The 122,599-nt window shown below is 40.5% G+C and overlaps 1 protein-coding gene and 1 long non-coding RNA gene across 29 annotated transcripts; both read left to right on the forward strand.

Annotated features, from left to right (window-relative positions):
* The first annotated feature begins 8,590 nt into the window (after positions 1-8,590).
* SAP130 (Sin3A associated protein 130) lies at positions 8,591-80,732 on the forward strand. 28 transcript variants are annotated; one of them, XM_081581079.1, is made up of 21 exons: positions 8,591-8,723; positions 10,362-10,479; positions 15,318-15,553; positions 16,265-16,423; positions 17,557-17,668; positions 18,665-18,789; positions 20,406-20,530; positions 28,517-28,676; positions 28,828-28,918; positions 29,123-29,227; positions 32,872-33,013; positions 35,191-35,312; positions 40,405-40,707; positions 41,521-41,698; positions 48,146-48,250; positions 62,021-62,379; positions 68,067-68,315; positions 68,500-68,625; positions 78,171-78,274; positions 79,454-79,567; positions 79,793-80,732. In XM_081581079.1, exons 2-21 carry the CDS (start codon positions 10,368-10,370, stop codon positions 79,949-79,951), a joined length of 3,186 nt encoding a protein of 1,061 aa, XP_081437205.1. In that variant the 5' UTR covers positions 8,591-8,723; positions 10,362-10,367; the 3' UTR covers positions 79,952-80,732. The 28 variants fall into 28 exon arrangements, with proteins under 28 accessions (XP_081437205.1, XP_081437206.1, XP_081437208.1 ...); XM_081581080.1 differs by having other exon boundaries at positions 41,524-41,698; XM_081581082.1 differs by having other exon boundaries at positions 28,517-28,664.
* Positions 80,733-89,537: 8,805 nt separating this feature from the next.
* On the forward strand, positions 89,538-93,943 carry LOC145542390 (uncharacterized). The gene is made up of 2 exons (XR_014079823.1): positions 89,538-91,554; positions 92,897-93,943. It is a non-coding gene; the product is annotated as an uncharacterized LOC145542390 (long non-coding RNA).
* The last annotated feature ends 28,656 nt before the right edge of the window (positions 93,944-122,599 follow it).

The following is a 122,599-nucleotide window of genomic DNA, read 5'->3' on the forward strand; positions in this document are numbered from 1 at the left end:
TTTTTCTGTAAGATGATTCTAGTACCACTTAGTTGTCTTTGACTTCATTTGAAACTATTGTGACAGCTGTTATATCAGCATGCATTTTTTAAAAAGTTATCAAAATTGGTGAATTTTTGTGTAGTCATTTTAATATTGAAAACGGAAGAAATAAGCAACATTTGCAGCATACTATGCTTTATAATTTCAAGAAAGGTAAAGACACAACTGAAATGTTAAAAAATGTTTTTTGCAGTGTAGAGAAGGTGCTATGAATAATTGAACACACCAACAGTGGTTTGTGAAGTTTCATGTTGTAGATTTCTCACTGGACAATGCTCCATGGTGGGGTAAACCAGTTGAAGTTGATGGCACTCAAATTGAGACATTAATTGAAAACAATCAATGTTATACCATGAGGGAGACAGTTGACATACTCAAAATATTGGCATCAAGCATTGGAAATCATTTGTGCCAGCTTGGTTACGTTAATTGCTTTGATGTTTGTATTCCACAGAAGTTAAGTGAAAAAAACCTTCTTGATTGTATTCCTGTCAATGATTCTCTACTTAAATGTAAAAATTCCACTTTAGAAACAAATTGTGAAGGGTGATTAAAAAAGGATATTGTACAATATTGTGGAATGGAAGAGATTGTGCAGCAAGTGAAATGAACTACCACCAATCATACCAAACGTCAGTCTTTATCCAAAAAAGGTGATGTTATGTATATGGTGGGATTGGAAGAGAGTCGTTTATTGTGAGTTTCTTCCAGAAAAACCAAATAATTTGTTCCAGCACCACTCCCAATTAGATCAATTGAAGGCAGCACTCTACTGCAAGCGTCCAGAATTAGTCAACAAAAAACGCATAATTTTCCATCAGGATCCCGCAAGACCATACGTTTCTTTGATGACCATGCAAAAACTGTTACAGTGTGGCTGGGAATTTCTAATTCATTCATCGTATTCACCAGACATTGCATCTTCGGATGTCCATTTATTTTTGGTCTTTACAAAATTCTCTACATGGAAAAAATTTCAGTTCCCTGGAAGACTATAAAAGGCACTTGGAACAGTTCTTTGCTCAAAAGATAAAAAGTCTGGGGAAGATAGAATTATGAAATTGCCTGAAAAATGGCATAAGGTAGTGGAACAAAATGGTAAATATGTTGTTTAATAAAGTTGTTGGTGAAAATGAAAAATGTGTCTTTCACTTTTACTTAAAAAAAAAACCAAAGGAACTTTTTGGGCAACCAAATATATCCCCATTAAATAATCTTTGCACCACTTTGAAATGCAATTAATCATATACTGCTGCTGCTAAGTCTCTTCAGTCGTGTCCGACTCTGTGCGACCCCATAGATGGCAGCCCACCAGGCTCCCCTGTCCCTGGGATTCTCCAGGCAAGAACACTGGAGTGGGTTGCCATTTCCTTCTCCAGTGCATGAAAGTGAAAGTGAAGTCACTCAGTCGTGTCTGACTCTTTGTGACCCCATGGACTGCAGCCTACCAGGCTCCTCCGTCCATGGGATTTTCCAGGCAAGATTACTGGAGTGGGGTGCCATTGCCTTCTCCGTAATCATATACTAGGGGGAGTTATTTCTAGACTCAATTATGTTCCACAAATGGCACATTTAAACTTGCATACTTGATCCATTGATCAGTCATGTCTGACTTTTTGTAACTCCATGGACTGTAGCCTCCCAGTCTCCTTTGTCCATGGAATTTTCCAGGCAAGAATTCTGGAGTGGGTTGCCATTTCCTGCTCCAGGGAATCTTCCCGACCCAAGGACTGAACCCTCATCTCCTGTGTCTCCTGCATTGGTAGGCAGATTCTTTATCACTGCACCACCTGGGAAGCCCCCATACCTATCCCTACTGAAATAAAATACCATATGGTACTGATTGGGCTTCCCTAGCAGCTCAGTGGTAAAGAATCTGCCTGCAATGCAGGAGACCAGGCTTCAATCCCTGAGTCGGGAAGATACCCTGGAGAAGGGAATGGCAACCTATTGTAGTATTCTTGCCTAGAGAATCTCAAGGACAGAAGAGTCTGGCAGGCTACAGTCCATAGGGTTGCACAGAGTCAGGCACAACTGAAGCGACTAAGCAGCAGCAGCAGCACAGTCCTGGTTATGGTAGCTTTATAGTAATGTCTTTAAAGGCATGATATCAGGCAGGATATGTCCTAGTGATCAAGGACATGGATTCTCCTCTAGATTCTGCAGAAGAGAAAGCAGCCTGACTGGTACCTCCTGGATCACCTGCAGAACAATGAGATAGTAAATGTGGGGTTTTCTTTTAACAGCAGTAGAAAACTAGATGCATACTAGAGAGCACACAAGCCAAAGGAAGAGCTGAAGGCAAGGATGGGGCGGGGATGTGGGAGCAGGAGCCCAGGCAGCCCCAGCTTTCTGTGTACCAGAACCTTGAGGGGTTGCTATGGGTGACTGGGCTCCAGTTCTTGAGAAAGGATTCCCTCTTCCAGTGCGGTCCACACTCCTCCTTGTGGTCAGGGGCCAGGGCCAAGTAATGGTCAGTATTGCACTCGAGGTTGTGAAGATAAGCAGTTTCTAACAGGAAGGAATATGGATCAGTCTGAAACCCCAGTTGCTCACTCCAACATTCAATCATGGTTCTTAACTGAGATTTCCAAGTCCACACAGGCCTGGGAGTAAAAGCATTGTTACAGTAATGGTTATGAATTATTAGTTCTTACAGTCTGGCTTCACCTTTTTGTAGGGCAGGTTTTTGCATGTATGTAATGGTTCCTAAGGGTGGCAATGGATCTGTTCTGTTGGGCTCTGCACACCTAGCCTCTGTGGAATCCCTGCCACTCAGTCTATTGGTGTAGTGAGTGGGCGATTCTTCCTGTCTGCTCCACGGGACATGTGCCATTGTCTTCACCACTGGCTGCTAGGATAATCTCTCTCATCCCTGCTCATACCACAGGCAATAACCTAGGCTCTGATGTGGGCACACTCAACTCTGATCTGGCAGACATTCTTGGGAATGGGGCCCAGGACACTGGCATTTTTTTAACCATGGACAATGCTCCCATGTAGTGGTTGATATCTCAACTTCCAACAAAGTCAAAGAACTCTCACCTTTTGTGTTTATTCTATCCTTTGGGTAAGGTCTGGACTTCCCTGGTGGCTCAGACAGTAAAGCATCTGCCTACAATGTGGGAGGCCCGGGTTCAATCCCTGGGTCAGGAAGATCTCCTGGAGGAGGAAATGGCAACCAACTCCAGTATTCTTGCTTGGAAAATCCCATGGATGGAGGAGCCTGGTAGGCTACCGTCCACAGGGTCGCAAACAGTCAGACACAACTGAGCGACTTCACTTTCACTTTGGGTAAGGTCTATGCAAATACTCCTGGTTGCCTACCCAGTAGCCAATCTTTTCTCCTTTCTCAAAAATAATATCTTCATAAATGAACTTGTTTACAAAACAGAAGCAGACCCACAGACTTCAAGTATGGATTTATGGTTACCCAGGGCTGGGGGTAGGATCAGGGGAAGGGATTGTTAGGGAGTTTAGAATCAACATGTACACACTGCTATATTGAAAATGGACAACCAACAATGACCCACTGTACAGCACAGGGAGCTCTGCTCCATGTTATATAGCAGCCTCGATGGGAGGGGAGTCTAGAGGAGAATTGATACATGTGTACCTATGGCTGAGGCCCTTTGCTGTGCACCTGAACCTATCACAACATTGTTAACTGGCTATTCTTGTGTGTTCACTTGCTCAGTCGTATCTGACTGTTTGCAACCCTATGGACTGTAGCCTGCCAGGCCATTCTGTCCATGGAATTTTCCAGGCAAGCTTACTGGAGTGGGTTGCCATTTCTTCCTCCAGGGAGTCTTCCCGACCCAGGGATTAAACCTGCATCTCCTGCACTGGCAAGCAGATTCTTTACCACGGAGCCATCAGGAAGCCCCAGTCGGTCCTTATTGTTTCTCTCTTTTATATATAGTACCTAGATACCTTCAGAACGAGGGGTAGGAACTTTCAGCTGCCCAGCCTTCGGGGAAGAAAAGACAGCTGGAGATTGAGTTCAGTCACATGGCCAATAGTTTAATTCATCACGTCTAAACTGAAATCCCAGTAGAGACTCTGTAAGTTCATAGGAATTTCTGGAATGGTGAAAACACTGACGTGCTGGGAGTGTGACGCACCCAGTTCTATGAGGAGAAGGCATGGAAGGTCTACGCTCCCTCTCAGACCTCACCCTATGCGTATCCTTTATAATAAAACTGTAATAGTAAGTATAGTGCTTCCCTGAGTTCTGTGAGTCATTCAAGCGAACTATTGAACAAATTCATGGCTGCAGCCAGTGAGCCAGAAGTATAGGTGGCCTGGAGAGCCCCTGAGACTTGTGGCTGATGCCTGAAGTGAAGGCAACCCTGTCGCGAACTCTGTTCTCAGTTGTTGGGCCTGTGCTAACTCTGGGTGGTTAGTATCAGGACTGAACTACAGTCCACTCAGCATTAGACCATTTGGAGTGGAAGCAGAATAGATGGCTGGAGCTGGTGCTGCTGACTTGGGTGATGAGGCAGTAGGTGAGGTTTGGCAGAGCAGAAGATAGTAATCCGATTCTGGAGAGAACTGAGAAGGTTGGTTAATTGCATCCCTTCTAGTTTGGACAGAACTTTCCTTCTAGACAGCCTGTAGTAAGAACAGCTGCCCTAGGATCAAATGCCATTCTACTCTGGGTGTATTAGTTAGCTATTGCTACATAACAAATCACTACAAACTTAGCAACTAAGAACAAGACACACTGATTATTTTACAGTTTCTGTGTGTCAGGAGTCCAGGCATGTTTTAGGTCAGTTCTCTGATCAGGCCTCACAGGCTACAATTAAAGTATCATATGGACTAGGTTCTTATCTGGAAGCTCAATGAAGAAAGAATCAGTTTCCAAGTTCACTCCGGTTGTTGGCAGAACTCATTTCCTTGATATGTAGGACTGAGGGTCCAGCTTCTTGCAGGTGTTTGGGTGGAAGCCACCCTCAACCACTAGAGATTGCTTGCAGTCCCTACAGGCCGCTCACAGTTCCTTGCCATGTGAGCTGTATAGCTGCCTCCTCAGGCCAGATATGAGAACACCCAGACTGTCTTGCAGCAAGAGATTGTTTTCTACAATGTAACATGGTCAAGGAAGTGACCTTTGCCATATTCTACTTATTAGAAGAGCCACATACAATGGAAAGAGATTACAAAAGGACATGAACACCAACAGTGGGATCATTAGAGGTCATCCTAGAGTCTGTCCGGGCTTTCCTTGTGGCTCAGCTGGTAAAGAATCTACCTGCAGTGCAGGAGACTTGGGTTCCACTCCAGTATTCTGGCCTAGAGAATTCCATGGACTATATAGTCCAAGGGGTCACAAACAGTTGGACATGACTGAGTGACTTTCACTTTCACTTCACTTTTATAGTCTGTCCACCATACTCTGGAGGAGACAGAGTCTGAATTTGGCCTGGGTAACAAACCAGATGAAGGTAAAAAAAGCAGTGGTTGTGAGTAAGCTCATATCCTTCACATCCTTTATGTGTGTAGCCTGGCAGGTTACAGTCCATGGGATTGCAAAGAGTTGGATACAACTTAGTGATCAAATAACAAAAAACAACAACAATGACACTCTCATTTTTCAGATGAGTTAACTGGAAGGAACTATACTTTACTGGCTAGGGTGTTGGGCCAAAGTGAGTATCTAGATCTACAGGAACCAAAGAGTCAGTATCACCAGACCCCACAAGGCAGACTGAGAGCCAACTGGGTTCAGTGGCAGAGGCCAAAGAGAGCTTCACCGATACCTGCAGACCAGAGGGTGCAGATCACCCAGATCATATTTGACTGACCACCACAGAACACTTGCATGGAGAATCTGCCTTCTTTGTTACCAGAGAACCACCCAGCAGATGTGGTGCCTGATGGTGTCTCTGTTCAACCCATCCAAACTATTTTCATCAAGAACCCAAGATATTAATAAGCCCCTGCAACTGGCAGGGGGCGCTTGAAGACCTGCAAAGTGTGGAAGGTTCAACCTGGATGTGGTACACAGAGGCTGTCTTCAGCATACCAAGTTCAGTGAATGGGAATCCTAAACCCTAGCAACTCAACCAGGGGTGAAACATCTATTTTCCTTCAAGTATCCATTAAGTGAAGGACTAGAGACATAAGTGAGTAAAGTAGTAACTAATGAAAATCTGGATTTCATTCATGTACTATGGATGTGTTTGGGATTATACTTAGCAGGTTATTTATTGAATCCTTCCTGTTGATGGGAGATATAAAGATGAATAATTTCTTTCTCTGCCTAATCCAGGAAGAAGACAGGGTAGATATATTAGTGCTATAATAGAGGTACTGAAGAAATATCTAAGGAAGTATCCCATAGTGTATGGGAAAGAGAGGAATTCAAGGACAGTTTCTTGGAGAAGATAAATCTTTTCTTTCCACTTAGGCACTGCAAAATGGGCAGCACTCCACTATATACCTGCTGAAAGGTGGGGCCTACAGAAGGCAAAGCTTGAGCAAAAGCTTGGAAGCCAAGCTGTGTGAACAGGTGGAAATTACGGTTGAGACAGTACTCAACCATACGCGAGAGGTAGGAGGGACTAAACCGAGCCTTTGAACTGGGTTTAGGGATTTGGAATATTAAAAGATTATGAAGTCACTGGAACATCATGGATAGGAATAACAGATTCAGAGGAACGCTTTAGAAAAAGAACTCTACGAGGACAGGTTGGGGGTAGGAAGAGATCTAAGTGGAGGCAACACTAGGAAAGTACAGACAGGAATTAATGAAATGTTGAGCCAACTCTATGAATGCAACAGGAAAGGAAGTACAGAAATCCACAGGCTGACTCTGGAAGATGGAAGAGTAGAAACCAACGAGAATAAAACCAAAGGCAGAAAGGATGGATGGTGATGCCATTGTCATTAACCAAACCCAGAAATCAGCAGGAGTACAAACGTGAGGCAAATCAATAAAAGTGTCCAATATGTTAAGTCTCAGGGGTTTGTAAGACATATTTGTGGAACTGTAGGTGTACAAATCATGAGAGAGGTCATCACGCCAATGAAACTGAGTCATTTTTGAAAATATTTGAAACTGTGAGGGTGTATTAAACTAGTCAGGAAGCATAGCATTGAGAGAGCTGGAGCCTTGGAGAATACTGTACATGTGAGAAAGACAAGGTATAAAGGAGCTTAACAGAGACAGAATTAGCATCAGGAAAGAGTGTGTTTCTGGAGACCAAAGGAATTTATAGTTGACTTACAATGTTGTGTCAGATTTTTTTGTGTGTTTTTGTTGTGTGTGGTTTTTTTTTTTTTTTTGGTAGTATAGCTGATTTACGATGTTGTGTTAGTCTCAGGTGAACAGCAAGATGATTCAATTACACATATACATGTATCTGTTCTTCAGTATTCTTTTCCCATAAGGAAGAACATTTTAAGGAGGAACTACTGTCGGTAAACTAGACAAGCTGAAAACTAAGCAAGGACCACTGGGTGAGGTGAGAAGGTAACTGGCAACTTAGGGGGAGCAGTTTGAGAAGCAGTGGCAGAAGCAGAATCAATTGCCTAAGGAGAGAGGAGGCTAAGGTATATCACATCAGTTACTTTTAGAAGAAATTTGAGAAGGGAAGAGAGTGAGAAACGAAAGTGGCTTGAGGAAGGAAAGGGGTATTTTAGGTTCATTCTTGTAGCCACGAGCTACGCTCTTCCTAGCAAGAACATAGCTGTACATGAAAGGAAGAAGGATGTGAGCCCTTTTTATTTCTTAACACAAAACTCCAGACCTAAATTACCATCTGGGAAGGAAGGAGGGAGACATAATCTCTATTTATCAGACTCAGATTTTGCTTCGGCAGTTTTGACTAAGTCTTGTACAGCCGTATAAACGCCGTCCCTCCACTCTAAACAAAACAACAAACCACCACCACTCCCTCCGCTTCTTTGTAATCTGGAAAAACCAAGCAGGTACAACGTGTCCGAGTCCTTCGCCTCTCCGAGCCGGCTGTAACCTGAGAGTGCTCAGCTCAGCTCTCTGGTGGGTCCAGCCCGATAAGCAGTTCCCGACGCGGAGTCCAGCGTAAAGCCAACAAAGTCGCTCCAGTTTCGTGCATCTGATCCTCCCACGATGCTCAGGCTTCGCGGGCCCTGGCCTCGGTGCGAACATCAAGTACAGTCAGAAAACCCCTCGGCCCTGCCTGCAGCTCCTTCGGCCCACTGTAGTCGGCCTCCATTACTCTTTTCCCGCGAGGCACCTCCCTCGAGAAAATGAAACCGGGTGCCATCAGCTGAAGCAAAAGGGTGGGACCTTTTTACTAGGCACACGGAAAAGGCAGGACCGACTCCAGACAGCAAAGGGGTGTGCTGCCCGGGCCGGGTGGCCAGGACGCCCCGCCCCGGCCCGCCCTCTAGGCATCAGGGACTACATTTCCCAAGGCCTCAGCGGGCCCGAGGGGCTGGCCGGTCCGCTCTCCGCTCACACTGCGCGGTGACTGGCTTCCTCGGAGGAGGGCGGGGCCTAATCCAGCCAATGGGTGAGGGGCTCGTTACGGCGGCGGAAGCAGCGGCGCTGGGTTGAGGGGTGGGGGGCAGAGTGCTAGCGCCTCGGCGGCGGCGGCGGGTCCCGGAGCCCGAGGACGTCGGCTCCACAGGCGGAGAGCGCACGGAAGCAAGCTCGAAGTGGCGCGACGGCCACTTGGCGCAGCACTCAGGTAATGGCGGGACGGGCGCCCGGGAGCGAAGGGGAGGGGAGGAGACGAGGGGGCGGGGCGGCCGAGCCGGGCTGCAGCGTCCGTCCCGCTGCGCGTCCCCGGGGAAGGGCAGCGGTGCCTCGTCTCCTGCGGCGTAGACCTGGGCTCTTTCGCGGGCTGAGCCCGGCAGTTGGTCCGGCGGCAGAGGCCCGGTGTCCTGCGGCAAGGAAAGGAGAGGCGTCGGGAGGGCTGGGCTGATCCGGGCGTGGGGGCGTGGCGGGCGTGGGCCTTGGCGGGGAAGCTGAGAGGCCGGGGGAGCGCGGGCGGGCGGGCGGCCCAAGGAGTTTGGCTCCTGGAGCAGTTTAAAGTGACTCTCCACATCCGGGCCCTGCGCCCGCCGCTTTCAGACCCCGGCCGAGGCGGGGCCTCCTCGCTCTCCGCCCCTTTCGCCGGCAGCGCTCGTCTTCCTCTGCTATTGGCTCAATCTCGAGGGCTCTGGGCTGCCCCTGCGAGGCTCGCGCCTGATTGGCTGGCAGTCGGCGGGAGGGTGGGGCGGGATCAGAGCGCGCAGACCGCGGTGGATTGGTCCGGGCCCTGGAGTGACGCGCCCGGCGCGGGGCCAATGGGCAGACGGGCGAGGTAGGGGCAGGTTCGGGGGAAGAGGACCAGAGCGGAGCGGTGGCCGGGTGGCCCGGGCGAGCGGGGCCAGAGAAGCTGGACAGCGGCGGGCCCGAGGCGCGCTGCGGCGTGAGCCCTCCCGGCGACCTCGGAACCCGGCGCTGCCACCGAGATGGGTCCTCCGCGGCCCTCTCAGCCTGGCGAGGTGGAGTCGGGAGGGGCGGGCGGCGGGCGGCGGCTACAGGTGAAGAGGCACACTGGTCCTGAGCTCCTCAGAATGCCTAACCCCTTCCCCAGAGAAGTCTTAGAGACCCCGTGTGTCTGGAGACCCCAGTTCTCCGATCTCAGCTGTGGGCTGCTGGGTGGGAGTAGGATTGCGGGCGTGTCCAGGATGTCAGCAGAGCTTGGCTCCTGAGGGGAAAGTGAGGGTCGATTTTAGGGAAGGTGGTGAAGGTCTCGGTTCCCTTCGGCTCGGTGGCGGTCTGTGAAGGGCGGGATGAAATCCCGTCACAGAAGGCCCGTACGGAAAAACATGAGAATTCCTTTTGGATCAGGTCTTGATATAAGGTTTCTGATACTTTCTTAGGACAGGGCATCTGCCTCCGATTCCTCCTTTGACACACTGATGACAGTTCTGTACACGTTGGTGTGAGGCTTGGCTTTCAAAGGCACTTGTCATGACAAAGCCATTTGTCATGAAACTTTACAGAGAAATATATGTATTGTGTTAATACATGTCATATGGCCGTTGCATACGATGTAGTGTTTTTTTTCGTGTGGCAATTCACAAGTATTTGGGGGGAGTCATAGTATCTCTCAGTATCACATAAGCAATTTGACCATTAATTGAACCTATGTACATGGAAAACTTAAACAATTTAGACCATTTCTGCACTGTATATTGAACACAAATATTATTTTCGATAAATGATGCTGCATTTGGTTTCCTAAAGGAAGATATAGGTACTAAAAATGCTTTAATTTCTCATTATTGGTTCTAATCTCAGAATCCAGTAATAACCATGTGACTATGCACTGCAGGTGGAAATGAGTTCTCAACAGTTTCCTCGGTTAGGAACCCCTTCCACCGGGCTAAGCCAGGCTCCTTCACAGATAGCCAGCAGTGGTTCTGCAGGATTGATAAACCCAGCTGCAACAGGTGAGATGTGTGATATTTTTCTGCATAGCTTTCTGCTTTTAAAATATTTCAGATTTTCCAACTTAAAAATTAGCAAATTCTTGGTGGGGTTTTAGTAAATACTAGGTTATTTAATTTGAAGAAAGGATATATTACAATTCTAATGTTTAAATAAGGCTTTTTTTCCATCCTGTTTTAATCACTTGATTCACATGTGCCAGAGTATAGGTGAAACTTAAAGCATGCTTATAAGATACATGTTTTGAATGTATTAATGTGTTGTTATTTAACTAAGGCCCAGAAGTATAATAATAGTGCCATGAGGGTGGGCAGAGGCATAGGAACTTATAGGAACTTACCTTTTAGGAACTTACTGTTTAGGAAAAGAGATTTTTCTAAAATGTGTATGCGCACGTATATGCAGCTTGGGTTTTAACTGTATGCTCTGAATGCTGTAGATCAGTGAGTGGCCTCAGCTGGTAATGATTTGGCTGGCCAGGGAATGTTTGGCAATGTCTGGATACAGTTTTAGTTGTCACAGGTAGGGGGTGCTATTGGCATCTGATATTTAGAGTCCAGGGATGATGCTGTTAAATATCCTACATTATGCAGGACAGCCCTCCCCACCCCCAACAAAGTATCCAGTCTAATCATCAGTACTGAAGTTGAGTTACTCCTCCAAATAATCTGTATATTATATATATCAAGTAAAAAGTATTATTACTTCTGTATTGGCAAAGTGAAATAAAGTACTCCTTTTTGTATTCCTTTGTTTACTGCCTGATTTTTGTGTTCTTTATCATGGTATTCCTCCTACTTAACAATAGCTGCTGATATTTTCTGAGTAAGCGATAAGTTCCCAATTGTCTTGACCTTGGGACTTTACATAGTCTGGTTTTTGTGCTTTTTGTTTTTTGTGTTTTCTTTGGCTACAGTCTTTTTTCTTCCTCTCCACACTTACTTCTCTGGATATTCTTTGTTCTTTCTTGAGGTTTCATCTCAGATGTCACTTTTCTTTGGGAAGTCTTTACTGACCCCATCATCCACAGAAGTTCAGGGTAGGACCTTCTCCTAGAAAGAAAGCCAGGACTTATCTGTCCATATTCCTTTGCATGTGCTATTCTTGCTACAGTGTAGACATCAACAAATTCTTATAGAGCCGCCTCAAGTTCTTTACTCTTTAACAAATATTTTTGACAGTGTTTTCTCTCGTATAAATTCACAATGGAATTTTGTGTGTGTGTGTGTGTGTGTGTGCCGAGCTGTGTGGCATGCACGATCTTAGTTCCCCAACCAGCAATTTAACCTGGGTCATGGCAGTGAATACACTAAGTCCTAACCACTGGACTGCCAGGGAATTCCCACACCAGAATAATTTAAAGGAGCATAGCTGAAGAGAATATTTTTGAACATTGATTTGTAAGAATTATACTGCTCATTAAGAAGGATATCAGTTTAGCAATAATTACCCTCAGCCGACTTGGTTTTTTTTTTAATGGGCGAAATGTTTGAATAGACACTTCATCAAAGATGCTGTATAAAACCCAGATAAACACATTAAAAAAATTAAACTGTATTAATCCCAGGGCAATGCAAATTAAAAATAATAGCAAGAAACTATTGTACACCCACCAGAATGACTAAAAAAGACTGACAATACCAAGTTTTGACATGTTTGTGGAGCAAATAGAACCCATACATTGGTGGAAATGCAAAATAATCTAGCCACTTTGGAAAACAGTTTGATACAGTGTCTTAAAAAATTACACAAGAGCTTACCATACAACCCAGCAATCTCATTCCTAGGTATTTACCCAAGATAAATGAAAATGTGTGTCACACATACAATGACTTCCTCAGTGGTTCATAGAAGCCTTATTCATGATAGCCAAACACTGGAAAGAACCCAGATTTTTATCACCTGGTGACTGGATGAACAAAGTTTGGTTTAATCCATACAGTGGAATTCTACTCAATAATGAAAAGAAGCAAACTAGCATTACATGTAATAAAATGGAGGAGCGTCAGAAGCATTTTATTGAGAGAAAGAAGCCAGACCCAAAGGACCACTATTGTGTGGTTCTATTTATGTGAAATTCCAGAAAAGACCAAACAATAGTGATAGAATGCAGATCAGTGGTTTCTAAGAAGTAGGGATGGGAGGGGAGGGAATTGACTGCAAGGGGCATGAATGAACTTGTTAGAGTAATAGGAAATGTTCTATGTCATGATTGTGTTGTGATTACAATATTGAATACGTTTATGTACATTTAATTTTATAGAACAGATTAGTAGATTTTATATGTAAAATATACCTTAGTAAGGTTGATTGATTAAAAAAGATCTAGAGATATGAACATATATTTCCCTTTGTGAAATATGACCTGTGATCATATAAAAAGAACTTCAACATTACTAGTCACTATGGAAATGTTAATTAAAACCACAATAAGATACCCAATACACACCCACTAGAATGTCTGCATATCAAGAATTGGTGAGGATGAGGAGCAACTGGACCACTAATACGCTGCTGGTGGAAACATAAAATGAGTCAACCACTTTGGAAAGTAATTTGACAGTTTTTTATAAAGTTTACTGTTTGACCTAACCAATCTGCTAATTTGTTGGTGAATGCGTGCTAAATCGCTTCAGTTGTGTCTGACTCTTTGCGACCCTATGGACTGTAGCCTGCCAGGCTCCTCTGCCCAGAGGATTCCTCAGGCATGAATACTAGAGTGGGTTGCCATGCCTTTCTCCAGGGGATCTTCCCGACCCAGGGATCAAACCTGTGTCTCTTACATCTCCTGCATTGGTAGGTGGGTTCTTTACCACTAGTGCCACCAGATGTTGGTGAGAATGTTAAAAAAAAAACAAACACTGAACTCTCTTAGAATAGCTGTTTTATTGTATGCAAATTATACCTCAATAAAGTGGTTTTAAAAATCAAAATTTTTAAAAATCTGAATGAACTAGGAGAAAAATCTATATATAACAAAATATAAAATATACTTTAATCTTTTGTCCCAGCACATTTTTCCTACAAGAAAAAAATTTCTAATTTTTTCCTGAGCAGATCATCGAACAAGGACTCAGAGTGCATGTGGTTATTTATTTCATAGTCATTGATAATAGCAGAAATTTGGAAATAACCTAAAAGCTCATCCGTGATATAATGGTTTAAAAGATTAGAGTACAACTATGCAGTGGAATTACATTTAGCCCTTTTAAAATTATACAGTATATATTCTATTACTCAGTGATTTCTCTCTTAGGTATAAATATGTATTTAATAGAAATGATATGAATGTTCACCAAAAGACGTACATGAGTATTCCTAGCACTCCTATTCATAAATGGTGAAAGAACTGAAAACTAATGGCCTGCTGGCAGTAAAATGGATAATTCGTGATTTATTCAAGAATTGGCATACTGTGCTGAGAATGAAAGATTGACAGCTACATGGAGTAACATGGGTGAAGTCTCATACCTGTGAGTGAAAGAGGCAGGACACAGCCTGGTACACTTGGTCTCAGTGTATTTATATAGAGCTGAGAAATAAGATAACAGTCACCTGTAGTGTTAGAAGTTAGCATAGTGAGTATCATTGGGAGGAGCAGTGACTGGAATCAGGCTGAACAGAGGGTTTCTGGGGAACCAGTAGTAGTCTGCTGCTTGATCTAGGTGCTGGTAAGTCAAGTGTATTCAGTTTGTGAAAGTTCACTAGGCTGTAAGATTAATATTTGTGCACTTGTTTTATGAAGGTTATAGTTAAATAAGGACTTCTTGGCAGCCCAGTGCCTAAGATCTGTTTTCTACTACAGGGTTCATGGGTTCAGTCACTGCTTAGGGAACTAATGTTACCACATGCTGTGCGGCACACCGAAAATAAATAAAAACCCACCTAAAGTTAAAGAGCCGAGAAGTGTCTTTGAGGTTTTTCCAAAATAGTAACTTGGTGCTTTTGGGCAATAGACTTTGGGAGCAGTTTTACTTTCTGTATAGTTTTCCAAATAATTAAAAAAAATTTTTAAGTGTAATCTTTATATTCAAAAAATAGCATTGTTTTAGGAAAATGATAGTCCAAATTAATATTTTCACAGTCTCTCCTCTTTCATTTACATTAGTTTCTTGATTTTTTTTTAACTTAAATATGTTACAAGTTCTCATGGTCCAAAATTCCAAAAGAAAAAGAGTATACACTAAAGAGTATCTCTTCTCCCTGTCCCCCATTCACCACTTTCTTTCTCTTCAGGCAACCAAGGTGATTTGGAGATACGTTATCACTGTTCAAATATAAATGTGTTTATGTTTGTGTGTATTTTATTTTTTCTCTGTGTTATACCTGGCTATTTTCATATATCCTTTTCATAATAGATATTATACATTTTTTCCATGAGAGTACCTAAAAAGTTTTCCTGCTTTGTTGTTATGTTTGCATACTAATCTAGTCTGTGAGTATGCCATAATTTATATAACCAGACCACTGTTGATGGACATGTAGGTTTTTTCAATTCCTTTCCTGGTATAAAAACGTTGAAACAAATAACTTGTACCTAACTCATTTTATACATATGCTCTATATCTATAAGATACATCCCTACAAGTGGAATTGTTGAATCTCAAAAGAGTGTATGCATTGTAGTAACAGTAGAGCTTTACTTGTTCACTTGGTAGGGATATGGACTGAGAAATTTGTTTTGAAATATTGTATGTTCTTAGACTTAAGAACTAAGTAATCTTTTTAATCTTAAGTTTTTTTAACTTTTAAAATAAATATTTGAAATGAAATTGTCTTACGTCTCATATTACAATTTCAGCTACTTGAGCCCATTCTTTTTCCTTCATGTCTTCACTAGTCAATGATGAATCTAGTCGAGATGCTGAAGTCACTGCCAGGGAGCACATGGGTTCCAGCAGCTCCTTACAGTCCCGTGAAGAGAAGCAGGAACCTGTTGTGGTAAGGCCCTATCCGCAGGTGCAGATGTTGTCTACACACCATGCTGTCGCATCGGGCACACCTGTCACAGTGACAGCCCCACCAGCACATCTGACGCCAGCAGTGCCACTCTCATTTTCGGAGGGACTTATGAAGGTAATGGAGAGGTTTAAAATTTCACATTGAACCACAGCTAAAGAATGGCTAGTATTTCTGACAGTGCTTACAAAGTCTTAGGCTAGATCCTAGGATCTAGCTTTTTCTTGTTGACCCATCAGTCCAGCTCCTGTCTGTAACTCAGAGTTTTGCTGTTCTGCAGTGCCTAGTCCCGTGCCGCTGGGCAGTTGGCATCACAGGATCTTTTCTAGTATCCATATTGACATAGATTTTATTCAGAAGTTATGAGCATACTAGTGTAGCTTTTATCTTGGAGTGGCATTCTTCTCCAAGATTTTATTTGCTAATTTGGGGGTATCTGAGAACGTTGCCTTGTGGGTTTTACCTTGTGGATATGTTTTAGTTACTGGGAGTTTTGTTTACTTCCACCCAGCCTTGGGGAGGCAGCACAGTATAGAAGAAAGAATGTGGGCTGTGAGCCATACAGATCTGGGCTTTATTCCCATTTCTAGTTATTACTGTCTGTGTGGCTTTGAGCAAGGAACTTAGCCTTGCTTCGTATGTTTGCACATCTGTAAAATGGAAATGGTAGTACCTCAGTGGAAAGGCTATGATGCTAAGAGATAAAATATACACGGCTTCTGGCATCTTTCCTGGCATTCTCCAGGTTTGATTTGTGTACGTATGTAGAATGAAATGCATCACTAGTAAAAGGCTATTGATATGTTTCGTGTGGTTTTCTGTTCGCAGCCGCCCCCGAAGCCCACCATGCCTAGCCGTCCCATTGCTCCTGCTCCACCTTCTACCTTGTCACTTCCCCCCAAGGTTCCAGGGCAGGTTACCGTTACCATGGAGAGTAGCATCCCTCAAGCTTCAGCCATTCCTGTGGCAACAATCAGTGGACAACAGGTTTTTTTCCTCTTAATTTGCTGATTTTCAAACTGAGATGCCAAACTGTTGATCATTATTTATTGAATGCCAGCAGTACATTAGGCACTGGACTAAATTAAAAAATTAACTAGTCACGATATCTGCAAGGGGACGAGAGTAGAGTTGACAGAGAGGGATGGCATAGGGAGTAAGACCAACATGCACAGTGGTCTTGTCATTTAACCCATATGTACTGAGTATCTGCTATGTGCGAGGCTCCACCCACAGTGTGAGAAACAAAGCTAGATAAGACATCCCGTGACTTTCAGCTCAGAGTCCAGTTGTGCTTGGTTTATAGGTACAGAACTCTAGTGGGTTAGAAACAGCCTCACAGTAGTAGTGCTTCTCTAGGTTATTCCCTGGGGAGAGTAAAAGTCTCATATTTAGCTTCATTTTTTAATTGTAATCCTCCTCCATAATATGCATTTTATTTCTTTAAATATTTTAAATTACTTACCAATGAAAACTGAATCTCAGAACTTCTCCTTAAAGTTTACAAGAAAAAAATTGGTGTTCCAAAAAATGCACTGTGGTTTTTTCATTTTGTCATACTGCTGAATACTCCCAGAAGTGTTGAAACGTCCACCTGAGAAGCACTGGCATCAGGGTTGGGCGAGTGTGAGGAAGGGACACTGAGGGGTGGGCTGAAGAACTCGCAAGGGAATGCCTGTTGGATATTGACTAAATTTACTTAGAAATCCTGGCTGGCATAAAAAACGCATGAATGTAGTGGCATGCGAAGGAAATAGTGAGAGTAAGAAAAAGTAAGCTATTAGGCAAGATAGAGAAAACAAGGGTGAAAGACTACTGCTGGAAATGAGGGTGTCTGCAGGTTTTCAGTCAAATGTGTCATCAGTGACAGGGATGTAGCAATAGCTAGACCCAAGGCAGCTGATGGGTCCTCCCTGTCACCACATGCTTGCTGGCACAGGTCATCATGCAATATGCTATATAAAGAAAACTAAATGTCCTGTCCCTTGGATACTCACTATCTATAAGGAACAACCCAGCCCACATTTAGAGGCAGCTGGCTTCCTAGAAGCGATGCCTAAGCACTCATGGCTAAGACCAGACACTTGGAAATAACATCCCACCCATCCTATTTTTTGAAGGGACATCCCAGTAACCTGCATCACATCATGACTACAAATGTACAGATGTCTATCATCCGCAGCAATGCTCCTGGGCCCCCTCTTCACATTGGAGCTTCTCATTTACCTCGAGGTAAGGCTGCATGTTTTGTTCAAACTCTTGAAATGCAATGACAGGTATACATTTGGTGAAAGATACAGTAACACAAAGCATATCCAGAATGAGCTTTTTGAAGCTGCAGGACAGGAAAAATAAACTTAGATAAATGCACATTTTTAGCATGGCCCAATAGTTGCTTATTATAGTTGTATTAATAAGTATGTGTCTGTGTGTAAACTTAAAGCAATTCAGATTTTTAGTATGGTCTAAAAATTGTCCTTTAGTAATGAGTAGCTCCTAAAAGCTATGGTAGTGTAAACATGGTCTTCATTTTTAATAAATAAATCACAAATGTAAATACTGAGCATTTTTGAAGTTTAGTGGAAATGGTTACTCAAATCTCTTTGTTCATATGGGAATAAGCTGAATTTGTTCTTACAGTTACATTCTAATAGTTTGTACAGTATTAAGTTTAGTGAGAGTTTTCAACTGCTTGGTCAGAAATTGTCACCTTCTATGAGAGAGGATAAAATTATTTTGGCAAAAGCATGCTAATGGATGCTCTCTCTTAACATACCTTAGTGGTTCTCAGAATGAGATTCAGATAATGCAGGGAGTCTGGTGAGGTCAAAACTAATACATGTGCCCTCTTCTCAGTGCTGACATGGGCACTGATGGTGCAAAGGCAGTGGTGGTTCAAGTGAATGCAACTGTCTGGTGGTTTAACTGCTTGAGCCTTGGCCTGAATCAAGGTAACAGCACTATGCTGTGATTCACTGCTGTATACTTGTAGTTAAAAACAAAAAGCCAGTTTCATTAAAGAACATCCTTGAAGAAGCAATACAGATTATTAATCTCAATCTCAGCCCTTGAATGCATATTTTCTTAATTTCCTATGTGATGAAATGGGAAATACACATAAAACACTCAAGCTAAATACTGACATACTGAGCTTATAGGGAATATAATTGCAGCTGTTTAAATTGTGAGCCCAGAAGCCATACTAATGAAAAAATACTCTTTTTCCAGGTGCAGCTGCTGCTGCAGTGATGTCCAGTTCTAAAGTAACCACGGTCCTGAGGCCGACTTCCCAGTTGCCAAATGCTGCTACAGCTCAGCCAGCAGTGCAGCACATCATTCACCAACCAATCCAGGCACGCCAGGGTTGTGGGTAGTCAGCCAGCAAGTGTTAAGGGCCTGCTCTGAGTTATTCACTCTGCTGGGCACTGTATGAGTCCTTAAACTTTAAGTGACTTTCGATCTAGTTGCCAAGACGTAGAGAAGGCTGAATTATATACAGTGTCATGTGGTCTGCTGTGAGAATTTAGGAGAGAGGTAGGGAGGCAAGGCTTTTTGTTGGGATGGGTGTGGCAGTGGGGATTCAGAGAAGTGAAGAGGGAGTGAAGGGAGCAGTGTTCTGAACAAGGCAAGAAGGTTGGTGGTTGGTTGTACACAGTATGGAGGAAACACTAGTTAGAACTAAGTAATTCTAATTTGGATAGGGATATGTGAACCTGTAAACATTTTGAGCACATTTTTGTGCACATATGTATGTGTTTTGAAGAAGACAGCCCATGCCTTTCCACTTTTTTCAAGGAAATCTGTGGCCTCAGTACTACTGAAGTATAACATATTACTGTGTGGTACCATGTCTCTAAATTTGAGACTCTAAGACAGAGTGTAAACTTGGTTTTTTACACTGTCGAGAGCTACTGCATTTTTTAAATATAGCGATATATGATCAAAGAAATACCTCTGAAAGTTTAATTTGGCTGAACTATATACAGTGCCTTTAGGGTCAAGGCTGGTAGTATGTGTGAAATGGGTTTAAGATAATACGGGAAAGTGCTGATTAGAAAGCTGGGTAAGATATATCTAGCCTAGAGTTTTCACATTAAAACAAAAGATCTTGCTGGCTAATAAAACACATTTGGAGACTAGATTAGAGCCCCAGAAGTATAATGTTAGGAAGGATTGGAAAAATAAGAGAACCAAGGTAAGGAGCCGGCTAGTGAGGAAGCCAGTACGGCAGACCCAGTGTGAGACGGCAGACCCAGTGTGAGACGGCAGACTGTGAAGGCAGTGCAGTGGGTAGAGGTCTGCAGGTGAGACCCAGATCAGAAATGGCCAGAGCTTGCTGAGCTACCTGCATGTGTCAGGGTCAGGGAAGAGGGGCTGCTCTAGAGCTCAGATGATGGAGGGAGCTGACAGCAGACAAGCAAGGGCAGTCCGGTGTGGAATTAGTTGGCAGATGAAGATTTGACACACGGATGTAGAAGTAAGGGCAATATATCCATATGAAAGCATCTGGGACCCTGCATCTTCTGGTTAAAGAATGCTGTTACCAGGTATTCGCGTTTTTAGCGTGAGAGCCAGTTCCATCCAGTTCTGAGTAGACCCTCTGTGAAGGATTGTATAGTCATAAAAAGTGTCTACTCTTGGACTAGCAACAGATCTGTGGTAACTAGAGCTGAAGGGTTAACTTCCAGTTTGTACTAATAGTAGGACAAAATTTTGAATCTGGTCATATTCGAAAAGGAGGGCTTTGTGTACTGTCCAGTCAGAGTTGGGTTTTTTTGGACAATTCTGACTCTTCGCCTTCTAACAACCTATCTAAAAAGAGTTCCTTAATGAGAATGGTTAGAGTTTACTTTCATTTGGATATAAACATACTTATTTAGAGGCCCAGGTTTCACATTATACTTGTAGTGTTTAGCATACTTTATTTCGCTTTTTAAGTGAAGTATTTTTTTTTCTCTTCTCTTGGTAGTCTCGTCCACCTGTGACCACCTCTAATACCATCCCTCCTGCTGTGGTAGCAACCGTGTCAGCCACCAGAGCTCAGTCTCCAGTCATTACTACGACAGCAGCCCATGCCACTGATTCCACACTTAGGTATATTTGGGGATCTGAAGATCATCCATCTTGTCATCTTCCCTTCTTATCTCCTATTTTCTCTTCCTTCTTTCATTCCTTCATTCGACTCAATATTTATTGAGTGCTTTTTTTTTTTAATGAGCCATGTAGTGTTCTACATACTGAGGTTAAAGCCATGAACAAATAAAAAGAAATTCCTGCCCTCATAGAGTTTCTCTTTTTGAAACTATGACTGGAGACATGCAATTGAAAAATATATGTTTTTTTAGGTGGCAGAGATTGCTTTGGGGAAAAATTAGGTAAGGCAAATGGGATTTGGAGTGACAGGCTGTGCAAGGGGCTTACTATTTCATATAAGGTGATCAGGGAGGGCTTTGTTGATAAGGATACATTTGAACAGAAAATGGAAAGATACAGTAAATGAGCCCTCTGAATGTCTGGGATAAGAGTATTCTAGGCAGTGGGAACAGTAAAAGCAAAGGCCCTGAGATAGTGTGTTTAAAGGGAACCTTAGCAGAGTTTGGAGCAAAGCATCACCATAATCTGAATTAGCTGTATCAGCCTGGTTGCTGGAGAGAGTAGGTTGTGAGGAGGCCAAGTTAGAAACATTGTTTAGAAGGGGATGGCAGGAATCCAGAGAGATGATCATTGAAGGTGGGAAGACATAGTTAGATTCTGAATAGAATTTTGCAGGTAGTCAAGAGGGTTTCTGAGGAGTTATGTATAGGGTTATGGGAGAATGAGAACAGTCAGGATTATGCCAGCACTGGTTGGCTCTGTAGCTGGGAGACTGGAGTTGCCTTAACTTGAGATGAGGAACAGGGTGAGGAATAGGTTTGGGGCAGGAATTCCAGACTTTGATTTGGGGCATTGTAAGGTTGTACTGACTTCTGAGCCCCCCAAGTGGAGATGTTGAGAAAGGTTAGTATATGAATCTAGGGTCCATGGAAAAGTTCTGGAGGATATAATTTAGGAAGAAAGCATGGATGAGGAAGAAGTTTTTGAGAGAGAAAATGGCTCCCAGTTGAGAGGTCTGTTGAGGGAGGCAGTGTTCTCGAGGGAAAATCAAGATTCATTAGGGCAGGAAGATGGTGGATATATTCACAGAAGAGGTTGAGAATATAGGAGATTTCGCTAAAGGCCGATTGTGAGTCCAGAGGGTATAGTAGAAAGATTGAATGTTTGAAAAATGAAGATAGTACAATTGATTTACAAGCCATACAGGGAAAGAGTCTGGTCAGTGAGGGATGGTCACCAGTGCTTTTTGTGAATGACTGAGTAGGGATAAAGACACGATGGTATTTGTCCTCACAGCCTTCACCATGAATATGCTTGGAGGGCCATGGGGGAAGGCAGTGGGGTGAGTCTTCCCAGGAGCGTGCAGAATTCCAGCGGTCTTTTTTGATTCTTGCCATTGCTTATGTTGGTGCCAGGGAAGGGGCTTTTGGCAGTGTAAACAAGAAGTGATTCACTGAACAAAAGAAGGGGTAGTGGACGTGTAGAGCAGAGCTGTCAAGAACTAGAGACCATCTGTAAGACTTGTTGGAAACAGTCTGAGATGCCTTTTTGGTTTCTTCCTTGTTTGACCAAGTAAATGAAAAAGAGGCAAGGGAAAGAAAGCAGATTTTAGAGAGAAGGTTGAGTTTTGGGATACTGAGTTTATCTGTGGAATAATCAAGTGGCTGTGGCAACAGGTTATTGAAGAGATGTCTTTGCTGAGATACAGGATTTTGACGTCATTAACATAGGCTGTAGTTAAAGCTTTAGGTAACTGAGTCTATCCAAGGGGAATAAATATAATGAGAAGAGGGCCTGGAACAGAACTCTGAAGAAAGTAATAGTTAAATGCAGAAAAGTGCCTAGGACTTAACTTTAACCACTACCTCTGTCATTTACTAGTTGTGTAACCTTGTGTGTTAGTCACTTAGTCATGTCTGACTCTTTGTGACCCCATGAACCATAGCCCACGAGGCTCCTGTGTCCATGGGATTCTCCAGGCAAGAACACTGGAGTGGATTGCCATTTCCTTCTCCATGTGTAACCTTAGGGAAGTTTTAAAATTAATCTAATCCTTAGTGCCCTCTTCAATAAAAAGAAGACACTTTACTTATTGGTAATAGACTATATTGTCTGAGGTACAAAGAGATAATAATTGCCCACCGTAAAATAGATTATGTGTCATTCATGTTAACTTTATAGTACCTTTAAAACATTAATACATTCAGATGGTGTGAGGAAATTCACAAGGTATAAATGTGTATACAATAAAAACTAGAGTTAGATTTTTTCTTTAAACTATGTTGAATTATTTGTCTTTTTCAGTGTATTGTGTTTTTACTAAAAAAATGGATGTTGAACTTTTTCAAACATATTTTCAGCATATAGCACTATATCTTCACTTATAAAACAAATATTTGTTGTGTACCCCCTCTGTGCCAGTGATTACTCTAGGCATTAGAAATGCACTAGGAAGTTAAACACATAAACTGTAATGATCAAATGATTTTTTTCTATTTAAATGATCCATAACTGTGATAAATTTCTAATGTTTCAGTTCAGTTCAGTCACTCAGTCGTGTCCAACTCCTTGTGACCCCGTGAACTGCAGCATGCCAGGCCTCCCTGTCCATCACCAACTCCCAGAGTTTACCCAAACTCATGTCCATTGAGTCGGTGATGCTATTCAACTGTCTCATCTTCTGTTGTGCCCTTCCCCTCCTGCCCTCAATCTTTCCCAGCATCAGGGTCTTCTCAAATGAGTCAGCTCTTCACATCAGGTGGCCAAAGTATTGGAGTTTCAGCTTCAACATCAGTCCTTTCAGTGAACACCCAAGACTGATCTCCTTTAGGATGGACTGGTTGAATCTCCTTGCAGTCCAAGGGACTCGCAAGTCTTCTCTAACACCACAGTTCAAAAGCATCAGCTTTCTTCACGGTCCAACACTCACATCAATACATGACTACTGGAATAACCATAGCCTTTACTAGATGGACCTTTGTTGACAAAGTAATGTCTCTGCTTTTTAATATGCTGTCTAGGTTGGTCATAACTTTCCTTCCAAGGAGTAAGCATCTTTTAATTTCATGGCTGCAGTCACCATCTGTAGTGATTTTGGAGCCCCCCAAAATAAAGTCTGCCACTATTTCCACTGTTTCCCCATCTATTTGTCATGAAGTGATGGGACTGGATGCCATGATCTTAGTTTTCTGAATATTGAGCTTTAAGCCAACTTTTTCTCTCTTCTCTTTCACCTTCATCAAGAGGCTCTTCAGTTCTTCTTCACTTTCTGCCATAAGGGTGGTGTCATCCGCATATCTGAGGTTATTGATATTTCTCCCAGCAATCTTGATTCCAGCTTGTGCTTCCTCCAGCCCAGTGCTTCTCATGATGTACTCTGCATATAAGTTAAATAAGCAGGGTGACAATATACAGCCTTGATGAACTCCTTTTCCTATTTGGAACCAGTCTGTTGTTCCATGTCCAGTTCTAACTGTTGCTTCCTGACCTGCATACAGGTTTCTCAAGAGGCAGGTCAGGTGGTCTGGTATTCCCATCTCTTTCAGAATTTTTCACAGTTTTTTGTGATCCACACAGTCAAAGGCTTTGGCATAGTCAAGAAAGCAGAAATAGATGTTTTTCTGGAACTCTCTTGCTTTTTCGATGATCCGGCGGATGTTGGCGATTTGATCTTTGGTTCCTCTGCCTTTTCTGAAACCAATTCTGACGTCTAATTCCCTTTAAATTCTAGAGAGAGATGGTGGACTTCCCTGGTGGTCCAGTGTTAAAAATTCATCTTGCCATGCAGGGCATGCACGTTTGAGCCCTGGTCAGGGAACTAGGATCCTAAATGCCTCAGAGCTGCTAAGCCTGCATACCACAACTATTGAGGCTGTGTGCCATAACTAGGCAATGAAAGATCCACATGACACAATGAAGGTCCCACGTGCCACAGCTAAGACCTGATGCAGCCAAATAAATATTTAAATTCTAGAGACAGAAAGTTTAAACAGACCAATTTCCATAGAAAAAAATAGAAAATTTCAAACCACTATCTCCCAGAAAATCACCTGGCCCAGATGATTTCATTGAATTCTACCACACTCTAAAAGATCCAATAAACCCAAGATAATTAAATTAGTTCAAGAACTGGAAAAAGAAAGGAAAGTTCCAAAGAAATTTAAGTAGTATGTCTTCATCTGTTAAATAAATTCAGTCCTGTCTTCCAGTTCTTTGATCATTTTTTTGTTGTTCTTCATGACTTACTTGAATAAAATTTAGTCTCTTTCAGCAAGGGCTTATAGATCTAATATTTTGAATTTTCACGTGCTCTAAATTGTTTCCCAGATATCCTTATACTTAAAAAATAGTTTGGCTGATAAAGAACTTTTTTGGTTCCTGTGTTATTTTTTCTTTTAAATTTTATTTATTTGTTTATTCATTTTGGCTGTACTAGGTCTTCATTGCTACACATGGACTCTCTCTAGTTGGGGTGAGCAGGCTTCTCATTGCTGTGGGTTTTCTTGTTGCACCACAGGCTTTGGAATGTGCAGGCTTCAGTAGTCACAGTTCATGGGCTCTCGAGTGTGAGCTCAGTAGTTGTGGCATATCTGCTTGGTTGCCCTGCAACCTGTGCAGCCTTCCCAAACCAGAGATTGAACCTGTTTCTCCTGCAGTGGCAGGCAGATTCTTAACCACTGGACCACCAGGCAAGTCCTGGTTTCTGTATTTTTTTCATGAGTATTTTATAGATATTTTCCCTCTGCTTTCTAGTGCTGAGTAGTCTGTAGCCTGATTTTTTTTTAACCTTGTTTGTCTTTGAATTTCAGAAACTTTATTAGGATGTGTTTCACCATTACCATTATGTATCAGTTTGTTCTGGAACATGATGTGCCTTTTTAATATGTACCGTAACACTATATTTATGAAAGTTTTCATGAATTGTATATTTATTCAGTTTTGTTCTATTTTTTGGGGGTGGGTTGGTTCAGTTCAGTTCAGTCGCTCAGTTGTGTCCAACTCTTTGCGACCCCATGAATTGCAGCACCCAGTTATGTGCTTGTTGGATCTTTTTGCATGACTTCCTTGTCTAATCCTTTTAAACTATTTTTTTTTCCTCTCTTGATTCTGTTTACTTTTCTCTTGATTTTTTCTATCCCTTACCAAACTTTCAGCATTGTGTCTCAAGTTCTGCTACTAATTTTGCCTTCATTCCTGAAACAGCTGAATGTTTTTTTTCTGTTTCTCTCTTGAGTGCTGCCCTTTTATTTTGTTTTCTTTTGTTGTTGTCACTTCCAGTGAGCTCTTAGATCTTTGCTTTGCGTTTTCATTTCATAGAAGCAGGTATGTCATTAAGTTTCTTTATTCATGGCACAATTTCCGTCTGCTTGGTGAGAACATTTACAGTGGACATCCTCATTTCTGTCCACCTTTTTTCTTGCACCGTCTTTAAATAGATACTGTGCTGGTTCTTTTCTGAATCCTCATCCTTGAATGAACTTACTCTGGACCAACCAACCGTCTGTAGTTGGTTCTTAGAGGTTGAGCTCTATACTGGGTTAGAAGTTTTCCTGAAGACTCAGGATGCTGTTTTGAGGGGTTTTGGCCATTACTTCTCTCTTGCCAGTGAAAGTGCACTGCTGAAAATGGCAGTTTCTCTCTTCCTGAGTTTCACCACACAGTTTCCCTGTGGAGCTGATCTGTATCTGTGTAATTCCTAGTTCATGACTTGCCTCTTGGATCTTGAAACTGGTCAGGGTCCAGGTTCTACTTTAATGTCATCTCCCACTGTTAAAACCATTTTGGTTTACTAGGTCAGAATATGCTCCTCACTTTGAAGAATGATACTGGATCTTATCTCTTAAATGCAGTTTGTAAACTTGTTCATTAATATCCCACTGGATCTGATTTTAAAGCATTTTGAGAGAGGATCCCTATGGTGAAACCATTGCTTAGTTTGGATGCATGAGATCCCAGTCATACCACCCTTACAGCTTAAATGTTCGTGTTTTCTTCCTCCTAATTTATATTCACATGGTTCCAAAAGCATAAAAAGGTGTACAATAAGGAGTATCACTCCTCTGTCCCCCATCTGTTAAGTTCCTATGCTCCTTTCCCTTTGTCTTTGTAAAGTAACGTGTTAATAGTTTTGGGGGTATCCTTCTAGTGTTTCATAACTGCAGTTGAACTCAAATGCAGTTCTTAACTTTCATCCTTTTACCCCCAAAATTTTATAATTCATGTATTCCTAAGCTGCTCTCTTACTGCAGCTGGCTGCGTGTGAGTCTCATAATTCATATATTCCTCTTTGGGTTTTTTTTTATATACATAACAACATATATTGAAAGTTTTCCACTTCAGTATGTGGAATTTCATTGTTCTTTTAGGAGCAATATGATGATCCATTGTATAAAAGGATTTGAGGTTTGTTTCCTGTCCTGTACTATCATAAATAATATTACAGTGAATAACTTTATACTTAGGTCATTATGCATGTGTGCAAGAAATCTGTAGGATAAATTCCCAAAAGTGATCACAAGGTGAATGTGATTGTAATTTTGATATCTGTGTCTTAATTGCCTTAGGGTTTGTACCAATTTACACTGCCTCCAGAATATTTAAAAGTCCCTGTTCCCTTACAGCTTGAACAACAGAGTACACTGTCAGTTTTGGGGATTTTTGCCAATCTGATAGATGAACGATGCTAAATCAGTGTCTTGTAAATTATCTCTCTCTTCCTCTGATTAAGACTTAGAGTCTTTGCGCTTTGTTAAGGGGCCATTTTTGTTTTCTTTTTCGCAAACTGCCTGTTCATATCCTTGGCCTCTTTTTTTATTGGACTGTTATTTTTCTCGTGGATTTCTAGGAGCTGTTAGTATATTAAGATTACATTTTCATCTATGAGTCTTTTTATGATACTTTGCTTGTAGTGTGTTTTAGGTTTGCTTATTTGTTTAGAGTTAAGTTTATTGATCTTTTATAGCTTTTGGATTTTGAGACCAAAAATCTCAAATTTTTGTTAGATTGTTAGAAAGCTCTCCTCCACTCCAAAGCTATAAAAAAAAATTGTCTTTTTCTCATTTTTTTTTTCCCATTAAACCTTTCATTATTTTCATATTTATCCTGGTGTACTGTGTGAAAGTAGGGATTCAGTCTTATTTTATTCAAATGACTACATAGTCTTCCCAGCATCATTTATTAAATAGCCCATTCTCCCTCTCTCTGATTTGAATTCAGCTTCAATTATCTTACCATTTTTGTAATTTCAGTAGCTTGCTGCCAGTTAATTTGATATGCTGTCTGTGTTGATATCCCTTTCAGTTATTAGGCATTCATAACTGTAACTTTATCGTGTGGTAAGGGATGATATAAAACTGGGGGAAGACAGAAGTGCTTCAGGGATCAAGGTTAAACTTCTGTTAATCAGGGTTTTCTGTAATCTTCCCTCATAACAGTTAGAACCTTATCTTCACTTTGTTCATAGAGTGAGGTGTGTTGATTATAATAATACTTGCTCGAGATTGTCAGAGAGTGTTGATTATTAATGTTGAAGATACTTAGATGACTAAGGATTAATTTATTTGGTTCATGGGCTTCCCAGGTGGCGCTAGTGGTAAAGAACCCACCTGCCAGTGCAGGAGACATAAAAGACATGGGTTTGATCCCTGAGTGGGGAAGATCCCCTGGAGGGAGGGCATGGCAACTGACTGCAGTATTCTATCCTGGAGAATCCCATGGACAGAGGAGCCTGGCAGGCTACAGTCTCTAGCGTTGCAAAAAGTCGGACACGACTGAAGCAACTTAGAACGCACATATCTTTATACCTTTCCAGATGAGTCTTACAGCAGTTTAAGGAGAGAAAATCGATGGGCAGTTAAGTTTATTAGTTCACCTGTGGACTTCATAGACATGTGAAAAAGTAAAACTCTGACTATGATCTAGCACAAGACTGCCTGCATTGCGTCTGGAGAAAAGTCATAGATTGTCATGTCTTTTCTGTCTTCCCAGTCGGCCAACTCTGTCTCTCCAGCATCCACCGTCTGCAGCAATTAGTATTCAGCGTCCTGCACAGTCTCGGGATGTGACAACAAGAATCACATTGCCATCTCACCCTGCGCTGGGCGCACCGAAACAGCAGCTGCATACCATGGCGCAGGTAAAACCAGAGGTGAAGAGCCATCTCTGTGATGTGGGTAAAACCAGAGTTGTGCAAGTCTGGCTTAAAGCCTGGCAATGTTGGAGGGAATGGTTGCTTTTAAAGGGGATTGAGTGGGAGAAGTTCTTGTTTATAATCGTGTTGTGGGCTATTCCCCACACAGAAAACGATCTTCAGTACTGGCACACCAGTGGCTGCAGCAACAGTAGCTCCTATTTTGGCAACCAACACCATTCCTTCTGCAACCACAGCCGGTAAGTCAGCAACCCTGCTCTTTCTGCCAGGTAAGGAGGAGGCATAAGTTGTGGGTTCCATTTTTACTTCTCAGTTTCAGGCAGAGAATGAGAATTAGGCTAGAAAAATTCTCGTAACTTTTCCCAAAATCTTGGGATTTTGAGAGCGTGTAATATATGCAGAGAGGCTGTTGTTTAAGCATTTCCCTTTCTCTCTTGTTCCAGGATCAGTGTCACACACACAAGCTCCCACAAGTACAATTGTTACCATGACGATGCCTTCACATTCATCCCATGCTACTGCCGTGACCACCTCAAACATACCAGTTGGTAAGTGTCATGCAACGTGCAGACAGAAGCTCACCAGGAATTTTTCAGCCCATCTGACCGGGTCTTCATATAGATGGCTAGTGTTGACTTTTTTTTATTGTTAATTTTCAAAGCAACACTGACTTTTAACTTTGAATATCATTTGACATACAGATTTGGATTTTTGATGGTAGAGCAAGAAAAGGTAACGGACAAAGTAAACTATTTTAACTCCACTTTGGACTTACTCATCAAACTTTGCCTCTTCTATGTGTACCTTTTAAAAAAATAAATTAACTTCATTGGTAAAAGTTTGACAGGAACAACAGGAAAAGCAACAAAGAAGCAAAAATCAGGAATGGAAGGAACTTGTACACTTAATAGGTTGTTCAGGAAAAATCTCTGGGTGATGCAACAGTGGGAATAATGCTAAACCTCAAGTCGCTTCCCCGAGGTTCTTGTCTTGAGTGACACCCAAAGTACTTCATGACCATCCTAAAATTCCTTCCAGGCTTTGTTTATTACGTGTATATTTTCATTATTAAAAAATCTTTGAGGGATTTCCCTGGTGGTCTAGTGGTTAGGACTCAGTGCTTTCACTGTCAGGGCTTGGGTTGGATCCCTGGTCAGGAAATAAAAATCCTATAAGCCATTCAGTGTGGCTGAGAAAAAAAAAATCTGTAAAGTTTTTGGCAGCCAGGCTTGAGTGATGGAGAGAAGAGACTGGCAAGCTTTTTCCATAGGGCCAGATCATAAACGCTTCAGGTTCTGCAGGCCTCATGGGTGTGTGCAACCACCTAGCTACGGACAATATGTAAACAAATGAGTGTAGCTGTGTTTCAGTAAGACTTTTTATGGGCATGGAAATTTGAATATCATATCGTTTTCACATGTCACAAAATATTCTTCTTTTTAATTTTCCCCCAGCCATTTAAAAATGTAGACCTATGGTTCACTCATGGGCCAAAACAGGCATCAGCAAGGTTTGGCCTGCGAGTTGCCAACACCGATCCTCAGAGCTGATAACGCACTTCAAAGCTTGCAAGGCAGAAACTGTGGTGTGTGAGGCAGAACACTCCCCTCTTTAACCCACATGTCACAGGTTTCAGATTGGTAGTGTCAGCCGTGCCCTGGCTCTGTAACAGTGCGTGTGCCATCTTCCTTTCCTTCACTCATAAAGGTATGAGACAGCTGCTATCTTTGTAACATACTGTGCTTTTCAGAGTAGAGCTGCCTTTTGTGAGAGTACGTACTGACACACTCAGGCCTGGTGACCACACACACAAGTGCGACTCCCTAGCCTGCTGTGTCCCAGCTCAGGTGGGCCCTCCCTCCCCACGTCCTTCCTTTGTACATGTGACAGGCTGTAGCTTCTACAGCCCTCTTAGCAAATGATGAGGGCACGTTTCCAGAATAATGGTAGGACCCAGGAAACTCTTGCTCCTCTTTCAGAGAAGCCAGAGTACCAGCTCCTAAATTGGTGTTCAGCCCCACAGAACGCTTTTAGCGAGAGAATACTATGGTCTTTCTCACGTTCCTGCTCACTGTGACTTGGCATTGGAGAGCCCAAACTTCTTTCCCACCCCTCTGAATTTAATATCACCTTTGTGAAGTTTGGGGGTGGGGTATCTAGCATTAAAGCACTTATGTTGAAAAAGATCGCTGACTGTTCCATGTTGCCATTTCAGATTGTTTTCTGGCTATACCTCACAGTGTCATCAGTCACCCTCAGCACTGTGTAAAGTCAGAGCCAAGCCCATTCTTTTCATTTTTACAGTTGAGAGTCTCACTAGGGAATGTGTAGCTATGAAGAAAATCAGACCAGTAAAGAGGAGCTGTGTACCCTAGAGGAGCTCTCTGGTTGTGTCTTGAACCCTCTCCGTGAAGAATTATTTAGAGATCAGTTTTTATTAATGTCACTGTATCTTCCTAAGAGTAATGCTGTGGAAGTAAACTCATCAAAAGAACCAGGAGACAATGTTCATTCATTTGGCTGAACCTACCAACTTTCTGCCTCTTCTGAGTATTAGTGGTTATATTCTCTAACTCTAGTTTGTGGTTATATTCTCTAACTCCCTAACTCATTTATGTTTGACTTTTTACCATTTACTAAATTTTAGATATGAAAATCATTCGACAGAAGTGTCCACACAGATTTAAACATCTGCCACTTAATGTGATTTTGTCTAAGTTCCATCAGGATTTTTGCTCTAGTTTTGTTTTCCTCTTGTGTAATAATTCAAATATTTGTTACATCATAATAGGATCCCTGTATAGAAGTGCCTCGATTGAGAAGGGATACCTGATAAGAACCCTCAGAGTATTGATTTTCAAGTTAGGGGCATAAGAGGTGTATTAAAGCCACCTAAGTGGCTTTTTGTGTCACTTGCTTTCTCCAGGTGAGATTAAGTATTGGATTCAGCCATTGTTAATAGGAAAGTATTGGGTCAGGGGAAAAAAGTCTGATTAACCGTAAGCATAGGTTTCCTTCCTGCCATAAATGCCTGTTTCCACTAGAATGACATCCTTATTTTTCTTCACACATGACAGTGATCTCAATTAAGTGATCATGGTGTTCAGAAAATAGGAATTATCTTTGAAAATTGCCCCAATTTATGATTTCTGCTTTGTGATTTTCCTGAAGGTTTTTTTTTTTTTTTTAAATAATTGAAAACATGATTTTTATTTAGGAAAAAGTAAAAATATTATTCATGTATGTGTTTGTGGTAACCAGCTCTGCTTAGCTACTCTGCCAAATGACAGCTACTTCCCTATTGGAAGCATTATTTTTTCTCCTCCCTTTAATGGGCATACTGACAAAACAAGGCTTAGTTGCTTTTTTACTCAGCACAGACTCTACTTACTACTGATGAAAAGTGCATCATGCCAACTTCTGTTTGCATTAAACATCAGAGGCCATCCTCAGTGGTGAACTTGGGCATCCCACCTGTCTTCCTGCAGAGACTTCCCCAGCGGCCTGCGTCAGAGGGTCGCTGGGCATAGCGGGCAGGGGCAGGGTGCTGATGTTCAGTGTGCTGTTCTTTGGGTGATGTGGTGACATCATCCCAGTCTCTAGTGTGTGTGCCTGTCATTGGTGTGAGTTGAGTCTTTATATAGGTGGAATTAAATTTGAAAACTATTATTTTTATTTTTGCCATAAAATATGCAAAATCACAGGACACCCAAGAGACTTTAAAAATTAAATGGTCATCTAAAGAAGCCTTCCTCATAGATGAGAAAGCTGAGCTTGAAATGATCTCATTACTAATTAGCTACATTATTACTTATTAGCTATGGGCCCTAGAGAAGAATCAAAGGTATTTGCCATTTCTGTATTCACTTTTTTTTTTTCAAGTTTTCTCCTTTTAAAAAAGGTCTCCAGGAAGCCAGGTCAGGGGGAAAGGGCCTGCTTGCTGATGTTTTTGATAAAGTATTAATATTGAACCCTGCTTTGACAAGTAACAGTTGTGAATGTATCAGTGTATTATCGATTGAAATAATTCAGTTCAACCCATAGGTACTCATCTTTTCATTTTTTCTCTTGATTAAAAATCTATGCTTCTTATTACCATTTGCATTCTTAAGATTGTTACTGGCGAAGAATGTTTTGGCATGCCAGTAGAAGCATTTGAGCAGTAATGTAATTGGATGATACTTTTTTGTAGCTAAGGTGGTGCCTCAGCAAATCACACACACTTCTCCTCGGATCCAGCCTGACTACCCTGCAGAGAGGAGTAGCCTAATTCCCATTTCAGGACATCGAGCCTCACCAAATCCTGTGGCCATGGAAACCCGCAGTGATAATAGGTAGGAGGGAATGTGCCCCATCATGTCACCAATTGTTTTGCTTTTCCAGTAAAACAAATTATCCCAGAAATATGGCATATATTTCCTTATTTTCAAATTTACTCCTGAAAATCCAATACATTGTGTAATTTCTTTAATTTTATGAAGGAAACTATGCTGTATTTACTCAATTCTCCTTTTGATGAATGTTCTAGTATCATTTTTTTTTGTCTTGTGTATTTCTTGGTTTAATTTATTTTGAGCCATTTTGAATGTAAGGGTGACAGCATCATGACCCTTTTATACCTAAGTATAATTTCCCATTTTCCTCCAGAGAACAAAACTGTTCTTATTTAACCACAGTATGGGTATCTGAAATGATTCTTTAGCATTCCATTCTCTTTCATACATTGACATTTGAGAAGAGTATGGATTGGCCAGTTGTTTTTGCAGAATATTCTTCAGTTTGCTCTTGTTGGATTGTTCCTCATAGTTAGATTCAGCCTGTGCATTTTTGGACTGAATACCATTAGGTGATAAGCTCTTCTCATTGCTGTATATCACAGAGCTCATGCTCTCCTGTTCTCCCATTATTGGTTATGTCAACATTGCTTCATGAAGTTGATGTGTGTCAGATTATTCTACTATAAAGGTCTATTTCTCTTCTTTGTAAATAACTAATTTGTGTGGAAATACCTTGAGACTACAGATAGCTTACTCCCCAATAAATTTTCACTCAGTAGTCTTTGCTTCTATTGATTATTGCCTGGATCTGTTGATGCTTGCAATATGATGCTTGCAAGATTTTTTTTTGATCATTTCCTTTATGTTTATCGATTGGCATCTTCACGTAAAGAATTTTATCAATCCTCTTATTTCTTTTGCTATGTATTTTATTTTTTAAAATCCACATGGGCTCATGGACTTGGTTTTGTTTTTTATAATTATAATCCATTACTGTCACCTGTTTTAATGCTCAAATTGTCTCCAGGTTGGTCCTTGGGAGCCCCTTCGGACTAGTTCCTATGGGTTTTACTATGTCCTGATCATTCTAGCCCTTCCTTACTTCTCACCACAACAAAATACTTGAAGCTCCTCTTGAACTTGATCTCTCTGAGCCCTGGAATCTGCCACTTTTCCAAGGAGCCCTGGTTCCTTTTCATCATTTAGAACCAAGATCTAGGCATTAGATCTGTTTATCTTCACTGGATTGTCATTTCTTCTAGGCCCTTTAGCAGGAGAGGTAGGAAGCAGATAAATTTTTAAAACTAGTACATTTGGGTGCCTCTGGCTCAACCCCACTACCTGCACCATTCTGTATTTGTAGTTCACTTCTCTTGCCTCACAGTGAGAACCTGGCAAAGTGCATATGAAGGAATTTCATAATTGGATCATTTTTAAATACTTTTGTTTGATTATTATGGTGTATAGAAATGCTTATTTTTTTATAATTGATTTTTTTATTTTTAATTGAAGGATAATTGCTTTACAATATTGTGTTTGTTCCTACCAAACATCAACATGAATCAGCCATAGGCATACGTATGTTCCCTCCCTCTTGAACCTCCTTGCCACCTCCCTCTCCATCCCACCCCTAGAAATGCTTATTAGTTTGGGCATTTTTTGTTTGTTTTTATCAAAGTATGGTTGATTTACGGTGTTTTGTTAGTTTCTGGTATACAGCAAAGTGATTCAGTTATATGGATATGTATACATTTTTTTCCCATATTCTTTTCCATTATGGTTTATTATAGAATATTGAATATATTTCCCTACACTATATAGTAGGTCCATGTTGTTTATTTTGTATATAGTAGTTGGTATCTGCTAATCCCAAATTCCCAATTTATATCTCCTCACCCCCTTTCCCCTTTGGTAACCACAGGTTTGTTTTCTATGTCTGTGAGCCTGTTTCTGTTTTGCTCATTTGTATCATATTTTAGATTCCAAATATCGATGATACATGACATTGGTCTTCTCTGACTTGCTTCACTTAATATTGATAATCTGTAGGTCCATCAGTGTTAAAATACTACTTTCTCTAGGTCTGTGTCCTTTGATATAATTGTTTGGGACACAATTTGAGAAATGTTGGTATGGCAGTTAAAAGTATGAAGAGTTTGTAGGTGACAGAACCATTTGAAGGGAGAGAAGAAAATAGACCATTTTGGTTCATATTATCTGTGTTCCATCTGTAGACCTTCTGTTCCTGTTCAGTTCCAGTACTTTCTCCCAACGTACCCGCCTTCTGCATACCCACTGGCTGCTCATACCTACACCCCAATCACCAGCTCCGTGTCCACCATCCGACAGTATCCAGGTATGAACCCCACTGTTACAGCGGCTTTTAACATTTTAGTTTTTGCAAGCAATGAGATAGAAATTGATCAGTGGGTATTTCTAGTATGAATTTAATGATTCTAGCTTCAATTTTCAGATTCAGATAAGGCTAAAGTCTAAAGCTTTAAGGTTGTAAATCACCATTTCTATGACTTTAAAAAGTTTTTACTTGTTAGTGATATTAGCATGATTTTATCCCACCCTGAGGATAATTATATTAACAGTTTTATTATCCCTTAAAATGGTAGTGCAGTTAAAAATGAAGAAAGCTGTACTCTTATGGGGCGTCTGTTTCATGGGTTGTTCGTTGTGTTTTTAATGTTAGCCCAATTATGCTCAGCATTCACCATCCAGTCTTGTTAATAGTGTTCTTTTTGCCAATCCAAAGTAAACAATACTTAAACTGCAAGGTTTGTATAATCTTTTGCTGTGAGACTTCAGCTCACAGCTCACTTTAGACCTGAGAAAGCCAGGTTATCAGATTGTAGCCATTGTCCTTCTCATGTGCCTCTGGGGCTGCAGCCAGGGCCGCCTGTGGCCATTGGGCATTTGAAGTGGACCTGGCACAAATGAAGAACTGAATTTTTTGTTTTACTTAAATTAAAATGAGTGAAATTTCAAATATGTTTGGAACAACTTAGCAATATGAAACTACTTTTTGCAAAATTGTCAATTTTATGGAATCAAAATAGAAATCAAGTATTTCTGATAAAAATTTAGTCTCTGAATTGAAATGTGATTTGAGAGTAAAATATACCCTGAATTTTGAAGACATAATATGGAAAAGAGAATTTATTTATAACATGTTACTAATAACACTTATTAAGATTATTATTTTAAAATTATCATTTTTGGATATATTGAATTAAGATGTGTCATAAAAATTAATTTGGCCTATGTTTTATTATATTAATGTGGCTACTGGAAAATTTAAAATTGCGTGTGTGACTTATATTTTTGTTGGACAGTGCTAATCTAAAGCTTTCAAACACTGGGATGTTTAAACAGCTTTGGAAACAGGTTCCTCCACCTCTACATTTTTTGTGTGTGTGCTTTGATTTTCTTTTTCTTTTTTTTTTTTTTTGCTGAGGGTGGGGGAGGAGATGTTTGTTTTTAAAAACTTTCTTTTTAAAAGGAATTCATAACTGTTCTTTATTAGCAGTCTTATAAAGTAAAATCTTATTTAATTGATTGTTGCCAAAAGTGGGATGCTAAAAGTATTGTAGAAGCATGTCTGTGTGTGAGTATGTATTACACTGATTGCTGAAAATTTTGAGTCTCTTTATCAGTAATAGCACTTGCCTTTAGGTTCCTTCCTTCATCCACTACCTCAGCCAATTGATACTTCGCTAACAGTGCAGTTGTTTTGCCTTTCTGGAGAAAATATCAATAATTCATGACCACTATGTATTTCTCTGAACGCTAACCAACTGAAAAGAGCATAGAGTCTCTCTCTTGAGCTAGAGCTGACTGTGCAGACACTATCACTTATGTATAAACTTTTATTGTGAAAATCCTTCATAAGAACACTGTCTGAAGTATTGGGGATCCTGCCAGTCATCTGTCTCTACATTATTCTTTTTTCACCTTTGCAGTAGCCCTGATGGACACTAACACAGAAAAATAAATGGCACAATCAGTACTTTATTTCTTCCAGTATCAAAGCATCATTGTTGGTGCAGATGAGAGGTAGTGTAATGTTTGTCAAACATATATAAGTCTACACATGGATGGACACAAACGAATAAATCATTTAGAAACCAGCTAACAGTATCCTGTTTTCAAGTATCATGAATTTATTAGCTTATTTTAAAACAGATATGTTTAAGTCAAGAACAGAATGGGAAAATTTGTATATTAATAGGCTCTGATCTTGCCAAATATGGATCACTTTACTATATAGTTTATGGTAATTAGAACAATTGTTCGTGGTCTTGGTTGCTTTTACAGATGAGATCTTTCTGGCCTCTTAGTTATAAGTTAGGTGGAGAGATGAATATGTAAGTCTAGATATATAACTATATATAACCATAGGGCTTCCCCAGTGGCTCAGTGGTAAAGAATCTGCCTGCAATGCTGGAGATTCAGGTTCAATTCCTGGGCTGGGAAGATCCCCTGGAGGAGGATAGGCCAACCCACTCCAGTATTTTTACCTGGAGAATCCCATGGATTAAGGAGCTGGGAGGGCTACAGTGCATAGAGTTGCAAAGATTCGGACATGACAGAAGTGACAGCACGTATATGTAACTGTATATATATGTGTGTGACTGTAGGTATATAATCTATATATTTTGCAAGGAATTGATCCCTCTCATATTGTTCCTGAAAATTCACTTGTTGCAGAGGTGTTTTCCATTTCATTCATTTATTCATTCATGCATTAATTAATTCCACAAATATTTATTGAAATTCTATGTAAGATCCTATGCTAGCTCTGTTTTTAAAATTGACTTATAAACAGATGTTGCTTTCAACAAGCTGAGAGTCTAGTAAGGAGATGAGATGTGGAAAGATGCTATAATATGCTCAGGCTCACAAGAGAGACTTGAGCAAAGCCACGCTGTTTCTGAGGTAAGAAGTTATTTCTACTTGAGAAGGTCGGGTTGGAGGTCAGGAATGATTTCCTAAAAGAAATGACATTTGGGAAGCGTCTTTCAGAATGGATAGGGCAGAGCCATGGTAGTACTGGAGAAAAGCACATTTCTGTCTGTGAATAAAGTATTAGCTAAAATATGTGCTTGAAAAAACAGAGTGGTTTTGTTTTGGTGGAAGCATAGTGTGAGTGAGAATGCAAAGTGTGGAATAAGATTAGATCTTGCTCAGTAGTAAAGAATCTTAATGTGCAGGAGATGCAGGATCAATCCCTGAGTTGGGAAGATCCCCTGGAGGAGGAAAAATGGTAACCCACTCCAGTATTCTTTCCTGGAGAAACCCATGGATAGAGGAGCCTGGCAGGCTGTAGCCCATAGGGTCACAGAGAGTCGAACACAACTGAGCACACATGCACACAACACAGTGTGGTTGAGAATATAAAGTGAGATAAGATTGGGTCTTAAAGAGGCTTGTAGTAGTAACTAGACTGCAGGTTCTACAGCAGGCAAATGACCAAAAAACTGTTGTTTAACAGAAATAACATGGATACACGTCTCAGGAAGAAACTAGAATGCTCTGGAAGTTGTGTATGTGTGTATTCTACAAAGGAAGAATTGCACTATAACAGTGACTTTTAAGTTAACATGTTCTATCACTTCATTATACTTATGCATAATAATAATTTACCTTTTTATCTGTTGTTTATAAAACATTTTTAATTGTATTATTAAAATTGAAGTATTTGTTGTTCAGTCACTAAATCGTGTCTGACACTTTGCCACCCCATGGACTGCCATGCCATGCTTTCCTGTCCTTCACTGTTACCCAGAATTTGCTCAAACTCAAGTCCATTGAGCCATCCAGCCATCTCATCCTCTATCATCACCTTCTCTTCCTTCCCTCAATCTTTCCTAATACCAGGGTCTTTTCCAGTGAGTCAACTCTTCACATCAGGAGGCCAAAGTATTGGAACTTCAGCATCAGTCCTTCCAATGAATATTCAGGATTGATTTCCATTAGGATGGACTGGTTTGATCTCCTTGCTGTCCAAGGGACTCTCAAAAGTCTTTTCCAACACCAGTTTCAAAGCATCAATTCTTCAGCACTCAGCCTTCTCTATGGTCCAACTCTCACATCTGTACTTGTCTACTGGAAAAACCACAGCTTTGACTAGATGGACCTTTGTCGGTGAAGTGTTGTTTCTGCTTTCTAATATGCTGTCTAGATTTGTGATAGCTTTTCTGCCAAGAAATTCCAAAATTCCAAAATTGAGATATAATTGACATACCTTAGTTTCACATGTACAGCATAATGATTCATTATTTATCTATATTGCAGAATAATCACCACAGGTCTGGCTGGCATCTGTCACTATACAGTTCCAGAATGTTTTTTTCTTGTGATGAGAACTTTTAAGATCTACTCTTAGCAACTTCCAGATTTACAATACTGTATATTTAACCATAATCAACATGCTGTGTGCATTATATCCCCATAACTTAATATCTTTAACTGGAAATTCACGCCTTCTCACTACTTTAGCCTGTTTCACCCGCCTCTGCTCTTGCCTCTGGCACCACTGGTCTGTTTTCTCTATCTAGGAGCTCAGGTTGTTGTTTTCTGCATTTTAGATTCCGTATATATGTGAGGTCATATGGTATTTGTCATTCTCTGTGTGACTGACTTCACTAAGCATAATATCCTTAAGATTCATTCATATTGTCACAAATGGCAGTGTTTCAGATTTTTTTCCTTTTTAATAGCTGAGTAATATTCCATTGTGTGTGTATATACCATATCTTCTTTATCTACTCATCCACTAGTGGACATGGATTGTTTCCACATCTTGGCTATTGTAAGTAATGCTGCAGGGAACATGGAAGATACATTTATCTTTTCCCAGGTTTGTTTTCTGAGAAGAAAAGCCTTTTGTTTGTTTTCTTTCCACAAATAGTGAGAAATCCCTTCTTTTTTTGTTTCTTCCTGGGAATGTTTGTGTTTTCAGTTTTGCTGTTGAGTCAGTTTTTAATGTACACAGTAGATGATTGAAAAAAGGACAGATTGATTTTTCTCTCTCTTAAGTGCATATTTTAGAATTTAAAATTAATAACTACTATATTTCAGAAATTCCTCTGATAGTGGTTCTATCAATTAAAGCAAAGATTCTTGATTTGGAGGCATGGATGTATCTCAAAAGTTTGTATCAATTATTTACATAGTTGCCTGGCTCACATTTAGCTTTTAATAAATGATTACTTTTTTCTCATTTTAATGCTATTTCTGCAGAAAGGTCATCTCAAATTGGTAGAAAGTAAGGTGGCGAAAACGTCAATGTTTAGAGATTTATATAGCATTTTTTTTTTAATTGAGAGTTTAGATCTTGAACGTGGAAAAATTATTTTGATTTGAGTGTTTCTCTCCTTAGGTGGACTGTATCTAATCAGAGCTAACATTCTTGTCACTTTCTGCATCATTTTTAGTTTCAGCTCAGGCTCCAAACTCTGCCATCACAGCTCAGACTGGAGTAGGGGTGGCATCCACAGTCCACCTGAACCCCATGCAGTTGATGACAGTGGATGCATCTCACGCTCGACATATCCAAGGGATCCAGCCAGCCCCCATCAGTACCCCGGGGATCCAGCCAGCCCCCATTGGCACCCCGGGGATCCAGCCAGCCCCCATTGGCACACAGGGGATTCACTCAGCAGCCCCCATCAATGCCCAAGGACTTCAGCCTGCACCCATAGGGACCCAGCAGCCTCAGCCTGAAGGAAAGACTTCAGGTAATTTTAATTTTTTACATGGAATTTGGTATGGAGAGAAAAGATACATAGGGTTTAAGTCATGGTTCTGCCACTTGCTGGCTTTGTGGTCTCAAATAACCTCACTAAACCTTAGGTTCCTCTTTGGAACATGAGTTGCTTAGAACTTACCTGTCAGGATCATAGTAAGCATTAGAAACTACATATGTAAATAGCTTAATACGCATTTGCATAGGGGGAAGCATGCCAGAAGAGCTCTTAGTTGAGAGAGTACATTCACCCTTATAAGGGTAGTATTTACATTCCATTTTAGGATTTTCTTTTTCATTTTAATTTTTTTGGCCCACTGTGTAGCTTGTGGGATCTAGTTCTCCAACCAGGGATTGAATTCAGGCCCTAGCATTAGAAGCACAGAGTTCTAACCACTAGACAGCCAAGGAATTTCCTAAGATTTTTTTTGGAATTGTTTGTAAAGCATAAAGTTAAGATAGACTGGAATGTTAGTACCATTATTAGGAATTGAGAAGCGGTGATATAAAAAATCTGTAGGAGAACATTACTTGAAGTATGGTATGTACTTTATGTATCTTATTCATTAGTAATTATGATTGTAGAGCAAAGAAAAGTGGTTTTTGATCAGTAGGCTTTATAACTTCTCCCATTTTGCCATCTGCTTTTGTTCTTATCCCTCTTCTTGAAATTGGGAAGTCCTAACATGGGTACTCTTAAGTGTGGTAGTCTAACCATTGTTCTTTGTCTTATATGACATTTTAGTTGTGTTACTTCTGTTTCCTTCTTTTCATTGTTCTTTCCTGCCCCCTCCATGTCCTCTAGCAGTGGTATTGGCGGATGGAGCCACAATTGTAGCCAACCCTATCAGCAACCCATTCAGTGCTGCTCCAGCGGCAACAACTGTGGTGCAGACTCACAGCCAGAGTGTGAGCACCAACGCTCCAGCCCAGGGCTCATCCCCACGGCCAAGTATACTCCGAAAGAAACCTGCCACAGATGGGTGAGTAGACCCAGAAGTGTCAGATGACACCTCTAGTTCTGGATATCATTGGTATAAACAGTAGGCACTAACCCAGTGCTGTAGCAAACTCAGTTTCTGCCAAAATAGCTTGCCAACCAGGTTGTTCAGTAGAGGTTTGCTGAGTTCAGACTGTAAGATGGTAAGAATCCAGGATTCAGTTGAGTGTCAGTTTGTAAACATCTGTTGCATATTAATTACTTTGAGAGTTCTCTCTGGTTCTGAGAGTTTAATGCTGGGATCCCTAACTTGTACTGAATTTTTCAGGCTTATCTAGTTAGGCACAGTAATGTGTGCTATCTGGTTTTTCCTTGTCATCCTAAATGAATTGTTGCTTCAGGCAAGCAGTTTTCCAAGTGTATCAAGGGTCATATTTAGTAGCAGATAGTGTTCCGTGTTGTCATATAAGCTTCTGAGTTGGTGGGTCATAGGCGAGAAGATATATGCTCTGCTGTGAAACAGGTCCAAGTCTCTGTCTTTTAATACTAAGTCAGTTCATGACGAAGTAACCTTATCAAGGAAAATGGCAAGGCAGAGCTTGTAATGAATATGGCAGATTGAACATACTCTTCTTAATTTCTCCTCCTGTCAAAACCCCACAGAACTTTTAGTAAAGAGGCTTTTTTAAAAGATCATAAATACACAGGGATAGGGAGAATAGGAGAAGACTCAACAGCAGCAAGACTTTGAGGCTAGAAAGCAGATAACCAAGCACTCACTTACTCCCTTAGCAGTGAGAATGGTGGATGTTAAGTCTACAGAGAACAATTGAGAACCATCCTCATTTAAATTGTAAATCTTCAAAAGAACCAGCAACAGGAACTGAGTGTAAAAGGAAGCCCGGCTGAAATCGGTCTGAAAAGTGGTTAGAGCCCTGCCTTCTCTGCCCACACAGCTGATTTGTACTGCCCCTCCTCCCCAGCCCCAGCACACTCTGCAGATGGCCCACTAGGATCAGCCAGCACAACAGAGGATGTGGTACTGTACCAGAAACAGATTAGATGCCTGAGCCAACGTGGCATGTGTAGATTGCCTGTCCACTTCTCCCATTTGGCTGACACAACCCTGGCAGTTAAAGAGAAATTGAGAAGAGGACTCTACTCTCCTTCTAGGGTCCATCAGCCTGATGGGAAAGATCTAAAAATACCTACACTAGGGGGTAAGGACCCTTCAGACAGGGATCAGATCACCCTTAAGGTAGAGCACACAAGCTCAGAGCATCCCATCAGCTATTTAGTCCTCCTTCATCATGAGCATGCAGCCCAGCATATCAGGGATTCTAACAATACAAGATAGAAACCACTGAAAAAGGTAGCTTGGAAGATGCAAAGGCTAGGCAAAGAGAATAAAACTAAAAATAAAACCTAAGAAAGCATGAACAGAGACAGAGACCGTCAGTGACATCTTCAAAGGACAAAAGAAAACTGCATCCATCTAACAGGAAGGCCATGCTTCTCAAAGGGAACAGTCAGAGAACAAGAGTGTGTCCTGAAGTTAAAAGTCTGAGAGCAGAAATTGAAAACTCAGTAGAGGAGCTGAAAGGTAAAACTGAGGAAATCTCTCAGTAAAACAAAAAGACAAAGGGGGAGAAAATACCAAAAAATTAGAGTACCAGTTCAGTAGAATCCTGCCTTGGAAGAGGAGGGATCATAGTAAATTACCAAAGCTGAAGAGTAAGAGTTTCCTGATTTAACAAACTACAAAAGGTTTGGCACAGTATGTGCAATGGACACACACTGGCACCAAGATAAAATATGTTGAAACTTTACAACATTGGACGCAGTGAGATCTGCCTTTCTCCCATGCTTTGTCGTCTCCAAAGGCCCTTCTGCTGTACCTTCCGTGATTACCTGTTACCATCCAAGTCCTCTGTGGCCTGACTTCTCTGAGCATGGCTTTTTACTTTAATTGAATCCTGCTTCTTCTTTGGGGTTTCAGTGGCCTTTTCCGTGACTCTCCCCAGAGTGGTGGCTGTCTCTTCCTCCCCATCCCTTCCTGTCACTGTGCCCAGAGGTGGGGTGACTGTCCTCTTGGCACCTCATTGCCACTTTCAGTCCACTCCTCCTCAACAGCAGATATGCTTCCTGGTCTGTATTTAAATTTCATAAAATTTGCTATTGAAAAAGTAGTTTCACATAACCAGGTTCATCCAGACACACTGAAAAGTTTTCCAATAACTGAATCAAATACCAGTTTTTATTTTTATTTTTTTTTAATGTTTCTTTTATTGTGGTAAAAGTCACATAATATAAAACATTCGATTTTAACCATATTTAACATACATTTCAGTGGCATTAAATATATTCACATTGTCATGCAGCTCTCACCATCATCCACCTCCCAAATTTTTCACCTTCTTAAACTGAAGCTCTGTCTCCATTAAATACTAACTCCCCATTCCACCTGTCCCTTCACCCTTACAGTCCCTCACCTCCTGGCCTCTGGCATTACCAGTGTAGTTTCTAACTCTGAATTTGACTGTTCTAGTCAAATACCAGTTTTTAAATTCAGATTAACTTCAGTGAAACATTCTTTACCGTCTGAGCCACCAGGGAAGCCCCTGATGAAACATTCTTAAAAGTCCTGCTGGTCACTTGCATTTACTGCCTTTCAGGTGTTTAGTGGCCCATGTGATGGCAGCCACCTTGTTGGGACAGAGTCAGGTTTGATTTAGAGACTGTGTGTGTCCTTCAGAAGGTACATAGTGTCTGGCTGTCACACTATCTTTAACGTAAAGAGAAATTTGACATTTCCCAGCTCTGTGGCCCCTCAGTTGCTTGAATGTGTCCCTTGCATCCACCCTCCCTTAGCAGAGCACCCCTAGGAGCACAAGCATTCCACACCTCACAAGTGTAGCAGCCGTTTCTGTACCCCAGTGGCCCATAGCCTGCCTCCTTCCACGTCCCTGGCAGCAGAACTGTGACTCAACAAGACCCAGCTGGAAGCCTGCAGTCTCTTGGTCCTTAACCACCTTTTCACTCTTCTAACTGCCTTTCCTGACATCTTTGTCTGCTCTCCCTGGGTCAGAGTCTTTGGTCCGTTGCGATCATTTCCTTGCATCCATCCTCAGGTTCCTTACCATCCTCTTCGCTTTGTCAAAACCAGAGTTAAATCCTAATTTGTGTTATGCTGCCTGCATATGGGCACCACTGTGTTAGGGAGCACCACACTGCCTGGTCCTGCTTAACCTCACACACCTCCACTGGGATCTCATGGTGGACCAGCACTGTCTGCTTTCTTCCACCACCCTTCCAGACAACCAGGTACCTCTCTGTTCTTTTCCAGGCTTCCACAGCTTCTTCCCACATTCACTAGTAGCTAATGAAAGTGCCACCTACTTTCTTGAGAAAATGGCAACAAGCACAAGAGAACTTCACAAACTAGCTGTCATATCTTACCTGTTAGCCTCTTTTCCCTGCTCCACCTCCATTTCCCAGTACAGGTGAGGTCCAGGGGTGTCTCCTCAGAGCTCTGATCACAGCCTTTCTCACCTGCTCCAGCTCTTCTCTCTCTCCTTCATCAGTTTTTTCTTGCAAGTGGGTTATTCACATTAAAAAATATAATCTTGCTGTCAGTTCTTCCGTCTTAAAAAAAAAAAATTGTTCTATTAAGCCACTTTCCTCCATTCTCTACCCCATTTTTTTTCTCCTGTTTGCAATGAAAATAAAGGAGTTGTCTCTCTTTGCTAGCACTACTTCTTCCAGTCTCTCTCTCTTTCAGCATTTTCAGTGATGTATAGAAAACTGTGCAGATAATGTATGTACAGTGTAATAAGTTAGCACAAAGGGAACCCAATGTACATCTGTGTAATTACCAGTACTTCCTCCCAAAGGTTACTAACCAGTTTTTCTTCTTACCCTCTTTTGCCTCTTTTTGAGTTCCCATAGAATCATATATATTTTTTGTGACTCGGTCATCTTTCACTTGGTTTTGGACAATTCATCCGTGTTACTACATGGGATTGTAACTTTTCAGTTGTTGTTTAAAATACCCTTATATAAGAATAGCATCATTTATCTGTGGATCTTTGCTTTTTTTCCAGTTTGGGGCTGTAATGTTATCCCAACATCTTTGTACATCACCTTTGATGTGTCCATAAATGTAGTACCCCAGAAGGGATTTGCTGGGATGTAGTCTGTGCTCATGTTCAGTCTAGCAGGTAATGCCAGCAGTTTGTTCAGGTGTTATACCCATTTGCCCTCTCACTAGCAGTGGAATCATTGCCTTTGTCATCACCAACACTTGTTATTTGGCACTCTTTGTAAGTTTGGTCATTCTGTGCATTTATAGTATATCTCTTTATGTGTTTGGGAGGGTTGTTTGTTTTCTGGGGTGGGAGTGGAGTTGGTCTTGCTTTTTTATTTTTATTGTGGAAAGTTTAAACATGATACAAATTTGAACATAAGAATTTATTCCCATAATCCAACTTCAGTTATTAACTTAGTCCAGGTTTTGTCTGTATTCCTGTCCACTCCCTTTTTTTTTACCAGCTCTTTTGTCCCTTGGAGTTTTCCCTTGCCCCTGCCCCTGCCATCTCTTTACCTGAATTTGTCAGTTGTATCCCCATTGTATTAATTTCCTTAGGGCTGCTATAACAAATTATCACAAGTTTGGTGGTTTGAAACAACACAAGTTTATTCTCACAGTTACGATGACTAGAAGTCTGATATCACCAAGTTGGTCGGTTCCTTCTCACGAAACTCCACTCTGTGCCTCTTCCCCAATGTCTGGCGGCGGCTGGCAGTCCTTTGAGTTGCTTTGCCTGTGGATGCATCACTCCAGTTTCTGTTTCCATAGTCACAGGCCCTTGCCTCTGTCTGTCTCAGATCTCCATCTCCTTTCTATCAGTCACTGGATTTAGGACCTATCCTATAACTTTTTTGTTGTTGTTCAGTCTCCAAGTTGTGTCCTACTCTCTGTGACCCTGTGGGCAGCACGCAAGACTCCTCTGACGTCTAGTGTCTCCCAGAGTTTGCTCAAATTCATGTCCATTGAGTCGGTGATGCCATCTAACCATCTCATCCTCTGTTCCCCCTTCTCCTTTTACCTACAGTCTTACCCAGCATTAGGGTCTTTTCTAAAAGACTCTAAATCTAGAATGATCTTATCTCAAGATCCTTAACTTAGTTACATTTGCAAAGACTCTATTTTTTTACATTCACAAGCACCAGGAATTAGGACTCCAGTGGATCATTTTAGGGAACACAATCCATGCCCACCTCTCCCATCGCCTAGTTTCACCAGGAATTAGGACTCCAGGGGATCATTTTAGGGAACACAATCCATGCCCACCTCTCCCGTCGCCTAGTTTCACCAGGAATTAGGACTCCAGGGGATCATTTTAGGGAACACAATCCATGCCCACCTCTCCCGTCGCCTAGTTTCACCAGGAATTAGGACTCCAGTGGGTCATCTTAGGGAACACAAGCCATTCCCACCTCTCCGGTCACCTACTTTCACTTATTCTCTCCTCCACATTTTCCAAGTTGTTACTTTAAAGGCTTGGTTTTTCCCCCCTTTTAGCAAAATTCCTTCATAAGTTGTCAGTTTAGTGTTTTGTTGTTTAGTTGCTAAGTCGCATGCAACTGTTTTTCTGACCCAATGGACTGTTGCCCAACAGGCTCCTCTGTCCATGAAATTTCCTAGGCAAAAATACTGGAGTGGGTTGCCATTTCCTTCTCCAGAGGATCTTCCCAACCTAGGAATAAAACCCACTATCCTGCACTGACCACCTGGGAAGCCTGGTATTATACCAGGAGAAATATGCCGTCTGGTGGTCACCCTCTTTTGAGATATTAACGGTCTTGATGATCAGTATCTGAATTCCTTGCATTGCAGAATGGTATGTTCTCATTCTGGACATTTTCTCTCAAACCAGTTCTCTTGTAGCATTTGCTTCTACCACTCTGCCAAAATTACACCTCAGGATCATTTATGATTTCCACATCACTAAGCTCTGGTTTGAGCCGCATGTGGCCTCTCTATTACATGACACATTTGGTCACTAGCTACCTTAATTGATTTTTTCAGTCAGCTTCCATTAACTTGCTTAGGTCAATATGAATACATAGGTGTAATAATGATTGTGAATACTGAACAAATTTAAATTTTAAGTACAAAGGAAATGTATAGGTAGAAAGTAGAAGAAGCAGGTAAGAGTCAAAATAGTTGCTTCCTGAAGAGAGACAGGCAGGAAGTGATGAAGGATGGGAAAGAGATCTGCTGTGTTTTATTAAAAGCTCTTTAGTACTATTTGACTTTTTAAATAATGTGCCTTTATTACATTGACAAAACTTTTAAATCCATTTTAAAACACCTGACAACAGAGTGCTTTAATTTTACCATTGATCCACATAGCAGATGTGCAGTTGTTACCCTTTGAATGCCCTCAGACTCTTGTATTCCGGGTTTGTCTCTTGTCTCTTTTAGAATGGCAGTTCGGAAAACCCTCATTCCCTCTCAGCCTCCTGAAGTGGCCAGCCCGCGAGTGGAGAGCTCTATGCGGAGTACATCCGGGTCGCCTAGGCCTGCAGGGTGAGCACATAACTGAGGACAGGAAAGTCTAGTAACATGTGACAAACTTCACATAATTTGTCTATGTGCATCTAAAAAACCCATTTTCTAAGCTGTGTGATCTGGACACATTTCTCAGCCTCTCTGGTCCTTAATTTCCTTATTTATGAAATGGGCATACTTATTACATCTTCCTCATAGGATTCCTGTGTATTCACAGCACTTAGAGCCTGCCTCATAGTAAACACCCACTTCTTGTTGCTATCAAAAATGGCATTATGACAATAGTTAATACATGCTATTTTATTTATCTTCTTAGTTCTAAAAGTAGTATTTTGGCAAAGAAAATGAGACAATATAAAAATTTAAGTATAAAGTAAAAATCTTTGTCCCATTCTCCACTCACCTCTGTAGTCCCACTCCCCAGAGTAATTTGTTACTGTTTTTGTCTCTAAGTCTTTGCAACCCCATGGACTCCCCACCAGGCTCCTCTGTCCATGGTATTTTCCAGGCAGGAATAGTGGAGTGGGTTTCCATTTCCTTCTCCAGGGGATATTCCCATCCCAGGGATTGAACCTGCATCTCCCGCATTGGCAGGCAGATTCTTTAACACTGAGCCACCTGGAAAGCACCCCCAGAGTAATATTAATTGGTTAAAGTTTTGTTAAGTATCTGTCCATATCTTTTTTCCACATATATGTGTAGATAGGCTGATAAGTTCTTAAAAATAAGATTTTATTGATTTTTTATTATATGGCATTTTTTACTTATACATCAGTAATAGCTTACTGTGTTAATATATTTATATCTACTTCATAAAACTTCATTCAAAAAATTATGAATGCCATGTGTGTACTAAGTATCATTTCAGAATCCAGGGCAATAAAAGTGACTGAAACAAAGGGTCCATTCTCCTTAAGCTTACTGTCTAGTGAATGTAGAGAAATAATAAATATGTGAAGAAAAAGAAACCAGTGTAAAAGGAATATAAGTGATGGGAGAAGGGGTGATGACTTACAGAAAAGGCTTCTCTGAGCAGAGATTTTAAGAGCCACATGTTCCCTGATGTAAGACTGTGTTGGGCAGAGGAAAGAGCAGGGACCTGGCCTTTGATGTAGGAGTACTTGCAGTCACCACTTTGTACATTAGTGCAAAAATGTACACATAACCGTGTAATCAGAAACTGTATGTGGTTATTTGTAATTTTTCTGCAACCTTAAAAACATTTGTGAAAATATTAAAAACGCACTTCCTATTTCTTTAGGGAATCTCCCTGGCCTAGGGATCAAACCCGGGTCTCTTGCATTGCAGGCAGCTTCTTTACCATCTGAGCCACCAGCTGCTGCTGCTGCTGCTAAGTCACGTCAGTCGTGTCCGACTCTGTGTGACCCCATAGACGGCAGCCCACCAGGCTCCGCCGTCCCTGGGATTCTCCATGCAAGAACACTGGAGTGGGTTGCCATTTCCTTCTCCAACCAGAGAAGCCCATAATATATAGGGAAATGGAAAAAAATGAATAGTAAAACTAAAATTTACTTAGTACACTGTAATTTGAACATCAGAAGCACTGAGAATTAAATGTTTTCTTTCTTTCTAAAAACTCATCAAGAGTTCACCCTCTGTATCCGAGGGTGTTAACACATGATGAGCACCCACAGGTTTTGGTATCTGGATTTTCGTATCCCCTAGGGGATGAGTACTAAGGGATGACTGTAGTTGGAACAGTGCTTGCCTTATTCACATTATATAACTTGTGATACAGAGCAAGAGTCTTTCTATGCTTTAGTGAATTGTCATATTGCTTTCTAAATTTGGATCTGCCCTGACATTTTATCTTTTGTATTTTCAATATTGTAAATTTTCTCCAATAGTTCCTTTAATGTGAGATTTTTGCCAGTATCACTTACAGGGACAGCTTATCTACCTTAACTAATCCTTGGAATCTGTGTGCACATTTCATAGTAGCATCTTTAACTGTGCTAGTGCAGATAAAGATTTCTCTTTGGAGAAATGTGTATTTAGGCTGTTAGGTGTTTTGAGCTGTTAGTAAATTTTTCGATTTATCAGTCACCTCATTTGCAAATATTTTCTCCCAGTCTGAGGGTTGTCTTTTCATTTTGTTTGTTGTTTCCTTTGCTGTGCAAAAACTTTTGGGTTTAAATAGGTCCCATTTGTTTATTTTTGTTTTTATTTCCATTACTGTGGGAGACAGATCAAATAAGATAATGCTGTGATTTATGTCAGAGTGTGTTCTGCCTATGTTTTCCTCTAGGAGTTATACAGCGTCCAGTTTCACATTTAGGTCTTTAATCCATTTTGAGCTTATTTTTGTGTATGAAGTTAAGGAATGATCTAATTTCATTTTTTTTTTAACATGTATGTAGCTGTGGAGTTTTCCCAGCACCATTTGTTGAAGAGACTGTCTTTCCAACATTGTGCAGTCTTACCTCCTTTGTGGTAGATTAATTGACCATAGGTGCGTGATCTTATTTTTGAGTTTTCTGTCCTGTTCCATTGATCTGTAATTCGGTTTTTGTGCCAGGACCATACTGTTTGGATGACTGTAGTTTTGTAGTATAATCTGAAGTCAGGGAGTCCGATTCCTCCGGCTCTATTATCTTTCTCAAGATTGCTCTGGCTATTCGGGGTCTTTTGTGTCTCCAAACAGACTTCGAGATTTTTGTTCTAGTTCTGTGAAAAATGCCATTGGTAATTTGATAGGGATTGCATTGAATCTGTAAATTGCCTAGAGTAGTTCAGTCATTTTGACAATATTGATTCTTCCGATCCACGATCATGGTATATCTTTGCATCTGTTTATGTCTTCTTCAGTTTCTTTCATCAACATCTTACCCTTTTCCGAGTACAGATCTATTGTTCCCGTAGGTAGGTTTATTGATAGGTATTTCATTCTTTTTGAGGTGGTAGTAAATGGAATTGTTTCCTGAATTTTCTCTTTCTAATCTTTTGTTGTTAGTGTATAGAAATGCAGCAGATTGCTGCGTGTTAATTTTGTAACCTGCAACTTTACCAGATTGATTGATGAGTTCTAGCAGTTTTCTGGTAGCATCTTTAGGATCTCCTGTGTATAGTAGCATGTCATTTTGTCAACAGTGACAGTTTAACAACTTCTTTTCCAATTTGGATTCCCTTTACTTCTTTTTCTTTACTGATTGCTGTAGCTAAGACTCCCAAAATTATGTTGAATAAAAGAGGTGAGAGTAGAATCCTTGTCTTATTCATGGCTTTAGAGGGAACACTTTCAGCTTTTCACCACTGAATATGATGCTAGCTGTAGGTTTGCATTATGCAGCCTTTATTATGTTAAGATATGTACCCTGTTTGCCCACTTTCTGGTTTTGGTATTAGGGTGATGGTGACCTCAAAATGAGTTTGGAAGTGTTCCTTCCTCTACAGTTTTTTGAAACAGTTTCAGAAGGATGGATGTTAACTTTTCTCTAAATGTTTGATTAAATTTGCCTGTAAAGCAGTCAGGTCCTGAACTTTCATTTATTCAGTTCAGTTGCTTAGTCATGCCCGACTCTTTGTGACCCCATGAACCACAGCATGCCAGGCCTCTCTGTCCATCACCAACTCCCGGAGTCCGGAGTCCACCCAAACCCATGTCCATTGAGTCGATGATGCCATCCAGCCATCTCATCCTCCGTCGTCCCTTCTCCTCCTGCCCTCAATCCTTCCCAGCATCAGGGTCTTTTCCAATGAGTCAGCTCTTCGCATGAGGTGGCCAAAGTATTGGAGTTTCAGCTTCACCATCAGTTCTTCCAATGAACACCCAGGACTGATCTCCTTTAGGATGGACTGGTTGGATCTCCTTGCAGTCCAAGGGTCTCTCAAGAGTCTTTTCCAACACCACAGTCCAAAAGCATCAATTCTTCGGCGCTCAGCTTTCTTTATAGTCCAACTCTCACATCCATACATGACCACTGGAAAAACCATAGCCTTGACTATATGGACTTTTCTCGGCAAAGTAATGTCTCTGCTTTTTAATATGCTGTCTAGGTTGGTCATAACTTTCCTTTGAAGGAATAAGTGTCTTTTAATTTCATTGCTGTAATCACCAACTGCAGTGATTTTGGAGCCCAGAAAAATAAAGTCTGACACTGTTGCCAATGTTTCCCCATCTATTTCCCATGAAGTGATGGGACCAGATGCCATGATCTTAGTTTTCTGAATGTTGAGCTTTAAGCCAACTTTTTCACTCTCCTCTTTCACTTTCATCCAGAGGCTCTTTAGTTCTTCTTCACTTTGTGCCATAAAGGTGGTGTCATCTGCCTGTCTGAGGTTATTGATATTTCTCCCGGCAATCTTGATTTCAGCTTGTGCTTCCTCCAGCCCAGCGTTTCTCATGATATACTCTGCATATAAGTTAAATAAGCAGGGTGACAATATACAGCCTTGACGTACTCCTTTTCCTATTTGGAACCAGTCTGTTGTTCCATGTCCAGTTTCAACTGTTGCCTCCTGACCTACATATAGATTTCTCAAGAGGCGGATCAGGTGGTCTGGTATTCCCATCTCTTTCAGAATTTTCCACAGTTTATTGTGATCCACACAGTCAAAGGCTTTGGCATAGTCAGTAAAGCCGACTATACTTCTGGAACTCTCTTGCTTTTTCGATGATCCCGTGGATGTTGGCAGTTTCCTCTCTGGTTCCTCTGCCTTTTCTAAAACCAGCTTGAACATCTGGAAGTTCACGGTTCATGTATTGCTGAAGCCTGGTTTGGAGAATTTTAAGCATTACTTTACTAGCGTGTGAGATGAGCGCAATTGTGCGGTAGTTTGAGCATTCTTTGGCATTGCCTTTCTTTGGGATTGGAATGAAAACTGACCTTTTCCAGTCCTGTGGCCACTGCTGAATTTTCCAGATTTACTGGCATATTGAGTGCAGCACTTTCACAGCATCATCTTTCAGGATTTGAGATAGCTCTACTGGAATACCATCACCTCCACTAGCTTTGTTCGTAGTGATGCTTCCTAAGGCCCACTTGACTTCACATTCCAGGATGTCTGGCTCTAGGTGAGTGATCACACCATCGTGATTATCTGGGTCATAAAGATCTTTTTTGTATAGTTCTTCAGTGTATTCTTGCCACCTCTTCTTAATATCTTCTGCTTCTGTTAGGTCCATACCATTTCTGTCCTTTATTGAGCCCATCTTTGCATGAAATGTTCCCTTGGTATCTCTAATTTTCTTGAAGAGATCTCTATAGTCTTTCCCATTGTATTGTTTTCCTCTATGCATTGATCACTGAGGACGACTTTCTTATCTCTCCTTGCTATTCTTTGAAACTGCATTCAAATGGATATATCTTTCCTTTTCTCCTTTGCTTTTCGCTTCCCGTCTTTTCACAGCTATTTATAAGGCCTCCTCAGACAGCCATTTTGCTTTTTTGCATTTCTTTTTCTTAGGGATGGTCTTGATTACTGTCTCCTGTACAATGTCCATCCATAGTTCATCAGGCATTCTGTCTGTCATATCTAATCACTTAAATATATTTCTCACTTCCACTGTATAGTCATAAGGTATTTGATTTAGGTCATACCTGAATGGTCTAGTGGTTTTCTCCACTTTCTTCAATTTCAGTCTGAATTTGGCAATAAGGAGATCATGATCCGAGGCACAGTCAGCTCCGGGTCTTGTTTTTGCTGACTGTATAGAGCTTCTGCATCTTTGGCTGCAAAGAATATAATCTGATTTCGGTTTTGACCATCTGGTGATGTCCATGTGTAGAGTCTTCTCTTGTGTTGTTGGAAGAGGGTGTTTGCTATGACCAGTGTGTTCTCTTGGGAGAACTCTATTAGCCTTTGGGAGGTTTTTAATCACAGTTTCAATTTCATTGCTTTTCATTGGTTTGTCCTTTTCTTCCAGGTTGTCCATTTTGTTGGCATACTGTTACTGATAGCAGTCTCATGATTCTTGGTATTTCTGTGGAGTCAGTTGTAATGTCTCCTTTTTCATTTCTAATTTTATTGATGTGAGTCCTCTCCCTTTTTTTCTTCGTGGATCTGACTAAAAGTTTATCTATTTTATCTTTTCAAAGAACCAGCTTTTCATTTCATTGATCTTTGCGATTGTTTTGTCTCTATTTCATTTGTTTCTGCTATGATCTTTATGATTTCTTTCCTTCTGCTAGCTTTAGATTTTGTTTGTTGTTCTTTCTCTAGGGGTTTTAGGTGTAAGGTTCTGTCGTTTATTTGAGAATATTCTTGTTTCTTGAGGTAAACTTCCCTCTTAGAACTGCTTTTGCTGCATCCCATAAGTTTTGCACCATTGTGCTTTAATTTTCATTTGTCTCTAAGTATTATTTTATTTTCTCTAAATTTCTTCAGTGATCCCATTGGTTGTTTAGTAGCATGTTGTTTAGCTGCCATGTGTTTGTGTTTTTTATAGTTCTTTTCTTGTACTTTATTTCTGATTTCATAGCAGTTGTGATCAGAAAAGATGTTTGATATGATTTCAGTTTTCATAAATTTACCAAGGCTCACCTTATGATCCAACAAGTGGTCAATACTTGAGAATGTTCTGTGTGCACTTGAGAAGAATGTGTAGTCTGCTGCTTTTGGTTGGAATTCTCTTTGAATGTTAATTAAGTCCATCTGGTCTAACATGTCATGTAAAGCCTGAGTTTCTTTATTAATTTTCTACCAGATAATCTGCCCATTGTTGAAAGTGGGGCGTTAAACTACCCCACTATTGTTGTGTTACTGTCAATTTATCCCTTTATGGTTGTTGGTATTTTCCTTACATACTGAGGTGTTCGTATGTTGAGTGCATATATATTTATAGTTGTTATATTGGCTTCTTGGATTGAACCCTTGAGCATTATGCAGTGTCCTTCTTTTTCTCTTATAACAATATTTGTTTTAAAGTTTGTCTGATACAAATATTGTTACTCCACCTTTCTTACGATTTCCATTTGCATGGAATACTTTCTGCCATCTCCTTAATTTCAGTCTCTAAGTGTCCCTAGGTCTCACATGGGTCTTGTTTTTATTTTCATCCAGCTAGTCTATTTCTTTTGGTTGGTGCATTTAATCCATTTACTCTAAGGCAATTATCAATATTTATGATTCTACTGTTGGTTCAGTAGGTAAGTCTTGTCTGACTTCTTGAAACACCATGGAATGCAGCATTCCAGACTTCCCTGTCCTTCACTGTCTTACAGAGTTTGCTCAGATTCATGTCCATTGAGTCGATGATGCTATTTAACCATTTCATTGTCTGCTAGCCTCTTTTTTTGCTTTCAATCTTTCCCAGCATCAGGGTCTTTTCCAGTGAGTCAGCTCTTTGCATCAGGTGGCCAAGGCGTTGGAGCTTCAGCTTCAGCACCAGTCCCTCCAGTGGATATTCAGGGTTGATTTCCTTTAGGATTCACTGGTTTGATCTCCTTGCAGTCCAAGGAACTCTCAGAAGTCTTCTCCAGCGCCACAGTTTGAAGGCATCAGTTCTTCGGTGTCAGCCTTCTGTATGGTCCAACTCTTACATCCATAACATAACTACTGAAAAAACCATAGCTTTGCCTATACTGACCTTTGTCGGCAAAGTGATGCCTTTGCTCTTTAATACACTGTCTAGGTTTGTCATAGCTATCCTTCTAAGGAACAAGTGTCTTTAAATTTCGTGACTACAGTCACTGTCCTCAGTGATTTTAGAGCCCAAGAAAATAAACTGTGCCACTATTTCCACTTTCTCCCCATCTGTTTGCCATGAAGTGATGGGACCTGATGCCATGATCTTAACATTTTGAATGTTGAGTTTTAAGCCAGCTCTTTCAATGATATCATCTGCATATCTGAGGTCCTGGGTATTTTTCCCAGAGATCTTGATTCCAGCTTGGTATTCATCCAGCCCAGCATTTTGCACAATGTACTCTGCCCTATAAGTTAAATAGCAGGGTGACATTATACATCCTTTATGTACTCATTTCCCAAATTTGAACCAGTCCATTGTTCCATGTCCATTTCTCAGTGTTGCTTCTTGACCTGCAAACAGGTTTCTCAGGAGACAGGTGCAGTGGTCTGGTATTCTTTAAGAATTTTCCATAGTTTGTTGTGATCCACACAGCCAAAGTCTTTAGCATAGTTAATGAAGCAGAAGTACATTTTTTTTGCAATTCCCTTGCGTTTTCTGTGATCCAGCATATGTTGCCAATTTGATATCTGGTTCCTCTATCTTTTCTAAATCTAGCTTGTACATCTGGAAATTCTTGATTTATGTGCTGTTGAAGCCTAGCTTGAAGGATTTTGAGCATTACTTTGCTAGCATGTGAAATGAATACAATTGTACGGTGGTTTGAACATTTTTCGTATTTTCTTTCTTTGGGATTAGAATGAAAACTGATCTTTTCCAGTCCTGTGGCCACTGCTGAGTTTTCCAAATCTGCTGGTATATTCAGTGCAACACTTTTTAACAGCATCATATTTTTGGGTTTGAAATAGCTCAGCTGAAATTTCATCACCTGAACTAGCTTTGTTCATAGTAATGCTTCCTAAGACCCACTTGACTTCACACTCCAGGATCCCTAGATCTAGATGAGTGATCACACCATCATGATTATCCAGGTCATTAAAGACCTTTTTTGTACAGTTCTTCTGTGTATTTGTGCCACCTCTTCTTAATCTCTTCTGCTTCTGTTAGGTCCTTGCCTTTCTGTCCTTTATTGTGCCCATCTTTGTATGAAATGTTCCCTTGGTATCTCTAATTTTCTTGAAGAGATCTCTAGTCTTTCCCATTCTATTGTTTTCCTCTATTTCTTTACATTGTTCACTTAAGGCTTTCTTACCTCTCCTTGCTATTCTCTGGAACTCTGCATTCAGTTGGGTATCTTTCCCTTCCCCCTTTGCCTTACACTTCTCTTCTGTTTTCAGCTATTTATAAGACCTCAACCAGTTTGCCTTCTTGCACTTCTTTTTCTTTGGGATGGTTTGGTCACTACCTCTTGTACCTTGTTACAAACCTCCATCTATAGTTCTTCAGGCAATCTGTCTGTCAGGTCTAATCCCTTGAATCTCTTTGTCACCTCCATTGTATAATCATAAGGGATTTGATTTAGGTCGTACCTGAATGGTTTTTAGTGGTTTTTCCCTACTTTCTTCAATTTAAACCTGAGTTGTGCAATAAGGAGCTCATGATTGGAACCACAGACAGCTCCATGTCTTGTTTTTGCTGAGTGTGTAGAGTTTGTCCATCTTTGGTTGCAAAGAATATAATCAGTCTAATTTCAATATTGACCGTCTGGTGACGTCCATGTGTAGAGTCATCTCTTGTGTTGATGGAAGAGGGTGTTTGTTGTGACCAGTGTTTTTTCTTGCCAAAACTCTGTTAGTCTTTGCCCTTCTTCATTTTATACCCCAAGGCCAAACTTGCCTGTTATTCCAGGTATATCTTGGCTTCCTCCTTTTGCATTCAAATCCCCTACAATGAAAAGGACATTTGTTGGGGGTGTTAGTTCTAAAAGGTCTTGTAGGTCTTTGTAGAACTTTTCAGCTTCACTTCTTCAGCATTAGTATTTGGGGCATAGACTTGGATTACTGTGATGTTGAATGGTTTGCCTTGGTAACGAACAAAGATCATTCTGTCATTTTTGAGACTGCACCCAAGTACTGCATTTCAGACTCTTTTATTGACTATGAGAGTCATGGCTACTCCATTTCTTCTAAAGGATTCTTGCCCACAGTAATAGATATCATGGTCATCTGAATTAAATTTGCCCATTCTGGTCCATTTCCTTCTTGACATGTCCAGTTTACCTTGATTTATGACCCTGACATTTCCGGTTCCTATGCAATATTGTTCTTTACAGCATCAGACTTTACTTTACTTTCACCACCAAACACATCCATAACTGAGTACCATTTCTGTTTTGGCCAAGCCTCTTCATTCTTTCTGGAGCTGTTTCTCTTCTCTTCCCCAATAGCATATTGGACACCTACCAACCTGGGGGGCTCATCTTCCTGTGTCATATCTTTTTGCCTTTTCATACTGTTCATTGGGTTCTCGAAGCAAGAATACTGAAGTAGTTTGCTGTTGCCTTCGCCAGTGGACTGTGTTTTGTCAGAACTCTCCACCATGCCCTGTCCACCTTGGTTGGCCCTGCATGGATGTCGTCGCTCATGGCTCCATTGAGTTAGACAAGGCTGTGATCCTTGTGATCATTTTTGTTAGCTTTTTGTGATGTAGTTTTTGTTCTGGAGGGTGTGCTATTGTAGCACTTGAGTCTTCTGTCTGCCCTCTGATGGATAAGGATAAGAGGCTTGTGCAACCTTCCTGATGGGAGGGACTGACCCTGGGGAAAACTAGGTCTTACTCTGATGGGCAAGACAATGCTCATTAAATCTTTAATCCAATGTCTGCAAGGGCGTGGGGCTGTGCTCTCTCCGTATTAGTTGTTTGGCCTGAGGGGCCCCGTCCTGGAGTCACACAGGCTCTATGATAAGGCTAAAGGCTACCTTCAAAAGGATTTGCACCAACATGCACCTCCCAGAACTGCTGCTGCCAGTGCCCCTGTCCCTGCGGCAGGCCACTGCCAATGCATGCCTCTGCAGGAGACCTATCGATACTCACAGGCAGGTCTGACTCAAGTCTCCTATGGGGTCACTTTTCCTTTCCCCTGGGTCCTGGTGCGCACATTGTTCTGCCCTACGAGCATCTCCGTTTTCACTAGTCCTGTGGAAGTTCTGTAATCAAATCCCACTGTCCTTCAAAGTCGGATTCCCTGGGGATTCCGTCCCTTTACCGAATTCCCAGGTTGGGAAGTCTGATGTGGGGCCTAGATCCTTTGCAGCGGGAGAACTTCTTTGGTGTTGTGGGTCTCCAGTCTGTGGGTCACAGACCCAGGAGGTATGGGGTTTGATTTTAACATGATTGCGCCTCTCCTACCATCTCCTTGCAGCTTCTCCTTTGTCCTTGGACATGCGGTATTGTTTTTTTGATTCAAACATCCTCTTGTCAGTGGTTGTCCAGCAGCTAGTTGTGATTTTGGTGTTCCTGCAGGAGATGAGTGCACATTTGGAAATCACCATTCTGCTTTCTTTTTCAATGAATTTGACTACTCTAGGTACCTCTTATAAATGGAGTCCTGCAGTACAATCACCCCTCGATATCCCAGGGGCATTGCTTCCATAACCCACACCACTGCAGATACCAAGAAGCTCAAGCCTCTTATATAAAATGGCACAGTATTTGCATGTAACCTATGCATCTCTGGATTACTTAAAATATGTACAGTGTCATTGCTGTGTAAGTCATAGTGAGTATGCAGCAAGTTCAAGTTTTGCTTTTTGGAACTTTCTGGAATTTTTTTTCCCTGAGTATTTTCCATTCCCTGCTGGTTGAATCTGCAGATGTGGAGCCTACCAGTTATACAGAGTGCCAACTGTATTTGTCTTTGTGATTGGCTTATTTTACTTAGTACAATGTCCTGAGATGCACCCCTCACATGGTTTTTTGTTATTTTTTTTCAATCTGTGCTTTGTCTTTTCAACCTCTTGTAATGGTCTTTCAGTTCAGTTCAGTCGCTCAGTTGTGTCCAACTCTTTGTGACCCCATGAATCACAGCACGCCAGGCCTCCCTGTCCATCATCAACTCCCGGAGTCTACCCAAACCCATGTCCATCAAGTCGATGATGCTATCCAGCCATCTCATCCTCTGTCGTCCCCTTCTCCTCCTACCCCCAATCCTTCCCAGCATTAGGGTCTTTTCCAGTGAGTCAGCTTTTCGCGTGAGGTAGCCAAAGTATTGGAGTTTCAGCTTCAACATCAGTCCTTCCAATGAACACCCAGGACTGATCTCCTTTAGGATGAACTGGTTGGATCTCCTTTCAGTCCAAGGGACTCTCAAGAGTCTTCTCCAACACCACAGTTCAAAAGCGTCAATTCTTTGGCACTCAGCTTTCTTCACGGTCCAACTCTCACATCCTTACATGACTACTGGAAAAACCATAGCCTTGACTAAACGGACCTTTGTGGGCAAAGTAATGTCTGCTTTTAAATATGCTATCTAAGTTGGTCATAACTTTCCTTCCAAGGAGTAAGCGTCTTTTAATTTCATGGCTGCAGTCACCATCTGCAGTGATTTTGGAGCCCAAAAAATAAAGTCTGACACTGTTTCCACTGTTTCCCCATCTGTTTGCCATGAAGTGATGGGACCGAATGCCATGATCTTAGTTTTCTGAATGTTGAGCTTTAAGCCAACTTTTTCACTCTCTTTCACTTTTATCAAGAGACTCTTTAGTTCTTCTTCGCTTTCTGCCATAAGGGTGGTGTCATCTGCATATCTGAGGTTATTGATATTTCTCCCGGCAATCTTGATTCCAGCTTGTGTTTCTTCCAGCCCAGCGTTTCTCATGATGTACTCTGCATATAAGTTAAAATAAGCAAGGTGACACTATACAGCCTTGACGTACTCCTTTTCCTGTTTGGAACCAGTCTGTTGTTCCATGTCCAGTTCTAACTGTTGCTTCCTAACCTGCAGACAGGTTTCTCAAGAGACAGGTCACATGATCTGGTATTCCCATCTCTTTCAGAATTTTCCACAGTTTATTGTGATCCACACAGTCAAAGGCTTTGGCATAGTCAATAAAGCAGAAATAGATGTTTTTCTGGAACTCTCTTGCTTTTCCTATGATCCAGCAAATGTTGGCAATTTGATCTCTGGTTCCTCTGCCTTTTCTAAAACCATCTTGAACATCTGGAAGTTCACGGTTCACGTATTGCTGAAGCCTGGCTTGGAGAATTTTGAGCATTACTTTACTAGCGTGTGAGATGAGTGCAATTGTGCGGTAGTTTGAGCATTCTATGGCGTTGCCTTTCTTTGGGATTGGAATGAAAACTGACCTTAATGGCCTTTAGCATAGCAGAATTTTTTAATTTTGATGATGCCCAATTTATCTGGTTGTTTTTCTTCTATGGATTATGCTTTTATTATCATGTCTAGGAACTCTGATCATAAAAGTTTCATGGTGTTACATTTTTGCATTCAGATTTCTGATCCCTGTTTAGTTCATTTTCTGAGGTCTCAGTCAATATTGAATTTTTTGCCTTATACAAGTCCAGTTGTTTTTGGCCTTGAGCTTGAGGGGTATTATCTTCTGTTGCTTTTGATACTTTGGAATTTTCATTAGTAGTAATATAAATAGGCAAACTTTTACAGCTGTTAAATGAAATATTTGACTTAAAAAATGTTTGAGAAGAATTTGTAAGGACATTAATTTTGTCGTATAAAGCTGACAAAAATCAATACATTTTTGAACACTATATTTGTAGATGTCTGAAGTATCTCTGATGAAACATATACTGGAAAGTTATAAGAGTGGTGCCTGTAGGTAGAGGGCTGGGTATGCAAAGTAGTGGGAAGTTATTCTCAATTTGTATTGTTTTGTATCTACTCAATTTTTAAAGCTCCCAAGGCAACATACACAGTAACAAATTCTTGGAGGGAAAAATACACTAGTTTGATGAAAACTGATTGCCTTTCAATGTAGTGACTTTCAGTAATTTCTTCAAACTGTTCTTTGTTTTCTAAGTTAATTTTATTACTGCCTATAAAAACTTGATGGCTTAAAAAAATAAATAAATTAAAAAAATAAAAACTTGATGGCAATGGTTCTAAAACTTGAATTCCCTGTAAAAATTACCTTAAAGTTCAACTTCTAAAACCAAAAAATAGTTTTAGTTGTGCTGTGTGTTAGACAAATATTCATGTTCTGAGATGATCCAAGTTAAGTAAATTTTCTGTTGTCTGCTGCATCATCTTTGCTTTTGTTTTTCAGTGCCAAACCCAAGTCAGAAATCCACGTATCAATGGCCACTCCAGTCACTGTGTCTATGGAGACCATATCCAGTCAAAATAGTGATCAGCCCACCATTGCAGTCCCACCCACCACTCAGCAGCCTCCACCAGCCATTCCCACTATGATTGCAGCAGCTAGTCCCCCATCACAACCAGCAGTCGCCCTTCCAACCATTCCTGGAGCAGTTCCCATCACTCCACCCATCACCACCATTGCTGCTGCCCCTCCACCATCAGCAGCTGTGGGTGGTAGTCTCTCTTCTGTCTTGGGCCCCCCTGTACCTGAGATAAAAGTTAAAGAAGAAGTGGAACCAATGGACATCATGAGGCCAGTTTCTGGTAAGTTCATTTGTAGGATACTCTTTGCTGGCAATTGCTTCTTCCCCTTTTCTTACTCTCCTCAAGAGTCCAAACTCTTGTATGACCCTCCGTCTGGAAGCCTGACTCCTAGATGCCCATTTGAAATTTCCATTTCATTAGTTTTTAATAAATAGAAAAAAGCATCCTTTTCAAAACTAAAACCATATTGCTGCCATTTTTGTAACTAATTTTATTTCTCACCCAAATCAATGAAAAGATTGTTTCCCCAAGAGTATCTTTAAACATAGCTTCTTATATTCATTAAGGAAGTATTACCATATAAAGAGGATCACAATACTGTCGACTTAAAAAATAGTCATAATCTAAAAATTGAGAGTTATGTTTTATTCAGTGGAAATTTTTAGGATTTTTAGCATGGGAGACAGCATCTCAAGTGACCCTTAAAGAACTGCTCTGAGGAGGCAGGGGAAGGAGTCAGGTTATAGAGAAGTTTGCAACATGGGGCAGGTAGTCTGAACTTTGAAGATATTTTTGTGAATTGAAGAAAACCACATATCTCAAGTTAAGAAATTTAGCGCTTTTTCTATGTGTAGGAAGATGAAAGAGTCTGGGCTCACTGAAATCATTCCTTTCATATGTATCTCAGCTGTCTGTGGCCAAGATCCTTCATTTTTCCTCAGTGCTCCCCACAGGTAGTGGCTGCAGCCTGATGGCTGCCAAATTGCAGGTATAGTTCTCCTTCCTGGTTATCTTGGAGAGCTAGATGAGTGTGACATCCTTGTTGATTGGTATGGCAGGTAATACTCTATTTCTCAATGTGATTATGGCAAAGTGCTGATTGATTTACGATTTATTTCCTGCCAGGCTTTTTGCCTTGTGTATGCAATATAGTAAGATTTGCATTTTTAAAAATAGTCTCTTGATAAACATATTTATGATTAGTAAAATCTAAAAAGTACCGCTGCTGCTGCTGCTGTCACTTCAGTCGTGTCCGACTCTGTGCGACCCCATAGACGGCAGCCCACCAGGCTCCCCCGTCCCTGGGATTCTCCAGGCAAGAACACTGGAGTGGATTGCCATTTCCTTCTCCAGTGCATAAAAGTGAAAGTGAAGTCACTGAGTCATGTCCAGCTCTTAGCGACCCCATGGGCTGCAGCCTACCAGGCTCCTCTGTCCATGGGATTTTCCTATCCCTTTTTCTTTTCTTCTCAACTCTTAACTTCCAGTTTGTAAAAAGGCAGGTCACTTTAGAGGTTTTCTTTCTGTTTGCTTGGTTTTCTGGACATTTGTTTGTTTGTTGGGTTTTTTGTTGTTTTGCGGCATTTTTTTTGGCTGTGGTCCTTTTTAGGCACACGAGATCTTTGTTGTGACACTCAGGATCTTCATTGTTGCGTGCCAGATCTTTCATTGCAACACATGGCCTAGTTGCCCCATGATATGTGAGGTCTTAGTTCCCTGCCAAGGGAATCAAACCCATGTCCCCTGCATTGGAAGGCAGGTTCTTAACCACTAGACCACCAGGGAAGTCCCTGTTTTCTGGGTTTTTTTTATAATTTATTGTGGAGTAACATTCAGTGTATGAAATTTATATAATACAGACAAAGCCAAAGTGAAAAGCAAGTCACTTTGTGCTGTAGTTACCTAGTATTACCCTCTACCATTTCGTCATGAAGGCCCCCACCTCCCATAACATTCGTTCAGTTAATAGGTGTGGTCATGCTGTGCCTACAGTTTGTAAATCTGCTGTGTATTTATTTGCTTATTTATTTTCATTTATACTGCCATGAAACATCCTATGATAACACCCTGTGATACCTCAGCACTTCTGTTGAAAGATGCTGTGGGTCACCCTAGAGGGGCAATGAAATACTGTTCATCTTCTCTGTCTTCCTTCTAGATAGTTCCTCTTACCTTTCCATACTAGGAATCTGACCCTAGTTCTTCCTCAAATTGTAGGGCTCAGCACCAGCCTTGGTTCTGTCAGGCTCTTCACCAAGCATTTTGTACACATCATGCACATCTCCCATCTTCTTGGAGATTACATTCTAGCAAGAGTGGTAAGCAGTAAAATAAAGGACAAAATGTAAAGGAAAGTTAAGGCTGGAGGTGTGATTTTTTTTTTTTTTTAAGAGTTTTAAAGGGAAAGCTTTACCGAAGAAATGATCTTTGAGTAGAGACATTAAAGAGATGAAATGCTGGCCATGAGAGTATCTGGAAGAAAAGCATTTCAGACTAAGAGAGCTGCTGCTGCTGCTGCTAAGTCGCTTCAGTCGTGTCCGACTCTGTGCGACCCCATAGACGGCAGCCCACCAGGCTCTGCCGTCCCTGGGATTCTCCAGGCAAGAACACTGGAGTGGGGTGCCATTGCCTTCTCCGGACTAAGAGAGCAGTAAATGTAAAAGCCTCAGATAGGAACAGGCCTCTTGTGCTCACCAAATAGCACAGAGGTGCTGACAGAGGGAGGTCAGTGAGTGTGGGGAGTGGGAGAGTGGGAGAGGGGAGAGGGGAGGTCAGATACAGGGCCAAGACTGAGAGCCTATGAGCCTCTGTAAGGACTTTGACTTTGCTGAGGGGGCTGGGAGCTAGGAGAGGGTTCTGAGTAGAGGAGCGACTTGAGCTCACTTCTGTTTGTAGTAGACCACTCTGGTTACTCTGTAGAAAAAAGACTGGGGACAAGATTAGAATTAGGGAGATGTGTTTAGAGGCTACTGGTTTAACAGCAGGGACCAGTGAAGGTTTCAGCCAAGGTAGTAGCAATTCCAGTGGTGTGAAGTGGTGAGAGTATAGATATATTACTGAAGAACTGAGAGGATTTCTTTAAAGTGGGATATTGTGCGTGAGGAACAGCATCAGAGGAAACTAAAGGTTTTGATCTTAGTAACTGGAAGGATAGGACTTCCCAGGTGGCACAGTGGTAAAGAATCCACCTGCCACTGCAGGAGGCGCGAGAGACACAGGTTCGATCCCTGGGTCAGGAAGATCCCCTGGAGGAGGAAATGGCACCCCACTCTAGTATTCTTGCGTGGAAAATCCCATGGTCAAAGGAGCCTGGCAGGCTACAGTGCATGGAGTCTCACAACAGTCAGACATGACTGAGTGACCGAGTACAAACACAAAACTGGAAACCCTCACTTTCAGTACACCAGGGGGACTCCATTGTGTAGGGAGAGAGTACTTGTTAGTTTTTGCTCTGGTGAGTTTGAGTTAGACTTTCAAGTGGACATCAAGTAGTCCGATCTGTAAGCATAGCTTTTGGAAGAAGATTAAGTTGCCGATGTAAATTGGAGAGTTGCCATTTTATGTATGAATTATGTTTAAAGCCATGAGCCTGGCTGGATAATGGATAGGATCATCTGAGGAATGAGTGCTGATAAGAAACAGAAGTAGTTGTAAACTGAGCCCTGGGGCACTGCACCATTTTGAGAAGGGAGAGGAGTCCAAAACATGCAAAGGAGACTAAATGGACAGGCTGGAGTGATAGGAATAAAACATGGGGTGTGTGATGTCCTGGAAAGCCAAGACAAGGGTTACAGCTGCTGAGAGACCAAGTAAGGTAAGGACTGGGCAGCGACCATTGGGTATAACAACATGAAGGTCATGCAGATCTTGAGAAGAGCAGTCGCCGTGTAATCATATTGGGCCCCAGCATGGTTGGGTGTGGGAGATAACCGTGAGGGACACGGAGTATGAACAGCACTTGAGGGACTTGTTATAAAGCACTAGAAAAAGGAAGGACAATATCTGAAGGGAAATGATGCCAAGAGAGTTTTCTTTTTGGCCACACTGGGTCTTCGTTGCTGCACACGGGCTTTCTCCAGTTGCTTTTCTTCATTATGGTGCACAGACTTCTCATTGTGGTGGGTTCTCTTGTGGAGCACAGGCTCTAAGCATGTATGCTTCAGTAGTTGTGGCCTGTGGGATTTTCCCAGACCAGGCATTGAATTCATGTCCCCGGCATCGGCAGGTGGATTCTTAACCACTGGACCACCAGGGAAGTCCCGAAAGTTATTTTTAAGACAGGACAAATGAGCTTTGTATGTTCATGAGAATGAGCCAATAAAGAGGAAAGAACTGATGATGCAGGAAAAAGATGAACTCGTGCAGCGATGTCTTGAGGAGATGAGAGTGGGTGGGACCTCCCTTGAGCGTGAAGGAATCTGCCTTTGCTGAAAGCACAGAGAGAAATGAAGTGCCTGGTCACCATGCAAGTGAGTGGGGATATGTGGTGGGAGTTTATGGACGTTTCCTTCTGGTGATTTCTGTCTTTTTCTGTCAAATAGAAAGCATAGTCATTAGCTGAAGGAAAGGGTAGTATAGGAAGAATGGAGGGCAAATGGACTTGGCAGATGCAGGAGGATCTTCCAGCAGCAGTACTGGCCTGCTTGAGGTGAGCAAGGTCAGGAGACCTGTTTGTATTGCTGTGTGTTTTTCTCTGTCTGCCCTCAGCTGCATAGGTGTAGACTTAGTTGGAGAGTTGGGTTTAACCTGCTGTGCTTTTTGTTCAGTGAGTGCAGTATAGTATGAGAAGGGACAGTAAGTGAATAAATAAAATTGATAGGAGAGCTAAAAACCCAGTGATAGGAATGAGAGGATATTAGAGGGATGAATGACAGCAAAAAAACTACTATGATTAATGGAAAATAGTTCTTAATGGTGTATAAGAATTGTTGGAGGTGAGTTGCCAGAGAAGTGACCTGGAAAGAGAGTAGCTTTGACTGGAGAGTCAGATGTTAGAAATTGAGATTTGTTGACAGAGTTAAGGCTATGACTGTTATGAATGGATGGCTGAGGAATGGTAGAAGGAAAGGCTTGACCAAGGCTACGGTAGAAGAGTTGAGGTGAACTTTTATCATGAATTGCAAGTCACCAGACATATGATCCATACAAGCCCGAACAAATGTTGTTGACTTTGTACTTAGAATGCTGTCTATCTGCAGGCACTGGACTGACTGTGCTCTGAAGCCAGACTGCCTCTGTCAGTGCCCAGCTCTCCCATCTTTCTTTTTGTGTGATGTGTGCCACATTTTCTCATCTTTAACTTGAGGGATAATATTGTCTACTTACTCAGATTATTTTTTAAGATTATATGAGATAATGGGTTATCTCCTAGAAATTACTGCTGAAAGACTTGAAAAATTGTGTCTTGAGCATGTAAGTTTTTATTGTTTCCCTTGAAGTGAATCCTGAGGCAGACAGCCCAGGCATGGTATGTGGATTCCATGAAATCTTTAGGGATCCAGGCTTCTACCACCCCTAGCATTTGACCCTAATGCTCTTGATTCAAGATAGCTGCTGGAACTCCAGCTATCCCATCTGAGTTCCAGGGTCACAGGAAGAAGACACGGAGTGGGTAAGACCTTCTTTCTTTTAAGGAAACTTCTTAAAGTTTTTGCAAAGCACTAGGATTTTCATTTCAAATTGCCATACATACTGTAAGGGAAACTAGCAAATATGGTCTTTCAGCTGAGTGGCAGTGTGCCCATTTCAGAATGAGGGGTACTTGTACTAAGGGAATGAACGTGTGAGGTATCAGAGAGTAGCAGGCAACCTCTGCCACAGTTAGAGTGCTTTAGCACAGTCCTGGGCACATGTAAATGTCAGCTCTCTTTCCTGTCTTTGCTAACTCTCTCTTTGATGGAAATCAGCTGACACTCTCCACCATGTTTGGGCTCTCATACATGTGTGCACCCTGTTTCCTATGACAGCAGTTCCTCCTCTGGCTACCAACGCTGTGTCTCCGTCTCTTGCATTGCTGGCTAACAACCTGTCCATGCCTACAAGTGACTTACCGCCTGGTGCTTCGCCAAGGAAAAAGCCTCGGAAGCAGCAGCACGTGATTTCAACAGAAGAAGGGGACATGATGGAGACAAACAGCACTGATGACGAGAAGTCCACTGCCAAGAGTCTTCTGGTGAAGGCAGAGAAGCGCAAGTCTCCTCCCAAGGAGTATATTGGTAACGCTCACTTGAGTTAACTTTTGTCATGGAAAGCTTCCCACTTAAGTTAGGAGTTTATCCCTGAGGCTGTTTACAATAGCTAGATTTCACTTACAGCTCATCTGCAGAAATTGTACCAGGAATATTGTTGCAAATATATAGTAAGCTATATGGTGTTTTCTTTTTCTTCTTGTTTAAATAGATGAAGAAGGTGTAAGGTATGTCCCAGTGCGTCCAAGACCTCCCATTACTTTGCTCCGTCACTATCGGAACCCCTGGAAAGCTGCTTACCACCACTTTCAGCGGTACAGTGATGTCCGGGTCAAAGGTCAGTTTTGCCAGAAATGGTTAGTGTTGACTTCATGCAGTTGGTCTTTCACTCAGCTGTGTTAAAGTCACAGTAGAATGAAAAGACAGAATCACAGTTTTCCAGCTTCAAAAAGAACCCCATCAGTTTTGTTATAAATCTCAAGACTTTATTGGTTACTCTTAAGCATAATATACAGTTGAGCATAAAATTTGGAGAATTATCCTTTGCCTTAGAAAGCTATATGTACTTTACTGGAAACACAGTCTAATGAATAAGTGACTACCTGTGTTGCCAGCTCCCCAAGTAGTGACAGATGACCTCCTTAGCCCCTAAAGTAGTTGAGGAGGAGCTATACTAGATTGTTACAGGACATAGACCACAGTAGTCCCAGGATGCTCAGATGTGCATTCAACATAAGCCCTAGAAAGTGTATTTTCCAAAAGACCTTTTGTTTAACATATGTGAAACAAAAGATCTTTTGTTCAACATTTGTTCAAACATATGTGGGATGATCTAGCGTGAGCACACAGTAAATGTTTTTGTGGTGGTTGAACTTGAGAATAACATTCTAATAAACCCACTTATAGTGAAAATGGCTGATAGCAGTTTTCTTGAATCTGCAAATATTTCTATGGATAGACTTTAAGTGTTATTAATCACAAATATAATCATTGCATAGAGAAGTATGAGTTTTCAGAGAATTGGCCATATTTCCCATTCCCTCAAATAAATTGTATTTGGAAGCTTCTCCGAGGGTTCCCTTGAAGCCTCAAGATGAGTCCAAGTTAGATGGTATGGACTAAAGCCCATGAGCAGGAGTGAAGATCCTGACAGTTCAGTCTCTGAATGGAAGCACAGAGGTAGCTGCACTGCCCAGCTTTTCTTCCTCATGAGTGTACCCTGAGTTGAGAAAAGAAGGTGAGACTTCCAAAGAGAAATCAGAGAATGTTGGCCTTTGGTGAAAGTAGGATATGAGCCACCAAACATTTCTTCACACCACAGAATTCCATATTGTAGTAGGAAAATATTTACAGTTTCCCTGGTAACATTTTAAGCCATGTAAGAAAATACTTATTGCTTATTGGAATTCACTCTTCATAAGCTATCTCAAGAAAAGTAATTTAACAGCTAAAAATATTGATGATTCCTAAATCTTCTGTTCAAATATGCATGTATTAATCACTTTGTGCCAAGTCTCTTGACTATTAAACTTTAATTGAACTGTTTTGTCTAAGCTGTAAAGTCATATTCATATAAACAAGTAAAGACAGAATACTGAAAACAAGTAATTGAACTGAAGAAAAGAAAAAAGAAATGGCAAGAAGCACAGGAAACAAACAGAAAACAAATAATAACCTGACAGACTTAGCCTTACATATCAGTAATTATCTTAAGTGTAAATAATCTAACATATCAATTAACACAGATTGGCAGAAAAAATGAAAAAAGATCCAACTGTATTCTGTCTGTAAGAAACTTCAGATACAGTGTATCAGTAGAGTGACAGTAAAAGGATGGAAAACCAAACATTGCAAAAGTTAATTTTAAAAAAGAGTGATTATATTAATATCAAATAAAATAGACTTCAGAGGAAAGAAAATTACCAGAAATGAAGAAAGGCATTACATACTGATTTTAAAAATAGTTAACAAAAACCAAGAGCTTCAGAAATATGAGGCAAAAACAGCTGAAAGAAATAGTAGGCAAATATGTAGTTATAGTTAGAACTTCAACATACTCGTCTCAGCAGTTGATAGAAGTACTTGATAGAGAATCAGCAAGAATATGCAAGAAGTGAATACCACAAACCAACATTCAGTAGACATTTATAGGACACTTGAACTGCAGCAGAATACATATTCTCTCAAGATGCATATAGACCTTATTTAGGATCATAAATCTCAACAATTTGGGGAGAATTGAAATCATGTAGAAGATCTTCATTGGCTATGATAGACTCAAACTAGAAAGCAGTGACAGATTACAGAAAAACCTCGAGCCCATGGAAATTAACCATGGGGATGGCCATGGCTCCCTATAGGGACAGAGATACTGGCAGCAGCAGTTCTGAGGAGCACTCAGTCATATGAGCCCTCCCAGAGGCTGCCATTAGCTCCACCCAACAACCTCTAGGCCCAGTGCTGGAATGCCTCAAGCCAAATCACCAACAGGGCAGGAACACAGCCCCACCCATCAGCTCATGCTTGTGCTAAGTCACTTCAGTCCTGTCTGACTCTCTGATCTGGTGGAGTATAGCCCTCCAAGCTCTTCTGTCCATGGGATTCTCAAGGCAAGAATGCTGAATTTGGTTGCCATTTCTTACTCCAGAGGATCTTCCTGACCCAGGAATCAAACCTGCCTCTCTTGCATCTTCTGCATTGGCAGGCGGGTTCTTTACCACTAGTGCCATCCGGCAAACAGCTTAAGTCTTCCTGAGCACTGCCCTGACCACCAGAGGGACAGGACCCAGCTCCACCCACCCCTGGGCAGGAGCCAGTGCCTCCCATTAGGAAATCTGCACAAACCTCTTAGACAGCCTAATCCACCAGAGAGCAGATAGCAGAAGCAACAACTACAGTCCTGCAGCCTGCAGAATGGAGACAGCAGAGGAACATGTCCCAGATGAAGGAACAAGATAAAACCCCAGAAGAACAACTAAGTGAAGTGAAGGTAGCAGCCTACCAGAAAAAGAGTTTGAAATAATGATAGTGAAGAAGATCCAGCACAGAAAAAATACAGAGGCATAGATCACGAAAATATAAGAAATGTTTTACAAAGACCTAGAAGAACTAAAGAACAAAGATGAACAACACAGTAACTAAAATGAAAACTACACTAGAAGGAGTCAATAGCAGGATAACTGAAGCAGGAAAACGTATGAGTGATCTAGAAGACAGAATGGTGGAAATCACTGCCATAAAACAGAATAAAGAAAAAAGAATGAAAAGAAATTAAAACAAACTGAGAGACCTTGAGACAACATTAAATGTACCAACATTCACATTATAGGGGTCCCAGAAGAGCGAGAGAAAGGACCTGAGAAAATACTTAAAGACATAATAGCTGAGAACTTCCCTAACATGGAGAGGGAAACAGTCACCCAACTCCAGAAAGCACATAGTCCCAGGCAGGAAAAAACCAAGGGGAACACACCAAGACACATAGTAATTTTTGTCAAAAAGACAAAAATAAAACATTAAAAGCAACAAGGGGAAAACAACAGATAACATACAAGGGAACTCCCATAAGGTTATCAGCTGATTTCTCAGCAGAAACTTTGCAGGCTAGAAGGGAATGGTGCAGTATGTTTAAAGTGATGAAAGGGAAGAACCTACAACCAAGAATACTCAACCCAGCAAGGCTGTCATTCAGATTCAATGGAGAAATCAGAAGCTTTACAGACAAGTAAAAGCTGAGAAAATTCAGCACCACCAGACCAGCTTTGCAACGAATTCTAAAGGAACTTCTCTAAGTGGAAAAGACCACAACTAGAAACAAGAAAATTGCAAATGGAAAAGTTCACTGGTAAAGGCAAATATACAGTAAAGGTAGGAATCATATCCACACAAATATGATATCACAACCAGCGGTTGTGAGGAGACCACAAATGTAGGATATTGGAAATGCATTTGAAATTTAAAAACCAGCAGCTTATTAACAATCTTGTCTATATATAGACTGCTGTATCAAAACCCCATGATAACCACAAACAAAGTCGACAGTAGATACACACTTAGAAGAGGAGTCCAAACCCAACACTAAAGTTAGTCATCAAATGACAAGAGAACAAAAGAAGACGGGAAGAAAAAAGACCTATGAAAATAATCCAAAACAATAAAATGGCAGTAAGAACATACATATCAATGATTACCTTAAATGTAAATGGATTAAATGCTTCAACCAAAAGACATAGACTGGTGAATGGATACAAAATCAAGGCCCCTAAGTATGCTGTCTGTAAGAGAACCACTTCACATCTAGGGACACATACAGTCTGAAAGTGAGAGAATGGAAAAAGGTATTCTGTGCAAATGGAAATCAAAAGAAAGCTGGAGTAGCAGTACTCATAGCAGGCAAAATAGACTTTAAAGTAAAGACTTACAAAAAACTAAGGACACTACATAATGATCAAGGGATCAATCCAAGAAGGTATAACAATTGTAAATAATATATGCACCCAACATAGGAACACCTCAATATATAAGGCAAATACTAACAGCCATAAAGGGAGAAATTAACAGTAACGCAATAATAGTGGGAGACTTTAACACTCCACTTTCATCAGTGGACAGATCATCCAGACAAAATCAATAAGGAAATACAGTATTAGAAATACTAATAATGCTACATGCTGCTGAAGATGTAGAGAAACTAAATTTCTCATATATTCCTTTGAGCATTTTGATCGTTATCCCACTGCCTTCTAGACTCCATTGTTTCTCCTGAGAAGTCAGCTGTTGATTTTAATGGGATTATATTGTAAGTGATGCATCATGTTTTGTCTTACTCCTTTGAAGATATTTTCAGCTTTGACTTTCAACATTTTTACTATGATATGTCTATCTGTATCTTTGCATTTATCTTCTTTGGAGTTAGCCTTGAGCTTCCTGATATATACGTTACTGTTTTTCAGTAAATGTGAAAAATCTTAAGTCATTTTTTCTTTTGAGTGTTTCTTCTCCTTTATCTCTTTTCCTTTTGGTACTCCATTATACATGCATTGGTGCTCTTAATGGTGTGCAATTTCCGTCTCTCTGTTGATACTCTGTTTAATGTGACATGATCATCATCCCTTCTCTTACTTTTTCACTCGTCCTTTTCGTTCTGTGAATTTATTCATAGTGCCTGCTTTGAAATATTTTCCTGTTGAATCTGACATCTGGTCGCTCTGTCAAGCATTTTCTGGTGCCTGTCTCTTTTTCCACATGTGTGGGTCATACTTCCCTGTTTATTTGAATGCCTCATAATTTTTGTTGGAAACTGGACATTTTAGATAATGTAGCGACTCCAGGTACTGGTCTTGCTGCCTCCTCAAAGACCCGCTATAGTTATTTGCGTTTTTAGCTGTTTAGTGACTGGCTGGAATCTTGTAGTGAAATCTGATCAGCTCCACCCCACCAGCACCACCAAGTGCTGAGCCTCTGATGTGACTCCTTGGGGAGACACAGCTTTGAGTGTGCCCACAGCTACCGTGGGAGGACAGTGGCATTGGTAGGCTTCTCTCCTGCTGTTTCCCTGACCACGTCCGGTAAACCCCACTTACCGCTTGCTGTTTGATCTATTAAGAACACAATACTGGAATTTGCCCTTAAACACAAATGCCTCTGCAAACAAATCTAGTCGTATTGTAGCTCCTTGCCAGAATGGTTTCTGAGGTCAGTATTTGATAATCATTCTGCCCCCAAGGAGAGTTCCTGCCGCTATCTCACTCTCTGTTCTCTCCTGCAAATGGGTCAGACACAATCTAGGCTGTGTCTTCACTATGTCTGCACATTTCCTCCCACTTGCCTTACCTACACCCTCCACTGCTCTTGGGAGCACCTTTAGGTTTCAACTTCACACTGTTGAAAATGGAGCCAACTCCTTTGGGAAGAGATTAGAAGCTTCCTGTTTTATGGCCTGTTTCTTTCTCCAGGCAGAATCTCTGAGCCTAGGGCTCTGGAGGTGGGGGTGGGCCAATGGCAACTTGGCAGGTGAGTGCTCATTGGAGGGGAGGAGGGGTGAGCAGCCTGTGTTCTACTTGGCCTGCCTCTCCTATGGTGATGCCACCACTTCACAAGCCAGGAGAAGGGCTCCTGGGCCCCAGTGTTCTCAGCTCACCTTGCCTAAGGTACAGTCTGCCTTCTACAAGTGGGGATTGAGCAAAAGAAGGGAGCCGCCACATGTCACCTAGACTCAGGACCTGAGACTTAGCCTCAGCAACAGGGAGCAGGATGAGAAATGCCCTGCTCCTTCTGGGAACTGGAGGAGAGGGAACCCTGTGCTTGGGGCTATAGCAATCTGGAACAGAGTGTCCACCTTCTAAGCTAGAGGGAGAAGGAGAGAGGGATCAGTCTTGGTTCAAATGCCACAGACTTACTGGCCTTTCACCTTTTAGTATATTTGTTTGAATAGATGTTTCTGCCTTGCTGTTTGCCCTTAAGACCTTTTTCCAGAGGTTTAAAGGGTTTTTTTTTTAATTTCTCCAGTTCCACTGGGGAAGCTGCTTAGCAGAACACTGTCATATCACAATTCAGCCGTCTTTTACACATTACTGAGCTACTCTGGAAAACAGTTTGGCAGTTTCATAAAAACTAAACATGTACTTACCATATGACCCAACAGTTGCCCTCCTGGGCATTTATCCCAGAAAAATGAAAACCCTCTGTCTACACAAAAATCTGAATAGAGATGTTCATGGCAACATCTTTGATAATAGCCAAAAGCTAGAAACAGCACAAATGGCGTCAAATGGTTAAACAAACAAGCCACTGAATCCTATCAGCAGTGGCCAGGAAAGAACTATTGATTATGCAGCAGCTTGGCCATTGTGCTTAGGCTTACTAGAAAAAAAAAATCAATTTTCAAAACATGCACCCCCTCCCTTCCCCAGAAAAAAGACACACACCATGTGATTCTATTTATATAATCTCAAAGTGACAAAGTTATACAGATAGAGAAGAAATTAGTGGATCAGGGTTTAATCGTGAGGAAGGGGTGGTGTGACCATAAAGGTGTGACACAGGAGGTCTCTCATGGCGATGAGTAGCTCTAAATCTTGATTGACATAACAGTCACATAAATAATGACATATACTCACTTTACATCAGTGGTAATTTCCTGGGTGTGATAACTGTACTGCAGTTACTAAGATGTAAACAGTGAGGGGAAACTGGGTAAAGGGAAATACTGGACCTCTCTTTACTATCTTTTTATTTTTTCCCCAACAAAAGCTTTAGTGAGCTATAATTCATGTAGCATGCAATTAACCTATTAAAATGTACAATTCAGTGATTCCTAGTGTATTCACAAAGTTGCGTGTTTATCTCTACATTTAGTTTTAAAACATTTTCATTAGCCCAACAAGTACAACCCTTAGCTATTAGTACAACCCTTAGTTGTTAATACAACCCTTAGCTATCATCGCCAGTCCTGCCATCTTCACTCTTCCCTACCTCCAACCCTAGGCAACCTCTTTTATCTACTTGCCATCTCTTTAGATTTCCCATAGCTGGACATTTCCTATGAACAGAATCATATACCATGTAGTCTTCTGTGACAGGTTTATTTCACTTAATTTAATGTTTTCAAGAGTCATTCATATGGCATATATCAGGACTTCATTCAATTTTCCTGCCAAATAATACTCTATTTTATGGATATATACCACATATTATTTATCCTTTCATCATTCAGTGGGCATTTGGGTTGTTTCCACTTTTTGATTATGAATAATGTTCCTATAATCATTTGTGTCTACATTTTTGTGGAAACATTTGTTTTCATTTCTCTTGTACATACACCTAAGAATGGAATTTCTGGGTTGTTTGGTAACTATATTTAACATTCTAGGAACTCTGAGAGTATTTTCCAAAGCAAATACATTTTACTTCCCACCAGGAATGCATGCATATGACTTCTGATTTTTCCACATCCTCACCAACACTTACTCTTTTTTTATTATCATTATGGCATCTTGCTGCTGCTGTTGCTAAGTCGCTTCAGTCGTGTCTGACTCTGTGCGACCCCATAGACGGCAGCCCACCAGGCTCTGCCGTCCCTGGGATTCTCCAGGCAAGAATACTGGAGTGGATTGCCATTTCCTTCTCCAGTGCATGAAAGGGAAAAGGGAAAGTGAAGTCGCTCAGTCATGTCTGACTCTTAGCGACCCCATGGACCGTAGCCTACCAGGCTCCTCCGTGCATGGGATTTTCCAGGCAAGAGTACTGGAGTGGGGTGCATTGCCTTCTCTGTTATGGCATCTTAAGGGGTTTGAAATGGTACTTTACTGCAGTCTTTATTTGCATTTCCCTAATGCCTAATGATGTTGAATATCTTCATGTTTGTTGCCAATTTGTATATGTTTTTTGGAGAAATGTGTGTTTAGATATTTTGCCCTTTTTAATTCGTTTGTCTTCATTGTTGAGTGGTAAGAATTCTTCCTATGTTCTAAAGACAGGTCTCTTACCAGATACATATCTATACTATCTTTGCAGCTTCTGTGAATCTATAATTATTTTGAGCTGAAAAGTTTTTTTGTAATGCTCATAACGACAGACACAAGACCATATAAAACTGATGAAAGCTGACGAGTCAGTGGACTTTATCAGTAGCATGGTTATGATATTATTCTGCAGTTTTGCCAGATACTACCACTGAGGGAAACTGGATAAAAAATGCATAGGACCTCTCTGTATTATTTCTTACAATTGCATATCAATCAATAATTATCTCAAAAAGTTTAAGATTTTTAAATTACTTTCTTGCTAATATTTGCCTACCAGATAAGTTTGGGGTTTTTTTGTTGTTGTTAATTGCTCTAGGAAGTAAAGTTGATCAGTTTTAGGTTCACAACAAAATTGAACGGAAGGTAAAGAGATTTCCCATGTCTACCCCCCACCCCCTGTCCCCACATATGCACAGCCTCTCTCACTATCAACATCCCTCACCACAGTGGCACATTTGGTGAGCCTACACTGAAATAATTATCACCCAAAGCTTATCATTTACATTAAGGTTCAGTCTTGGTCTTATGCATTGTTTCAGTTTTGACAAATACATAGATTGGGTTTTTTTCAAGATTAATTTTTTAGGGACTTCGCCTGGTGAACCAGCGGTCAAGAATCTACCTTCCAATGCAGGGGATGAGGGTTCAGTCCCTAGTGGGGAACTAAGATCCCACATACCACAACAACTGAGCCCACTCATTCTAGAGGCCATGCTCTGCGCTAGAGAAGGTCTGAGTGCCACAGCAAAGATCCAGTGCAGCCAAAATTTTAAACAGAAAAAATATTAATTTTTTCAGTAATATAATTTTTTTTATTTTTTAAAAATAGTTTTTGATTATCCATGTAATGTGTAAATCCATTTTAAGTCTTGGTGAGCAGTAATATTAAAACTTCACAGATACATCTAAACTCACCTCTGACAGGTGCCCCTCAATCCTAGTTTGTCTTTCCCCCTTTCCCCAGTCCAAATGATAAAATTCATATTTATTTTACTACACTGCTGATTCATGGGCTTTTCCATCTGAATTTAAATGTTACTCAAGTCTTAGCCCTATGATTTCTTCCAAGATCTAGATAACACCACAGAGCTTCTAAGCTTAATGCCCAGACTCTCCACATGCTTGCAAACATCACACATGAGCAAGGCTCCAACCCACTAAAGACCATTTCCCTCATTTAAAACTTAGAGTATTAGCTTACTCTCTTTTGAACTCATTAGATTAGCAAAGTAAGTCTTATTTTGCTGGAGTGAACCAAAAGATCTTTTATTCATATTGTGACTTAGATTCTCAGTGACTTTTATATATATATATATATATATATATTTTTTTTTTTTTTTTCTTTTTATGGTTCCAGAGGAGAAGAAAGCTATGCTGCAGGAAATAGCTAATCAGAAAGGAGTATCATGTCGTGCCCAAGGCTGGAAGGTTCACCTCTGTGCTGCCCAGTTGCTGCAGCTGGTAGGTGGCACTCTAGCAGTTGTTACGTCCTGCTGAGGACATCTGAGTTCATAGAGCATTTTCTTTAGAGTGATTCTGAAGAGTTCCCAGTTAACATGGGTCATGGTGGAATTTTTATGTGTGCTGTGTAATATAACTATTCCATGGATGTAATCTAAATGTATCTTAGTTTTGTTTCCTCATAACCAAAATATACTGAACAACTTTAGTGTGTAAGACCCACAATTAAGGTTCATGTGTTGCTGTGACATCTGGAACAAAGGGGGCCTCGGGTGGCCTGTCAACCCATTCTCACTCTGCTCCTCACTGTGGGAATCAGGCATAGTTCCCACTTCTCCCTGAACAGTGGGCTTCAGTTCTCTGCCAGCTTGAGATATGCAGATAAGCCAGTGATATCCCCCTGGGAGCACCAGGGGGCACCGTGCCCTCTTAATACCACAAAGCCTGCCTCCTGCAGCCCCTGCTTGCTCCCTCTCATGTCTCTCTGTCGAGGAGTACACCCCTGAGTGGTTCTGCATGGCATGCGGTGTCCTCCCCTGGGCCCAAGTATGCCGACTAGTAAACTGCTGTCCATCTCGTCTGTCCAATGCATTCTGTGTTCAGCCCTTTCCATAACCCTTGGGCAAGACTCTGTCCTTCAACAAGATAAAGAAGAGCCAATCAAAATAATCTCACAAAGTCTTTCTGTCTCTGGAGTAGCCATGATCTGAAGAACATTGTCTTTTTATGAGTGTTTTTTTTAAAGTAGTGCCATGGCTAGGTTTAAATTTAGTATAAAAGCATATTTTTATGGAACTTACAGACTTGTTTTTCAGAGAAATTGTGAATTTGGGGGAGAATTTAAAAACTATCCTTGGACTTCCGTGGTGGTGCAGTGGTTAAGGCTCTGAGCTTCCACTGCAAGGAGGTCAGGTTGGATTCTTAGAGAACTAATATCCCACATGCTGCGTGGTGCAGCCAAAAAAAAGTTATCCTAGAAGATGCTCTGAATTACGGCCAATTGTGATGTTGATTAACTTTCCTTACCGTACTGTATCTTAGTCATTGGGAGAAATGATTTTATCACCCAAACAGACCTGATACCAGTTTACACAGGTGATTCAAGGTGGATTTTTTGCCTGAGTTTGATGAAGAAAAGTATTTCTGAGGTCGTGATTTCCTTCTCCTTGTTTGTTGCAGACGAATCTAGAACATGATGTTTACGAAAGACTCACCAACCTACAGGAAGGGATTATCCCAAAGAAAAAAGCAGCAACAGATGATGATTTACACCGAATAAATGAACTAATACAGGTTTGAAGGAGCCCTTTCCCTCCCCTTATTTCTCCCTTCCCCTCTCTCCACTAATATCTTTGGTAAAAACTGATTATTTTCTTCAGCCTGCATTATCCAGAAACAGTAAAGTGTTTTTTTTCTATGTGAAAGCCTCAAAATGGCTCAATTCAAAGGTGAGAAGTTCTTTAAAAGCCACATTGTCTTGAAGATTACTGATTGATGATGTAATGTCTTTTGTTTCAGGGAAATATGCAGAGGTGTAAACTTGTGATGGATCAAATCAGTGAGGCCAGAGACTCCATGCTTAAAGTTTTAGATCATAAAGATCGTGTCCTGAAGCTTCTAAACAAGAATGGAACTGTCAAGAAGGTGTCAAAATTGAAGCGAAAAGAAAAAGTCTAGACCCCGAATCAGGACTTTGGAAAAAGAATTTATGGAGAATGATGTTGGGGGTGGGGGAAGGGATTGGTTATTTTCAAAGTGGAACATTGAGATAAAGGAAAGCGTTCCTTAATTCACACATGAAAGCAGAGGGACCCAGAACATCCAGTGATATGGAAGGATCAGAACTGATCTGACAGTGGACTCCAGTCTTTCTTTCAGGCGTCTCCCTCTTATGCTTACTGTGTCGTACCTGACTCCTGTTGCAACAGGGTCTCCCGGTTGGAATCAGTGACACAAGTGACAGGCTGGCATTTTTCAGCCTTCCAGCTGATAAACTGTTTATCTGATGGATTCCTGCAGGACCCATACTGAGCCTGAACTGAAAGTATCCACTTGGACCATCTGTTCTCTCTCTACACTGAAAATCAAACCTCTTCCCCTCACCCTAGTCGGTTCTTACTCTGTCTGACCTTCAGATGCCCACGCTGGCCTTCTAAAGCATTGCAATGGCACTTGAGAGACCTGCCACATCTCACGCTAAAGGGTTTGAACTGCCAATTCTTGTCATTTTCTAAAGAACCATTTCAAAGTGAACTTGTTATATTGTCTGTCCTGCGTGTGTCAGAGTTGGGTTTTTGTGGAGGTTCAGAGCAGGCAACACCATAAGTTGCTCTGAGATCCTTGTTCTGAAGTACATTCTTGGTTATCTGTACTTCTGTAGCTGGTGTGATGCTGTTAATTATACGTATGGCACATCTCCAAATGTTAATAAAGGACTCAAAGAGGTTTTGTACATAAAGCAGTTTGCATCTTTCTATGAAGTTCATCAGTGCTGTGCTGCACATCACTTGAGTGTTCACCCTTCTGTCGTTTCTCTCACATTGTTGAGTCTACTCTGTTTGGTTGCTCCACACAGAGTTCCACTTACCTTGGTATCTTGAAGATGTCGCAGATGGTGAAGCCTGTGGGCTTTTGATTATCTTAAGTATGAGACTACATTGTACCTCATTGTAGATATAAATTGGTCATTTTATAGTACAAAAAATAAGGCTGTGGTAATGGGGGAAGGACTTCCAGGAGAGTGGATTTTCTTTACGAGGTTGCCTCTGTGACCTCGCTGGAGTGGGAAGGTAGCCTAGGCTTGCTTTCTCTTTTCTGGCTGCATCAGGTCTTAGTCGTAGCACGGGGGATCTTCATTGAGATGCGGGATCTCTAGAACCCTGGCTGGGGAACTAAGATCCCACCTGTCACAGGGCAACTAAGCCTCTGCACCACAACTAGAGTCTGGCTCTCCTGAGACAGCCTTGCTTGAACTGGAGTGGTAAACTCTCATCTGGCATAGGACTGGGGAAGAGAAACAAAGCAGGCTTTCTGCCTTCTTCCAGTGTGACCGCGTGGCCTGCATAGCCTAGGCTAAAGAGGTCCTCAGAACAGTCAAGGCTGTTTCACTAGAGTGTTTCAACCTGAAGCCACTGCTGATTGTGTCTAGGCTCCAGTATAGTGTTCTATGCAATCCAGTGACGATGTTAGAACAGGACTCCTTTGCCGTTGCTTCTCATTGTATATATTGCCTAGCGATGCATGGTGCGCTGGCTTGTGAAGGACAGGACTCAGGTATTTGGGATCCTACATCAGAGACTTGGTCTCTCTAAAAGTATTTGTGTGCTCACTCACTCAATCGAGTCCAACTCTTTGCCACCCCAAGGACTTGTTACCTCTGTTTAAACAAAACTTCGATAATTCGATAACCCTGGTCAAACAAAGCTTGTCAGTGCAAGCTTTGATGTCAGGGCAAGTAAGAACAGTGGTGGTTTCTGTCTTCCCTCACCTTATGAGGACAATGTGATCAGAAGATGGGAGGAGAAGGAGGAGGGAGTGAATCATCTGTGTATACACTGTTATTTAAAAACAGCTTTATGGAGCACAGATTGACATACTAAGCACCTTAATGTATACAACTTGATAAGATTTAAGCTATGTAAATACCTATGAAACATTCACCACAATCAAGAGAGGGAAGAAATCAGACCCAAAAGTTTCCTTGTGCCTCTGTGACATCTTGCCTCTCACCCCTACCTGCCCTCCACCCATCTCCAGGCAAACATTAATCTGCTTTCTGCCACTCTCGTTTGCATTTTCTGTGATTTCATATGAATGAAATCATTATATTATTTTTTGAGGGAGGGAGTCTGGCTTCTTTTACTCAGCATGGTGGAAATTTATGCTGAAATTTACCCCTATGGCTTACTTCAATAGTTCATTGCTTTTTATTGCTAAACGGCAACCATTTTGTCATCTGAATATGTATATTCCTTCCACAAGTTGCTTCTCTGTCCACCTGTAGAAAGACATTCAGGTTGTTAAATTTTCGTTATTACAGGTGTATGAACAAATGTTGGTATACAACTTAACTGGTGATTTTATCTTAGTTGTATTTTCCAGGGGTTTATGACCAGGAGATGGTGCTGAGAAGTCCAGACACCCAGTGGCTCCTGATGCAGAAAACTATCACTCACAAGTTTATCATATTATTTTTTAAAACCTGGGTATTACAGAAGATCATTAACTAGAAAATACCTTTTTTTTTTTATCATAGTAATTAAAAGTCACAGTTTGAGAGTTTAAAGTTATTTTAGAGGTTATATAGTCCAGCCTAACCTGTGATGAAAGGGACACGTTTGAAAGGATGTACTTTTTTATTATAAAATTTTCCCTGGTGGCTCAGACGGTAAAGCGTCTGCCTACAATGCGGGAGACCCGGGTTCGATCCCTGGGTCGGGAAGATCCCCTGGAGGAGGAAGTGGCAGTCCACTCCAGTACTCTTGCTTAGAAAATCCCACGGATGGCTGAGCCTGGTAGGCTGCAGTCCATGGAGTCACAAAGACTCAGACACGACTGAGCGACTTGACTTTCACAGCACAGATAAAAGTACGTGAAACAACTTTGAAATGATCCCCCAGGGTAAGAAATATAACTTTGCTAGTCACACACTGCTGTATCCCAATCACAGCCCTCTTCTTCTCTCTAAAATAACCATCTTAACTTTTACCCCAAAATAATCAATTTTATTGTATAATTACAGAGAGATAAATAACCACATCTTAAATTTACAGTTTTGTGTATTTTGACACATACATACAACCATGGCTAAGAGCCAAATAAAGAGCCATGACATTACTGTAAAACCCTAGAAAGAGTGCTCCTTTGTAGTCAATACACTTCTGCACCCACCCCCAACCCCCAAGGGAAACACTGATCTACTGCCCCTTATCATAGATTGGTTTTGTCTATTCTTGAACTTCATGTAAATGGAATCATACAGTATGTACTTATTTGTACCTGGCTATTTTGATCAACATAATTTGAGACTGTCCCATCTGCTAAGTGTATCCTGAGTTGTTTCTTTTTACTGCTGTGTCACTATGCCACAGTCTGTTTACGTGTTATCCCACTGAAGGACGTCTTGGTGCTTCAAGCTCTTGACTGTTACGAGTAAAGCTGCTGTGAGCATTCAAATTCAGGTTCTCATGTGGAAATAAGTGTTCAAATCAGTTGGGTAAAAACCTAGAAATGTGATTGCTGGGTCATAAAGTAAAACTGTTTAGTTTTATAAGAAACTGCCAAACTATCTTCCAAACCAGCTGTACCATTTTACATTCCCACCAGCAGAATAAGAGTTGATGTTGTTTCACATCCTCACCAACGTTTAGTGTTATCAGTGTTTAGATCTTAGCCATTCGAACAGGTGTATAGTGATTTCTCATGACATGAAGTTGAGCATTTTTTTCAAATTCTCATTTTCCACCTTTATATCATTTTTGATGAAGTATTTGTTCACATCTTTGTCTGTATTTTAATTAGCTTCTTTGTTTTCTGATGGAGTTTTAAGGGTTTTTTGTGTATTTTGGATACCAGTCCTCTTTCAAGTAAGTATTTTGCAAATATTTTCTCCCTCTCTGTGGCTTATGTTGCATTTAATTAATAGTGCCTTTTGAAGGCAGTTTTTAATTCTAATGCTGTACAACATCAGTTTTTTCTTTTATGAATTGTGCTTTTGGATTACATCTAGACTCATCACCAAACCCACAGTCACCTAGATTTTCTCCTGTGTTTTGATACAGTAGTTTTATAGTTTTGTGTTTTACATTTAGGCTGTGATGATCCATTTTGAGATAATTTTTGTGAAATTTGTAAGATCTGTGTGGAGTTTTTTGGTTTGGGGATGGTGGGGCAGGGTTCACATGCATGTCCAATTGTTCCATAACCATATCTTGAAAAGATTATTCTTAATTAAATTGCCTTTGTTCCTTTGCCAGAGATCAGTGGACTGTAATTGTGGAGGTTTTTTCCTGGGTTCTGTATTCTGTCCCATTGACCTACTTGTCTGTGTTCTTTTGCCAGTACCACTCTGTTCTGATTACTATAGCTTTACAGTTACTTTTAAAGTTGAAAATAACAGTTCTCCAACTTTGTTCTTCAGTATCGTGTTGGCTATTCTAGGTCTTTTGTCTTTTTGTATAAACCTTAGAATCTGTTAATACCTACAAAAAGCTTGCTGAAATTTTGACTAGTATTACATGACTCTATAGATCAAGTAGGGAAGGAATTGACATCTTAATAATGTTGAGTGTTCTAGTCCATGAACTTGGACTGTCTCCTTATTTATTTAGATCTTTGATTTCTTTAATCAGTTTTGTAGTTTTCCTCATGTACACCCTGTACCTATTTCATTAGATTTATACCTAAGTATTTCATTTGTGTGTGTGCTTTTGTAAATGGTGCTGTATTTTTTATTTCACTTTTTTTTGGGGGGGTAGGGCTATGCCACACTTGTGGGATGTTAGTGGGATGGCTTGTGGGATGTTAGTTCATTGAACCCAGGCCCTTGGCAGTAAAAGCACAGTGTCCTAAACACTTGGCCTCTAGGGAATTCTCCATTTCAAATTCTAATTGTTCTCTGGTGGTATATACAAGAGCGGTCCACATTTATCTACTATTAACCTTGTGTGGTGTGATGTTGCTATATTCACAGATTTTTTTGTTGATTCTTCAGAACTTTCTATGTAAACAGTGATTCTGTCTGTGAACAAATACAGTTTTATTTCTTCTTCCTCAGTTTGTATAGTTTTTATTTCCTTGTACTGTGCTGTGCTGTGCTAGGTCGCTTCAGTCATGTCCAACTCTTTGCGACCCTATGGACATGCCAGGCTCCTCTGTTATGGGGATTCTCTAGGCAAGAATACTGGATGGGATGCCATGCCCTCCTTCCAGGAGGTCTTCCAATAAGGTCTTGAGTAGAAGTGGTAAAAGGGGATATGCTTGCCTTGTTCTCAGTCATAGGGTAAGGTCCAGTTTCTCACCACTAAGTGTAAGATTAGCTGTAGGGTTTTTTAGTAGATGTTCTTTATAAAGTTGAAGTTATTCCCTCTTCCTAGTTTGCTGAAAGTTTTCAATTATAGAATGAATGTTGGATTTTGTCATCCTTTTCTGCATCACTAATATGATCATATGAGTTATCTTCTTTATCGTGTTGGTATCTTAGATTACATAAATTAATTTTTTACTATTGAACCAGCCAAACTGGCATACTTGAAATAAATCCCACTTGGTTATGGTGTATAATTCTTTTTACACATAGATTCAACTTGCCAATAATTTGTTGCATCTGTGTTCATGAGATGGACTGGTTTGTGCTTCTTTTTTGTACATGTCTTAGTCTTATATCAATGTCTTGGTAATACAATGAGTTAGGGAATGTTCTCTCTCTTCTGTTTTCAGGAGAGGATTGCAGAGAATTGATACAATTTCTTCCTCAAATGTTTGGTCAAACTCAGCAGTGAAAGCATCTGCCCCTGGTATACTCTCTTTTGGGGGAATTTGTTAATTAATGATCCAATTTTTAAAATAGACATAGGCCTATTCAGATCATCTCTCCTTGTGTGAGTTTTGGTAGTTTCTATCTTTCCAGGAATTGGAGCACTGCATCTAAGGTACTAAATTTGTGGGCATAGAGGTGTTCCTAGTATTCCTTAATTATTCTTTCCTTGTCTGTGGGAACAGCAGTGATAATATTTTGTTTCATTTTTTAAAATATTTATTAAGATAAAACTCACACACAGTTCACCTACTTGAAGTGTGAAATTCAGTGACTTTTACTGTATTCACAGAGTTGTGCAAGCATCACCATAATTAGTTTTAGAATATTTTCATTGACCCCCAAACAAGCCCTGCAGCCTGTAACCATTACTCCTATTGAGGTGTTTAATCTGTTTGGAGTTAATTTTGATGTATGAAGTAGGGGGTCCAACTTCATTCCTTTTTTAAAAATTGAAGTATAGTTGATTTACAGTGTTATGTTAATTAATGTTACAATGTTATGTTAATTTCTTCTGTAGAGGAAAGTGATTCAGTTACACATACTCTTTTTCATATTCCTGTCACAGAATATTGAATACAGTTCCCTGTGTTATACTGTAGGACTTGTTTATCCATTCTGTATATAATAATTTGCATCTGCTAATCCCCAAACTCCCAATTCATTTTTCCTCCAACCCCTACCCCCTTGGCAACCACAATTCTGTTCTCTATGGCTGTGAATCTGTTTCTGTTTCATAGATAAGTTCATTTGTGTCATATTTTAGATTCCATATATAAGTGATGTCATATGGTATTTGGGTTTCTCTTTCTGTCTGACTTAGTATGATAATGTCTAGGTCTACCCACATTGCTGCAAATGACATTATTTCATTCTTTTTGAGGGCTGAGGAATATTCCACTGTATGAGTGAAAATTGCTTGGTTGTGACCGACCCTTTGCGACTCCATGGACTGTAGCCCACCAGGCTCGTCTTTCCATGGAATTCTCCTGGCAAGAATACTGGAGTGCATTGCCATTCCCTTCTGCAGGGGATCTTCCTGACCCAAGTATTGAACCCAGGTCTCCTGTACTGCAGGCAGACTCTTTACCATCTGAGCCACCAGAGAAGTCTGTTCCATTGTATATATATACCAAATCGTTTTTATCCATTCATCTGTCAATGGACATTTAGGTCATTTCCATGTCTCAGATTTTGTAAACAGTGCTGCTCTGAACATTGGAGTGTATATATCTCTTTGAATTATAGTTTCCTCCAGATGTATGCCCAGGAGTGGGATTTGAGGATCACATGGTGACTCTACTTTTCTGAGGACCTCCATACTATTTTCCATAGTGGCTATACCTACCAATTTACATTCTCTCCCAACAGTATACACACCCACACCCTCCACATCCTTTCCAGTAATTTTTATTTGTAGACTTTTTAATGACGGCCATTCTGAGCAGTGTGAGGTGGTACCTCATTGTAGTTTTGATTTTAATTTCTCTAATAATTAGTGGGGCTTCCCAGGTGGCGCTAGTGGTAAAGAACTCACCTGCCAATACAGGAGACATAAGAGACATGGGTTCAATCTCCAGGTCAGGCAGATCCCCTGGAGGAGGGCATGGCAACCCACTCCAGTATTCTTGCCTGGAGAATCACACCGACAGAGGACCCTGGCAGTCTTAGTCCATAAAGGTTGCCAAGAGTCAGACACAACTGAAGTGACTTGGCACACACACAATAATTAGTGATGTTGAGCATCTTTTTATGTGCCTGATGGCCATCTGTATGTCTCCTTTGGAGAAATGCCTATTTAGGTCTTTTGCCCATTTTTTGATGGAGTTGTTTGGTGTTTTTTTTATTGAGGTGTATGAGCTATTTGTATATTTTGGAAATTAAGTCCTTGTCAGTTGCTTCATTTACAAATATTGTCTCCTAGTCCATAGGTTGTCTTTTCATTTTGTTTATGGTTTCTTTTGCTGTACAAAAGCTTGTAAGTTTGATTAGATCTTATTTGCTTATTTTTGCTTTTATTTCTATTGCCTTCGAAGACTGACCTAAGAAAACACTGGTACAATTTATGTTGGAGAATGTTTTGCCTATGTTCTCTTCTAGGGATTTTATTGAACTTTATTCTTTTGCACGTACCCAGCCAGTTGTCCCACTACCATTTGTTGAAAAGACTATTCTTTTTTTTTTTGTTAGGTTAATTTATGGAGGATTTATTTGTCATATTCTAACTTTTTATTGGAGTATAATTGATTTGCACTGTTGTGTTACTTTGTGCGGTACACTAAAGTGAGTCAGTTCTATATATACCTATAGCCACTCTTTTTTTGTTTCTTTGTTTTTTTTTGGTCACACCACGTGGCATGTGGGACCTTAGTTCTCCAACCAGGGTTTGAACTTGTGCCCCCAGCAGTGGAAGTGCAGAATCTTAACCACTGAACCATCAGGAAAGTCCCTTCACTCTTTTTTAGATTCCTTTCCTTATTTCCCTGTTCATAAAGGTCATTACAGAGAATTGAGAAGAATTCCCTATGCTATACCATAGGTCCTAATTAGTTATCTATTTTATATATTGGTGTGCATATGTCAATCCCAATCTCCCTATTTATCCCTCCCCCACCCTCCAAAAAGACTATTCATTCATCATTGGAGAGTTCTGACAAAACATGGTCCACTGAAGAAGGGAATGACAAACCACTTCAGTATTCTTGCCTTGAGAACCCCATGAACAGTATGAAAAGGCAAAAAGATATGACACTAAAAGATAAACTTCACAGGTTGGTAGGTGCCCAATATACCGGAGAAGAGTGGAGAAATAACTCCAGAAAGAATTAAGAGACAGAGCCAAAGTGAAAACAATGCCCATTTGTGGATGTGACTGGTGATGGAAGTAAAGTCAGATGCTGTAAAGAGCAATAGTGCGTAGGAACCTGGAATGCAACGTCCATGAATCTAGGTAAATTGGAAGTGGTCAAACAGGAGACGGCACGAGCGAACATCAACATTTTAGGAATCAGCGAATTAAAATGGACTGGAATGGGAGAATTTAATTCAGATGACCATTATATCTACTACTGTGGGCAAGAATGCCTTAGAAGAAATGGATTAGTCCTTACCATCAAAAAAGTCCAAAATGCAGAACTTGGCTGCAATCTCCAAAACAACAGAATGATCTCTGTTCGTTTCCAAGGCAAAATATTCAATATCACAGTAATCCAAGTCTATGCCCCAACCACTAATGTGGAAGAAGCTGAGGTTGAATGGTTCTATGAAGACCTACAAGACCTTCTAGAACTAACACCAAAAGAAGATGTCTTTTTCATTATAGGGGACTGGAATGCAAAAGTAGGAAGTCAAGAGATAACCTAGAGTAACAGGCAAGTTTGCCTTGGAGTACAAAATGAAACAGAGGAAAAGCTAACAGAGTTTTGCCAAGAGAACACACTGGTCATAGCAAACACCCTCTTCCAATAACACAAGAGAAGATTCTACACGTGGACGTCACCAGATGGTCAATACTAAAATCAGATTGATTATATTCTTTGCAGCCAAAAAAGGAGAAGCTCTAGACAGTCAGCAGAAACAAGACTGGGAGCGGACTTTGGCTCAGATCATGAACTCCTTACTGCCAAATTCAGACTTAAATTGAAGAAAGTAGGGAAAACCACTAGACCATTCAGGTATGACCTAAGTGAAATCCCTTATGATTATTCAGTGGAAGTGACACATAGATTCAAGGGATTAGATCTGACAGAGTGCCTGAAGAACTATGGACAGAGGTTTGTGATATTGTACAGGAGATGGTGATCAAAACCATCCCCAAGAAAAATGCAAAAAGGCAAAATGGTTCTCTGAGGAGGGCTTACAAACAGCGGAGAAAAGAGAAGTGAAAGGCAAAGGAGAAAAGGAAAGGATACCCATTTGAATGCAGAATTCCAAAAAACAAAAAGGAGAGACAAGAAAGCCTTCCTCAGTGGTCAATGCAGAAAAATAGAGGAAAACAATCGAATGGGAAGACTAGAGATCTCTTCAAGAAAATTAGAGATACCAAGGGAACATTTCATGCAAAGATATGGTCACAGTAAAGGACAGAAACAGCAAGAACCTAACAGAAGCAGAAGATATTAAGAAGAGGTGGCAAGAATACACAGAAGGACTAGACAAAAAAGATCTTCATGACCCAGATAACCACGATGCTGTGATCACTCGCCCAGAACCAGACATCCTGGAATGCAAAGTCATGTGGTCCTTAGGAAGCATCAATATGAACAAAGCTAGTGGAAGTGATGGAATTCCAGCTGAGCTATTTCAAATCCTAAAAGATGATGCTGTGTAAGTGTTGCACTCAGTATGCCAGCAAATTTGGAAAACTCAGCAGTGGCCACAGGACTGGAAAAGGTCAGTTTTCATCCCAATCCCAAAGAAAGGCAATGCCAAAGAATGTTCAAACTACTGCACAATTGCACTCATCTCGCACGCTAGCAAAGTAATGCTCAAAATTCTCCAAGCTAGGCTTCACGAACTGAGAACTTCCGGATGTTCAAGCTGGATTTAAAAAAGTCAGAGGAACCAGAAATGAAATTGCCAACATCTGTTGGATCATCGAAAAAGCAAGAGAGTTCCAGAAAAACATCTACTTCTGCTTTATTGACTATGCCAAAGCCTTTGACTGTGATCACACTGTGGAAAATTCTTAGAGGTGAGAATACCAGACCACGTTACTTGCCTCCTGAGAAATCTGTATGCAGGTCAAGAAGCAACAGTTAGAACTGGACATGGAACAACAGACTGGTTCATAATTGGGAAAGAACTACGTCAAGGACGTATACTGTCACCCTGCTCATTTAACTTATATGCAGAGTACATCATGCATAATGTTGGGCTGGATGAAGCACAAGCTGGAATTAAGATTGCTGGGAGAAATATCAATAACCTCAGATATGCAGATGATACCACCCTTATGGCAGAAAGTGAAGAAAAACTAAAGAGCCTCTTGATGAAAGTGAAAGAAGAGAGTGAAGAAGCTGGTTTAAAACTCAACATTAAAAATAATAAGATCATGGCATCTTGTCCCATCGCTTCATGGCAAATAGATGGGAAACAAAGGAAAAAGTGACAGACTTTATTTTCTTGGGCAAAATCACTGCAGATGGTGACTGCAGCCATGAAATTAAAAAACACTTGCTCCTTAGAAGAAAATCTGTGACAAACCTAGATAGCATGACAAAAAACAGAGACATTACTTTGCTGACAAAAGTTCATATAGTCAAAGCTATGGTTTTTCCAGTGGTCATGTATGGATGTGAGAGTTGGACCATAAAGAAAGCTGAGTTCTGAAGAACTGATGCTTTTGAACTGTGGTGTTGGAGAAGACTCTTGAGAGTCCCTTGGACTGCAAGGAGATCAAACCAGTCAGTCCTAAAGGAAATCAGTCCTGAATATTCATTGGAAGGACAGATACTGAAGCTGAAGCTCCAATCTTTTGGTCACCTGATGAGAATAACTGACTCATTGGAAATGACCCTGATGCTGGAAAAGATTGAAGGCAGGAGTAAAAGGGGATGACAGAGGATGAGATGGTTGGATGGCATCACCGTCTAAATGGACAGGAGTTTGAGCAAGCTCTGAAAGTTGTTGATGGACAGGGAAGCCTAGCATGCTGTAGTCCGTGGGGTCACAAAGAGTTGGACACAACTGAGTGACTGGACTGAACTGAACTTCTTCTTTGAATTGTCCTGGCAATATGTCAAAAGTGAGTTGTATTTGTAAAGGCTTATTTCTTGATTCTTGATTCTATTCCATTGATCTAGCCTTAGGCCACTACCACATGTATCTTATTTACTAAAACTTTACAATAAGTTTTGAAATTGGAAAGTGTGAGTTCTACATTTTGTAATTCTTTTTTAAGATTGTTCTGGCTGTCCTGAGTCCCTTGAATTTCCAGGTAAATTTAGAAACAGTCAATTTCTACAAGGAAATCATCTAGGATTTTGATAAGTATTGTGTTGAATCTATAGATAAATTTGGAAAAATTTCCCCCTTCATCACAATATATCACAATATATCCTTGTAACTTGTTTATTTTATATATGCTATATATAGCATAAAATTTGCCATTTTAAGATACTCAGTCAACATGAGTTTGAGCAAGTTTCCGTAGATGGTGAAGGACAGGGAAGCCTGGCTTGCTACGGTCCATTGAGTCACAAAAAGTTGGACACAACTGAGTGAACAGCAATAACAACAACAACATTTTTTTATTTTGTAATTTTTATTGAGGTATAGTTGATTTACAATATTATATGTTTTAGGTATACTGTATTATGATTCAAAATTTTAAAGGTTATTCTTAATTTATAGTTATAAAATATTTGCTATATTCCCTGTGTTGTACAATATATCCTTGTAACTTGTTTATTTTATAATAATAGTTTCTGTTTCCTAACCCCCTACTTCTATCTTGCCTCTTCTTCCCTCTCCCCAGTGGTAACCACTAGTTTGTTCTCTATATCTGTGAGTGTGTCTTTTTGTTGTTGTATTTACTAGTTTTAATTTTTAGGTTCCACATATAAGTTGTATCATACAGTTTTTATCTTTGTCTGTCTGGCATATTTCACTACACATGATACCCTCTAAGTCCATCCATGTTGTTGCAAATGGGAGTAGTTAGAACTGCCTTCTTAATTTCATTTTTTGATTGCTCATTGCCACTATACAGATACAATTGATTTTTAGATATTGTACTTATTATTTAGTTTGGAACAGCTTGACAAATATAATTCACATACCATACAATTCACTCAGTATATAATCCATTGTTTATATATTAAATTATTAATTTTTAAATTGTAAGAAATATATAGCATAAAATTTGCCATTTTAAGATACAATTCAGTGGCATTAATTACATTCACAGTGTTATGCAAGCTTCATCCCTATTTCCAAAATATTTTCTTTACCCTTTTGTTAGCATTAAGTGATAACTCTTCCCCAGCCCCTGGTAATCCCTAAAGTATTTTCTGTCTTTATGGTTTTGCCTATTTTAAGCGTGTGCTTGCATGCTCACTTGTATCCGACTCTTTCTGACCCCATAGAGTCCTCCAGGCTCGTCTGTCCTTGAGGTTTTCCAGACAAGAATACTGGAGTGGATTACCATTTCCTCCGCCACATGATCTTCCTGACCCGTGGATTGAACCCACATCTCCTGTGTCTCCTGTATTGGCAGGCAGATTCTTTATCCCTAAGCCACTGAGGAAGCCATCATATAAATGGAATTGTAAAATATTTGTCTTTTTGTATCTGCATTATTTTGCTTAACATGAGTTTCTCAAAGGTCATCAAGGTTGTAGCAGGCATCAGAAGTTCATTCCTTTTTATGTCTGAATAATATTCTGTTAAATATACATAACACATTTTATTCTTTCCACTTGTCTATTGGTGAACACTTGAATCATTTACAAATTTTGCCTATTATAAATAATGCTGTAATGAAAATTGATGTATAAGTCTCTGTTCAATGCCTGGTTGCAGTTCCTCTGGATATTTATTTAGGAAAGGAATTTATGAATTGTATGATGATTCTATCATTAGCTTTCTGAGGAACCACTAAACTAGTTTCCATAGTGGCTGTCTCATTTTACATTATTAACTAAGTATTTTATTCTTCTTGAAGCTATTGTAAATTGAATTGCTTTTACAATTTACTTTTGACTTGTTCATTGCAAGTATATAGAAATACAACTGATTTTTGTGTGTTGGTTTTGTATCCTGCAGATTTGCTTAATTTATTAATATTAGCTCTAACAGTTTTTTGTGAAATCATTAGGTTTTTCAATATGTCAGATCATGTCATTTGCATACAGAGAGAACTTTACTTCATCCTTTCCATACCTTTTATTTGTTTTTCTTCACTGATTGTTCTGGTTTGAACTTCCAGAACTATGTTGAATCAAAGTGGTGAAACTTGGCACTGTTGGTTTGTTCCTGATCTTGGAGGGAATGCTCTCAGTCTTTCACAATTGAGTATGATGTTATCTGTGAGTTTTCCACATATGGCTTTTATCATGTTGAGGAATTTCCCTACTATTGCTCATTTATTGTTTTTACATTAAGTTTTATTAAATGCTATTTCTGCCACAACCAGGATGATCATGTGGGTTTGTTCCTTCTTTCTAATAATGTGATTTACTGTAATGGTTAATTTTAATATATCAAACCATACTTTCATTTCAGAAATAAATTCCACTTGATCATGGGATGATCCTTTTCAAATGCTGCTGAATTTGGCTTGCTAGTATTTTGTTGGATATTTGCATCTGTATTCATAAAGATTTTCATCTGTTGTTTCTTTCCTGTAGTGCCTCTGTATAGTTTTAGTATCAAAGTAATGCTAGCCTCATAGAGTGAGTTTCAGAAATGTTTCCTCTTCTTCAATTTGTTTGAAGAATTTGTGAATAGTCGATATTGAGTCTTCTTTAAACATTTGGTATAATTCACCAGTAAAGTCATCTGTTTCTGGGATTTTCTTTGTTGTGAGATTTTTCAGTACTAATTCAATCTCCTCATCGCTTACATGCTATCTTAATTTGGGCTGCTATAACAGACACCATAAACTGGATGGCTTAAGCAACAAACTTTTATTTCTCATAGTTCTGAAGGCTGAGTCCAAGATCAGGGTGCCAGCATGCCTAATGTCTTGGTGAGACCACTCTTCCTGGCTTGCCGATGACTTCTTGTTCTATCCTCACATGGGGGAAAGCAGAGAGAGGAAGCAAGCTCTCTCATCGAGATAAGGACACTAATCCCATTCATGAGGACTCCACTTTATGACCTAATTACCTCTGAAAGGCCCTACTTCCTAATACCATCACATTAGAGGGTAGGATTTCAACATACAAATTTGGGGAGGACACAAATATCCAATATAAAGCTCTTACATTTAATGTGATAACTGATATAAAAGGTTTACTGTTTTCTGTGTTTCTTCTATGTTTTTTGTTCCTCATTTCCTCCATTACTGCCAATTTTGTAGTAAGTTAGTTTTTTTCAGTGTACCATTTTGATTCCCTTCTTTCTTTTTCTGCATATTGTTAAAGTTATTTTCTTAGGAATTGCCATGGGTATTACAGTTAACAACCTGAAATTAAAATATGTTTTGAATAATATTTCTATTACAATAGTATACACTCTGCTCCTATACATCTCCTCTCCTCCCTCTCTATGTTGCTATGTTGCTATTGTCACAGATTACATCTTTACATATTATATACCCATTATCATGGATTTATAATGATTTTATGCATGTTTCTTTTAAATCACATGAAAATGGAGACACTATAAATATAAACTAAACTGATAGTACAATAATGCTGGCTTTTTTTCTTTACCTATGAAGTTTTACCTTCCACTAGTGTTTTTTAATATTTTCTTATGTCTTTGAATTACTGTCTAGTGTTCTTTCATTTCAGTCTGAATAATTCATTTTAGAATTTCTTGTAGGGCAAAGTACTAATAATGAACATCCTCAGCTTTTTTTTTAATCTGATAATGCCTTATTTTCTCCTTCATTCTTGAAGGATAGTTTCGCCAGATATAGAATTCTTAGGTGACAGGTTTTTATTTCAGCACTTTAAAAATGTCTTCTCATTGCCTTTTGATCTTTATGGCTTCAGGTGAGAAATCTGCTGTTAACCTTATTGAAGATCCTTTGTACATGAGTCACTTCTGTCTTGCTGCTTTCAAGATTATCTCTTTGTTTTTGAGTTTTAGCAACTTGACTATAATGTATCCCTTACAAAGATATGGATCTCATTAAATTTACCCTGGTTGGGGTTTGCTGAGCTTCTTGGATGTATGTATTCATGTCTTTCATCAGATTTAGGAAGTTTTGGCCATTATTTCTTCAAATGTTTCTTCTGCCCCTTTGTATCCTCTTCCTGGCATTCCTGTAATGTATATACTGTTCTGTTGCTAGTCTCCACAGGTCCCTTGGACTATGTTCACTTTTCTTCATTCCTTTTTTTCTTTCTTCTCAGATTGGGTAATTTCTTAATGTCTAACCTTGAAATTCATTGATTCTTTCTTTTACTTGCTCAGATCTACTGTTGAATCCCTCTGTGAGTTTTTCACTTATTGTAGTTTTCAGCTCCAGAATTTCTTTTTGACTACCCTTTATAGTTTCCATCCCTTTATAGATACTCTCATTTTGTTCAGATATCACCTTACTAATTTCCTTTAGTTCTTTGTTCATGGTTTCCTTTAGCTGATTAACATTTAAGACAGTCACTGTAACATCTTTGATTAATAATTCTAATATCTGGACTTCCCCAGGAATAGTTTCTGTCAAACTCTCTGTTTCCGATGACTGAACCATACTGATCTATTTCTTCATACATTTTCTATTTTTTTGCTGAGAAGTAGATACTCTGATGGAGAAGGCAATGGCACCCCACTCCAGTACTCTTGCCTGGAAAATCCCATGGACGGAGGAGTCTGGTAGGCTCCAGTCCATGGGGTCGCGAAGAGTCAGACATGACTGAGCGACTTCACTTTCACTTTTCACTTTCATGCATTGGAGAAAGAAATGGCAACCCACTCCAGTGTTCTTGCCTGGAGAATCCCAGGGACGGGGGAGCCTGGTGGGCTGCCGTCTATGGGGTCACACAGAGTCGGACATGACTGAAGCGACTTAGCAGATACTCTGAGCATCATGCTGTGGTAACTTTCTAGAAATCTGATTTTCCCATTCATCAATGATTGCTGGAGTTTTCTTCATTCATGGCTGGAGCCATCCTTTTGTAGCTTTTCCATACTATATTTTGCAAAGTATATATATCCTTTGTTGTGTGTGTTCACTGAAGTTTCCCTTCTCTTGTCTCTACAGTCAGCCAGTGTCCTGAAAAAGATTTCCTTAAATGACTCTCAGAGAGAGAGAAAAAAAATGTTTCTTCAAATTCTCTCATGTCTGGGAGGCACTTCAGCCTGAGGGTTGAAACAACGTTCACCCTCCATGGCTGCCAGTCACTGATCAAAAACAACAGTCAGAACTGACAACTGCAAAGTTTGGAGGACAAAGCCCTTATTACCCACTCTGGGTCCAGCAAGCCATACCAGGAGTTTGGGTGGGCTGCTATTTTCCATCAGTGCCTGCTCCAGGGCTTAAGAAAGACTAATAGTAGCCACCATCTCATTAAAGCTGAAATTGACAAAAACTACCAGCCTCTTCATCCAGCTCTCTCTTGGATGCTGCAAGTGCTCTACTTGCAGCAACTCTACAAGGGAGTTGCTTCAGACAGTTCCTGGCAGTTTGATGGTTGGGTCAGTGGAGGGATAGATTCCTAGAGCTTCCTACTCTGCCATCTTCCTGAATATCACCCACAAAACAATTTGTATTTATCTATATACAGTTTGTATATTGATCTTGTGTCCTGCAAACTTGCTAAACTTGTTTATTTGTCCTAACAATTTTCACTGGTTTCCTTAGGACTTTAAATATATAAGATCATGTCATCTCCAAAGAAAGATCATTTTCCTTCTTCATTTTCCAATATGGACACCTTTCTTTCTTTCTTTTTTTTTTTTGCCTAATTATCCTAGCTGTAACTTTCAGTAACTATTGAATAAATGTGGTGAGAGAGAACATCCTTGTCTTGTTCCTGACCTTAAGGGTAAAGCATTTAGTCTTTCACCATTACATATGGTGTTAGATGTGGGTTTTTCATAGATGCCATTTAAAAGACTAAGTTCCCTTCTAAGTTCGTTGAGTTTTTTTTTAAATCATGAAAGGGTGTTGCACTTTGTCAAAGTCTCTTTCTACATCTATTGAGATGATCATGGTGTGATTTATTAATTTTTTAAGGTTTTTATTATATATTCATTAAAGATATCGTTCTGTACTTTTTTTGTGTTTGAAGTATTTGTCTATTTTGGTATCAGGGAAATAGAGGCCTCAGAATGAGTTGGGATGTATTCCCTGCTCTCCTTCCTTTTGGAAGAGTTTGTAAAGGACTTCTATTTATTCTTCCTTAACCTTTTTAAAAATACACCAGTGAAGTCATCTGGTCCTGCGATTTTCTTTGTGGAAAGTTCTTTGATTGTTAATTCAAATTTTATTTCTTACATATCTATTCGTAACCAAGTTTTGGTTTTGTTGATTTTTTTCTGTTGATTTCTTGTTTTCAATTTCATTGATTTCTGTTGTGATTTTTATAATTCCTACTGCTTAATTTAGGTTTAAATAGCTTTTCTTTTTCTGGTTCCCTAAGTGGAAACTTAGATGATTGATCTTCAATCTTTCTTTTCTTTTTTTACTACATGTATTTAGAGCCATACATTTCCTTCTAAACACTGTTTTCATTTAATCTTGCAAATTTTGAAAATTTGTATTTCATTTTCATTTAGTTAAAAAATATTTAACTTCTCTTGAAATTTCTTTGACCCATGTGTTGTTTAGAAGTACATTGTTTAATCTCAAAATATTTTGGAATTTTCAGTATTCTTGGGCTTCCCTTGTGGCTCAGCTGGTAAAGAATCCTGCAATGTGGGAGACCTAGGTTTGATCCCTGGGTTGGGAAGATCCCCTGGAGAAGGGAAAGGCTACCCACTCCAGTATTCTGGCCTAGAGAATTCCATGGACTGTATAGTCCATGGAGTCACAGAGTCAGACATGACTGAGCGACTTTCACTTTCTGTCACTGATTTCTATTTTAATTTTACTGTAGTCTGAAAATATTCTTTGTATGATTTATATTCTATTACATTTGCTAACATGTGTTTTATGGCCCAGAATGTGATTTATCTTAGTAAATCAACTCCGCTATTAATGGACTCCTCTATCTTGACATTTATACTAATCACAGTTTTGCATTTATTTATGGTTTTAATAACAAATTTTGTCTATCTAAACATTACAGTTTATCTTGCCTATATTCTTACTGTCTTTGATATGCCTTTTAAATCTTTATAGGTGGCCTTTCTGTTCTTTTTTTCTTTCAATTTGTTTAAGGAACTCAATCCTTTAATTTTTAGTTTCCCATAGTCTAATTTTTGCTGGTTATACTTAATAGTATAGTAAAACATGATTCTCTATTTTCTGGATCCAGAATCTTGGTCACTTCATATTTGATTTTTTATTTTGGTAGGACTGTGTGGTGTTGTATTCTCTCTATAGGAGTTACTTACTGCCTAATTTTATCTCTTTTTATAATGTTAGCAGGCAGTAGGAATATCTTCAGGTTGACTCTTTTGTTATCATTTTGCTTTCTGGTATAGCAAAATATTCCCAACACATCTTGTATACTTCCTGCTTCTCAAACTGGTCATTTCTGTGAGTCCCTGGTTTCAGTTTCTGGAAAGTGGTGCTTAAACATCCCCATCTAGGCAGTGGGGTGATTTTTGCTACTGAGTATGTAATTGTCTTTAGGACTTTTTAAGTAGACAGATATACAAACACATGTTTTATGTGTAGTGTTTAATTGTAAAGTTATCCCCCACCTTCTTTTCATTAACCACTCTTTGGAAACAAGTCCTTAAGTATAGCCCACGTTCAAGGGATGAGGAACTAATCTCCACCTCCTTGAGGGGTCTCCCCACATGTTTTAAATAGCTGTGCTCTTCCTACTTTGTCAGAGCACATCAACAGCAGGGAGCATACTACACTCTCCCTTGTAAACTTCAATTAGTATTAGTTCAATAACTATACATTTAGTGCTTATCACCAGTCCTTATGTCAATGTCTTTTTTCATTTTGCTGTCTGAAATTTGTTCTCTAATGAGTTCCTCAAGAAAGACTCAAGGTACAATATTCCTTCAGTTTTGTGTATATCAGTAATTGTTTGTCCACACCTTTTGTGATTGACTGTCAGTCTGACTGATTTTAATAAAATTCTTGGTTCATATACAGTTTGCCTTTTTGTTTTAGAAAGGGGAAATGGAAACTTTACAAGGAAAGGGTATATAATATTTTCATTCAAACTAGCATAGCAGTGTCTTAAAAGGCTTACTTATCAGTTAACTTCTACCATTTTAATAGCATGTGATTGGTGTTTTTAAAGCACTCTCAGGGATTTGTGGCTATCCCCAGTTATTCCATTCAGGATGTGAATCATCCCTACTTTTTCTTCTCATTACATTTGTGCACATTTCCATAGTTTTTCAAGGTGCATGAAAAATTGCCACAAACATTTAAAAGCAGTATTATTTCAATGTCCATGCTCAGGGACGCAGCAGAGTATATAACTGCAACCCTGGTTAGGGACTAATGGGGGCTGCAGTCATGGTATCCACCAGAGGTAGGATATCCTCTGAGTCCTCTTTCAGTCTCATGTGGTTTTCTGGTATAAATCGTTTTCCATTGAACTCATGATGGCTTGCCCCAAAGGCGGGCTTTTCTGGCTTCATAAATCCAGAAGCCAGGTAGGCATAGTTACCGCAGTAGACAGCAGAGACAAAGCAACAATCTGAATAGCTTGACTCACTGTAGTGCACAAATCTGTGGCATTGGCTTGTTAATCATGGGGTTACTAAACATTGAAATAGGTAGGAAACCTACTAAATTCTTAATTGATCTGTACAAGTAGAGAAGTTCTGGACTTCCCTGGTGGTCCAGTGGTTAGAAATACACCTGCCAATGCAAGGGATGCGGTTCAGTCCCAGGTGCAGGAAGATCCCACATGTTGCTAAGCAACAAAGCTGAGTGCTATAGCTAGTGAGCCCACGTTCTAGAGCCTTCAAGCTGCAACCACTGAGCCTGTGTGCTGCAGCTACTGAAACCCTAGTGCCCATGCTCAGCAACGAGAGAAACCACCATAATGAGAAGCCCATTTACTAGAGAGTAGCTTCCACTCACCACAACTAGAGAAAGCCTGTGTACAGCAACAAAGACCTAGCACAGACAAAAATAAATAAATTTTTTAATTAAAAACAAAATTCTAGGTCAAGTGAATGAAGGTCTAGCTCAAGTCATAAAGTAGAGTCACACCCACTTAATCAATTCCCAAACTTGAGCCAGTGACAGACCCAGAATCTTTTGAATGAAGATGAAGCAAGACCTCTTGAGGAGGAACCCCAGTACACCACCAAAAATGTATACTGTTAATCTTGAAACCCAGCTTTCCCCTCTTTTACCAGATCATCTATGCATTGACGAAAAGGAAATAATCAGACCTTTCAGGGACACTGGCTGTGAAAAGGCATTGATTTCAAGAGACCCAAAATGTCATGTTCCCTCCAGTCAAATTAGAAGCTTATGGGGTTCTAGACATCAATGGAGTTTTAACTCAGGTCCATCTCACAGTGGGCCCAGTAAGTCCTTAAGTCCATCCTGTGGTTACTTCCTCAGCTCCAAAAGGCAGAACTGGAATAGACATACTTGGCAGCTGGCAGAATCCCCACTTTGGTTCCCTGACCTTCAGAGTGAGGGCTGTTATACTGGGAAAGGCCAAATTAGAACTGCCTCATCCTAGGAAGCTTCCCTTGCGGCTCAGCTGCTAAAGAATCCGCCTGTAATGTGGGAGACCTGGGTTCGATCCCTGGGTTGGGAAGATGCCTTGGAGAAGGGAAAGGCTACCCACTCCAGTATTCTGGCCTGGAGAATCCCATGGACTGTATAGTCCATGGGGTCGCAAAGAATCAGATATGACTGAGGGACTTTCACTTTCACTTTCATCCTAAGAAAATAGTAAATTAAATCAATGCCACATCCAAGCAAGGATTGCAGAGATCTGTACCATGACTAAGGACTTGAAAGTTGAAGGGGTGATGATTCCCACTATATCCCCATTCAGTTCTCCCATGTGGCCTGTGCAGAAGACAGATGCATCTTGGAGAGTGAAAGAGGATTATCACAAGCTTAACTAAGTGGTGACTCAAACTGAAGCTCCATAGTGGATGTGGTCACATTACTTGAACAAATTAACATGTCCCCTGGTACCTGATATGCACCTTGTGGCCTGGCAGGTGCCTTTTTCTCTCCCTCTGTCCATTAGGCTTCTCAGAGCAGCTTGCTTTCAGCCTCCACTGTCCTACTGCAGGGGTATATCAATTCTTTGCCCTGTGTCACAGTTTAGTCCAAGGGATCTTGATCACCTTTCCCTTACACATGATATCACACTGGGCTATTACATGGACAACACTATGCTGATTAGACCTAGTAAGTAGGAAGTAGGCACTATTCAGACTTCTCAGGTGGCTCAGTGGTAAAGAATCCTCCTGTAACGCAGGAGATGCGGGTTCAGTCCTTGGGTTGGGAAGATTCCCTGGAGGAAGAAATGGCAACCCACTCCAATGTTTTTGCCTGGAGATTGCCCTGGAGAGAGGAGCCTGGCGGGCTACAGTCCACGGGGTCTCAAAGAGTGGGACACGACTGAGCACGCACGCACAAGTGTAGGCACTTCTCTAGATATATTGGTAAGACATGTCAGAGGATAAATACAGCCAGTTAAAATTCAGGACCCTTCTACCTCTGACATTGCTAGGGGTCCAGCTGCGTGCAGAATGTCAACATACCCTTTCTACGTTAAAGAATAAGGCCTCTCCTATAACCAAGAAAGAGGCAATGCCCAGTTAGCCTCTGGAGGCAACGTAGTTCGCATTTGGGTTTGTTGTTTTTGATGATTAGTCACTAAGTCATGTCTGACTCTTTGTGACCCCATGAACGTGCCAGAATCCTCTGTCCTCCACCATCTCCCAGAGTTTGCTCAAATTCATACCCATTGAGTTGGTGATAATATCTAACCATCACATCCTCTGTTGCCCTCTTCTCCTTTTGCCTTCAATCTTTCCCAGCATCAAGGTCTTTCCCTCTAACCCATTTACTGAGTGACCCCAAAGCTGCTGGCTTTGAGTGGGGCCCAGAACAAGGGAAAGTTCTACAACAGGTCCAGGCTGATAAGCTACTCTGCCACTTGGGCCTATGATCTGTCACAACCAGTGATGCTTGAATGTCAAAAGTGGACAGGGATGCTGTCTGGAGCCTTTGGCAGGCACTAGTATGTGAAATACATCATAGGAGGATGTATTAATGTATTAATCCTAAATACAGTTTAGGATTTTGGAGCAAAACACTCCTTTTGAGAAATAGCTCTTGGCCTACCTAGTGGACCTTAGTAGAGACTGAATGCATGACCAAGGGTCACCAAATTACCATATGACCTGATCTACACCTCATGAACTCAGTGTTATCTGACACACCAAACCATAAAGTTGGGTGTGCACACAACACTCCATCATCAAATGAAAGTGGGGTATCTATGCGATTGGGCCTGGGAAGCCCCTGAAGGCACAAATAAGTTGCATAAAGAAGTTGCCCAAATGTCAATGGTCCCCACCCCTCTTACATTGCCTTCTCTTTCGAAGCCACCTCTCTCTTGGCCTTGTGAGGTGTTCCGTACAATCAGTTGACAGAAAAAAGTCCCAGGCCTGAGCTAAAGATGGTTCTATATGACTTTCAGGCACCACCTGAAAGTGGACAGATATATGATAGTCCCTTTCTGGAACATCCCTGGAGGACAGTGGGGATGGTAAATCCTTCCAGAACTTCAGATAGTGCACGTGGCGGCTCACTTTGCCTGGGAGGAGAAATGGCCAGATGTGTGATTAGATTACATACCCATTTATGGCTGTGGCCAGTGATTCGGTTGGCTATCAGGGACTTGGAAGGCATATGATTAGAAAATTAGTGACAAAGAAATCTGGCGAGGATGTCTGTAAATAGACCTCTATAGGTCTGCTTTATGGATACCAGTCAGTCTCTCTCCCCAGTCACCTCATGAACAAAGCGGCCACGATGGCGGGGATGAACTTTGTGCATGGGCTTCCACTCATCAAGGCTGACCGCGGTCTGCTACGAGCATCAGGGATCAACATTGAGCCCCCAAGTGGCACCATCCCCTGGGAGGACCGGCCAGCCACGTGGTGACAGGTTGATTACATTAGACTATACGGTGGAAGGGGTAGCATTTTGTTCTTACTGTAATAGATATTCTGGATATGGATTTGCCTTTCCTATATGCAATGCTTCTGCCAAAACTACCATCCGTGGGCTTACAGAATGTCTTGTACACTGTTACCGTGTTCTATACAGCATCGCTTCAGATCAAGTAACTCACTTTATGGCAAAATAAGTGTGGCAATGGGCCCATGCTCCCAGAAGTCAGCAGTCTTACCAAATCTTCCACTAACCTGAAGCAGCTAGCTTGATAGAATGGCAGAATGCCCTTTTATTTATTATTGTTTTTTTAAATTGAAGCATAGTTGATTTACCATGTGTTAATTTCTGCCATCTAACAAAGTGATTCAGTTATAGTATCCTTTTTTTTTAGTATCCTTTTTTTCAGTATCCTTTTTTTTAGTATCCTTTTCCATTATGGTTTATCATAGGATATTGAATATAATTTCCTGTGCTATCCAGTAGGACCTTGTTGTTTATCCATTCTATATGTAATAGCCTACACCTGCTAACCCCAATCTCCCAATCCATCCCTTCCCCAACTCCCTCACCCTTGGCAACCAGAAGTCTGTTTTTTATGCCTGTGAGTCTGTTTCTGTTTTGTAAATAGATTTATTTGTGTCATATTTTAGATTCCACCCATAAGTGATATCATGTGGTATGTGTCTTTCTCTTTCTGACTTATTTCACTTAGTATGATAATCTCTAGTTGCATTTGGAATGGCTTTTTGAAGACTCAGTTACAGCACTGGCTATGGCAATACCTTTCAGGGCTAGGTCAAGGTTCTTCAAAGACTGTATCAATCTTCCCTGAATTAGTGTCCAATATATGATGCTACTTCTCTGATAGCTAAGACTCACAGGTCTAGGAATCAAGGGGTAGAAATGGAAGTGGTCCCACTCACTGTTACCCTTAGTGACCCACTAGCAAAACTTTTGCTTCCAATTCCTGTGACTTTGCTCTGCTAGCTTAGAGTTTCTTGGTTCCAACAGGAGGAATGCTTACACCAGGAGAGACAGAAATGATTCCATTGAACTGAAACTGAAGACTGCCACCTGGTCTCTGCATTCCTCATTATGGTGAATCAACAGGCGAGGTAGAAAGTTACTGTACTGAGTGATCCTAACAACCCAGGAGAAATCAGACTACTATTCCTTGATGGAGGTAAGGAATTATATATCTGGAATACAGGAGTCCTCTTAGGACATCTCAGTATTTCCATGCCTTGTGATTAAGGTCAATGGAAAACTATAACTCAATCCAGGCCTGACTGCTTATGGCCCAGACCCTTCAGGAATGAAGGTTTGAGTCACCTCAACAGGTAAAGAACCAGGATCAGCTGAGGTTCTCACTGAAGGCAAAGTGAATACAGAATGGATTGTAGAAGAAGGTAGTTATAAATACCATCTACAACCACATACATACAAGTACTGATACATACAGTTTCCATGATTCGGGAGCTCAGGACGCATAACTGGGAGCCTGATCAGTCTCAAAAGCAACAATCATGGTATTATCCAGGGCTGGGATCTCATCTGAGTCCTCTGCCAGGCTCACTTTTTTTTGGCAGAATTCATTCCTGCTGAACTCCTGGTGACTTGTTTCCTCAAGGCCCAAAGGTGTGTCTTAAGCCTCTCTTAAAGCATTGATCTCCAACCTTTTTGGCACCAGTGACTGGTTTCATGGAAGACAATTTTTCCACAGACAAAAGGTGAGGGGAATGGTTACAGGATGACTCAAGCACAGTAGGGTTCTCGCTCCTATGAGAATCCAATGCTGCCACTGATCTGACAGGAGGCAGAGCTCAGGCAGTAATGCAAGCAATGGGGAGTGGCTGTAAATACAGATGAAGCTTCACTCACTCACCCACCACTCACCTCTTGCTGTGCAGCCCAGTTCCTAACAGGCCACAAACTGGTACTGGTTAGTAGCCCAGGGGTTGGGGACCCTTGTCTTAAAGGGCTCCCTGATTAGGTTAAGACCACCCAGGATGATCCTCCTTTTAATTAACCTAAAGTTGATTGATTAAGGACCTTAATCATATCAGCAAAAGCCCTTCAGGTTTGCCATATGATGAAATCAAATTATGAATGTAAAAAAAAATTATGAACATAAAATCCCATCATATATACAAGAAGTCCCAGCCACACTCATGGGGAGAAGATTATAAGGGGCATACACACTGAGGGGAAGGAAACTTGGGGCCATCCTAGACTTCTACCTAATGCAAGTTGATTTTTTAAATTAATTAGTTAATTAATTTGTACTGAGTCTTAGTTGAGGCAAGTGGTATCTAGTTCCCTGACCAGGGATCGAACCCCGGCCCCCTGCATTGGTAGTGTGGAATCTTAGCCCCTGGACTACTAGGGAAGTCCCACAAGTTGACTTTTTAAAAACATTTTTAAGTGTATAACAAAACTGCATTTTGGAAAACATGCTGCTTTCTTTTGTCTTGAGTTTCTAATGTGAACAAGGTCTAGAACTAAATTTGAGGACAGATAGAGCAAAGCATGTTTGTATTTTCTGGCTGTTTTATCGCAGACCGCGTACATCAAAAAGAAAAGCAGCAATAGACAGCAGCATATGCTAAGCAGTAAATCAGGTGCATAAAATAAAAGCGCTTTCAGGGTTTAGAGAAGGAAGTCAACACAGGATAGGAGTGACAGAATGAGGTTAACACTTGAACTAGATCTTGAAATTGAATTGAACAAATATTTATTAAGCCCTGAGTGACTCTATGGGGGTAGAAAGATGAATCAGACAGTCTCTGCCTTCCAGGAATATGTAGCCTGGAGGGAGAGACAAACATTGAACCAAATGAAAGTGGGCAGGTTAAAAATTGGTAGAATAGAGGTAGAATACGTAGGGAAGAAACCCCATAAATTGTCAAGGATAGTCTGCAGGAAAGGGGAGAAGCAAGAAATGGCAAAGCTGAAGGGCAGGGTGCAAGGAGAAGTAATGACGAGAGAGAAGACCAAGCCTCGGGGTCTTGTACGCCTTGCTACTTAATTTTCACTTATCCATAAGAGTCATGGGAATTCTTCAAGGGGCTTGGAGAAGGAAGTGGAGAACAATAAAGGCACAAAGTATGATTTTTGTTTCCTGCATTTCTTCAACTACCCCTAGGAAAGCTGATTAATGTCTCTAAGCCTCAATTGCCACATCTGTTTAACTGGGATAATAGTAGTTTCTATTTCTGAGGTGTTGATGAGACGATTAAATGGAATATTCTGTGCAAAGCCTTGATAGTTCCAAAGCGCCAGTATTCTGACAACAATGAGTATTTAGCTACTTTGGTCATAGATGAAGAATCTTTAGTTCAAAAATTAGTAAAGTGTTGGGAGAGGGGAAATTGAGTGAAGAGGGTTAAATGTATAAACATCCATTAAGTCTTGGGACTTCCCTGGTAGTCTGCTACTGCTAAGTCGCTTCAGTCGCGTCCAACTCTGTGCGACCCTGTAGACGGCAGCCCACCAGGCTCCCCTGTCCCTGGGATTCTCCAGGCAAGAATACTGGAGTGGGTTGCCATTTCCTTCTCCCTGGTAGTCTAGTGGTTAAGAATTCGCCTGCCAATGTAAGGGACACAGGTGGGATCCCTGGTGGAAGATGGGGGAAGATCCCACATGACATGGGGCAGTTAAGCCTGCTCACTACAATTACTGAGCCCATGCTCTAGAGCCCGTGAGCCATGGCTACTGAAGGCCACATGCCCGAGAGCCTGTGCTTTGCAACAAAGACCCAATGCAGTCAAGAATTTAAAAAAAAAGATAAGTCCTGGGGATGTAACTTTACAGCATGGTGACTATAGTTAACAATACTGTTTAATATATTTGAAAGTTGCTAAGAAAGTAGATTAAAGAATTCTCATTACAAGGGAAAAAATGTAACTGCCTATGGTGATGGATGTTAAGTAGACCTTTTGTAGTGTTCATTTTGTAATATATACATATATCTAATCATTATACTGTATACCTGAAACTAATACAATGTTACATGTCAATTATATTTCAACAAAGCTGGAGAAAAAAAATAGTAAAGTGTAACACTGAATTGATGTTTTTGCAGGAAGGGGGATCCCTTCCAGGACCTGAGAATAGATTCTTGTCTAACATCAGAAAATGGACTGTCAAGGGAGACACACGTGCTGACAAAACATGAGACTTTATTGGGAAGAGGTGACTGAGTAGAGAGCAGCAGGGTAAGGGAACCCAGGAGGACTGCTCTGCCATGTGGCTCGCAGTCTCAGGTTTTATGGTGATGGGGTTAGTTTCTGGGTCATCTCTGGCCAGTGACCTTGCTTGGCCCATAGTCTGACCCAAAGTCCTTCCTGGTCACGCACATCTCTCCGTCAAGATGGAGTCCAGAGTGAAGGGTTCTGGGAGGCTGGTTGTCTCCTCCCTCTTTGGGCCCCTCCTGAATTCTCCCAGTTAGTTTTTGGCAACAGCACCACGTTCCTTATTGGGACCTCCTGTTGTGACATGGCTCAGGCGCTAGGGTCTGGCCGAGGCAGGTGGCTTTGGTCAACAGTTCTCTAACGATATTGAGGAATGAAGTCACTTTTGAACGTGTTTAAAAGTATTTGAAAAACTGAAGGTGAAAACTTTGTAAAGTCATAATGAATTTAATATAAAATTATATATTCTAATTATTTAAAAAATATTCAAACTCAAAGAGGTACAAAGAAGAAATTAGTGACTCCCCTGAAATTCTACCACTTAGGAAAAAAATCAGTGTTAACTTATGGTGATCATAGTTCTGGACATTCCTCTGTTATAAGGGGGACATGACTTAGTGGCAAAACCACCAGCCACCATGTGATCCAGCAATTCCACTTCTAGGTACATACTCAAAAGAATGGAAATATATGTCCACACAGAACCTTGTATATGAATGTTCATAGCAGCATTATTCATAATAACCTGAAAGTAGAAACAACCCACACATCCATCAACGGATGAATGGATGAACAAAATGTGATACAGCCGTTCATACAGTGAAATATCATTTGACCATAAAGTGGAACTGAAAATGCCACACATGGGTGAACCTTCAAAAGATTACGCTACATGAAAGAAGGCAGAGACAAAAGACCAAACATCGTATGAGTCCATGTATTGATACATACGAAATGTCCAGAATAGACAAATCCATCATAGATAAACAGTTGCCACAGGACCTAGGGGAGAAGAAAATGAGTGACTGCAAATGAATGGGAGGTTTCTCTTTGGAGCAATAAAAATGTTCTGAAAGTAGATTACGATAATGGTTGCAAAACTCTGTAAATATTAAAATCCATTAAATTGTACATTTTAAACAGGTGAATGTTATGGCATGTAAACTACATCTCAATAAAGCAGGTTTGTTGTTTTTTTTTTTCAAGAAAAAGAAAAAAAAAGCAAGTTTCAGGACTTCCCTGGTAGTCCAGTGCTTCCACTGCAGGGGGCACAGGTTCTACGCCGGCTGGGGAATTAAGACCTCACAAGCCGAATGGCCAAAAAATAAAACAAAGACTTCTCCATGCCAAAATTGGATAACAGAAAACTATAGGGCAATGTCTACAAAAGTCTAAGAGAAAGATTGACGTGTGAATAGTATACACAGCTAAGATAGCTCTTCAAATACGAAAGCAACAGAGAGGCTGCTGAAAAAGCTACCCAAAATGAAATCTAGCCAAATAAGAAAGATTCAAGTGAAAGAGTTCAACAACAGAGAAGTCAAGGTAAAAAGATTGGAGGTGAAAATGGAATCAAGTTAAATATAGAACCAAGGACTGGGATGGGAAGTGGGGGGCAGGAGGGAGGCTCAAGAAGGCGAGGATATATATATTGCATGCACACATGCTCAGTAGCTTCAGTCCTGTACAACTCTTTGTGACTCTATGGACTGTAGCCCACCAGTCTCCTCTGTCCATGGGATTCTCCAGGCAACAATACTGGAGTGGGTTGCCATGCCCTCCTCCAGGGAATCTTCCCCACCCAGGGATCGAACTTGCATCTCTGATGTCTTCTGCATTATCTGGTGGGTTCTTTACCACCAGTACCACCTGGGAAGCCCATATATATATGCTTAGAGCTAATCTGCATTGTTGTAGGGCAGAAACCAACAAAACATGAAAGCAATTATCCTCCATATAAAAAAGTATAGAAATAAATTAGTCTGGGAAAATACAGGACCAAGATTAAACAATGTGGGAAATATGATTTGAAATAAAACATAAATGTCACCAACCAGAGTTCTTGGCCTACTCAATCAGTAGAAACTGATTACAGGTCACACAAGAAATTTAGGCAAGGCTTTATGGAGGCCTCTGCTGCAGCAAGAGGGAGAGAGAACAAGTAACAGGTTCCCTTGCTTGCTTGCTCACTTGGGGAGGGAGCAAACTTGATCCTAATATGGAATGATATTAGGATGTGTCCAGGGGTCAGACTGGAGGGATGGCTTAGGTGGCTTATAACACCATTAAATGGTGTTATATGCATGGGGCATGCTCAGTACTCTGCTTTTGCTCCGGGATCCTCAGAAGTGGCAGTGGGGATATTTACTCTCTTTGTAGCTCATTGTTAAGAATTTGTCCCAGCTGTGTATGCACGCGGTTATTTTTAGTCCCTTAGAGTTTCTTTGTATTCTTTTGCTCTAGCGGAGGTTTGTACAGGTGCAAGCACTGCAGCAAAGGGTCCCAGGTCCCAGTCTGTCTCATGAATATTATAAACAAAGGAAGATCACAGACTCGTGTCTCTTTCTAGAGACAATGAGAGAAATGTTAAACTTCCTTCCTCTTCCCCTCCTTCTACCTGTTGATTGCATGTCAGCGTGCTCAGTCACCTCAGTCATATCCAACTCTTTGTGACCCCATGGTCTACTCCAGGGGATCTTCCCACCCAGGGATTGAACCTGAATCTCCTGCATTGCAGGCAGATTTGACGTTGTTAGTTTGTGTGTATTTCTAAGGTGGTGAGCAGAGCATCTAGGTTGGACTGTCTTTCAGAAACAAACAATTGTGTCATCTCAATGGCTCGGCGATGCAGGTACGCAGAGGTGCCGACTTTCCACACCCAACACTTGTTGTCCTGGGGCCTGGCTTCACACTGTCACCTAGAGACACAGACTAGCCGAGGGTCACTGTCTTGTAGCCTCAACACTGGGGACACCTGGCCCTCACTGTCAACACTCCAGGGAATAAGCTGCTGAGTGAGGTTCACACTGGCCATGAAATTCTATGAAATTCACCAGAAGTGACCTCTATCACTTTGACTCCCAGGAAAGCATAATTTCAGATGTTCCTGGTAGAGAGGGAAGGACTGGATTCGGGCAAGCTCTAGAAGGGTCATCTGTGGCCTTGAAGATATCACTGAGATGCAAAGAGTCAGGAGTGGCAGAGACTCCTGCACCTCTAGTGTTGTGTTTTTTTAATTATGAAAGTAAGATAACACATTTACAGGAGACTTGGAAAATATAGAACAAGGTTATTTATAGTTCCACTATAAAAGATTTTTAGTTGGCATTTCAATATTAAACCCTCAAAAATTAATAGAATGAATATACAGAGAAGTAGAAGAATATAACAGACCTGAAAAGCACTGTGAACCAATTCAGCATAATTAAGATTTATACAGTTTTTACACAACGGTAGGATACAAATTCTATTCAAGTTCCCATACACTGTAAACTAGGAGACACTAAGGACTTTCCTGGTGGCTCAGTGCTTATGAATCTGCCTGCTGGTACAGGGCACGTGAGTTTGATCCCTGGTCTGGGAAAATTCCACACGCCAACAGGGCAACCAAGCCTGCACATTACAACTCCTGAGCCTGTGTTCTGGAGCCTGGGAACCACAAAAAGAAGCTACTGAAGTGAGAAGTCTGAGCATTGAAACTGGAGAGTAGCTCCCACTGGCCACAGCTAGAGAAAACCTGTGCAGCAGTGAAGACCCAGCATAGCCAGAAATAAATAATAAATTAATTAATTAATTAATTAATTTAAAAAAATACTTAGGAGATACTAGAACATATCCAGGGACATTAAACAAGGCGCAAAAGTTTCATGGTCTAAAAGTGCTGAAATCATACAGAGTCTGTTCTCTTATCATTGTGGAATTATGTTAGAAATTAGTATCAAAAGATATTTGAAAATAACTCATGTATTTTCAAGTGCAACGTACCATTTACCAAGAGAGATCTTCAACTTAGTCACCGAAAGCCTTAATAAAGTGAGACTGAAAAAAAACACATAGAGAAAAATTTCAGAGAAAAAAAAGCATTTAAATGAGAAATTAGTATCAAAATGAGAGATTAACATTAAAAAATACTTTAAACAAAATCCCTTGTATTTGGAAATTAAATATCCACTTTTAAATGATTGCTGTATCTAACATGACATAACATGGGAAATTAGAAAATATTTGTAATAGAATAAAAATGAAAAGAGAATTTGCCAGAATTGTTGCATGCAGCTGAAGTTGCTCAATGCAATTAACTACAATGTGGAGTCTTGAATAAGGTATGAAAACAAATTAGCGACACTAGCATAAAATTTTGTGAAATTTGAACAAAATCTGTATTTTATTAACTACTGTATCGCTTGTTAATTTCCTGTTTTTGTTTTTTACAACATAGTATTTCTTTATACCCTCAGAATTGAACTAGAGGTTTCAAGCACCATTCAAATTTTTTTGCACCTCTAGTGTTTTTGAGAATCATCCCTTTTCTGGGGCACCAGCTCCTTCAGCCCTGACCCTGAGTGAGCCTCGGTGTCTCGTACGGGTCATTGGCAGCCTTGCTGTCCTCACAGACCCTGTAAGAAGGTTTAGTGGGAACCCAGCTGCTTCTTTCCACAGAAATCCATGTCTTTCAACAAATTCTTCACTTTCTCAAAGCAGCCAGGGTGGATTTTTGTCATTTGAAATAGAGAACACTTACTGACAGGGTACCGTTATGGATGATGGCAGTTAGATGTCTGGGAAAACGGCCCATTCTCATTAACTTGTTCTGTGTCGAATGGGTGAAAGTGAAAGTGAAGTCGCTCAGTCGTGTCCAACTCTTCGCAATTCCATGGACTGCAGCCTACCAGGCTCCTCCGTCCATGGGATTTTCCAGGCAAGAGTACTGGAGTGGGTTGCCATTGCCTTCGAATGGGTAAGTCCCATGATAGAAAAGCCAGATTTCTGGGCCGGGCATAAAAGATTTCACCCCCAGTCCCCAAATAAGTCCCCTACCAGAATTACCCAATAGTCTGGCTTTTCTGAGATCTCTATTTCCTTTAAAAGAAATAATGCATCCTAGCAAATATGTAAGGACACATCCACACAAGCCCCATTTCTTTCTCCAAACTGAGGACTTTGGGTGTTTCTTCCATCAGTAATTGAACACTACCTGTAGCTCTGCCAGCACTTCAGGCTGAAAGATAGGAATAACTTCTCAAGTTCTAAACTACAGATAACTGCCAAACAATTTTGTGAAAGAAAGTGAGCTGCCAAGCAGTTTCTAGCTATAAAAAGGGTGTCTACAACCCACAGACTGGGAGAGAATATTTGCAAATCACATATCTGACTTGTATCCAGGGTATATAAAGAATACTTACAACTCAACAATAAGAAAGACAACTCAATTAAAACATGGGCAAAAGATCTGTATAGATATTTCTCCAAAAAAGATCTGCAAATAAAAAATATACACATTAAAAGATATTACTGGAATACAAATCAAAACCACAGTAAGATACCACTTCACGCCCAAGTAGGATGCCTATCATTTAAAAAGACAGAAAATAACAAGTATCGTTGAGGATGTGGATTAGTTGCAGGGCTCATACATTGTTGGCGAGAGTATAAAACGGTGCAGCCATTCTGGAAAACAGTCTGGCAGTTCCTCAAAATGCTAAACCTAAGAGTTACCATATGAAATAGCAATTCCTCTCCAGGTATATAGCCAGCGGAAATGAAAACACATGTCCACAAAAATACTGGCACGCAAATGTTCACAGCACCCTTACTCATAATAGCCAGAAGGGGGAAATTATTCAGATGTCCATTAACTGGCAAGTGGATAAACAGAATGCAGTATATCCATACAATGGATTATTATTCGACCACAGAACAGAGTACTGATATGTGGAGGGACCTTGAGAACATTAGGCAAAGTGAAAGAAGTTGATCACAAAGACCACAGATTGTATAATTCTCTTCATATGAATTGTCCCATCCAGAAGAGGCAAATCTATGGAGACAGAAAGTCGCTCAGTGGTTACCAGAACCTTGGGGTGGGGAGTTTGGGTGGATGGGGGAAGAATAGGACGTGGTAGTAAAGGATGTGGGGTTTCTTTGGGCAGTGAAAAGGTCCTAAAGTGAATGTTTATGTTTGTACAATGCTAAATATACTAATAACCATGAGATTGTACACTGTAAAAAAGTCAGTTTTGTGGTCTAGGAATTATATCTCTTTAAAACTGTTTTTTTTTTAAAGTACACATAAAACAAACAACTATTCCACTCAGATTTTTTTAAGATTTGAACAAGTTTATTAATCTCATTTTCAGTTATTGAAAGTGATTGTGTAGGAAGAAAAGAGATCAGCCTCTTGCCAGTAACAGGTAGTTAGGTTTTGCCTTGGGGAATAACAGATTGGAGCCTAAGTGAAAAGTGAAGTCTCTCAGTCGTGTCCGACTCTTTGCGACCCCACGGACTGTAGCCTACGAGACTCCCCGTCCATGTAATTTTCCAGGCGAGAGTACTGGAGTAGGTTGCCAGGGATCGAATCTAGGTCTCCTGCATTGCAAGCAGACACTTTACCATCTGAGCCACCTGGGAAGCCCTACTGGAGCCTAAATCCTATTAAATTGATTCAGTGCTTCACAGCCCTGCCCAGGTCTCTGTCTCTCTCTCAAAGAAGCCTTTTCCAAAGACCGAAGTGAGAGCCTAAGCATGCTGACCTACCGTTGTGTCCAGGGTTTGAGGACAGGAATGACCCCTGGCACCCGTGTGACCTACAGTTTCAGGATGTGCTGGGAGGGGCACATGCCCTCAGGGCTCCTTCCGCCCCACCAAGGGCCTCTGCTGAAGGGTCTAATCTCAACTCACAGCAAGGTCTCCACAATGTAACATATCACAGACATTCTACATGGTCAGGTGGATTGCCTATGGCTAAAAGATGCTGCTTTTTAGCAAAGACAGCTTCTCATACCTTGGAACAGTGCTGGCCTGGTGGTTTGGAGATTTTAATGTACTCCTAATGGGGCTGGCAGCTCTGTGCTGACAGGATAGGTCGTTCTGCCTTTGGGGCCTCAGCTTCCTTGTCTGTAAAATGAAATGTTTGAACTGTATAACTTCTAACTCTTGGATTACATTTCTTTTCTAGAATAGACACCAGTAGCTAATAAGACCAATATTCCAACATTGCATTTCCTTCTCTCCTTTATAAATATTTCTATTTCCTTATTTTAATAAACATTAATATCAATTCCAGACATTTTATTTACCTTTTACATATTAACTTGTACTAGTAATACTTCTTTTTGGCTATGTGATTTGTGGGATCTTAACTCGCCAGTGAGGGATCGAACCTGGGCCCGTGGCACTGGAGGCACAGAGTCCTAACCACTGGACTGCCTGGGAATTCCCAGTAATAATAAGTTGGTGCAGAAGTAATTGCGGTTTCAAACTGTGAATTTTAAATAATTATAACTAGACTTAAACACATCTTAATTAATCAAAATAGGACCCATTACAATCAACACATTTTTTCCAATGAGAAATAACTTTGTTTATTCCTGTAGCATAAAAATCTGTGCTTCAGGATTCGACGAACTCTTGGAAAGCATTTTGTGACAAAACATAGCTCTCCAGAAGAAACTGCTAACAGTTGCTATATATCCTTTTAGTCTTTTTTTCCCAGGCAGTGGCATGCAAATAAATAAGCATACAGAGAAATACATGCATATATAGAAATATATCACAGAGTCTTGTATGCTAATGAAAACAGGACTAAGGTTGGATTCTGGTGTGTGCTGCTGAGGTAGGAGAGAGACAGATGAACAGCTGCAACCAACCTCCTGCTGACGCTTCAAGATAAGATACTAGCAGGAGCACTGGGCCCTGAGTGAGTGGAAGACAAAGCGACCACATTTTCCTCATTCTTGTGGTCAAGTGGATTTCCCAGCCTGACATGTACAGAGATGGTCTTCACTCTAGGGGAGAGAACAAGGGAGACAGGAACCACCAGCCCATAATATGTCCTGCCAACCCCAGAAACTTTCATGTTGGAATCCATCTTGGCTGAGAGATGCACGTGTACCACGAGGAAGGACACTGAGTCAAACCAAATATGGACACAAGCAGATGACTGGCCAGAGACAACTCAGAAGACTCTGTGTGTAAGCAATCTAAGCACCCCTATTACATACAGCTCATTCTGAGGTCACTGTGTGCTCTTCCACACACACTCAGACTGCGATCTAGTTCATAATCTGTGTCTGTTTGCTGAATTCTTTCTTCAAAGAAGACAAGGACCAGGATTTCCCTGGCTGTCCAGTGGTTAAGATTTGCTTTCTACTGCAGGGGGTGCAGGTTCGATACCTGGTTGAGGAGTTAAGATCCTCTATGCCTCACAGCCAAAAAACAAAAACCAAAACACTGAACAGAAGCAATACTGTAACAAATTCAATAAAGACTTTAAAAATGATCTACATTTAACAAATATTAAAAAAGAAAGAGGATAAGGACCAAGGTCTTGCTTCCAGCCCCATCACCCTCATGCCCTGAGATCACTGCCAAATCACTTTCCCAAAAGGCTACAACACCACTCCCCACTTATCCATACTCCCCAACAGTGACAAATGTCAATAGTATTATATGGTACCAGTCTATAATGGTATGACCTAAATCAAATCCCTTATACAGTAGAAGTGACAAATAGATTCAAGGGATTAGATCTGGTAGACAGAGTGCCTGAAGAACTATGGACAGAGATTCCTAACAGTGTACAGTAGGTAGTGAACAAAACCATCCCCAAGAAAAAGAAATGCAGCAAGGCAAAATGGTTGTCTGACGAGGCCTTACAAATAGCTGAGAAATGAAGTAAAAGGCAAAGGAGAAAAGGAAAGATATACGCATCTGAATGCAGAGTTCCAAAGACCAGCAAGGAGAGATAAGAAAGCCTTCTTACATGAACAATGCAAAGAAATAGAGAAAAACAATACAATGGGAAAGACTAGAGATCTCTTCAAGAAAATTAATGATACCAAAGGAACATTTCATGCAAAGATGGGCACAATAAAGGACAGAAACAGCAAGGACCTAACAGAAGCAGAAGATATTAAGAAGAGGTGGCAAGAATACACAGAAGAACTGTACAAAAAAGGTCTTAATGATCAGATAACGATGGTGTGGTCACATACATAGAACTAGACATCCTGAAGTGTGAAGTCAAGTGGGCCTTAGGAAGCGGTACTAAGAACAAAGCTAGTGGAGGTGATGGAATTCCAGCTGAGCTATTTCATATCCTAAAAGATGATGCTGTGAAAGTGCTGCACTCAATATGCCAGCAAATTTGGAAAACTCAGCAGTGGTCACAGGACTGGAAAAAGTCAGTTTTCACTCTAATCCCAAAGAAGGGCAACATCAAAGAATATTCAAACTACTGCACAATTGCACTCATCTCACATGCTAGCAAAGTAATGCTCAAAGTTCCCCAAGCTAGACTTCAACAGTATGTGAACCGAGAAATTCCAGATGTTTAAGCTAGATTTAGAAAAGGCAGAGGAACCAGGGATCAAATTGCCAGCATCCGTTGGATCATAGGAAAAGCAAGAGAATTCCAGAAAAATATCTACTGCTTCACTGACTACGTTAAAGCCTTTGACTTTGTGGATCACAACAAACTATGGAAAATTCAGATGGGAATACGAGACCATGTTATTTGCCTCCTAAGAAATCTGTATGCAGGTCAAGAAGCAACCTGGAGAAGGAAACGGCAACCCACTCCAATATTCTTGCCTGGAGAATCCCATGGACAGAGGAGCCTGGCAGGCTACAGTCCATGGGGTTACAAGAGTCGGACACAACTTAGCAACGAAACCACCACCACCACCCAGAAGCAACAATTAGAAATGGACATGGAACAACAGACTGGTACCAATTGGGAAAGGAGAATGTCAAGGTTGTCACCCTGCTTATTTAACTTATATACAGAGCACATCATGCGAAATGCCAGGCTGGATGAAGCGCAAGCTGGAGTCAAGATTGCTGGGAGTAATATCAATAGTCTCAAATATGCAGATGACACCACCCTAATGGCAGAAAGTGAAGAGGAACTAAAGAACTGCTTGATGAAGGTGAAACAGAAGAGTGAAAAAGCTGGCTTAAAACTCAACATTCAAAAAACAAAGATCACGGCATCTGGTCCCATCACTTCGTGGCAAATAGATGGGGAAAAAATAGAAACAGTGACAGACTTCATTTTCTTGGGCTCCAAAATCACTGTGAATGGTAACAGCAACCATTAGATTAAAAGACGTTTGCTCCTTGGAAGAAAAGTTATGACAAACCTAGACAGTGTATTAAAAAGCAAAGTCATCACTGACAAACGTCCATAGAGTCAAAGCTATGGTTTTTCCAGTAGTCAGATGTGGAGTTGGACCATTAAGAAGGCTTAGTGCCAAAGAATTGATGCTTTTGTACTGTGGTGCTGGAGAAGACTCTTGAGAGTCCCTTGCACAACGAGGAGATCAAACAGGTCCATCCTCAAGGAAATCAACCCTGAATATTCATTGGAAGGACGGAAGCTGAAGCTGAAGCTCCAATACTTAGGCTACCTGATGCAAAGAGCTGACTCACTGGAAAAGACCCTGATGATGGGAAAGATTGAGGGCAGGAGGAGAAGGGGACAACAGAGGATGAGATGGTTGTATGGTATTACCGACTCAATGGACATGAGTTTGAGCAAGCTCCACGAGATGGTGATGGACAGGGAAGCCTGGCCTGCTACATTCCTTTGGGTCACAAAGAGTCAGACATGACTGATCGACTGAACTGAACTGATAGTGGGAAAATGTTCTAATTTACAATACATTTTCCTAACTATCAGAAGGATCAAACATTTTTACAAATGTTTATTATCCATTTGCATTTTTATGCTATTTGTTGCCTATTCATATTATGGCCAATATTTTTGTCTTTTTCTTATTAACTTGCAATTAGTCTATAATTATTCCAGATATTAACTTTTTCTCATTTATTAATTTTATTTATTCATTATTCTAATGAAACAAAAATGAATATTTTTAATGATAAAAGGCACAATCCACAAACAGGATAGACATCACAAACCATTAGACACCTAACTACAAAGAAACAAAGATACATAAAGCAAAAATCAGAAGAAATATAAGGGAATAGAAAAAACCATATAATCATAGTGAGACATATTAACATTTCTCTGAGAATATTTTATCAAGTGCAGAAAAATAAGAATAGGAACATCTTGAATGATGTCATTAATAATTTAAATTAATAGATTTATATTTATATTAATTTATATTAATCATGTCCTACATAGATACATTTAAAATTTTGTATATCTCATATGTTGTTATTAGGTATATGTAAGACATTTAGAAAAACTGGCAAAAAGATAAACATTACTAAATTTCAAAAAGTAGAATTTTTTTCTGTGTGATTCTGTTATACATATACACATATATTATTTTTGAAATTATTTCCATTATAGGTTATTACAAGATATTGACTATATATAGCTCCATATGCTATACAGTAAACCTTTGTTGCATGCTGCATATCAATTTCTTTAAATTAGAAATTGAGCATTCTATTCATACTGAGTCAAGAAAGTAGAAGAAAAGCATCATAAATTTTTTAGTTAGGCAAAAATTCATAACTTCTCTAAACTATATACATTATACATATTATTTATATATGTATACAAAAGCTTTTCTACTACACTTGATAAAGGCTTGAGAAAGAATATAAAAAAAACGAAGAGATGGAGACATTGAAAAACATAAACTAAATGAAATGGGAGCACTGGATATGAAATAGAAAAAGGGAACCAAACTTGATAAAAGTAAAAGATCCTCATATACTCCAGTTGTTTTTAAACATGACTGCTCATTAGCAACATATCTGGAGCTCTCGTGAAAAAAAGGTAATACCTGGGCATTTGTATTATTCAAAAAGTTCCAAGATAATTCTGATATACATCTGGATTTTAAAAGGTAATTACAGGTTTTTCTAATAAATGGTAGTTTTGGTGATATAGAAATCTGTTATTTTTCTGTTGATCAATCATGATACAATAATATTAAGTGAATAATAGTTACATAATCACAATAGTGGAAGATGTTTATCAGTTTTCACAATCAATAGCCAGACAAAAAATAAAAGATAATTGCAATTGTAAGCGATAATGGGAACAAGATTAACCCGACAATATGAAACACTTACATACAGTTTGGGGAGTCAAGCAGAGTGATGTAGTAAGTGGAAGTGCATATATGCACATGTTTTCATCTGCTCAGCCAGTCTATGTCATTTGGATGGTGCATTTAATCCATTTACATTTAAGATAATTATTGCTATGTATGATCCTGTTACAATTTTCTTAATTTTGGATTGCTTATTTTCTGTAGGTAAGTATTTTCCTTCTCTTGTTTCCTGACTAGAGAAGTTCCTTTAGCATTTGTTGTAAAGCTGGTTTGGTGGTGCTGAATTCTCTTAACTTTTGCTTGTCTGGAAAGCTTTTGATTTCTCCATCCCCTTCTCTCTGAAGGAGAGTCTTGCTGGGTAGAGTACTCTTGGTTGCAGAATACTCTACCATTCTTTCATCACTTTAAATATATCATACCATTCTCTTCTGGCTTGTAGAGTTTCTGTTGAGAAATCAGCTGATAGTCTGATGGGAGTTCCCTTTATGTTATTTGCCGTTTTTCCCTCATTGCTTTTAATATTTTATCTCCATCTTTAATTTTTGCCAGTTTGATTACTGTGTGTTCCTCCTTGGTTTTTTCCTTCCTGGGACTCTCTGTGCTCCTGGACTTGGTTGACTATTTCATTTCTCATGTTATGGAATTTTTCAGCTATTATCTCTTCCATATTTTCTCAGGTCCTTTCTCTTACTCTTCTCCTTCTGGGATCCCTATAATGCGAATGTTGGTGCGTTTAATGTTGCTCCAGGGGTGTCTTAGACTGTCTTCATTTCTTTTCATTCTTTTCTCTAAATTCTGTCCTCTGGCAGTGATTTCCACCATTCTGTCCTCCTGGTCATTTATCCTTTCTTCTGCCTCAGTTATTTTGCTATTGATACCTTCTAGTGTACTATCTGTTTGTTTGTTTTTTAGTTCTTCTAGGTCTTTGGTAAACATTTCTTGCATCTTTTCAATCTTTGCCTCCATTCTTTTCCCAAGATCCTGGATCATCTTCATTATCATTATTATGAATTCTCTTTCTGGAAGGTTGCCTGTCTCCACTTTATTTAGTTGGTTTTCTGGGATTTTATCTTGTCCCTTCATCTGGGACATAACTTTCTGCTTTTTCATGCTGATTAACTTTCTGTAATATGGTTTTGGTTTAGCTGCTGTAAGACTGTGCTTCTTCTTGCTTCTTCTTTCTGCCTTCTGATGGATGAGGCTAAGAGGCTTGTGTAAGCTTTCTGATGGGAGAGACTGGTAGTGAGAAAAACTGAGTCTTGCTCTGGTGGTCAGGGCCTTGCTCAATAAAGCTTTAATCCAATTATCTGCTAATGGGTGGGGTTGCACTCACTTTCTGGTAGTTTTTCATACTGTTCATGGGGTTCTCAAGGCAAGAATACTGAAGTGGTTTGGGTCTCCAGTGGGACCACATTCTGTCAGACCTCTCCACCATGACCCGTCTGTCTTGGGTGGCCCCACACGGCATGGCTTAGTTTCATTGAGTTAGACAAGGCTGTGGTCTGTGTGATCAGAAAGGCTAGTTTTCTGTGATTATAGTTTCAGTGTGTCTGCCCTCTGATGCCCTCTAGTAACACCTACCGTCTTACTTGGGTTTCTCTTACCTTGGACATGGAGTATATCTTCACGGCTGCTCCAGCAAAGCACAGCCGCTGTTCCTTACCTTGGACAAGGGATATCTCCTCACAACCACCCCTCCTGACCTTGAATGTGGAGTAGCTCCTCTCGGCCCTCCTGGGCCCATGCAACCGCCGCTCCTTGGATGTGGGGTAACTCCTCAGGTTGGTAGGTGCCCAATATACCACTGGAGATCAGTGGAGAAATAACTCCAGAAAGAATCATGGGATGGTGCCACAGTAAAAACAATACCCAGCTGTGGATGTGACTGGTGATAGAAGCAAAGTCCGATGCTATAAAGAGCAATATTGCATAGGAACATGGAATGTTAGGTCCATAAATCAAGGCAAATTAGAAGTGGCCAAACAGGAGATGGCAAGAGTGAATGTTGACATTGTAGGAATCAGCTAACTAAGATGGACTGGAATGGGTGAATTTAATTCAGATGACCATTATATCTACTACTGTGGGTAGGAATCCCTTAGAAGAAATGGGGTAGCCATCTGGTCAACCTAAGAGTCCAAAATGCAGTACTTGGATGCAATCTCAAAAACGACAGAATGATCTCTGTTCGTTTCAAGGCAAACCATTCAATATCACGGTAATCCAAGTCTATGCCCCAACCAGTAATGCTGAAGAAGCTGAAGTTGAATGGTTCTATGAAGACCTATAAGACCTTTTGGAACTAACACCCAAAAAAGATGTCCTTTTCATCATAGGGGACTGGAATGCAAAAGTAGGAAGTCAAGAAACACCTAGAGTAACAGGCAAGTTTGGCCTTGGAGTACAGAATGAAGCACAGCA

Source organism: Giraffa tippelskirchi, chromosome 3 (assembly GCF_054371585.1).
Source record: "Giraffa tippelskirchi isolate mGirTip1 chromosome 3, T2T-mGirTip1v1.2.pri, whole genome shotgun sequence".
NCBI classification, from domain to species: domain Eukaryota; kingdom Metazoa; phylum Chordata; class Mammalia; order Artiodactyla; family Giraffidae; genus Giraffa; species Giraffa tippelskirchi.

What these genes read in the sequence shown, in the direction of transcription:
- SAP130 (XM_081581070.1), top strand. Translation starts at nt 9,493, where the DNA reads ATGGGTCCTCCGCGGCCCTCTCAGCCTGGCGAGGTGGAGTCGGGAGGG. An exon ending in GCCACTGATTCCACACTTAG is followed by an intron (nt 20,531 to 28,516) that starts GTATATTTGGGG and finishes CTGTCTTCCCAG; the next exon opens with TCGGCCAACTCTGTCTCTCC. An exon ending in TCCTCCCAAGGAGTATATTG is followed by an intron (nt 68,316 to 68,499) that starts GTAACGCTCACT and finishes TTGTTTAAATAG; the next exon opens with ATGAAGAAGGTGTAAGGTAT.